Genomic DNA, 101,721 nt, shown 5'->3' on the forward strand with positions numbered 1-101,721 from the left:
GGAGGCAGATGATCCACTGTAGGGACCCCTAAAGGAAGGGGCAAAAAGAAACCTCAGATTATGGCAGGATGTATTCCAAATATGCTGTGAGTGTGAACTCTAAGCCCCTCCCACCAGAGAAAAACAGTAAAAATAAGTCGCTGCTTGCTTTTGGCTCCATGTTGAGCAAAACTTGACTGGATCCTAGAAGAGGTGGTACTGTGGTGTTGTAGTCCAGGAGGAATCCCAAATGCGGATAAATTGAAGGGTTACATCAGGAAAAATCTATGCCAAATCAAACATGAGAATCCCAACTTCTTGGAGCATAAGGAAGCAGTACCTTCTTAACTTTAATTTTTATTTTCTCATCTAATACACCCTCCTGACCTGGAAATCAGTATGCCGTGCTGCAGGATCTCTAGGTTCCTGAAAATGCATCTGGAGCATAGGTTTGCTGGACAAGTTACAATAAAGGATACAAAGGTGTATAAGAGGAGTGTGACACACAGCTAGTGTAGTAGGAGGACTCGCACACAATCACAAGTTGTTAGCCAATGAGCGTGTCCAGAAAATCCACATCTCTGTCACATAGACAGCCCAAAATTTACAATTTTATTCAATATAACCTGAAACAGAGGTTATGTCTAAGAATCATTTTCACACAGTCTTTGTAGCATTGGAAGTGCTCTTGCAACCACATATACCACCCCCTGGTGGCCATTAAAAAGAATGCAGGTTAAACGTACTTCGACATCGGCTTCACTTATCAGCTGTAGATATCTCAGTCACTCTGAGATGACTGGATTTTTAAAAAATTAAATTCTATCATGAATTTTATGATAGAATTTCATTTCATGTCTCTTCATCCAGAGACACCACAAACACACTGCATCCTGGAATTCAGCCTTTTCCTGCTATGAAGGCTCAAAAGACTTAAATACTGACCTGCAGCAAAGGTTGCACTTACTCTTAAATCTCCCTGGGTCATTTTGTTTGCAAACATGACGTAAAACAGTCGACAAAAGGATGAACAGTGACATTTTTTTTCCTGGCTTTCAAAAAGATGTCTACAGCAGGTTGTACAGTGCAAATTACATTTAATATGAGCAGATGGGGGAAGTTCTCATCTACATTCAAACTGTTGCTGACAGACTGCAGCTAATGTAGAAAAGTTAAGATCAGTGTTTTGTGTAGCACATGTTTGATCAGCCAGACTTTTTACCTGGCTCTTAAGTTTAATCCATTCCTTACTAATGACTAAAAATGAGCTAAAAGGCAGCAACACATGTCCAAAAACATGTCCCAAAATAACACTCTGATGCCGCCTGAAGCAGGTGAAGGTGAAGCAGAGCCTGCATGCCCCAGTGTGTAGATGTCACTAACCCAGTGAGTCTGCACTTACAGCAAAGGAACAGTGTTTTAAATAAAGGTCAGCATCTTCCTTCAGTGATGTATGCTTCGTGACAGATGCCTGAGTATTTCAACAACAACAACAAAAAAGTTCACATTCTGGCAATTTCAGTCTCTCCTATAGTGGAAGACGCTGTAGCCCAGCTCTATCAGTGCTCCACCCAGCAGCACCCACAGAGGGATGCAGACCACACTGATCCACACTTTTGTGTGCCCCTCCATGCGGGAGCACAGAGTCAGACAGAAGGCCAGCTTTAGCAGCAGGGCTGTTAGGTACCACAGCCTGCTCTTCAAGCTCTGCTCACCCTCCCTGGGGTCAAAGTCTGGCTTGCAGCGGCCTGCCATCTTCACTATCAGCATGAGGATGAGGATACTGTCAAAGGTCCAAACAGGGAGGAAGATTAGAAACCAATTCCAGTGGATTCTGGAGTCCAGCTTGAGGACCAGCAGAATCAAGAAGATCAGAGCAAATATCCATGAGAGGAGCACTCGCTGGGCCAGGGACATCTTCATCTGTGGAGGACTGGCACAGAGCCAGTGTCACCCACACCCAGAGAGACTGAAGAAGGTGAGGAGGAGGAGAAGCACAGTCAAGGTGATCTGAAAACACAGCAGAAGACAGCACAGGCCCGTCACTCCTTAATTATAAACACATGACTGAAAACTAGACCTCCCCCACTAGGAAGCAGACCCTCACGGGTCTTGTAGAGAAATCCATCTCCTGATACTTCCACTCAGTATTAAAGCAAACATGAAGCTAATGTATGTTAGCAAGCTGTAGCTAACTTGTAAAACTGACCCCACTGTTCGCAGTCTTACCGAGTTCAGCAGCAGAGTCAGTTCGATGTCTTTAACTCGGGGTTTCAACGACAAACTCTTCAAACGAAGACAAATACCAAAATAGCAGACAGACTGAAAACAGCGGCGAAGAAATGCGACAAAACGTTAGCTTTCAGCTACATACAGCCGACAGTTACCCTGCATTTCCGGTTAGTCCTTTCAAAACAAGTGCACGTCCTAAATAAAATTACATTTATAATTTTCAAAGCAAAACCGTGATTTTGTCAATCTGTTTTTGGATTGGGGCTTCACCCACTCATAGCAACCTAGTGGGGATCTAACCAAACAAATGCTTGATTTTTTTTTTTATTTTAAAGGTCGACTTACTTGATTTCTTCCCTCCAGCAACTCAGCAAACACCATCTGCTGTGCTGATAAAGGTTACATGATGTAGCTGAAAGGATTTAATAGTTCCAAGATTAACCCGAGGGGAGTTAACAATAAAACGAAAGCTGACTGACTTCAGCATTTCACTTATAAATATAAAATGTAAATAATGTGTTCTTCCTGGTCTTTTTGTTTGTTAGTTTTTTGTTTTATTGAAGTGGTACAGGTTTAAACTAGGGAGGGGGATTTCTACAATCTTGGTTACAACCTAGATTGCAAGTGGAACTTGCCTAAACATAAATAAATAAATAATTTAATTAAATAAATAAATAAATAAATAAATAAATAATAATCCAGCTTCAGCTGCAGAGCCCGCCCCCCCCCCCCCCCTTCCTAAAATCCAACATATGTGTTGTACAAAGGCAGAGCAGACATTTATTTCTAATAAAATGCTTTTTTAAAACAGAAGAAGATGCACCATGTTTTCTTTTTATATTCCTCAAATGCATTTATTTCTCTTTTACTGGGCTAGTATTACAAATTAATACAAAGTACAACTCCAGAGACATCATAGATTGTCAAAAAAGTAAAGTACAAAACGCTTGAGGTAAAACATCATTGAAAAAGATTCAGTTAAAAAGCCCTTATTAAAATTTAAGTTCTTTTCAAGGTAAATGCTCACTTTACAGCTTCTGGAAAAAAAATACAAATAAAAACAATGCAGTTTTATTTACAAGATAGTGGTGGTGCAAAATACAGTGTGTGAGACAACATTCAGTCAAAATCTTCATATCTTTGTTAAATGTAAACAATAAACATTGTCCTGTTCGCCAAAATGCCGTCACACTGATGTTTGCTCTGAAAAGACTCTACGAGCGCCGCTGACGCATGAGAGCAGAGGAGCTCATTACTACCCGGCAAAAAATATGAAACTGTTCGACATTACACATTTACAAAGCAAATCCACGAAATGGATTGTGTATGAAAGGTTTCTCTAGGTAACTGTGGCAGCTTTCTCCTCTGCAGAGATAAGAAAATCCTTATCATTTCAAATTTTACTCTTACTTAAGAGCACCTCTGTGGGGCAACGGATAAGTCTGATAACACTCCGTAGTTTTATTAGTTTTTATATTGTTGACAAAACCCATCAAGAAAATAAACAGTGTATCAGTCTGGGTGTGACTCTCACCTAAGCTCATTTATTCCTAGACCCAAGTCTTTAGAACCAAGTTACAGCAGAGACGTTATAGGAGCGACACTTTTCTGCAACAGCAAACATGGTGGTAAATGTATAACGTCGGGGGGGAAAAAACTTTTTAAAACATTAATTTATTATTTAACTAAACTTTTTATGCAGTTTTTAAGGTAATATTTCAAAATAACAGTCTAAAAGATGTGAGTCAATGGTGGCTATGAAATAGTGAGACTGCTCTGTGGTTTCACTTTACATATAATATAAGCCAACACTTCTGTAGTGCATAAAAGTAGAAATGCAAACAAAAGAAATAAGGAACGTTACAGTCCAAGTGTGTGGCTTACTGATATGTTCAAAAAACAATGGAGCACTTGTTCATAATCATCAATTCATTGCTCATTGTAGTCTTTTTAAGAGATTTTTTGTTGATAACAGTGAAAATGTGAAGTACCATCAGATGCATCCTCGAGTCCTTTAATAGCAGTACCACTTATCTAACAATCGTGTTTTTCTTGTTTTTAAGAATGAAAATTTCATTCAAAAGTGAAAGCACTTGGAAGGAACTAGTTAGGGAAACTTATCATACTTCAGCAAAAAACCCAAAGCTAAACAGTAAGATGGTACCCATTCAAAATGTACGATTTCTTGCCTCCAGAATAGGGGGGTGCATCCCTAAAGGCAACCACAGTTACACAGTGCTCTGCCTGCTCTCGTGGCTGAGGCTGAGCCCCATCACCTCTGAGGAGTGAGATGGGAAATCAATAAATATCCCGTCTGGGCCTGAGTCTGCAGACTCTAGCACTTGTCCAATTATGGTTTCAGGGCTGGATGATTCACTGGGCGGCGTAGAGGATGCTCCCTTACTGAGATCAGTCATTGTTGTTGTGGCCTCGGTGCCATGGAGAGCTCCTGAGGAATGAAGCGGGAGGATGGAGGGAGACAGCAGAGGCAAGTCCATGGCACTGGCTCCAGCTTGTACTATACCTATGAAGGAGATAATAGTGGATTATTAAGGTTTAGCATATAATGATGCTTCATAATAATCAACACAGTGAGGACTACAGTCATACCATTGAACTGAGAGCCCACACACAGTCTGTTGGAGGAGGAGCCAGACAGTTCTGATCCTGGGGCCAGGTCAGCATAGGCCAGTCCTTGCTCCTCCAGGCACGATGTAATCTCACAGGCCGAGTGACGCCGAATTCCTCCACTGCCAACCGAGTTGGCATCTGGGTCATACTCAGCCACTGGGGTCAGCAGCAAAGGAACATTGTAGCTCTTTGATCGTACCACGGGGTTTTTAGACGGTTGATCCGCTGACTTGGACCAGCCCCAAGGCTTCTCTGAAACACAAGAGGGAAAGATGGGAAGACGTTATTAAGCTTCACCAACCCTTCAACCCTGAAAACTGTTATTTTTATCCCGCTTCTGCCTCACCCAGAACATTGCAGTGAGCTTCAGCATCATCTCCAGAGTAAAGCCCATGGGTGCCCAAATAGGGCGAGACCACCTTCTGAATCAGTGACTCCAACCTCAGGTATTCCTCAGTCACACCACGCGGCTCATGGACCCCCTAAACACAGGCATTAAATTTTATATTTAGCACCATCATACTCACAGATCACCCCTGTGGGCTGTTGGTGCTTAAGTTTAGAAGAGGAAAAAAAACTGTGTGACAATAAAAATATATATTTGTTTGAATAATGTTTGGGTTGCATGACTAAAAACTAATGCATTAACACAGTATGTCACAACCAATAACCAGCAGATCAACTAATAATCAGTAAATTTTATGAAGATACGCCCAACTAAAAGTAATTTACTCAGAAACAACAGCAGTGTAGTACTTCTTTATCTTCATGAACACCTTCAGAATAATGCAATACAATTAAACCTTATCATTAATGTTAGAAACAAGCTGGGCCAAAAATGCACAACAGCAGGTGTTTGGAAACAAACTCAGACTCGGTGCTGAGCAGCACATAAGGAAGCCATGAGCTTGGCTTGATGCCTGCAGGCCTACCTGTAGGATGAGCAGCATTTGTGTAACAGAGGGAGGCACACGGGCCCGCGGGCGAGACAGGGCGTCCTCTAGCTTTACGCTGAGCACTATGGTGTTCCTGAAGTGCAGGAGGGCGAGCTGTCGGACAGAAGGCTCCTTACCCTGCGCGCAGAAAACAGCAGACAGACTGAGCATCGATTCAATAAAGGGCTAGGACGGAGATCAGACTCTTGAGATGCTCGCCTACCTGAACCGGGTGGAAGATGGCCTGCAGCATTGAGAGAACATCACAGAAGAAGAAGTCCCAGGTCTCTGCCAGAGAGTCAAGTAACTTCTGGCCTGCATGGATCCCAAAGGAACATGCTCGAAGCTGAATTAAGCTGATTTCCAGTGAGATATGCTAATTTCTATTTATTTATTAATTTCAAGATTGCCTACCTTCATAGAATCTTATTTTGTCCCGCAGGATGACCATGCCTTTCGTTAGCAGCTGATTCTGTGAAAAGAAGCCAGTAATTATGAATCACTGTAGAACTGCTCTCCAATTCCCGTCTCAAAGAGCTCTGAATTTAATACATCTGAAATAAACATCCTGTTTTATTTAATGTGCATTACCTGAAGGTATTCTGTGAAGAAGGACCCCAGCTCAGTCTTTAAAAGATGTCTGAGGAAAAGGGACAAATGAATAAATACAGTTAGAAAGATAATAAGTGGTGTTGGGCTAATTATGTGTTTATAACTTTGTAAAAACAGTGCTTGGCAGCCATGTTATGTTCAGATCCGTCTGTGTAGTTATAGAAAAATGTGTCAACCTCCTTGTGACTTTTCTAGAAATATGTTTACCCAGCTATAATGGAAGCGGATACAAGTGATGGGTCTGGTTCAGAAAGATAATGAGATATCTGACGTGACCACATGACTCCCCAAGCCTACATGCTGTACACTACACACACAAACAAACCCGTTCACGAGAAAACATTCAGTCAACACATACAGCACACACGGTAATTACAACGATTACAGCACAAAATGACATCAACGGTCTAAAATAAGGAAGTTTTCTGAGAGCAGTGTTTGTGTGCGAGTGAGTGAGTCAGTGAGTGGGTGAGTGTGGCTGTTTACACTCACCGGACACCCTCATTAAGAACGTAAAGTTCATTATCCGCCAAGCCCTTCTTTTGGAAGACTGCTATCACAGCATTATGGATGCTGCAACATAACACACACACGAGCTGGTGTAAATTAAGAATCTCCACACACATTTAAACACTACCTTTGTCATATCTTGTGTACCTGTTCCAGGTGGCGTTGGCTCCTGCCCTCTTCTGCTTCTCCCCTCGGTCCTCCGGCGAACTTTTCTCACTCTTCCCCAGCTCACTGAGGCTGGGAGAGCTCATCAACTTCAGCCGGTGCAGAGTCCTCATGAGGCAAATGTAAAGGGAGAGAGACAGAGTATTCTAAGTACAGGACGGGAGAGAAAGAAGGTCAGCCGATGAGCCGACACATACAGAGACACACAGAGAGGAAACACGAGGAGGCTGTAGCTGTAGGAGGAAGGGAGGAGAACATAAAAGGAGAGAGTATGCACAGGAAAAAACCCAAAACATAACAAGCACAATGACAATACAAAGAGCAACCAGTGATAGAGGAGGAGAGATAAAGGACAGAATGATGCATGGTGAGATGGAAGCGGCACATTAAGAGCAGGATGGGTGGAGCTCAGCCGAGAGGTGGGCCACAGTGTCGCTGTACTGCCTGTCTCAGAACAGCAAAAAACAATAGCACGCACACGCTCGGGTGGAAGGGGGGCGGGCGTGCAAGCTCTTCCTCCCTCCCTGGCTCTCTGTCGGTACAATACAGCTATTGATGCAAACAAATATTTATGCAGAGCACAGATACCAGAAGGAACTGCATGGTAAGCAGCCGGGGCTTTGTGAATATTACTGTACGCAGATGAGGTGGAGGAGGAAGTTGTCCGGCTTTTAAACAACAGCAGAAACAGTGATAGGAAGCACGGACACAATACAGAACAATAAAAGAGGCTTTTCCTGCTCTCCCACAGCTGGTGGCGAGTGCAGCAGGATAAAAGTAAAAAGTAGCACAATATGTGAGACAGGAGCTTGACCAATATTAGATTTCTTATCTTCTTCTTTTTTTCTTTTTTTTGTTGCTGTGGGGTCAGATGAGAAGATTGATATCATATTTTTAACCACTGAAGCTAAATATGCAGCTACAGCCAGGAGTTGATTAACGTACTGCAGAGATATGAACATATGAAGATATATAGATATGAAGGGGGAAGGGGGGGGGGGGGTGATTGCATCTTATCAAAAAACAAGGAATGCATTTACAAGTTTAAACTTATTTTGGATTTTTTTCTAATCAGGGTCAGAAATCTACATATATTCCCTTAAATTTTTAATAAGTGGTGCTAAAGGTTCTACAGTGTTTTTTAACTTTAAAAAAAGCCAAGGCCTGTTAACTTCCTGTTAGTTGTTATGATTACATATTTGGAGGAGTAAAGCTTAAGTTTTCAAACCTAAGAACACAGAAATAGCTGTCAAGCATGGTGGTGATAGCATCATGCTGCGGGGTTGGTTTGCTGCCAGTGGTACTGGCAGTGGTAGTTTAAATGAACCAGTTTAAATGAACTATACGAATTCTGCTAAGAAGAGTGATCTAACATCCAGGCATTGTTATGCCAGAAGCTTGTTGACAGATACCAAAAGCATCTGGTCAAGGTGCAACTTGTTAAGAGACATTTAATCAAATATTAGTGAGGGAGTATACATGTATTTGAGTGTGTATGTATACTTTTTGCCTTAGAGAAAATAGTCCTTAAAGATGTATGGTGTATCATTCCAACCTAGAAAAAGTTCAAAGAAATTAAAATTCTAAAATTACTGTGACATTCGTGTCCATGATGAGTGTTTGTAAACTTCTCTGCACAACTGAAGGTTTTGGCGTCTCTAATTTAGAAATCATCTGTTACCACCCTCAAAAAAAATCCACAAACCTCAGTGTGAGCAGTTTCATGTAGGAACTACACCTGCCAGCAAAGGAAGCACGTGTGCTGCACATTAAGATTACAGCTCAGTGAAGGGAAACACAGATGTTTCCATCTTGTAATGCTGTCAGAAGTACCAGCTCTGGGTGAACCCCCCACCCCTTTAAGAGGCACAATTCCCAAAATGTAATGTAATTCGCGTATACCTAAAATTTAAGTGCATGTTTTAACACATTCATCAATCTAAAATATCCTAAAAGTTTTTAAAAAGAGAGAGAGAGACAGAAAACACTGTTTGCATATTTTTAGGAGGACCTGGTGAAAAAGAAGAAATGATGAGTTCAAACCCACGCAGTCCTGAAACTCTCTGCTGACAACACAGCAGTAAACAACAGAGCCCCCCCTTTCACACCCACACACATGAAGACAGAAAACATGGAAAGCAGAGTGCACAAACGAATGAGGTGCCCATACATGAGGAAATGAGTCAATTAAACATCCCACCAGGACATCATTACCATTAGACCAGCATGTGTTTCAGCTGGTTAATGAAATCTTCTGGGACAGACATGGTGTGATTTCTTTTTTCTTTTTGTAAATGCTTATAAATATTTCATGCATTTTCCAGGAGGCTGCACGCTGTGAAATGCTAAGCCCAGGAACTGAGACTCACCTCCTGATTGGATGCTCATTGCTGCTGTCCAAATCCGGGCTCGGAGGAGGGGGCGAGAAGGTGCTGAAGTTGAGCGACAGGGGTCGAGGGGAGGGCCGGGAGGCGTGCCTCCGCCGCAGTCCATCAAGCATCTGAAGTTTGCGTAAAAGTGGAAATGTCAACAAAAGCTAGCAGGAGGGATTAAAATTGGATCAAGGAGCTGTGTGAGGCATCGATGAGAAATGTCTCAAGTGCAGTCATGAGCCATCTCCGCCCTTTACTTTGAGAGAGCAAGTCAAGCAGGGAACATTAAAGCGGTATAAGAGACACAACACAGTAAAGCGAAATTCACGGTCAAAGGATAAAAATCAAACCCCACATCTGAGACTTCCTCACAATGAGCGCTTTCTCTTTCTTTATTCTCTACCTGACTGTCAGTTCAAAACCACAGAGGAGTGTTTTGCAATCAAAGCTGGGCTGACCTCCAGGGTTTGCACACGCATTACATCAGAGGAAAGAGAAAAGAGAAGTGCATGTGTGTACACGCATCAGTCTGCGCCAGTTATTCCTGTAAAAGCGTTACAGTTGCTCTCAGTTTGGGTGTCTCCCTATAGAAACGTACTGTACAAAGTAAAGCACCATCCCCTGGTCAGAGGGGAGAACAGCAGTCTGGGTTGTCACTCTACAGACAAAAGAGCCAACACTAGCCTCAACATGTAAAGCACAAAGAGAGGGGGGTGCCTCGTGTGTTTTCAGAAGAACCGGCCGTGCAGTTTAATTAGAGTAAGATCACATCTGAGTCAGCAGCGCTGGCTGCTCACTGTCTACCCGGAATGCCATGCCACGCCAGTCTGGGCATTTCTGCTTTTGTTCACCCCTCCTCCTTGGCTTGTCTTTTAGGGGCGATTCCAATAAGATCGATGCCTCTTTAAAAAATTCAGAAAAATTATCCGTATGAACATAAATTTATTTTCTGCTGTATGGATCTCTCCCCGTGCTTCCGAGCTGAGCCATTCCACATCATACGGCCATTGAATCGGCCAGACACGCAATCAACAGTCCACGTTTATCCTACTGGGAGGAATGCACCGCCAGTCGTGCGTACGTGGATGTTTTATGTTTTTAAAAACCTGTGCGCAGAACACAATGAAGCAAAGTGCCCCGGTAAACAAAGCCACCGTGTAACGAACACATGCAGATGCTGCATTTGGTCCACCTTTGGATAAAAACTGTATCATAATGGCCACAAAGTTGCCGTATGTCATGCGCCTCTGCCCGCCCACTGTAGCCCGCACTCACCGTTCCTGATCCTGTCGTGTAGCTCCTGCTGGGATGAAACGGTCATGTAGTGCTGAGGGGAAGTGTTTACTGTCCGGGTTCATCAGCGGCTGCCTCCTGTTCTGTTACCCGCCGGTCTGCGCACCCTCACGGGCATCGGGGTGCGGGCGGGCGGGCGGTGGAAAGGTCCGACCTGCGGGGACTCATTCAGTAAGAAGCCAGAAGAAAGAACCGCCGCTTGCTCGCTCCGGCTCGCCCCCGCTTTGTTTTGACGAGATGCAAACGCGAAACCTGGACGCGTGGACGCGGCCACGAGCAGCACGTGCACGTGCGTCCGTGGTTATAGCTGTATGTAAGCGGGAGGGGATAACTCCAATGGGAAACAAGAATAATGGCAGAGTTTAATTCCGGAGGGATGATTTTATTATTATTAAGACGAAGACTGTAAGGATTAACACACAAACCGGGGGAACACTAATACGCAAACAGTGTGCTAACACTGCAGTGCACAGGTGTGCAGTCAGTGGTGAGAAAGGCCTTGCTTTGCAATATGGCCATAAACAGAAGATAGTAAACACAGTTTCCAGCTCTGACCCAAATCCACGCAGTTGCACACAGGGGGAGCCTTACCATCTGTGAGTGCAGATGCGTGTGTTCTCCGGATAATCCCCTTTTTCCGTGGATGAGATGTTAAAAAAAAATAAGGGTGGGGGTGTGGGGGCAGTCTTGTGGGAAACTGTAAGGAATAAATTTTGTTTTCTGTCTGCAGTGCAAAAATCCTGGCACTCCTATACATGTGACAGAAAATGGCTCTTGTTGGATCAAAGAGGTGCGTTATAACTTATAACACGGTGCGTTTAGCTCAGATTGTTAATAAAAGGGAGATTGTATTGTCCCATACAATCCCACGAGATTTAGTGCAAACACACACCAGCCTGATCAGCCTGCTATTCCAGCTAAAACAGGGAAAACAGGTAGAGATCTAGAGCTCTTGCAGATATTTAATTAACTGCACAAGGAAGACTAAACAACAAATGCAAAACCTTTAGCTTCTGTTAAAATTTTAACTGCATTAATCAAATCTCTCATAGCTACTTACATTCTTTTGCAAATCTCCTCTGAGGTCACTTTAGTGTCTGTGGATCAGAGCTTGTTGAAATAGAGGTTTGGCGAACGGAAAATGTTCCCTGTGTGCAGAATCCAAACCTGTTTAACCGCTTGCATGCGGTTTGCATGCTTTGTGTGTCCATGATAGCCGATTGAGTTCTGAAGCTTGCATTATGTTTTTTATTTTATTATAAAGCTGTTTTCCCTACAGTGCTATTGTAGTCATTTGATTATTTATTTTAAAGCTTGGAATCATTACAGATAAACAGTCCACAAGGCACACAAACCAGACAAGGGCCAGCGTAAAAGATCATATCAAAAGCAGTGAAAAGTCTCCCCTCTAATAACCTCGTGTTGTAAACACTGTTTTATTATGGAATAAGGAATATAATGATTTCAAAGATTAATTAAGGAACTCAAAACCAGTGTCTGTAGAGACCTTGACCTGAGGATGTGAGGTCAAAGAATGTGCCTCTAGCCACACCCTACGGGTAGTATCACCTGCCTTTGTCTCTTCTGCACACCAGTTCCAGTCATTAGATGGGGCATACTCAAACATAAATATTATTAGATATTTACAATGAAATATGCATTTAAGCCCACCTCGTCATTTTCTATATCTAGCCCTCTGAGAGGAAATATGACTTTCATGGCGCATCGTTTATGTTTCAGTGGATGTATATTTTTTTTTAAACTATCATAAATAAAATAAAAATTAAATAGTTGATTCTGCCTTTAAAATATATAAGTTAATAATTAAATTTTGCATGTAAACCCAGTAACCCCTAGATTTCAGTTACTTGTTTATTTTCCAATAGGCGTGAAGGCATCATAAGCTCCTCCTCCGGTAGTCCGAGCGGGAAGTTCAGAAAGATGGCTGCCTCTTTGAAATAATATTCGTGTTTTCTGTTGCTCATTCAACACAGAAAGCAGTTTAGAGGGACTGTAACCGGCTAGTTTGTATGCACTGACTTCTATCGGGTGTCTACGGAGGTGTCAGGCTCATCTCGTGTTGTTTTATCGATAAGTGAAGCCAGCTTAGCCTGTTTTTCCAGTGACTGAAGAACATCTCGGCAGTCATGTCCAGTGAGGAGAAGAGCAGCTCTGCGTCCAGGTGCTTCGGACAGGTATGTGGGCTCCATGAGACGTCTCAAAAGCTAATTATTCTAAATTGGACACAGGTGTGTTGAGTTAAATTAGAATGATAAAGCACACCAGTTTTTGCTTCCAGTCCCACTGCTGATAAAGTTTTGATTGAAACGGGTTGAAGCACAATGTGTGTCAGTCTGAATGTCTGTGACTGGACACTAGAGGGGACCGAGTTTATTTATGTAGTAGAGTATCATAGTTTTGTATTTTCTACAAAGTTTGTAATTTCTTTTGAAAGTTTAGTTTTTATTTTTCTTCCGGTCCTATACACCCTAAACCCCCCGCTATGGTCTTTCCTCTTTTGTCTGGAAACTCCATCTTCAGCATCCTTGGTCCAATATATCCACCATCCGTCCTCTGCACACGTCAAACCGTTTCTAACCTGAGATGTCGCTCTGATGTACTCATTTCTAATCCTGTCTATTCTTGGTCAACCTCAATGAAAATTTGAGCACCTTCACCTCTGTCAGCTCCAGTCACACCTCCTGTCTTTTTTTGTCAGTTCACCTTCTCCAAACTAAACATCGTAGCAGTTCTCACGACCATCTTCTAAACCTTACTCTTCATTCTTGCTGCTATTCTTCTGTTAAAAATCACTGCCACTCCTCTCTAGGGCTGGAGCAGTGAAACACTCCTCTCTATTATTGTAAAGGACTTCAACTACACATTTAATCACTAGGCGATCTTAATATAAGAAGAAGAAATGCAATTTCAACAGTGTGTCTCAGTTTTTCTACATCATAAAGAAGATGCTGTCAGCCCGACTCTCAAATTGTAAGAAATAAATGTGCAAAATTAGATAAAATGGTCCAGTAGCTCACTGCCTAGACTCTCCTGTAGTGATAAAACAGAAACCCCCAAAAGTTGATTCAGTTCATCTGGATGTAGCGTTTTCAGTGGGAGAAACGTTTCGTCATTCATCCAAGTGACTTCTTCAGTCTATGTCCAGATGAACAGAATCGACTTTTGGGGATTTACTTACCTGGATGATTGAGCATGCATCAAGACGATAAAACAAAGTTTTAATTCACAGAAAATGCCTGGTTTCTTTAGTAGATGGTGAAAAAATAGTTTTCTGTCATTTAAATGCTTTTCTATTGCTTAGTTACTCTGATGTGATATGAATGGCGGTAGGGGAGATTTTAATCAGTGGGAACATTTTTTCAAACACATGAAAATACCGTAATAATTCCAAAATCTATGCCCTGAAATGGAGTCTTTGCCTAATTTTTGACTCGCCTGCCTTATAAATTGAGGAAGTGCAATTTTAAAAATATTTACAACAGTGATTGAAATTAAAGAATACATTTAAAGAGGAAAACAAAGGAAAGAGGAGCAGGAAGCCATAATACAGAAGTGTGTGAGGAATCTTAATAAGTCTGAGGGAGGAGAAGCTCTCCTGTGTCTGTGCAGTAGAGTGGAGCATGTTCGATGGGTTGCCGATGATGGAGAGGTTTGTTCAGAGACCTCCGGTCTCTCACTGATTCACATGGCTTCAGATTCTGGGCAATAATTGATCCAGTCTTATGGATTAGTTTGTTGATCTTGCTGGCATGTCTGTTTTTGCAGAAGTCTTTCTATTTTATTATATTTTCTTTAACCTCCTAGGACCTGGCGTCCACATATGTGGACATCACATTTTGGGTTATTTAGACCAAAATACTCAATTTTGCTCTACAGGGGCCTGATATCCACTCGATCGAAATTTATACGAATATCCTCATATGTGGATCTCATTTTTGTTAGAAACAAAAATCAGGTACCGGTAAAAAAAAAAAAAATCTGGTAATTCTTTGTCTTTACATTCATCAGGTCCCAATCAGCCCAAATAGCGAAGAGAAATTAAAATTGCATGCCATGAAATAGTTCGGGTCTTAGGAGGTTAATGTAACTAAAATAATTTTTTAACTTCCACCTTTAGTTCAGTTTTATTTTAATATTAACAACCTTGGATTTCGCCTGTAACCTGCACTTCCATATTAAGTTGAAAGGATTTGCTGACCTTCCTGGAAGGCCCAAAGGCTGCCGAGAACAGCTTGTACTCTCGGTGGCTTTTTAATGTCTGAAATGAAGTAGAACACAAAGCATCAGTGATGAATCACTCTTTATGTTATTAGTGTAAACCTAGCTTCCTGCACCTCCAGAGGATAATAACTGCCAGCCAGTTTCACTCAGGTCATACAAATGTGACAACAATGTAAGCTTGTTTTCATTATTAATGGTGTTTCCGCTGTGTGCCTTGCTGACACTGGGGTGTGTGGACAGTTTACCTACACAGCTGAGGAGTACCAGGCGGTGCAAGATGCTCTGCGACAGAAGCTGGGACCGGAGTACATCAGCACCAGAATGGCCGGAGGAGGACAGAAGGCAGGTCTTTGTTTTCCTCTGCAGCTAGAAAAGCTGCCTGCACCTCAGACTGGGGATGTTTCTTCACTATAACATGTCATAATTTCATTTTTCAACTTCAAATAGCTACTCTGATTTCAACAGGTATGCTACATTGAAGGCCATCGTGTCATCAGCTTGGCCAATGAGATGTTTGGATACAATGGATGGTCTCACTCCATTTCCCAGCAGAACGTTGGTATGACTCGTTTCACAGCTTAGGATCCAGGTTTACCTTCTCACGCTCAGACTAACAGTTTGATGATTTTTGTTGGCAGATTTCGTAGACCTCATCAATGGGAAGTTTTACGTCGGCGTCAGCGCGTTTGTTAAAGTGCAGCTCAAGGTTGGGTAAATGAGCCTCTTTTATTTTTCTGCCTCCCTCTCTTCCATCCATATGAGGTCATGTTGCTTTTCCTCCAGGATGGATCGTTTCATGAGGATGTTGGCTACGGAGTCAGCGAAGGACTAAAGTCGAAAGCTCTGTCACTGGAAAAGGCGAGGAAGGAAGCGGTCACTGATGGCATGAAGAGAGCTCTGAAGTATGGGAATTTACTTATATTTAAAAACATGCTGGAAATATTATTTTATTTTAATCATTAAAAAGTTTGTTTTTCTTTTTCCTATGTTTAGATGTTTTGGTAATGCTCTTGGTAACTGCATCCTGAATAAAGAATACCTCCTAGCCATTAACAAGATCCCCAAGCAGGTCAGGATCAACATTTAAAGTATCATTTTTAGTTTTCAGTCTAGTCGGTTTTTGGAAGCTGATTCTTGTCACTTCTCTACACAAAGCCGCCACCTCCTCTAGATCCAGCCCGGACTAAGCGTACTGAAGGTGAGCCGTCGGTGGAGAAGGCCCGGCTTGGCAGTCTGCTCCGAGAGGAGAGTCTTATATCAGCACCGGTTCCTGTCAGGACGCCGCTGGAGCCCAGAGTCATCAACCAGAACCAGAGTCATTTAGAAGTTCACACTCCCAATGCTGCCGACGCTGCACCTGGCATGAAGAGTGAGAACATCAGCTCCGGGTAGGAAAAGCTCTGGTTTTCCCTCATCTTCTCGACATCTCCTAATTGCTGTCCTCTTCTAAGCTCTGGTGTCAACTCTGTGGATGTTGTTGTCAGGTCAGAAACACACACAGACCCCAAACAGCTGAGAAAACTCCGACAGCAGCAGCTTCAGCAGAAGTTCAGGAGAGAGATGGAGGCCAAGAAGCTGCAGCAGAAGCAAGACCGAGCCAAATCTGAGGAGGAAGAGGTCACTATAGGACAAGGATCCAGTGAAGGTAGAGAGAATATTTTGATTTTCTTTTATCGGTTTAGTTTTTATTGTTATGTTGTGATTATTGTATGGAGGGTATATGTCAGAGGCAGGATTTACGATTATGAATTTTAATTTCCTTTTTAAGTCTAGTTTGTAGTTTTAGTTGGTTTCAGTTTTTAGTTGTAGTTATTTAACTCTAATAACCTTGGTATAGAGTGATTATAGACTGGTAAAATGCGCTAATCGGTTTTTACACTTTATTACAGGGGAGAGATTAAAAGTAATACAGCAACACTGAGGTTTGGGGTAGATTTCTACTCTGAGATGGAAGAAAAAGTTGTCAAAATAATCTCACAAAAATAGTTCAGCATGTCTTGCAGGTTGGTTTGGCTCTTACAGTTTGAGACATCCTTTCCCCCCCCTCTTTCTGTCATAAAGGGGTTCCTATCTTCGCAGGTGCTGAAGCTGAACTCAGGAAGTCCACCAGCAGCAGAGACGTGTATTTAGCAGGTGCTGTAAAGGCTCCACATACTTGGACTGTGTGATGAGGAGGCCTGCATCTCATTTCCAGTTGGTCTTGCTGTGCAGATGACCCTGAGCTCTGGGATTTCACTCTTTATGGGATTGAGGATCTGGATGTCCCTGCGGCTGCCCCTTCACCCAGAGGAACCCGGCCCAGTACGCCTGGGAATCATCAGATGCAGACACGCAGTAAAACCCCTCAGAGGACCGCGGATAGGCGACCAGAGGCCCCGCCGAACAGCAGAGGACGGGAGCAGGCTCAGTACAGACCTCAGCAGCAGAACCAGTATCAGGGCAGACCAGGTGAGTCAGATCAGTCAGTGAATGAGCTTCAGTGCTAAATTCTGTCTGAAACTCACTACTACTTCTCCAATTTTCAGGTGAAGCCTCGAGTCCGTACAGACAAGGACAGTTCATGAAAAAACGCAGGCTGGACACCTGACATCCAGCCACTATTTTGCTTTTACTTCACTTTGTACATTTGAAATTGTAAAGAATTGCTGCTTTATATACATCTGGATACATGTTTTCTGATTTTGTTAAAAAATAAAAACATAACCAAACTGGGAATCCTGCTAGATTTATTTGAAAAAGTGAAATTTAATTTCAGATAAAACAAATAAATGATACTTTTGATACATAACTTCTTAATTATCTTTAGAATGTAGCCTTTTGTTCATGTTGAAAGATTAAGACTTTGTTCAAAAACAAAACAAAATCATCAAACATAACAAAAACTAACCATGATCTAATTTTTGACAAACACACATAAACGTGCCTTTTACCTGATTTCTTTTATTATTTTTTTTTAAGTTTTGTACAATGTGAAAAACATACACAAAACAGACACTGGATCACAGGAAGTCAGTAAGGGGGGATCAGAAATAAGAGTATAACTGCGTGTCAGTAGGCTCAAACAGTACTGTAGAGATCTGTGATAATTACTGATATAGCAGAGTAGCATATGGATGTTAACTTCTTGTGGGGAGCTTGTGCTGTACAGTGGTGCACTGGCTGCCATTTGTAAGATTAAACACCAGTAAAGTCGGCATGCAGAACTCATACACTGATAGTCTCATACTGAAGTTGTGCCTGTGATATTAATGAATAGCAATTGAGCAGATCAACACTCATAAAAAGGCAAATAAAAAAACAAAACAAATAATCCAATATCAAAAACATTGAAATCCGTAACAACCCTCATCAGCATGCAAATGTGTCCAATACCCCTCAGTCCCTACAAAACTTTGAACATTGCATATTCTGCATTGCAGTAACTTGTTTTTTTCTCTAGAGAAGTTCAACTATTCATTCAATCTACAAGCAGGCAAAAAAAACCAAAAATCACGATGACAGCATGGCACTCGTGAGGTGGTGAGATAGAAGTCGGGTTAGCGTGACAGAATTTTAAACCTTTGCGCAGCTCGCTCACTGCCCAAACAAGTTCTTCTATGAAAAGGTTTAATGATAAATCTGGAAAAACAAATACCATCCAAACCCGCGTACACATGTGCCAAATACAAATACACAGCTGATCGAACAACCAACACAAAGGTAACTGTAGAGAGGAAAGAAACTGTCCACTTTACTCAGTGTGCTCTTTGTCCTGCATGCGGCACCTACCTCAGTTTTGCATGCTCTGAGCTGGCTGCATCTGGTGGTGTTTAAACTGTATACTGGTTTAGTAAACTGGTTTTCTGTAATACAGTCACAGCTACAGGACTGGATGGATCTGGAACTTCTCATTAGTGAGGATGCAAGGCACTAAAGTGTTCCTCATGTTTACAGGTTAGAGTGCATGTGCATTTAGAATGGGTCACAATGAACATACTCTAGTGAGAGCAAACTGAAAGCATTTACCTCACAATTATATTTACAATAAGAAAAAAAGAAAGAAAAAGCCAAAAAAAGGAGGGGGGCAGGGCAGTCATAAAGAGACAAGCTTAATAAACTGCAGGATTATTCCTGCATGGCGAGTATGATACCAATAACAACCCTGCAATTGCACTTTTTTTTAATATTCCTTTACATGTTGTTTAACAACCTTTAATAATAATTACAGTGAAACAACATCAAAATCTGATGGCTGAATACAAGTCCATAAAGAACGTTGTTGTTTATTAAATATACGCATACAAAAAACAGACCACAGAAAGAGAGAACCCCAGACACTTGTGATTTCAGAGGCCACAGCTAGATGTTATGGGTAAAAATATTTTGGGACATATGAGTTCAGTAACAAGCTGTTTATACATGTACTGTGCACCATCTAAGAAAAGAAAAATGGATCAAGAAGTGGTCTCGCTCCCCTCAAGAGTATGAAACCCTCCTCAAATACTATCCTGACAAAACTCTTACTTTGTATGATATGATAAGCAGATTATGAACTGCACATATCTCACAGCTAAGCACTAAGTGAAGTGGTTTAATGTGTCCCTTACCAAAAAAAAAAAAAAAAAAAAAAGGGGGGGGGGGGGGGGGTCACCCTGCTAACACCTAATACTCAGATTGTGATCTACAGCAGCATCACCTCTTCAATTCTCTGAATGGTGGTCAACATCAGGACCACGTGTTATTATCTCGCAGATCTACTCGCATGAATAAATCAGTATGATAGACAACTCGAGTCACACAACACCAGACTTTCACAGAGACATAAATATGTTTAACATAGAATCATAACCCAGTCAAGAAATGTCTATGTACAAAGCCAATGTGTTTCTTTTAGATTAAGGCCACAGTTACAAGGGGCAGTTTGTCGATTATGCTATTATTGCATTTTTATTGGGATGTATTCGTACTGCTACCCTCCATCACACTCCAAACTTTCCAAGTCTTTCTTCTCCTAAGCATCATTCACAGTAATTATCCATCAGGGACAAACCAACTATCCCACTCTCTGTAGACTCACATTCTCTCCTCCTCCTTAACAGACAACTTAACCTACCCTCCAAACCAATCCCAGCGAGTTCGATGTATAGTCTGTCTGTGTGCACACAGATTTCTGTGGTGGACTACTGGAACAATCTTAAGTCCCAGCTCAGCTTAAAGTCCAGACAAATAAGGATATGAACCACAATCCCTCACCAACTTCTCCCCTTCAAAGATCGGCTCTCCAGCAACATCTTTGGCTGCTGTTCGTTGTGCCTTTGGGCCAATACGTCACAGCTCGTTTCCACAGCTAATGGCAGGATAAGTGTGAGACTTTTTGTGCTGTGGGTGTGTATTGCACTTTCCCTCCAATTGCCAGACAGACTTTGTTCTGCCTGAGAGGACTTGAACCACACAGGTCAGCTATTAAAGAAAAAAAAATACACAATGATAAAAGTTAAAAATAAAATGCACAATACCAAGCCAGTTAGCCAGTAAGCCACAAAGAGAGGCTGTGATCTCAGTCTACAACTGTCTGGTCCCCTCTGCCCTGTGTGGCCCTTCATCTCAGCCTCAATCAGGGCTCAGACTGGGTTACGTAGGCCTCAGGTTGGACCCTCCAGGGTTGACTGATTTCTGGGGGGTTGATGTAGTTCCCACTTGGTAACCTTGGTGCAGAGACACTGGAGTTGCTGTAGATGGCTGGTACTGTGTTAGTGGCTGTCCCGGGTTAACCATCTGGCATGTTGGTGTGGGTCCTGCCCACTGAGGAGCACTGTACGAGACTGAAGTATATCCGTACCCCTGGGCAACTGGACCCAGGGAGCCTTTGCGAGGACCCAAAGAAGCAGAGGGATTGGTTGGGTTGGGGAGGTGAGTGGACGTGGTGTTGGAATGTGGTGGGCCGAGATAGCCTGGAGCTGAGAATTTACGGCCAATGTTGGCTGGAGGGATGATCTGCATTGTTAAAGAAAAATTGTTATTGTTCAATATGCACGATTAGTACTAAAAAAAAAAGTAAACATTAAAACACAGTCATGAAATACTTTGACTTTTTTTTTTTAAACATTCAAAGAATACCAAATGCTTACATCAAGTCCCAACCCTCCCTGTGCTCCAGTTTTAGGGCCTCTCTTCCCCTGGGATTGGCTGATGGCATCCCTGGCCCAGTTATCCACCAGTTGGTGCAGGTCGTCAGTGAAGGTCCCCTTACCCTTCTGGGTGTTAGAGCCAGCAGGAGGGGCTCCAGTGGCCTGGGACAGGGTAGAACACTCAGCCTGCAAGTGTCCTGAACCATTTGTGGAGCTAATCCCACTTGATCCTAAATATATAGACAAGAGGCATCAGATGTAAACTGAATTTTCTAGTGCACATCATAAAATTCAAATGAAGCAGCTGACTGTTAAAAGCTGGAGTTGCACATACCTGTGGAGCAATTGCTGAGGCTTGGCATGGATGGAGAGGATGTGAGCTGTGACCGTGTTACAGACTCTGCTGCAATTTCTGAGGTCTCTGTTACTGAGGCTGAACTTTGCTTTGGAGGGGACTCTGAACCTTGGCTCTGAGCTGAAGATTACAATACAGATTACAATCAATATTTAAACAAGAGAACACTGACATACTCAAAAAAAGAAAAAACAAAGGACGCATAACAAGAAACAGATTGTGTATCATATTACCTGAGTGTACAGGGCTGGGCTGTCCACTACTGCGAGCCGATTTGTGACTTTTGCTTTTTAGCCTTCGTCGTCCTCCAGGCATGGCCACAGCAGGGGAGAGCACAGAAGGAGGAGGAGTTTTTCCCATGCGAGTGAACAGGCCCTCTATCTCCTCTTTCTGACGAGCCTGCAAGGCCTGAATTTCCATCATGTGTCTGAGGAGAGACAGAAAATTAAAGCCAAATTTCCCCTGAGCTGTGAAGCAAAGTTTACATAAGACAGGACAACAAATATGTAACATACTTCTCCCTCAGACGACTGATTTCTTTTTGCAAGGCTTCATCATCAGTCTCCGAGTCATCATCATTCCCACTACTATAATGTGGATGTGTGACATGAGAATCAGAAGTTGAGGATGATGGTCCATTCTGCACGCTGCAGTCATGTGTTGGACTGGAGCTAGCTGCTGGACCAGGGGTCACTGGGTTAAAAATAAATAAATACATGAAAAATAAAAGGTCATTACTGTGTTATAATAGGTTAATCTCTATCAATTGGTGTGATTAAAATAACGGATTATTAACATCAGTAGTTAAATAATTTATTACTTAATTTCACACTTTTTGTGAACCTGCTGCACACCTGTGACTGAAAATCGTCCCACTTTAGAGCCAGTGGCAGCGGTTGGCTCAGATGTCGCACTGGTGCTCGTGGACACTGTGAAGCGCCCAATAGTGGTGGGCTGACTCTCAGAAACAGAAGAGCCCCCATCGACAGCATTAACTTCAGTGAGTCCTTTAGGCAGAGGAGATGATCGGTGAAAGGTATTTTCTGGACTGGAGGGAGAGGAAGAGGTGGAAGAAGAAGAAGAGGACGTTGAGGACGGCGTCTGGGAAGAGGATGAAACAACACTGGATGGATCTTGAGCACTGCTGGTTGCACCATCAGGAGCAATAGAGACCTAAGTATGAAGGAAGAGATCATTTTAATAAACTGAGCTTGATGTTTTATGGGATTTAAGCTTCTAAGAATGAATTAGGCACATTAATTTAAGCTGGAACTAAAACTTACTTGGAAACGTCCTACAATGACACCATTGCCTTCCTGAACCGTCTCTGGACTTAGAGCTCTTCTCAACTGGGCATCCAAATTATCTAGGGGTTGCTGTGGTTGCATAAAAGATATAAGGAACACATTAAGTAGTACATCAGCATCCTATGCTAGTTTAAAAAAATAAAATAAATAAATAAATCAACAGAGCTAATGGCACAGGAATCATTGCAGAGACAATATAGCCCTAACCTGATTTGGTCCAGGAAATGGGGGCACATCAGACGAAGCTGTAGAAATTTGGTCAAAACCCCCAGGTAAAGTCTGAGCCAGCATGGAAAATTAAAACATAGTTGTTATGACACATCATCAGAATAAAACAGTGAGTGATTTATTTTAGGATGGTGCATTATTCATTAACCTGTGCTCTGGGCTTCGTTGGAGGAGTCTGGGTATGTCCTGCCACAGTTACAATCTGCCCTGGAGTGGTTGTCGGGCCCAGAACACTTTGTGCCCCAGAGGTGAGGGGAAGATTAGAAGGGGGCACAGAGGCAGGTCCGGGTGGAGGGGAAGAAGTCCCAGTGGGAGGAGAGGAGGTCCCTGCATTCTGACTGGAATCCAGTGCTTGGGAGGCAGAGCTCTGGTCTTTAAAAAGAGACCGAAGCTTCTGCTCAAGGGCATGGATGTCATCTCTGCCAGCGGTCTTTGTCTGAATCTCAGCCCCTTCTGACTCCACTGGCTGCTGCTGGGCTTGGCTTTGGTTGGTGGGGAGTGGGAGCTGGGTGGCTGTATTCTGTGGTGCATGGTTGGATGAATTCACCGGCTGAGAACATGCAACAGCACTATTAAATGGCTGCTGCTCTGGTGCAGGAACACTTCCAGTAGTACTGGATGAGCCAGAGGAGATAGAACTATTGCCCAGCTGAGATCCAATTACAGCAGGGACAGAGGGCTGTGTAGATGGAGGAGAAACAGAGGAAGGAGGGACGTTAACAGCTATTGGATACTGTGAAGGGGTCGTTTCATGGGAGGACTGAGGTGGTGGACTGCAGTCACTCCCAGCAGTTTGGGGTGGCACAGACACTGGTGTAGGGGAAACCCTCCCAGGTGAAGCTGACGAAGGTGGCGAGGATGCTGCACCAGACTTCAGAGAAGGAAATGTGGGAGTAGTGGTGGAAGCTACAGACTCGACAGAAGTCGTGATATTGTTAGAGCTTGGGACAGCCTCGGAGTGGGGAGTGACTGATTCTTGCTCAGCAGCAGAGGCATCAAATGTTTTGCCTTTCTGAATACGAGTCTGCTTTACTTCATTAAAGGCCTGCTGGAGAGTTGCTGATGGAGCAGAGAGAGACAGGCCCAATGACACCAAAGGAGCTGTAAAAAAAAAAAAGAGGATGAATTGTAAACAAAAAAGACATTTAAATCGAAAGCTACAAATAGATAAATAAGCTCCTTTCACCTGTAACAGGCTCTTCTCCAACTGAGGTATTGGTTGAAGCGCCTCCAAAGAACTGCTCTCTGAGTCGAGACTCTGGCACTGGGCTGACGATGAACCTACGTCCTGCTGAATGCACCACCTGGGCTGTAGTGCTGGGGGAAATACCTGGGGGGGTCCAAATATGAGTGTAAAGTCAAAAACAAAAACAAAAAAGAAAGAAAGAATTGAACAAAGCTATATTTCTGACACGTTTGCTTACCTGGTAGCATGGGAACAGACAACTCAGGTTGTTGTTGGAGGTCACTCATCTGCAAAGAGAAAGAATCATAGTGAGGGTTCGCAGGCAGTCATAGTTATTCACCTAACAGGAGACGTGTAGTGAATAAATACCTGAGGAAAGCTGTCCTTCATGCGCTCTCCTTTCTCATCAGCCATTTCTATGACCTCACGGATATGGTCAATGAATGATTCTCGCTCAGTCTCCAAGATGAACTCACTTTCAACCTGGAAGAGAAAACGGAAAAGATCAATAGCTCTGAATAAACTATGTGAATATCTTTTGAGTGACAACTAAAGAAGCACTACTACCATAATCTGGGCAATTTCTTCTGGATTATCTCCATCAAGATCAAATCTGAAGGTCACCATCTTCCTGTTGTGCGTTTCCAGCTGGCACTCTGCTACTCTGTCTCCCATATTAGAGATCTGTGAAACATTTACTTATATTAAAACTGTTCAGTGACTAAGAGCTTAAAAAAAGAATGTAAACATTCTCATTAGTTAAAATTCTTACACTAAGAACATTTAGCTTGGCCTTTGCCGTCTTCTCGTGGCGTGAGCGACTGCGTACAGATCGCCGCTGTTGCCGCTTCAGCGAGCGTCCCTCATGGCGGCCTCCTGATGTAGAACCATCATTGCCATCACTAAGACCCGAAGCTGCATCTGATGGACAGCTAAAACACACAAATCCACAAAAGGAAGGTTTTACAAGCTGCGCAGTGCTGAGAAAACCAGACTTTTAAAAAAATAACTTGCATCTTACCTATCTACAGACGGTGGTGCTAGGGAAGAAGATCCCACTGGCTGCTCCACTGGTGTGGACTGAGGAACACTCACAGGAGCCTGACACACAGGAAACATTAAGAAGTCAAACACTTCACCTCAAAAGCAGGTTCTAGTGCTGTTTGGCACAATACAATTTTCAAGTGGTTACACAGCATTAACTGTACACTAATTTAAATCATATCATCCACTAGATGGAGCTCTTTAATCTGGTGAAACATGCAACTGGCAGTTGCAAGAGACTCCATTTTTTAGCTTTCAGGTGGAGTGTAAATACTGCTGTGATATGGAGCTTTTATTTCAGCTCCTATCTGAATGTAACCCTCTGTCACTGCTGTGTTTATATGGATATTAATTATGTTTAATCCCACTTACAGCTAGGGCTGTGTGATATGAAGAAAAATATCAGATGACAATATGAAAACATCTATCATTTCATATTACACTCCATTGTTTGTTTCATGGTGTCGCAAAATACACTGTTTATGGCCATTTTCTTTTCTCTCTCTCTCTCTTCTACCACCTATTCAAGAATCACGTGAAAGAGTATGGAGAGAGTTCACAGATGAGAAGCAAAAAAAGAGCCATGAGATGCTCAAAATAAACTATTTAGTTTCATGCATCATTAAGCAACACCCTACTTAAGATAATGTTAACTGATACTATGACAGAAACTACATGAATTTACAGCAACAACAAAAATAAATACTTTTAAAAAAAGAAAATGGACACAGAACATTTAAAGGAACAGGAACCAGGTCTGAACCAAATGGTTCACGCCTGACCAAGAAACATCAGCATACACAAGTCAGAGTACCTGCACAACAGAAAGGCATGAGGCCTGATAGAGGAAGTATAGGTGCTCTGCGTTGAGTGGTGGAGACAGGATAGGAGTACTTGGATCATTGGCCCAAGACTAAGAGTCATGCAAAATAAGAAACATGCAAAGGAGAAGAAATGGGGGGCAGTTGTGGTAATTAGAGCATTCAGAGAGAAGAAAAGGAACAAGAAAAAAAAGAAAGAAAAAGACATAAAAAATGGACAGAATCACATTTATACTATAGTTTGGTGAAGCAAAACAGGACATGTTAGAATGCGTCTTAAAATAAGTGAGCTGCTGCATGTTAAAGAGCAGCAAGGGAGGGAAAAATCACCTGTAAATGCTGAGCTCCTGTCTGTGCCTGTGATTGTAGAGAGCTCTGTGGAGCACTGGTGCTCTCTGACTGCTGCTGCGGGTGAGAAGATGGGGCCATTGTCGATTGTTGGGAGGGAATCTAAATTAACAGATCACATAATGATACAGGGGAAGAAACAGGATTTAAAAAGGTAGGTTGAGATAAAAGCTGATACCATCAGACTGGCATTAAGGCAACTTCCTGAAAGTCTGGTTTCTCTACAATCTAAACCTTTCAGAGATTTCCTTTGGGCTCTTTTGCTGAGTGACTTGTACTTACCTGCTAAGTAACATAGCTGTATGAATCAGGTTAGTTGAATCAGATGTATTATTTGCCACCACTGAGGTGTGGATTAATCAAAGTCAACTCTAAAGTGAGTTTTGCAGACATGTTAAAGGTCTAACATTTCACATTATTTTTTCTCTAAAAACCCGCTACATCAACCCTACCAGAGCCTGACGTACAGACCAGTACTGATAATAAGTGCATTTTGTTTTCTACAACAAGTTGTCTGAAATACTGTGGGTGTATTGTATTCATCTACCTGAGGGGGGAGCGATGATTGGTAGTAAACTCCATACTATAAGAAACAAAGCATAGCAAAGTGTAAGAGTAGAAAACCCGATAAAAGAAAAGAGACCTAAAGGAGAAAAAAAAAAAAAAAGATCAGGCCAGGAAACTCTCAGCTCTGCTTTCGCAGCCACCCAACCGAAGAATATAGGCTTTAAAGTTTAACTTCACACAATGTGAGTGAGTATCTTGTTTTTGCTGACTCTGACAGGTTGAAGTTCAGATTTGCAGGTGTGATACTGAAGTGTATCCAGGGTGTTATGCAGAACCTGATATTAACACAAGCTTTGCTTTTATGGAGGATGTCAGTGAAGCAAAAGTTTTCATGTAGTGTGAAGTTACTCTTCAAAGACATTTAGACATACACTAATAGATATATACCTGTGCAGGTGTCAATGGGACGGTCTGGTTGGCATTTGGACCAGGAACAACTTCAGACTGACCACCCTGCAACAGATAAAAGCACATGTTCTAAAAATTAGAAAAGCCTAGGACCCTAAACTGTATCATGAACACATGCATGTGAATTCTAGACACACTGCAGGTAGGCCATGTGACAGCTGTCTACATGTAACAGGGAAAAGTACATTCAGCAGTGGTGAGGGCAACAACAACAACAACAACAACAACAAAAAGGGCCATTTGGGATATGGGAAAAATAGATAATCAATAAATAGAACCCCAATCTGCAACTTAAACATTTGGTTTAAAATACAGACAATATTCCAAAACAAAATCACCCACAACACACATTATTATGCACTAATGTCTCACCACTGCCAGCTGCTGTTGCTGCATTTGATCACTCTGTGTCTGAGTAGTGGAAGAGCTGTAGGATACTCCAGACTGAGAGGGCTGAGCCTCAGTAACAACAGAGGAACCTGCTAGTCTATCTCCCATGTCCCAAGCTGTGAAAAAAGGACAAAAAGGTTAATTTATGAAGACTCAAGATTGTAGAATTATTTAAAGTAACAATGTTTTAGCCATTTCCCCTTAAACAACAGATTCAGAATATGTTTTAATAAATTCACTTAAGTACAACAACTAGTATACGTAGTGTATGCACAGGGGAAATACAATACTATTCTGAGCTCCTGAAAAAAAAAAAAAATCATTGCTTGGTATGCTTGTGAAATTATGGTTATGTATAGGCTCTGCAGCAGGGCACTGGTGCAACAAGGTGTGACTGCATGGAGTCATGAGGACGCAGGAGCGCAAGTGGGGTACTAACTAAAACCAAACTGGTTATTATTCCTCTTTATTTTAAGCTAAACGAAAAACAAACACACAAACCAGCAACTTCCATGTTTTGTTTTTGTTTGTTTGTTTGTTTTTTTTGGGGGGGGGGGGGGGGGGGGGTTGCTTGACTCAGTTTTTATACTCAATATTTATTTTCAATACACTGAAGTGTTAAGTGTTGTTACTTTGATACATACCACCTCCAGTGTGCTGCAGCTGCTGGTCACTCTCGGGCTCTTCGGACTCTGGCTGAACAGCAGCTAAGCTCTGATTCTGTACTGGGATTTGCCCAGTTGACTGGGGAACATAAGAAACGCCCTGCGATTGAGTGTTGTAGTTAGACGTCTGAAGGCCCTGTTGAGCTGCTGGTTGGACAGACATCTGTGAGCTTTGTTGGTTAGGCTGTGGAGGCATGTAAGATGCATGCTGTGAAACGGGCTGTGACTGAGTCGCCTCTATGCCAGACTGTTGGCCTGTTTGCTGTGGGGGCTGTGATTGCTGTTCTTCTTCAAGCCTTCTCTTCTCCTGATCTTCTCTGACCTTTAAAGACAGGAGAGAACACATAAAATCACCCAGAAGAACCCCACCTTGAAAACACTAAAGCATATCACCTAGATCATGTGGCTGAGATTTAAAAAAAAAAAATCTAACAAAATCATGCACGTAAACAGTGACCATAACAGTAGATGGGCAACGATCATACCTGCTTCCGCTGAGCCCTCTTAAGATTGATTAGAGAAACTCTGTCTTTTATGGCTTTCGCAATGGTCTTGTGGTCACCTTCACACACATAACCAGAGTCAACCTATAACAAAAATGCGACAAAAGGTTCATCAGTAAACGTTTAAAAACTGCAAACAAACAAACATATTGTTTGTCATGCACCAACACAATTAGTCTGCCTAGAACATTAAAGCTCAATTCACCATTTCCTGAGCCACATCCTCTGGAACATCTTTGATGAGGTCAAAAGAAAACTCAATGGCTTCGCTGTCTTTGTACTTCCCCTTGAGTTTTTTTACATCCTCAATTCTCAACCACAGCTTAATAGCTTGCATCTCTCCATCCTCCTCTTCTGCCAGCTCCACACGCACGCCTGTATCCTCCTGGAAGAAGGCATGGTTCAGCAAGTCCTTGATCGAGTACCTAGGCAAATGAAACAAGCAGTGAGCAAAAAGACATTTTTGTAGTGAGGCAGACCACCCTGAACTTGCTCAGTAAGAGACCTCTCGTCCTTGTTCTGACGAATACATCCCTCGATGATCTCCTTCACTTCAGGAATGGCCACCTTGTCAAAGCTGCCTGGCTTCACCCCCTAAAGGAAACACAGAACTCTGAATGAGAATGATTGTCTTCACCGCATCTTTTCTTATACTGGATAATGCCCCATACCTTGTTGTGTTTTTCAGCTCAGAGACCTGATATCACTACCAAAAACAGTTGGCATTTGAAGTGACAAACATCTTAACCCAACTTCCCCTTTCACTTTTGACAAAGAATGTGAAGAGAAAGAAATTCTTTCTGCCTGGAAAGTTAAAAGAACCCCGTTTGGAATTTTCAACAGCTTTTAATAATGCGTCTTTTGTTTTCTTTTTTCCATTTCAAAATTTATTTAAAAAAAAAATTCTTTAAATGTCATCCAATCCTTCCTCATTGATAAATTTAAGTTTTACAAGTTATACTTCCCACATTCCATTTGTGCCTTAAAAACAATAAACTTAGTATTATATGCAACGTAGGTGTACAATCTCAACACTGGTGCAAAATGCCTACTGGGCAAGCAATAGCTTTTAAAATATTTCTAATGTCATACTGCTAGCCTGCAGACTCACTTGCCTTTAAGCTCTGAATTTAGCTGAGCTCAGAGAAACCTTTTCCTTTTTAAAGAAGAGCATGAACATGCAGATACTTTACTATGTTCAGAAAAGGTCAAACATCAAAAATAGGGGGTACTGACCAAGATGCACGTTTGAGTGGAAGGGGAAATATAAGTGGTTGGAAGAAACAGTGCATAAGAAAGTAATGGACGGCTGGTGAGAGGCGATGAATTGAAGCCATGACAAATGAAAGTGCCGGAAAATTTAAGACTGAACTGAGCAGTTGAGTTAAAAGCCAGAAAAAAAAAGAAAGAAAAAAGTCAATTTTTCCTGCAGTTAACAATACAGCCAGAGCATGTGACACTACATCCTTAAAAGCTTTTATAACTCCAATGACTCAGCGTAGCACAGGGGTAAATGTCAAAGAACATGCTCTGTTCAATGGAGTGGAAAGACCATTTTTATTTTGTGGTTAATGATAAACTGAAGGTATTGCTATAGACTTCAAAAGAAATTTTATAGCTAGCACTCTCAGAGTGAGTTCAACTGCTTTATCTCCAAGTGTCCAGTGATTGCATGAAAATGAACCATAGGTGACTGCGGATTGCCATCTATTAGTATGATCCGTATGAATAAACAAAATGTGTTTTTCCTTTTACAGTCACTGCCCCTCTGGGATCATACAAGACTCATGCTGGTTATTCAGAAAACAGCAGGTCTGAACTTGTTTAGTGTTATATTAGTCAACTCTAATGGCTTAATTAACATACAGGAAAGAAGGAAGACAAGGGAGGATTATTAGGATTAATAGCTTCTGTTCTTTTTAAACTTGTAGGTTCTTCAAACAGAATAAGAAGATAAATAGTATTATCAGAGCAGAAGAAATAAAAGTAATGCAAACTAAAGACATGTCAGCAGGAACATGAAATGATTCCAGAAGTGGACATTAGCCTTCTTGGCACACAGGAAGAGGTGAACGCAGGGCAGAGGGGTGACTGGAGGGTTGAAAAGACGACTTACGCTGGTAACTCTGCGGTAGATCTGTGCAGCATTCTGGCACTCTGAGTAAGGGTACTCTGAGGTGGCCATCTCCAGCATGCACATTCCAAAGGCATACACATCCACTGACTCGTCGTACTTCTCCTCATACATCTCAGGCGCCATGAACTCAGGGGTACCTTAAATCAAAACAACTATTCAGAACTCCCTTACTGATTGAGTGGGCTTCTCACAACCCATTGCTCCTCTGCTCCTCTAACCCATGAGGGGTTGAGGAAGAGGAGGATGAGAAGATTGACCAGCCTGTTGAAATCCCCTGGAGTAGAACCTGTGAGATGAAAGTTGGAAGAAAGAGGAAAAAGAAAAAAGAAAAAAGGGGGAAGAAAGCAAAAAAGAGAGAAAACAAAAAAGGAGGGAGAAGCTGGGCTCAGTTAGACTGTTGAGAAGAAGGCACGTGTTTGTCTGTGTAAGACCTTAACATGATGGGATATACACGTGTAGCTGAGATAACCAATGTGCAGGACACACTGGTTAGCCTGAATAAATAACATTGCACCATTCAAATATTACCTCTAAAATGAACCACTCAGGAATAATACCCATGCCGAAGTGGAATTTGTTCACAGTAATGCCAATTGACCCTGTAATGTAAACAGGACTAGCTATGGAAATAACTTTTGTCAAGACCTTACCTTACAGCCACAATAACATTCCCTTTTATAGTACACCCACCTTTCGATGTCTGACTTACCATTTCATCCTCCCCTGCAGGAAGAAAGTGTTATGGTCAAGGCTGAGAGAAGCAGATCCCATAGCTAGTAACAGTGCTCAACAGTGTGTCCGTGCACATAAGCCTTTTTATATTAGTAGATTATTTTATATTCAATCTCAGGTCTTACACAGAAAAACTCATTTGGTTATTTGAATGTATTTTTCTGATATTGATGCGTATGACAGCACACTGTCAGACTTACCAGGCCCATAAAAGATCATACTTACTCAATGAACAGCAGTACCCTATTCATTCCAAACAGCAGAATGGGGCACAGCTGAGGCTAGAGCCTACATTTTAAAAGCATACCCAAGACTGTGAAAGGGAAAAGAAAAAGAAAAGAAAGAAAACAAAACAAAACAAAACAAAACAAAACAAAACAAAAAACAAACAAACTGCAAAATGCTGACAGAGAGAAAGTGGGGCGAGCTCCCTGGACACAAAGATGGAGCAAAAAGATTCTGCAGTCCTGCAAATATTTTCAAAAACATCAAGAGACAAACACCAAAAAAATAAAAATAAAAATAAAAAACCTGTTGAGGCAAACCCATAGAAAGAGATGTTAAACATCATTGGTAAAACTGGCAAACAGACCACATATTTCCAAACCACAGAACAAAGACCAGTCTAAGACAGGAGCAAAGGCCATACCTTTTGCCATGGCCAGGTTAGCCTGCAAGAAGGCACGACAACTACCATAATATTAATATTTAACAGTAGTAGAAATGTTAGGCGCTACTTACATTCAGTAGATGCCTGGGAAAAAAAAAAAACTCTCTCTTTGTGGAGAAACATAGAACAGAAATACTCTGTACAAAGACCAAACTTGATTAGTTACTGTATGAGTGCAGAGAGAGAAAACCTTGTGGTTATCTTCCTAAGATTACCACAGTATTTGGCCTCCTTTTGAGCTGTGGTTTGAGAGACAGCTGAAACGCTGTGGTCTGTTTTTGAACCACATCGTCAGAAAAACAATCTCTTATCTACACACCATAATTTTCCATAAAACATGTTATCATGGCCCCAGAAAAGGTACTGTCCCATTGCAGGACAGAAAACAGAAAACCCACTGGATTCGTACCTATAACACTTTTGGCAAAGGATGCGCGTTTGAGAGTGGCCAGTCCCAGGTCTCCAATCTTGACAGACCCTGTAGGGCCTGTGATGAAAATGTTGTCACATTTAAGGTCTCTGTGGATGATTGGAGGAGCCCGAGTGTGAAGAAAGTGGAGGCCCTTCAGGATTTGTCTACACCAGCTCCGCAGCACTTTAATTTTCATCACCTTGAACCGCTTCAGATATCTACAGGAAAGCAGATCATATTATTCACTAGGGTAAAATACTTTCTATACTTTCAGCTTAAACATTGGGCTTTTTCTTGAGAGAAAAAACACTTTAATAAAAAAGAATTGGTTATCCTGTGAAATTAACAGTCTGTTAATGTTACACACATGCTGGACTGATCATGTTTTCACATTAATGTATCAGCTGCTAACTACATTGCTTCTGTGGTTATCGGCTAATTTCTAGTAGTTAAAAAGGTAACACTGACATGCGGACCAGCCAAGTTAAAATTTATGAATATATAACAATTTAATACTTCAGTGTCAACTACCAATCATGTGTGTTCAGCTGCAAGTTGTTCAGAATGCAACTGCAAGGCTTCTAACTAAGTCTTCTAAGTTCTATGTCACTTGCACTGGCTCCACATCAACTTCAGAGTCCACTTTAAGATTATGGTTTTGAGGTTTTTTTGTTTTGCTTTTTACATCTGAACTTTTACATCTGTACATCAACTGTAAGTCAAAACAAGATGAACCCATCCTATTACAGTGTGTATACTGAATATGCCCTGCATCTACAAATCCCCTGCCACCGTAACTCACGTTTTGAGTGTCCCAGAAGTCATGAGCTCTGTGACCAACACAATGCACTTCCTGCCTTTGGAGGGTCCTTCCCAGGAGTCGTAAAAGCGAACAATGTTGGGATGTTGTAGTCCCTTTAACATGCCAGCCTCCTCCTTAAAACGCTGCCGTTCCGACTTCGAAAGCTTACGATCCTACAAGGGATGAAAAAGGAAGATTTCACTCAGTGAGTGCAGCACCATTTATACAGATGCACATGTAATTCGGAATAATAAAAAGGTACAATGTACAGTGTGGTAATAAAAAAAATTATCATTAGGAACACCTGAACTCTACATCTGTTCTTTAGTATCTGAATTCACCCATTCCTACAAAGGCTAAGGGGCTTGGAGCTTCTAAGCTGGATGAATGAAAACCTACAAAGACACATTCATACAAAGTATTTCTTAATCCACTAGCAGTTTAACTAAGAAAAGGTTTTCAAGATGCTTTTAGTTTTTCAAAAATTTCACATATGCTTTGATAAAAGAGGGGCAGGGATAGCTCAGTAGGTAGAGTGGTGGCCCCATGATCGGAAGGTCGGTGGTTCAAATCCACTGAACGGCTACCCTGCGGTACCCCTGAGCAAGGTACTGTCCCTACACACTGCTCCCCGGGCGCCCAATGGCTGCCCACTGCTTCACTGAGTGAATGGGTTAAATGCAGAGAGGAATTTCCCCAAGGGGATCAATAAAGTATACATTCTTCTTCTAAAAGGAAAAATACAGTAGGATATAGGAATGTGGCTGCCTGTTTTCTATTGAAGATGACTGCATACTAAAAAAACGCACCCAACTCTGTTTGCCCTTGGGTAAAGAAAAACAAAATGCTAGAAGAGCCAGTGCTCAGTAAGAAATATGGGATATCAGCACAATGAAGACAATCATGTCAAAGAAATAATGCATCAAGCTTGGCTAAAAAATTTTTTTAAAAATATACTTTAAAAATACACAGTTAAAGTAAAAACCTTGTAACTAAAGATTTAAGACAGATAGTGGCATTTAATTTACTTTAGCCCAGGGCTCCTGTTACATTAATTGAATGGCCCAAAATAACAGGGAAATTTAAAAAACAAACAAACCCAAAACATTACGTCAAGTATAAGAAAACGATCTGTACTCATGTGCAGAGTCATCTTTTTTTGAGCAAGAAAACCCCTATTCCACCACTATCAAATCGTGTTAACACGATCAATATACATGATTCCATGTTATGGTTTCAGATTTTCACTGCCACACATCCAAAGATGAGAGTAACTATGGTAATTTAGTCAGTAAGACAATTTAAAACGTGAACAATCACAGATAAACAACGAATATATAGAGCCAATTGCGCAACTGAGGCTGACGCTGTATTCTCAGCAAAGAGTCAAGTGTCTGGCAGCTGATGAACTGTCAATGAATCATAGCAGTATGTATGTACACCTGATAGCATTGTTGGTAAAGTGTGACTTAAAATTCCATCAACTGACTGATGCATGCAGAAGGAATGACATTAAATCCTCCTGTAGTTTCTGGGTATTAACAAAAATGTTGCAGGGTAAAAAACTCTAGTTTCCTGTCAATTGCTAGCATGACCTACATTTATAGGCTGTATGACTACAGAGCAGTAAACCCATAGAAGTTAAACAAGCCTGGTAAAACTGGCCATAGGCCAGGCTGTCCAGGAAATTCAGCCCATTGTTTTAGTGCAGTGTGAGCTCTTGACTGCAAGTATGTGATAGCAAAAATGTTCCAGTAACTGACATCACTTGAACAAAAACATAACTGACCAAAAAGCCTTAACGGGAGATATCTTGGATGTTTTCGTAATGTCTGAGGGAAACAAATTGATAAACTGAGGGGAAAAAAATTTGAGGAGCAACAATAAGGAGTAAGGAAGGACAATAAATCTGGAATCACTGAAAGGAAACACCAGTGACAGAAGATGGAAGAATTAAGGTTCCACCAACTGAAACTGCAACTGGACCTAATGACCTACTTTCCAGAGGATTTATCCATTTATCTAGCTGGACAGTAATTTTCCCTCTGTCAAAACAGTCATGCAAAACATCAACAGCAGTATTCACAGCCTCAGAGCAACACCCAAACCTCCACCCGCCCAAATATGAAACCTTTGTATGAATACAAGCATTTGCATTGTAGGTACAAAACCACCCCTCTGGTACAGGCTTAGCAGCCTATGCCTCTGAAGGAGTGATCACCATTCCAGCCCAGAGAAAACACTAAGTGACAACAAGTTGTCTCAAAACATCCTATATTGTAGGGTAAAGACCCTACAATAATAAAAAGAAAACCCCTAGGCAACCCCTTATGACCAAGCACTTGGTGACGGTGGGGAGGGAAAAACTCCTCTTTAACAGGAAGAACCCTTTAGCAGAACCAGGCTCAGGGAGGGGGCAGCCATCTACTACGACCATCACTATGGAACATCACTAGGACCAGGGAGGAGTTCAGGATCATCTGATCTAGCCCTAAAACGTCCAGACTTTACTGAGGTACTTTTGTTTTGTTTATGCAGCGCTCTCTCTATGTACATTATATTTATATTTAACTTACTTTGATTTTACTATAGGCCATCATTTAACTTTTTTTTTTTAAATTAAAAAAAAAGAATGAAAAAAAAAAAAAAGGTTGGCATCAGTAGGTGGTGGGCAGGTAAAGGCCATGACATGCTGATGTACAAACTGAATAAAAAGACAAAGCCAAAGTCTAATACTGCCTTCAAAAGGGCCACATGAAACTCCTTAAAACAAATAGGCAAAAACAAGGTCCAGTCTGGAGCCAGCATGCTACAAGCCTGCCACAACTGTGCACAGTAATTTGAGAGCAGTTTGGGTGGGGTGCAATCTTTTAAGAACAGAATAGTTTGCAGTTAAGATCAAATTTAACTTGCTTGAAATCCCCCTAGCTCACTTTATAGACGCACAAAATTGATCGGTCTATAGAAATCCCCACTCTAGCATGTCCTATACACCCCAAATTGTGTCCAGGTGAAGCGTGAAGCACTCAATCTCCACTGCATGCACTGTGTACAAAGCACTGCTTCCCCTTTCTGAAGTGTTTGGGTTTTGCCAGAATTTCTGCCAACACTGAGTGAAAGCCATCCTTTATGTCCTTGCTGAATTCAATTTTTGAATTCCCATTTTTGCTTCTACAGCTGCCAAAGCTACATTCCGTTTGGTCCGCTATTATCCGTGAGCTGATTTCAGAGAGGTACAAGGTAACCAAGCTGATTCGACATGTTCCTTCAGCTTGAGAATTATTTATCACAGGTTCCCACCAGAGAATTTGGTGGTACAAGACCCTCAGCAGTGGGGCTGTGCAACATGGTCAGGGACATGAAGATCTTCCACATACTCCAGGCACGCCTTTCCCTTGCTTTGTCAATGAAAGTTAAACGAAAAAGGGACGACAACACATCACACCCTCTTTTGACTGTTACTTTAAAGAGCTCTCTGGTCTGTGTCATGTCTTGCTTATACTGTCACTGGGAAAGTACCCAACTGTCTCCAGAAATCCCGTGCAGTGAGGTCAACTGAAATGGTGTCAAAATAACGCTTTCATTTTTAAGTGACTTTGTGTCAATAGGAACTTTAAACAACGCATTTCTCCCCTTATATTTAGTTGCCTTTAGGATATTTACAGATTAAATAAAATAAATATTCTTGGGTCAAAATTAGTGACTGACTAGATAAAGAAAACAGCAGCGATATCAGACAGGGACTTTCCAAACAGTAATAACCCATCAAGAAAAACTGAAAACAATGGAAAAACTAAAATGACCAACATAAACTATACTAAAATATCAATGTCTTCCAGAATAACCATTCCTAGTATGTTTAATTATTCTGGATGTAGTTACTGACCCTTTTATTCTACTTGTACCTAATCAGTTTTATCACAGTAATAGCACAACATAGCTCTTTCAACTGATTACTGAATATGCATAAATGTATCTTCTGAGACTTATGGAAGAATAACACTATGTTGAGTGATGATTTTAGTTTAAAGGTGTTTGAAGCGGACTTCCGGATGGTGAGGAAACTGGTTGCAGCATAATCTTTCAGCTCCTGGGCGGTCTGGTTACCCCTTGAAAATTGACATGTTATAACACAACTAAGAATATTCATAGTTGTATGCCAGGGGGTAACAAGAGAAAGAAGAGGAATTCGGCAAGAAAGTGCGGAGGAAGGAGTTTTTTCACCGAAAGAAGTTGCCGGTGCTAGCAAGCTAAAGCTACACGGAGCTATGGAGGCAATTGAAGCTAACATTGTCGCTGAGCTGAAAGAAGTCCAGGATAATTTGAAAAGACAAATAGCGGGGGACTTCCGGTGGCTCGTAGCACCGCATGGCCGCATAGAGAGTGACCTCCGGCACCAACCGTGTGTTTCCCCAGACTCGAGAGCTGTATTAGGGCTACATTGCCATTTTTCGACTCAAGAATGAGTGGGGATAAATCTAAAAAGGGAGGATACGGGCTACGAAACATTCTTGACTGTGAAATGGAGAAGGACGCCGCGGCTAGTGAGGCAAGCCTCGCATCGGGACAAGATGGCGACCGAGGTGAAGGTCTGGGTTGGCTTCGGGATGCTGTGAGTAGCGTACTGGTGGCCGAAATGGCTACATTGCGAACCGAATTGAAGAGTGACTTCAAAGCATTCGGTACGGAATTTCGGGAGGATGTAAAGAAGCAAATGGCCGAACTCTCTAAGGAATTGAATCAAAGATTACACGAGATGGCGGATCAGGTGGAGGAGATGACTGGTCGGCTAAAGCACGTCGAGGACAACATGGCTGACTCGGAACGCTGGGACATTGGTGTTAGGGATACACTTGTGCAGCTGTTGGAAAATCAACGGGCGCTTCAGGAAAAGGTGTCCGATATGGAGGGCCGCGCTAGGCGCAAAAACATCCGGATCTACGGCGTACCGGAAAACTCGGAGGGCTCGTCGGTGACTACCTTTGTTGAAAATCTGATCAAAGACCACCTAGGCGAAGATTTCGGCCCGGACCGTGCTCTCGGCATTGAGCGCGCACACCGCGCGTTGGGACCGAAACCACCCCCGAACGCCCCACCACGCTCAATAATAGTGCGCTTCCTCCGGTTCTCTGTTAAAGAAGAGATTCTCCGCACGGCGTGGAACAAAGGGGTACATATCCAAAACAAACGGGTGTATTTCGATCATGACTACTCCCTGGAAGTGCAGAAAAGGAGACGGGAATATATCCCAGTTAAGAAGGCTTTGAAGGACAACGGGATCCGTTTCCAGACACCACTAAGTAAGATGCGAGTGTTTTATGCGTCAGGCAATGTCCTATATAATACCGCGAGCCAAGCTGCCGAGGATTTAAGAAAGCGGGGAATAGCCGTGGGTAAGATCACCTTGGGGAACCAAACCAACAGGATGACAGAGGACACGATAAAGCAGCTACTTCCTTGGGAAACGCAGACAGCACACTGCGGGGGCGGCTTCCAGCAGCACGTGCGGGAAAAACTCCAAGCATTCCGGAGGGAGCAAGAAAAAGTGTCAGCAGACGAGTGAACAGCTGATGGCGGGACAACGGTGAGATAGCTGGCGGTAGAGTTTTGATAATCTAACCGCAGGAACACTGACTTTCGTATCCTTCAGAATTCATATTTCTTTAGGTTGGTGCCTACGGACATGGTTAGAGAACCACCACGTTATGTCTAGTAGCGATAAGAGACTGTTTCGTTTATTTTTTGCCCTTTTTTGGCTTTTTTGTCGGTCACTCCCCTCTTGTCGGATGAGGGGCCCCACCCTGTGGCCAGTCCCCTCAATGTCAAAGGATGCTGTTATATCCTTTGTATTGGAAGCTCCTGTTAATGTTTTGTGTGTTTGTTGTTCAGTGAGTTCTGGTTGTGATGTTCTGAGGTCTGGGTTGATTATGTTGTATTCCACATATCCACTTGATGGCTTATAATTTCTATAAAATGCTGTCACTAAATGTAAATGGCCTGAATAGCCCTATTAAAAGAAGCAAATTAATTGCCAAATTGAAAAAGGAGACAGTAGACTTGGCATATTGGCAAGAAACTAATGCAGAACATGAGAAATTAAAAAAAGATGGGTTTCAGACATACATTTTATTCATTGTATAGGGCCGGGAAAAAACGAGGAGTAGCTATCCTTATCTCAAATAAAATAAAATTTGAACATATATCTACTATAAGTGATAAGGAAGGTCGGTTTGTTTTAGTAAAAGGTAGAATAGAGAATAAGACGGTCACACTATTAAATGTCTATGCACCCCCAGGAAGCAACGCAAGCTTCTTTAAGAAGATATTTGATTTGATCTCTAAGGAAACGGTGGGAACTCTTATTTGTGCAGGAGATTTTAATTTACTGTTAAATCCCAGATTAGACTCAAATAATAGGGACAGGAAAAGCACGTCTGGAGGGAAACGGGTTAAAGGAATGTTAACGGAATTAGGGCTTATTGACGTGTGGCGATCTATCCATGGGTCAGCGTCAGGATTCACTTTTTACTCTGCTCGACACTCAGTGTATTCGAGGATAGATTACTGTTTTATGTTTAATAGGGATTTACACAGGATAAAAGATTGCAGAATAGGTCCAAGAGATGTCTCTGACCACAGTGGAATTTATATAACGTTACATTTGGACGGGACACGGAAGACAACTTTGTGGAGACTAAATACCGGTATGTTAAATGACCCCGCTTTTGTGAAACAAATGACAGCCGATCTTAACTTGTACCTGCAGGACAATGATAATGGAGAGACAAATCACAGTATTGTATGGGATGCAGCCAAAGCTGTCCTCAGAGGAAAAATAATTGCGTGGTCGACCATGATTAAAAAGAAAAAGTCACAAGAATTGTTACAACTGCAGAATAGATTAATGGCCTTGGAACAGTAAGGTCTAAAGGATAAAAATACTACAGTAACCCATCAGATCAGACAGATTAAGCAGGAGATAGATAAGATATTGAGCGAAGAAGTAGAGAAAAACATAAGGTTCATGAAACAGAGGTATTATGAACCTAAGGCGGCGAAGCAGTTGGCGTGGCGGATTAGAAAACAGCAAGCTGAAAATAATATTTATAAGATTAGAGACCCGGTTGGTAACAATGTTGTAACTGACCTGGATAAAATTCAAAAAGCGTTTGAAAAGTATTACAAATCCTTATATAGTCAATCTACTCAGGGTGATGTAAATAAGATGACTGACTTTTTGAATTCCTTAGACCTGCCTACGATTGGTCGAGAAGCAAATAGTAAGTTAACGTCCTTAATATCTCGGGAAGAAATAATTAAAGCTATCTCCAGCCTTAAATCCAATAAATCACCAGGTACCGACGGGCTCCCTGCCGAATGGTACAAAACCATGAGGGAAAGCCTTCTTCCCCTGTTGGAAACTAGTTTTAACTACATTTTGAAAGGAGGTCTGGTACCTCCCTCTTTGAAGGAGGCCTTCATATCGGTTTTGCCAAAGGGGGGACAGGATAGACTAAACTGCAAATCTTATAGGCCGATAAGTGTCCTGAACTCAGACTATAAACTATACACAACTATTTTGGTGCGAAGAATGGATGCTGTAATGCCTTCTTTGATTGATGAAGACCAAACGGGTTTCTTGAAAAATAGACAAACCCACGATAATATTAGACGAGCTTTACACATCATCGAACACATTAATAATAAGAAAAAAAGCTCAATTATTCTTAGCTTAGATGCTGAAAAAGCATATGATTCAGTGAATTGGGACTTCCTCTTCCTAGTGATGAAAAGATTTGGTTTCTGTAGCGAGTTTATAAGATGTTTCCAAGCTCTTTATTCTCTCCCTACTGCCAGAATAAAAATTAACGGTAGCCTCTCCGATACTATTTTTTTAGAACGAGGATGTAGACAGGGGTGTCCAGCAAGCCCCTACCTCTTCAACTTGTTTATCGAACCTCTAGCCCAGGCTATACGTCAGGAAACATCGTTGAAAGGGATTGTAATAGGAGGGGACGAGTACAAGGTGTGTTTATACGCAGATGATGTCTTGGTGACAATCATGGATCCCAGCTCAGGTATACCAGTGTTAATGGGGATGTTGGAAACATATGGCCTGTATTCAGGGTATGTCCTTAATGTCAAAAAAACTCAAGTTCTGTCATTTAATTTTTCTCCGGACCAGACACTACTGGCAAAATTCAAGTTTAATTGGGAGGCAACTGCTATCAAATATTTGGGAGTGTTTCTGCCTAGAGATCTGACACAACTGTACGATATTAATTACAGTCGTATTAATAGAGAAATATATAGCGATCTCAACATTTGGGCCTTGCTCCCTCTCGACCTTGGCAACAGGATACAGATAATTAAAATGAATATTCTCCCCAAACTACTCTATCTTTTTCTTGCTTTACCTATTCAAATTCCAGAGAAGCAATTCAGGGAATGGAATAAGCAGATTTCGAGATTCATTTGGCTTAACAAAAGACCAAGGGTGAAGTTCTCTACTTTGCAGTTGCCGAAAGACAAAGGGGGCTTGGCTCTACCTTCATTAAGGAATTACTACTTATCTGCTCAGCTGAGGTCCTTGGTGTGTTGGTGTAATCCATCTTTTTGTGCGAGGTGGAAGACTATTGAGATGTCTCTCTCAGACACGCCAATCCAGTCTAGACTTGGTCACGCGGCTTCTGATTTGGACGATACCTTGACGCCCAGCCACTGGGTCACTTTTACATTAAAAATATGGAGGGGAGTGGTCAAGCAGGCGCAACTCCAGGAAGAGATAAAACTTCTGAGGTGGCCAGCGTATGACCCTGATTTTCTACCTGCTTCCCACGATAGTAGATTTAAACAATGGGTGTGGCATGGAATCACTGCTGGGTGTTTGGTTATTGTAAAATCTAAAATTATGGCTTTTGATACCCTATGCAAGACTTACGATCTCGGGAAACAAGACTTTTTTCGATACTTGCAACTCCGTGACTATATTGGCAAAAGACTGAAGAGCTGTGTCCGTGGAGACTTCTCGATTGTTAATATTTTCATTGATGCTTATTACTCTGGGAGTAACAGAGCCTTGATAAGTAAACTGTATAAATGTCTGACTAAGCTCAAAGGGCACTCAATGATTTACATAAAGCAGAAATGGGAAAAAGAAATGGACATTGTGATTACAGAAGATGGGTGGGCACGGATCTGGGAGACACAGTTTACCACGACTAACTCCAACATGTGGCGGGACTTCTGCTGGAAGAACATTATACGCTATTTCATAACGCCTAAACAGAAGTCTAAATTCAGTGCTACACCTGCGTTTTGCTGGAGGAATTGTGGGGAAGTCATGGCTGATTAAGGTCATATATTCTGGTCCTGCCCACTCATACGACCCTTCTGGACAGAAGTTATAAAGATAATTACAGAGGTGTTGGGATTCCACGTGTCTTGTACATTTACCTCATTGTATCTGGGATATTTTACAGACGATTTAGTTGCAGATGATGTTTACCTTCTGAAAGTTCTCTTGGCTTCTGCGAAGAAGGCCATAACAAAACGCTGGCTCTGTAGAGATCCTCCCACTGTAACACTTTTTACCTCTATAGTGGAAGACGTCAAATTGATGGAATGTATGACTTTCACTCTGCGACTGCAGGGAGATTTGGGAAGGAGACGGTGGAGAAAATGGCTGGACTTTACAGCTTGTGGCAGCACCCTTTGATGCATAGAATTAGTAATGCAGACTTGTTGACGTATGTATGTGTGGATGTGCAGATGTATGTACAGGTGTATGTTATCTTCCTATGACCTCATACTGTTTCTGTTTTTTCTTTTATCTTGTTGCATAAAAATGTTCCTAAACAAATAAAAAGTGTCAAAAAAAAAAAAAAAGACAAATAGCGGAAAAGACTGGACTTGTGAAAACAGAAATGTTGGAGTTTAGGAAAGAAGTGGGGCAACGGCTCGACGAAATTGTCACGGACATGAAAGAGGTAACAAGCAGGATCAAGGAGGTCGAACAAAGAGTAACCGAGGTGGAGGAGGTCACAGTCGATCTTAAAGACGTGCTTGGCCATACTCTCCAGTTACAAGGGGACCTCCAGACACGTCTGTCTGACCTGGAAGCCTGTTCTTGCAGGAATAACATACGTCTTCACGGGATACCAGAGGGTGAAGAAGGGGACAACATGCTCGAATTCATGGAGAATTTTATAAAGAAGGAACTGTCTCTCTCTGACACCAATCTGGGCATACAGCGATGCCACCGCTCACTCGGCCCCAAGCCACCACCGGGCTCCAAACCCAGGTCTATCGTGATTCATTTTTTGGAATACAAGACCAAGGACTTGGTGCTCCGTTCTGCATGGACCAAAGAAGAAATACTGCTGAATGGGAGACGTGTGTATTTTGACCAGGACTACCCCATTGACATTTTAGCTAAACGCAAAGCATACAACACAATCAGGAGGATTTTAAAAGAGATGGGGCTCCGCTTCCAAACACTGTATCCATCGAGACTGCATGTGTTTTATGAAAACAGGCCCGTGATTTACAACAACGCGCAAGACGCATCCGACGACCTGAAGAAGAGAAGTTGATGGAAAAGGGAGCGGATGACCCAATGCCACGCATCCCTGTACCCAAGCCGAGGACGCCCTTCTGGGAAAGAGCGAGCGGGGCGCCGCGGCGGACCTCCCGGTGAATTACAGGTGAATTGCTGTAATTCACCTATTTGATTTGATTGTACCATAAATGGATGTCTTTTTTTTCTTTCTTCTAAATGCGTCTTTGCTAGCCTAGATGCTCTGTACTTGTTAAGGGTCTGAATGTTTTGTAAAAAAATATACAAAACTACCAATAAAAATAAAGTGTTAAAAAAAGGTGTTTGAAGCAATGTGAAGGACAGTTAACTACAGTATCTCAAAAGCAGAGTGGAAAATGCTGCTTCGAGGCAAAGGACGGTATAAATAACCTAACAGGCCTAAAAATAGACAAAGGAAAAAATGCTAATGATAATGCCGAGGATCGGCTCTATCTCGGCTCTAACACTGACACTAAGGTCAAGATGGAGCCCTCTGGCTAAGATGTGACAAACAGCTGAAAGCCATGTTAAAAAGTGTCACCGTTTGCTATTTAGTTGCATTAAATGCAGCATCTGTGGAAATATTTGGTGTTCTCTTAACAATGTAACATGACATCGAGGTCAAAGATCACGGTGACTGCCACGCAAATTATCAGGGAGTAAGAAAAAAAAAAGTTGCCAGATCCAGGCTCTTTCACAATCTAATAGTATTATTATCACATTTTAATTGACTTTGAATTAAAAACAGATATCCAGTCAAATTAGAAGAGAAACCAATACAGTGCTTACTGAGTATATCACCCCTCACCCCACCCCAAAAAAGAAAAAAAGTTCTTAAACTATATAGATAAACAACCACTGAAAGGTCATCTGTCTTCCTTCTTATTTGTTAAAATCTGAAACTTAAGCAGAGTTTAACATTAAGTTTGCAACTGTATTTAAAACCTTCATCCATTAATAAACAACCTTAACATGTGGGGAATATTGTTAAAATGTTTCTGATCAATACTACTACAGTGGCTGCTTTTATTTTCTACAAACTAAACTCAAGCATGTGGTGCTTTAAATGTATTTTTAAATTTGATATGTTTGATAGTATCACTTTGAAACCTATGGAATAAAATTTTTGTTCAGAATGGCATTCAAAGAGTGAAAGTCCAACCATACAATTAAAAAAAAAACAACTGCAAAGTTAGTTTTTCCTCACCAGCTCCCTACAGGTTAAATAAAAAGCCACCCAAAAATGTTCTTTCTGTGAAGAAATATTCTGCATGACCCTGACTGAATAAAGGTTAGAAATTACCATAGTGTTCTCAAAATCTAAATCAGTGACTCAAGCTAAAAAGGATATGACCTTTATACAGTAAGAGTGAGAAGGGAACCAGTATCACACCAAGTATTTCTGTTCTACTGTTGTTTGTAAAACTGGTACAACATAGTTGTTCCTCGTGTCACCAATCTTTGACCTCAGGCTGAGATAGGGTTTACCGCCTACCTTGTGCTTTTAGTGAGCAATCCCATTAATGCTTTCCTCAGTGACATTTCTATCCAAATTTGTCACAATTAGAAAATTAAACTCTTACAGTAAACCTGAAAACCTTGATTCATGAAATGTGATGAGCTCTCTGTTAAAATACTTGTAGCATGTCACTTCCAGCGGATGCCATCGGCCAGCTGGACAGAGGGCTGCCATAGTTTATACAGGATGCCTGGAGTATTCTTACTCATCTTTCAATCTGTATTTGAGAGGAAGGAGGCGTGGAAGCAGCAACTGGAAGACTGAATAGTTGAAAATGCAATAGTGAGCCAAAGGGGGAGGTTCCTTAATTTCTTCTTTTTTTATTTTTGGTCCCTCCTCAACTTCCTCTCTGGGGTGACCTACTTATCCTTCAGACATGTCTGCAGTGTGAAACAACTGTGGGGGTTCATTAGTGGGTGAATAAAGGTGAACAAATAAAAATTCTCAGTCAATTATAGCACAGATTGCCTTATAGGTTGAAAAAGCCAGGGCCACTTCATTAAAATTTCAAAGACAGTTTTCAGGCAAAGTTGCTGCATATCCTGCAATTGCTGCCTTTGGTCAGAGTGAAATCAAACTGCAGAAGAATTTAAGGTTTATTTACATCTACATAATCTCTAAAAAAATGTATGAATTAAAAAAAAAGATTTACATGTTTATTTGTGTGTGTATGTGTATATAAAGAGCATTAAGGCATGGGACTACAAATGTGACCATTTCATTTTAATCATGTTAGAGATAAACTGAAGGTCCTATAAGGGGAAACCTGCCTGGCTCGTTTCACCAGCAAGCAGCCACAAGATACGCTATTGCTCATAGCTGGCACGCCAAATTCTTAACAAATATGTTGCAAGCTTTATTGTGCATCAATGACTCAAGTATTAGCAGGACGCCAATTAAATTAACTTCTTGGATCTCTACTCCTTTCTTAAACAACTCAATCTTAAATCTCATTGTAATTGTTACGTTAAATATATGCACCTCTAGTATCATCAAATGCCCCTAACACTGGACTAATGAAACTAGGGTAAGATAACATATCTAAATAAAATAATGTGTGTAAACATATACCACCCAGTGTTACCATCTCTGTACATCTTGAAGGCATGCTAACACCTGGATGACCGTGGGACTACATTAAAAACCTCTGACGTGTAAAGGGGATTTCAGCTTCTCACGTACAGCTGAAGTTTCTAGCTCTGAAACTTCTGAGGTGGCAGTGGAAGGAAAAAGCAAAGAGGGCCAAGTGAACAAAAACCTAACTAGAATTCAGTTACATTTATGGGTTTCATTACTAATGAAAGCAAAAGTATTGCGATAAAACCCAAAAGGTTGATTCTGTTCATCTGGACATAGCATTTTCAGTGGGAGAAATATTTCGTCACCCATCCAAGTGACTTCTTCAGTCTCATATTGAGATAAAAGATTTATTTTTTTTCTGTTTTAGAAGCTGTATCTTTGTTCTGGTTTTTGTTTCTGTCCTTCCATTGCAGCAGTTCACTTTCACTCTTTTCTAAAACCCCAAACTGACTTCTCTCTTAGTAGGTTGTGGCAGATTTAGCTCAACTAAAGGCAGAATGACAGAAAGAGACTTTAACAAGAATAGTACAACTCAGCTGTTTGGAAACGCTTTTGCTGCTCCCTTAATTTCCCAAAGGGTCGCCACAGCGGATGGATCTGCATATTTGGCTTGGGAAGTGACAGACCCCGAAACCCCCCCTCTTCTGAATAATTCAACATAAATTTACTGGGTAAGATGTTATGTTCACTCAAATTGCAGATGTGATACTAACTGAGAGCTCAAGAAGAAAATAAAAATGTTACTATGAACAACCTTAGTGGAAAGTTCAGGGGCTGCAAGAAGTCTGTCTTGAGGTCAAATTAAATTTAAAAAAAAAAAAAAAAAAAATCACCACTAAATGCAGTTTAAACCACAACTAAAAATGTATCCCATCTTATACTGCACTAACACCCAAGTATTATACATAAGATATTTGAGATTTAGGAAAGTAAAATGTGAGAAAGCTGAAAGAGAGTGGGAGGTGGACTGATGGTTCACAAGCAGGCCTTGGCAGGTCAGCCTGCAGGAGATTCCTCAGTGAGGAATTTGACCCATTTTACATTCAGGCAAGCATTCAAAAAAGGAATGCATTGAGCATGCGTGAGATTGTGTGAGAGGGGGAGGGGAACTTGCCCGTAATCTTCACATTGTTCTGAAACCAGTGAGCATGTGTTACTGTGGTTCTCTCCGCAGCCATGTGAGTCCTACTGCTCTCATGGCAGGGTAAAGCATGACAGTGAGAGCAAACATTCATGTGGTGAATGAGGTTAAACTTTGCTCTGGGCTATATAGTTGCTATAACTGGACAGACAGCAGAACAAATTTTTTACAAGCCAAAAAAAAAAAGAAAAAAAGAAAAAAAAAAGGGGGGGGGGGGGGGTAAAACAAGTCCACTCAAAAGTAGGTCAAAGGTCAGATCTGTGACTAAGAACGCTGAATGTTAATAAAGTCAACTTAAATATTCCTGCTGTTGCCATTATTAGCCGAGTAGTAGTAGCAGTAGTAGTAATGGGATTTCTGAGATTTATAATCTTTTATGTAATTTTAGTCAAAGCTTCAAAAGGTCCCATTATCTGGGAGTAAAGTGATGTTTCAAGAATCTGCTCAGTTGCATTTTCTATATTTCTACACTAGATACCAGAAACTAGATTTAGATTTTCTAGCAGTATCCTCTAACAGTGTGAACAGTAAGTGTGGAAAATCATTATCATGACTACAACAATTCTGCACACATTTGGTCAAAAGGTAATTTCCTGTGTTCAAAGAATAAAGGAATAATAATTTATCAAAGAAGCACTGATAGCACCAAATAACTTCCCAGTCTCTTAGAGTGAAGTCAAATCAGGAAATGGGAAGTTTTCTTTGGCTGTTTTGATGAAAAATGTAGAGCGAAACAATCAGGAAATGCTGGCTATGCTTGGTTGAAAGGAAATGATAGTAGCTGCAGCTCAGGTAACAGGGTGAACGGAAATTATTTTGACTCATACAAAAAATAATACAAAAACAAAAAAAAAAAGCGGGGGGAAATGAGGCAATATGTGTGTGTTACAAAGTACAATCGTTGTATACAATCGTTTTCATACCTGCAATTCACACCAAGCCACCTCCACAGTGGTCTCGGTGTCCAAGCCCTTGTAGACTGTCTTGAAAGAGCCACGTCCAATTTCTATGTCAAACTTCAGGAACCGTCCATCAGGTGATGTGCCCACTGCTTTGGTTTCAGCCTCCTCGATGTCTTCTTGGACTTTTTTCTCAGCTTCCCGCTGCTCTGCCTCTGCTCGGGCTCTGGCGTCCTTATCTGCCTCCTCTCCTTCCTCGTGTTGTACCTTCACCTCAGTGCCGCTTTCAGGTTCAACTTGAATTGGCAATTCTGTTTCCAGGCTGGGTGTCGTGTGAGCTGCTACTACTGCCTCTCCATCACAGATGTCACGCACTCTAGCAGGCTCTTGCTGTGAAGGCACTACAGCCACCCTGGCTATTTCTATATCTTTTCCTTCTCCCTCTTTTCCATCATCCACAGACTTCTCATTTTGAGATAAACTTGGTTCAGTCTTGGGTGAGTAAGTACCAGCAGTCTTTTGCTGCTGGAGGACTGCTTCCTGTGGCTGAACCAGCTGAGACGTAGGGATGGGGATCTTGCTGGGTAAAGGAAGGGCCAAAGCTGTGGCATTAGAATCACTGATGACACTGCGACGTAGAAAACGGTGTTCAGGGTTACATCGATCGCGTTCCATGGTGTGATGCCGGCGTCTCACTTCCACTGGCCGACCCTCACCAACCATCGAATCTGAACCAGAACTAGGGGCATTTCCACTTTTCTGAGGGGGAGCCAGGAACTTCACCATTTTGTCGTCTGGCTTTTCCGACATCCCACCACCCACACTAAGAGTTAAGGAGGTACGATAACTGAAAAATTAAAATAAGGATATTTTCATGCTTGCCATTTTGGCTTATGTAAGCAATATCTAGCTGTGCTTCAAAAAGGAAAAAAAGAGAAAGATTTACAATGTCTATCTCCAGCTCTCCCTTTTTATTGCTCAAAGACTATCTTTATAAATATATTTCGGGGACTGAAGGTGTAAGACGAGATGCGTTCTCTTACAAATGGAGAGGGACTGAACACTGCAGCAGAACACAAAGTGCTGATGTTGATATACAGGTCTCTTTAAGTCCACACCATCCATCCTGTACGACACAGGGTGCAGCTTCGATCAAGCATAAGGAATCACTGGTGAGGAACAAACACACACAGCCTACAACAGGCACAGGCACTCCCCAGTCCAGGCAAAGGCGGGATGAGCTGACAGTCTCAATTTGTTCCAGTCCAGTATTACTGCAAGAGAAAATACAAAACAAAAGCTTCCTGACATGTTTTGAAAAGTAGCCAAAATTATGTCAAATGTCAACAAGACTTGTGAAAATCTAGTCTAATCTAGTCTTGCAGACAGAATTTACAGTGTATACAGTTTAACAAAAGTTTAACAACTCTGTTTTAGTGCTAAGTACAGCTTATAGACCAGAATCTAAGAATTAAAACATGACTTCATTTACAGTGCAATACACTTAACCACCAGATCATTTATGGTTTAGAAATAAGATCTACACTCAAAAGATTTTCGGTCTTACCCTAGCACATGTGACACATGGCAAATTTCCCTTTAAAGTGGTATTGTTCAGCTGTGCTCCATTAAAATACAATTCAACTGACAGGTTAACTAAACAAGCTATTATCTATAACTACTGCACAGCAAAACTAAGCATTTTAACTATATGACAAGGGAGGCGACAATGACATTTGATTCTGCACCTGAGATTTGTTACAAAATGCAAGCAATGTTTCCAATATAAGCGAAAAATATTATTAGCATTTTTAATGTCAATTAATATTGTCAGAAAGGCTAACGCAGTTTATAATACACTTCTTAAAGCCGCATAAGGCCATAAACATTTTTACTGTATCCGCAAAAGACAGGGGCCATCTAGCATTTTATGACAGCAGTGGCAGCTTGGCATTCCTCTCCTGCTTTAATCATGCAACCTTGCGTTGAAAATTTTGTTACTTATTCATCTTTATCCTGCCACGGCTGCAGCCATTACCTGACCAGGCAACCATAATGTCAGAACTAAACCGGATAACGTTGGCTGTAATAACATTCAGAAAAATAAAACAAACGGCTGCGCAAATTAACACAATATGAGTCGGAGTTAATTTAATCCTCTCATGCACACACATCTGTCCTCATTGCGTATGTGCGACAGCACATCAATTTGAAATAGCTACAGCGACTTTCTCGTTCAAAGCGAGGAGAAGGAGAGGCTCTTTGTTAGCGAGCTAACGAGTACGGCTAGCAAACAGCTAGTTAGCTGGCGCTGGCTAATCCTTAACAGGGAACCGATAACCGACGGTGACCAATTTCCGCGTCACGTCTTTAAATATATTCCCTTTTAATAATTTACAATTTCACATTACTGGCACCACTCTCGTCGTTTTAACGCCGCTGTAAGCGTTAAAAATAAGCTATAATTCGCAACTTTACCATATTCGGGTCCCGTTTCCATCCCCAAGTGGTTAACATCACACCGGATGCGCTAGACCGGTGTAATAGGTTGAACAGCTACCAAAGCAATGACTGTTACCCATCTACTCAAAGCTAGCTAGGCGGGTCTTTCTTGTGGCCTAACGCGCTTAGACCCGCCTCCTGGCTGCTCCATTCAATTTAACGCCATCTGATAACATTAGCGCTTGTTTGTTGTTGTTATTACGCAGTTAGCGATTTTATTTTGTTTGTTTGTTTGAATTTGTTGACTCAAGTCAAATATCCATAGCTGAGTGGTAGACTCTTACGTTATTTAAAAAATAATTTCTGTTTGATAATGATAAGCTGAGTTTAACTCCTTAGCGCTTGTGAGTTTAATATTGCTAGTAGCTAGCAGGTTAGCTCGCCAAGCGCTAACGTTGAGCTGTGCCGGGTGGCAGATAGCGACCTACCTCAATAAGACAAGTGACGGTCAGTGGCGTTTCAGCGGTCCTCACAGCGATAAAAAACAGAACACAGGTAGATTACACGTGTAGCTAAATGTCAGGTAGATACGTTCCCCAGTGTGAGAACCGAAGCTGCGATTATTGGGGCTCGCTTTTCAAATAAGCAGCGCAGTTAGATAGAGAAACGGTTTCAGCACAAAGCGCCTGCGCCGGCGGAGAATGACCTCATAACCATAACACACACACACACGCTCACAAACCGATCGCTTTGATAGGCTTTGATGCTGTTACATTTGCTTTTGATTTTACCATGAAACTAAATGATATAAGCCTTAAAATCATACGTAATAAGCATATTCAAAATTAATTAATGATTTTAAATTAATAAAAAGACTTAGGTCAATATGGACAACTACACAGAGGGCCCCTCAATAAATGAGCCCATTTCTGAAAGGTTAAATGGAGGGAAGATAAAGCGGACTAATGTGCACCCTTGAATTTAATGAGCTGGATCATTTTACTGAAACGATTGAGCCAGCCCCCACGTTGTTTTGTGTTATGGGTATTACGGTAAGAGAAACTAAGGTCTGGTTTCAAAATTAAAGGGATCTCCAAGTCAATCTACTCATTTAGTCCGTCATTAATGATATATGTAAATCATAAATGAAATCTAGAAAACAAAAACAAAATACTATTAAAACAAATATATTCCAAATTTAAATAGAAATAATAAAATATGAAAAGTATATGCTGTTTTAACATAATAATTTCACTTTAGATCCACAGTGCACACCCCAACAGTGTTTACCACCTGGGTCAAGTCAGTCTGAAATGAACGACAGAAGTATCGTCCTTTGAAATTTGATTACCCACGGTTCTTGACTAGAGTTTTGTTTTTTGTTGTTGTTGGTTTTTTTAAAACCTGCATTCAGAACACCAGTATATAGAAAAATCCTCTTGTCAATGTTTAATTCCAATTTTGAGCCACAATACATATCCTCTCATTATTATACAGTTAATATCAGGTCAATCTGACAATCGGTCTGTGGAAATAGCAAGTTTCCTTATAATAGCATTTTAAATTCATACAAAGATAGCTCATATATGACATCTCTGAAGGCCTTTACTTTGAAATTCAAAATCAGACAGTCTTGACACTGACAGAGTTACACAGTGAGGGTGCATACTATTGATCTAAAGTGAAATTAGTCCAAATAAGTCTGTGGAAACAGTTTATTTTTTATGACTGTGCATGTTGTTTGAAATTTCCTGATCTCTTTGATCTGTAATTAGATTTTTTTTTCACATCAATTTCTGTATTTCATTATATGTTACGTCATTGATGATGGCCTAGATCTCCAGAAAAATGACAGATTAATGATTGGTTATATCTTTTGTATACATGTATTTTAGAGATAAATATAGACTATCTTCTTGTCACATGTGTTACCTTAATCTTTTGGCAGTTTTAAACCCTTTTAGGAATTTATTTCCCTCAGATTTTTCAGCCTTGTAGACAGAATGACAGACTAATAATAACAATGATCATGCAACACTTCAGGAGATTATCTTTATTATTTTCACTCACCTTTGTTAAAACTGTGTTTTTGTCCATTTGTGCAACCATTTATTTGCTATAACAATGAAAATAAATAAATAAAAAAAAAACAGTTAGAAATGAGTAATTAAGTATGATGCAATCTTTTATATTTTAGCTCTGATGTGTAACATAATTCAATGGATGTAAAATTATTACCTTGTCAAATATGTGAAATAAAATAGAAAAATTATTACAAACTTGAGCAATCATGACCAATTCTTTATCAGGCTTTAGGAAATATGTAAAAGGAAGTCACTGTGGTGTTTTCTTTCAAAATAATAGCCTTTTCATACAATCTAATGTAGTTTATCACATTTACAATTGTAAAATTAATTAATTAGTAAAAATAACACGGTGTTTATCGACAGTACTTGACTGTGGGGATGAGAACTCCTGTAGTGCTTGGATCTCTATAAATTGATGGATCAAGAAGGTGTAATTGTTCAATTAACATATTATTTTATTTGAACATAAAAATAAATTGTAACACCCAAAGCATGTGTGGAGTGCAATATTTCTGTAAATGTTAGGGACAGAAAAATGGAAATTTCCATTTCCATTTCCATAGAAAGGCTCACAAAGGAACAATGGACCAAAATATGTTTTAGTACACAGAAAAACACGACTTATCCCACACACTTTCATACTTCTAGTTGCTACTATATTTAATAGTTCCTTTTATATTGTTCTTGTATAAATTAGCCTATATTCCTAAATATGTAGTAATAAGTATAGTTATAATAGAGATTTGTTTCAGCTTTTGTGGTCACGTTTGTACGTGACCTAAAAGAGACATCACACGATATTTCCTGGGGACATTCCAGGTAATTTTTTTTGGGGGGGGGGAATATAAACCCACAAAGTATTCTATTTTAAGGGATTTTATTCTCACTAAAATGGTTATGACCTGTAAGACTTTTAAAACATTTTGCAAAATAATATAAACAGTATAAGCTCTATACGTAAATAAAGTTGTAATATTCAATCTACACATTTACCATTTACATTGTCCTAAACATCTCTTTTGATAAAGAAAGAAACAGTCTGATCACTAGTCTTTTGTTGCAATAGCAGCCTATAAAGTGCTATATTTAACTTTTTAACCATAATGGGAAAGATGAATTGAAGAGTTGCAATTTTCTTTTTTATTAACGTTTCTTTATTAAAACATTTCCTGCAGGTATGCCCTGCCCCCTGCTGGTGATTACTCCCTAAACCTACCACATGTATTTGCTTTCATAAATTTCACTCGAAATGAAAATGCTCTGTTTATCATCAGCCCATCATACCTTCATATCTGAATAATACTTGTTGTTAATATCAGGAGGACCGATTCTTTATCAAATGGTGGTAAACTACTTTTTCCTATTATTATGTGAATGTTCATTGCATTTAAGTTCAAAATACTCCCCTCACCTCTGACTTCTGTCCTTATGTTCATTTAAAGCTTTGTATTTTTCGAGATGTCGGTAAATTTCTTGCTGTCCACGTCCCCTCCTTCTAACTTAGAATCGTGACCGCGCTTTTAAAATCCAAGCGTGGCGAGGAAGGCCGCCGTGAACGCGCGCCGGAGGCTTGACGTCACTGAGGCGCCCTGGCTCTCCTGAGCCGCTGGTACTGCTGGTGAAAAGATGGGAAAATCTGATAGACATTTATCGAAGAATTAACGTAAAATGAACGATTTTTGCAGCTGACTTATTTTTGACAGAGGATCCACTATTAGCAAGGATTTGGCTTCTACCAGACAACGACAAAGGTAGTTTGTTCGGAGGGTTTTTCTCCTCTGTGGCTATTGTGTTAGCGAGAAAAAAAAAAGGTTCTTCTTGACCACATAAATTGGATATACTAGCCTCCATATGTAACGGCGAGCTAACGTTAAGCGTTTGTCGTATTTCCCTTTCTTTTATAATTAGCAGTATCACAGCTACATATATGTAAACCGGTGAATGAATAACCGTAGCTTGAAATGAAAAACCGTTGAGCTGAGGAGAAGGAAAATGGATATGGTTTGATATGGGTGTCTCCAAAGCAGACACCGTACGGAGTCGATGGGATTGTGCAAAAAAAAAAGGAAAAAAAGCTTTGATTCCCGTTAAACGTGTCACATTTTGACGACACTTACGATTAACTTGTCACATTAAACATCTACCCAGCTATCTGACAAACTGTTATTTCCGTTTGTATACAAATTTTCACGCTCAGACATTTTTCCCCCCACAATGTCCAGCATGGACAGTCCCCTCCTTCCCTCCCTTGCTAGTTTTAATCCATAGCGATAGCAAATTAGAAGAATGAATCGGAGAGCCAGCATTTATTTTGGTGGCAAAATACACAATGGAATATAAAACTCAGAAGCTAACAAACGGGGTTAAAGCGTCATTAAAGGCACAAGTGTCATGCTTTACTGTTAGCCGGCGTGTTAACGTGACATTAGCAGTTAGCAAGGCCAAACACACTCAAGATAAATGTCTGTGGTGGACATATATACATACATGTATGTATGTATACACACACACACACACACACACACACACACACACACGTCAGACTACTTAGACACATTACATTACTACCAAAACCTTGTAACATTAGACTATATGTGCAAATTATATGGTTGTGACCTGAAAGTACTTGTTACAAGATTAACATTTTGTTGAAAGCTAACCTAAAATCACTTCTACCTTTGGCCTCAAGTAGATTAGAGCAAAGATTTCGCTCCAAAGGACCCTTCACTAGAAGAATTTTCTTCTTAGACATGACTGTGTACAGTTGCGTAACTGTCTGTACTGCAGGAAGGTATTCAGTTAAGACAGTGAAACCTTCAGTCTGTACTGGTACTCTGTTTTCAGTTTTGCATGCATTCAGTTGTTTTATTCATGTGTTATTTTGTGTGTTGTTGCTATGCAGTTAACTGGGAACAATTGTGTTTTCTTTGCAGATTGATGTCCTCATTTGTAACAGTGGCTAGTTTATCTTTGAGGTCTGTTAGCATCAGCAACCCCTGAGAGTGGAGTGTTTCAGACCTCTGTTGTATCATGAACATTGTGCTCACCAGTTTAAGCTGGATCTCTAACACTAGTAAAATTCATAACGATATAACCAGATACTAAGGGTTGTTCTTCAGATTTGGTAGTGCCTCCCTTCCATTTAGTCAAAAATGTACGGTAGTGCTCGCTCTGTTGGCAGAGGGGATACAAACCATAGCGGAGGAAGAGATGGAAGTGGTACTGGTAATCAGGGATCTGGCCGTTCCCCTCGGCTCCCCCGTTCTCCTCGGATGGGGCACCGGCGTACCAACAGCACTGGAGGCAGTGGGGGAGGTCCTGGAGGAGCAGGAGGCAAGACCCTTTCAATGGAGAACATCCAGTCCCTCAATGCTGCGTATGCCACCTCAGGACCAATGTACCTGAGTGACAATGAGGTCACCATGGGAGGTGACCACCTTCCCAAAACTGGTGGCACAGTGACCACCATGGGGAGACAGAGGGTGACTTATGGGTCGAGAGGTAGCAGCAGTGGAGTTGTAGCAGCAAGTACTCCTAATATCTCCACCACAGTGCCTGCCAATGCTGTGCTACCAGCAGGCATGATGGCTGGAGATGCCCTAGCTTTTGGAGATCACCACATGGCCTCCACAGTGCCCCATTCTCTAAGGCAGGCAAGGGACAATACCATACTTGACCTGCAGGCCCAACTCAAAGAGGTACTTTGCCAGTTTTTTCCCACGATTTTCTCAATTCTGAAATTTTGATGAAGAGGTTAATTTATGGCATTCACCGGTCATATGTTGGGTTGTCATGTACCTACCATTTATCCTGCGTTCTCAGGTTCTGCGGGAGAATGAGATGCTGCGGCGAGAAGTGGAAGTTAAGGAAAGCAAACTCAGCTCCTCCATGAACTCTATTAAGACCTTCTGGAGTCCAGAATTAAAAAAGGAGCGAGCTCTCAGGAAAGATGAGGCATCCAAGATCGCCGTCTGGAAGGAACAGTATCGTGTTATTCAAGATGAAGCACAGGTGAGCGTTGCTTAATGCTTAAATAGACTTTTAGCCTCTGTTTTGTTTTTTGTTTTGTTTTGGGGGGTTTTCCCTCTAATTTCATCATATGATGTCTCTCAGTCTGGATAGATTTGCCAAACTTCCAGAGCTTAACATGTTTGAGGAGGGGGGAAAAAAGCATTTCAAGCAGTGTGTCCGCTTTAGTACAAATGCTTTTCTCTTTTTGTTCTCTCTCTGCATAGGTTAGTGACAGTTTTTGAGCATCTAGTTAATCCTCTTATATGCAGCTATATGCTTGTGCATTTTAGATGAAAAAGGGTGGAAGTCTCATCTGAGGAACAGGATGAAAAATGTGCGAGGAAAAAAAAAAAAGAAGAGATGAGAACATTACAAAAGGTAGCAATAATAAAGGAGGGCTTTGCAAATAGTGCAATTTACAATTTACTAATACTGCGTCTATGCAGTATGTAATGATTAGTGTTTAGATGTTTAACTAAGCACTAATCATCACATACTGCATATATGCAATTTGAAGATTTTATCAAATCTCTCTTTTTAAATTTTTTGTCAACATTTTAGTGAAGCAATCACACCTTTGTGACCTACACCTGTTAAAACTAAGTATATAGCAATACACCGTACATATTTTGGCACCGTTAAATAGGAGTTCATCTAAGCAGGTATTTCTGTCTCGATTCCCTCTTTCTTAATAAATAAGTGTAGTGTCGACAAACTTTGCATAGGATGGTTCTATGGTTTAAAATCTAAAAGTGTAATTGGATAAGTGCAGATAAGGTCTTTTTAAATACTCTACGGTAGGTTGTTGGGCTCGTGCAAATTGGGTTTCGTTAATGAAGAAGCATCGTCTTTGTTTCACTGTGGTTCTTAATGGGTGGGCAGACCTGTATAATTTGCTGTTTTCACTCCTGCTGAGTCACAGAATCACACTCTGGACTAATTCCCAGTAATGCCTGACTAGCACTGCGTAATCAGCGAGTGCTTTAATTTAAAGATGTCTGCTTTTGTATGTCTGCCTCCGCCTCCCACACTGGCACACGTGCAATGGAAAGCATGGACACGCAAACATGCACACAGCAGTGTACTGACTCTTTGCATTAACTTACGCTTATTACATTTACTTACTATAACCTTAACCCTAACTACTACTTGCGTAGATCTTAGTCTTGGGCCTAAAGATAACTTTACGTTGGTGGTTCTTAAAGTGGAGCCATTTTAAGGAGGTGACCAGAGAGTAACTAAAAAAAGGTTGACTGAATATGATTTTAGTTTTGTCGAGAAAATAAACTGCCAGAAATTTAACCATAGATATTTTTAATTAGTTATCGCTTTTAAAAATTGTGAGGTGTAGGTGGTGTGAATGATTTTCCGCTTGCAGAAAAATGAGAGGAATGCTACTTAACTATAACTTGAAACCTGTCTTGCTTTTAAAAGCATATGATTTAAATTATTGCTACTTGCTTTTTGTCTGTAAGAGTAAGCTGCCTCCCTTCAGGTCCTCATTGGAGGGCATTTGTTTAAGTTTCATGTAAAGCTGTTTAAGCAGATGTCTACATTTTTATGCATATATTTAAATGGATTACTTTGAATTTGAACACAGTGTTTCCCAATTCATACCACAGGCGAGTCTTCCTCTGCTTTGTTCTTCCTCTGTTTTGTTTGCTGTTGTAATATTAATGTTATATACTGCCATATGTTGTAGTGTGAATTGACCATCTTCATCCCCTACATTAAGTCAGATAATAATAGAATAATCACCAGTTATTTCTTGTTAATGATTCCTTGCCGCATTGATTAAACGCTGCTTTTTTTGTGAGATTTGCCAAAGATGTTTAATTATTGGATGTGGTGATGGCGGTGCCACAGAGTTAAGTTACACAAAATGTTTGTATCACATTATCCAGTGTGGAAGATAAGCTGTTGACTTCTTGTTATATCAATTTAGAAAGTGCATCATATAACCGCAATGTTTTGTGCTCTTTCAGACACCTAACTCTTGTCTTTTCTCAGAAGAGAGTGAGAATATGGGGGCTGAGGAAGGGAGGGGTGTGTGTGTGTGTCAGTTCTTGTCCGCACATGCATCTCCCCATGTGTGTGCGTCTGTTGTGTCGGGGGGTGGATCGGTGCAGTCACAGCAGTGAGTCAGCCTTAGTCACGGGGTGGAGAGGGTGATGGAAAGGGATGGTTAGTGAGAAGAGAGGTGAGAGTATCAGAGGGAGGTAGAGAAGGAGTGTAGACTGCTGGTGGAAGGAGAAGAAGGGAATAACAAAGGAAGGAAAGGGAGGGGGCGTGGGAGGTGGAGGATGGAGAGATACGAAGGGAGGCAGACACTGACTTCTCTCTTTGTTCTGTCATCTGAAAATGCTCGCAGCTGGTTCAGACCAGAGTGTAACACAGCCTTGTGTTACTGTCTCACAGCAACTCTGCCAAGAGTCTGTGGCGTCAGATGCCACAAACAATGCAATACTATACGGGGCTTATTGTGTTTCACCACTTGCATCTCTCTGGCCATGAATTGCAACAATGCTCAGAAAGCCTCCATGTTTTGGATCTATAAGTTGTGGCGCTGCTGAATTTTCAGTTATGATTAGTTTTTGTTTGGCTGGATGCAACGCAATACTCTACCAGGAGCCATTCCCAGAAAGTAGCCCGTGCATCATTCATAAAATCAATAAAATTTTCACCTCGTCTCCCTTGTCATATAAATAGCCTTGCAATAAAGGCTAGAGAACAAAGAGTAGAACCAGTAATTGTCAGCAGTTATATGTGTGTCTCTCCTCTGTCCCTAGCATCTCCAGATGACTGTTCAGGCTCTCCAAGATGAGCTAAGGATCCAGAGGGACCTGAACCAGCTGCTCCAGCAAGATCCTGCTAGTCAAGGAAGGGACCTGGCCCTGACATCCGAACCTACAGAGGAGAACTACCGACGGCTACAGGGTGAGCATGAGAGGCAGGCCAAGGAGCTCTTCCTTCTTCGGAAGACCCTGGAGGAGATGGAGCTGAGGATTGACACACAGAAGCAGACCCTGGCAGCCAGAGATGAGTCCATCAAGAAACTACTGGAAATGCTGCAGAGCAAAGGTGGGTTTAAGCAGGAAAAACCAAAATAGTTTAATGAAGTTTACAGTTGATTGATTATTAATGACTGTTTAGCTGTTTGTTGCATGTCTTCTGGTTCATGTATAGGGTTCACTAGGAAACAAATAAACTGTTTGAAACTCTAGGCCAATCATATTCATCCATTAACATTTTATTACTCAGTAGGTCTCAGGTTATCACTTGTCCCAGCCTATTTTCCTCAGCTCCTTTAATGCTCACACAGCTGTAGGTCAATTGTGGCATTCACTGCTCCATTTTCTAGACATGATTTCTCCTTTAAACTCAAGCAGGAGCTTAAAGACACTCCAAGCCTGTGCTCAGGTGTTTTTAAAAAGTAATTGCATGCCGTCTTCCCTAGGGTGTAAATACAAAGGACATGAAATCTGAAGAACCCAAAGGTACATGAAATTAAAAGAAACCTAAAACTCCTTCCAGAAAAAGCTTAAACCCATTGAACCCTCAGCAGTTTTGGGGCTTTCTTTTAAACTCCTGTCACATATGTACTCACTCTGGGCTCATTTTAACAGGGCAATCATAACTAGATTTTTTTTTTTGCACAGTATAAACACTCAGGCCAGTCCCCAGAACGGTTGGTGTCCTATAACAGGTGCGGTGAAACACTCAGACTGTATGTAAAAGATGGATGTCACCTCCATAATGTCACCTGTTGCTTAACAAAGTTACAAAGTTCTGTTGGGAAGTCTTCGAACTGACCGTCATCTTGTTTTTAAACTGGACATGAGTGAGGCGGCGAATCTGAAGATGACTGTATGTTCACAGGTTAGCAACTCATATCCTGCTTTATCCTCCCTTTTGAGTCTAATAGATGACAGTAATTACAAGGGAAATATTTAAGGGGGAATTTGCTTGGAGGGATAGAATAGATAGGCAGGTTTAAGGCACTTCTACCTTTGGTGCTTGTTTTTAGAGCTAGAAACTACACTATATTGCCAAAAACATTCACTTGTCTGCTTTCAAACACATACGATCTTGTTCATACGATATGATGTCAGCACACCCTTTGCAGCTATGACAGCTTCAACTCTTCTGGGAATACTTTCCAGAAGGTTTAGGAGTGTGTTTATGGCAATTTTTGACCGTTCTTCCAGAAGCACATTTGTGAGGTCAAACACTGAGGTCTCCGCTCTGATTGATCCCAAAGGTGTTCTCTCGGGTTTAGGTCAGGACTCTGAAGGCCAGTCAAGTTCTTCCACACCAAACTCGCTCATCTGTGTCTTTTTGCACCTTGGTTTGTGTACTGCTGTGGAATCATGCTGCAACAGAACATGATTCCAAACACGAAGTTGGGTGCATGAAATTGTCCAAATGTGTTGGTGTACTAAGCATTAAGAGTTCCTTTCACTGGAACTAAGGTGCTGACCCCATCTCCTAAAATATAACCCCATGCCCTAATACCCCCTCCACCAAACCTTACACTTGGCACAATGCAGTCAGACAAGTACCGTTCCCCTGGCCTCCACAAACCCAGACCATCAGATTGCCAGACGGAGAAGCATGATTCATCACTTCAGAGAACACATCTCCACTGCCCTAAAGTCCAATGGCGGCATGCATTATAGCACTGCATTTGGTGATATAAGGCTTAGATGCAGCTGCTTGGCCATGAAAACCCATTCCATGAAGCTCGAGCTAATCTGAATGCCGCATGAAGTTTGGAGGTTTGTAGTGACTGACTCTGCAGAAAGTTGGTGACCTCTGCACACTACTTCCCTCAGCATTCGCTATGATTTTTTTTTTTTTTTTTTTTTTTTTTTTTTTTAGGATGGCAGGTTTTTAAGGCTTCAGGGGTTCAGTAAGTTAAATTACACTGCCCATTAGGTTCAATGTTGTGTGCTTTGTTTGTTTGGTTTTTCTTTTACAGTAGATGTGCAGAGTCTATCCTCGGATATCCTTACCTGCTAAACAATTGTGTGCTTTTGTTTCTTTGTTTGTCTCTGAGAGTTAAACACAATTGGCTGTTGTAAACATCTAGACTTCATAATAGTCTTTTTACATACATCAGAATTGTAACAAGTTGTTATGTTTGCTGTGTTAGGACCATCTGCCAAGGCATCAGAGGAGGACCAGGAGAGGACAAGGAGACTGGCTGATGCAGAAATGCACAGGCATCACCTTGAGAGTTTGCTGGACCAGAGAGACAGGGAGATCACTGCTCTGAGAGAGGTAATCTCCAGTTTATTAATTTTGGCATGCATTACTTTTAAGGCTTTCCATCATATTTGGTTTGATTGGTAAGATATCGATATTCATCAACCGTGTTTTACATCTGACACAGCAGGAGCTGCACCGTCGGTATGAAGGAACTCCAGAGTCCACCAAAACTAAGGCCCTACAAACTGTCATTGACATGAAGGTGAACATTTAGATAGAGAAATGTGTGTGTGTTTATAGTGTATTGGTGACAACATGCTATTGGTGATAACCTTTTTCCATTAACTCCAGGATGCAAAAATCAACTCAATGGAGCGGAGCCTCAGGGACATGGAGGAGGAGCTGCTAATGCTGAAATCGAATGGACTTCTGAGCTGTGAAGAGCGTCAAGAAGAGATGAAGCAGATGGAGGTTTACCGCAGTCACACAAAGTTCATGAAGAACAAGGTCAGAGACTGTGTAATAATTCTTATGGGTTTTTTTGTGTTCACACATAAAACCCTAGAAACTACCTTTTTCTCATGGTAGCTGTAGCTTGTAGAGGTGGGAATCACCATACATCCCACGATACGATATTATCACAATACTTAACGCACGATACGATATTATTGCAATTTTTTAAAAATATTTTGCGATATTGAGATTCTGTACATAAAGGTAAACTTTATCAATATTCATTTTATCTAATATCAAAGTCTCACACTCAGTCTTTCTCTCATTTCAGTCAGTTTTATTGTTGACAAACTGAATGGTTTGTATTACAGTCTAGTCCAACTTAACTGAATGCAACCATCTGGTACAATTATAGCTATTCTGAACTATGCAATTTATGAAAACTATGCAGCCCATTTAGCAACTGAAGAATTTGAAAGTAAATTAAAACAAAGTATAATTTTACATTAAATAAAAAAGTTTTAAACTTAAAATAAAATATGTTTATTGCTGCCAAAAAAAAAGTTAAACACATTTGGACAGTGAAGGAATGTCAGGATTCTTGCTCAGAAAAAGGAGCTGATCAACATGCTCTGAAGTCAGAGCATGTTCCAGTCCACAAAAACTTTTTTTGTAACAAAATATCGATTTCTGCTGTCCCTGTATCGATACATTATTAGCAAACAAAATATCACGATACTACACAGTATCGATTTTTCCCCCCACCCCTAGTAGCTCGGGAGGTAGAGCTAGCCATCTACTGATCAGAAGGTTTGATCTGCATGCCAAGTATCCTTGGGCAAGAAACTAACCCCAACTTGAATGTCTGTGATTGGTAGATAGAAAGTCATTGTGTGAATGGGTGAGTGAGCCACGTTGTATACAGTGCTTTGAGTGCTCCGCCAGTAGAAAGGCGCTATATAAGAATCAATTTACCATTTTACAATTAGTCCAACCCTTCCTCTTTCTTTCTGCGCTCGGGCTAATCTTTTTTCAGATGGAGCAGGTGAAGCAGGACCTCTCCAGGAAGGACACCGAGCTGCTCGGTTTGCAGACAAAACTGGAGACGCTTACCAACCAGTTCTCAGACAGCAAGCAACACATTGAAGTCCTCAAGGAATCCCTCACTGCCAAAGAGCAGCGGGCTGCCATCTTACAGACGGAGGTAGAGTATCCATACTTTCTCACCCACTGTATTGGTATAGACCAGGGGTCGGCAACCTGTGGCTCCGGAGCTGTATGTGGCTCTTTAGTCCTTATATTGCGGCTCTGCATGGTTTGGAAAAATAAATCTAACTGAAGTGTATTTTATTTGTGTTAGTTCTAAATTGGAAGATTATTCTGATCTTGAAATATAAAAATAAAAATAAAGTTATATTTTATTATTTTTCGTCGCTCAAAATAAGCGTCACACTCAGGGAAGCCGGTATACCTGCCGAAATGACGTGCATTTACTGAGACCTTCAACCCCAGGTAGGCCAAGTATGGAGAAATGTAAGAAAAGAAAAATATCTGAAGAAAATACAACATTTAATGATGCCTGGGCAGATTCATTTGTATTTACTTCTGACGAGAGTGGCCTACCAGTATGCCTAATTTGTGGAGTGTCGATCTTCGGATCCACATACGTATGTGAACAACTATTCTCCACCATGATCTATGCTAAAAACAAACACCGCTCACGCCTCACAGATAACAGCTTACAGTCCTGCGTAAAGAGGAAAGTGACTTTGTACAGCCCCGATCGTACAGCATGCACTGTGCACAGAGGTTCAGGAGCAGAAGTCCGATTGTAAACATATCACGGCAGACCCAACGATGTTTACATGAACATGCTCTTCAGCATCTCTTTATTGACCACTTTTCACACACACAGCCGGCTGTAGCTTTGCAGCTCACAGCCCGACACATACAAACAACAGCAGAGAGAACAAGCCGGTGAGGCGTGATTGCGGATGCCACTCAGGTACGTCACGCCCCGCAAAGCACATTAACCAGGTAAAATAAATATTATGCAGATACTTAATATTTATTTTTAATTTTTTAGGAGCATAGTGCTTTTTTCCAATTATTTTTAAAATTCTGGTCAAGGCTCCGCTACACTCCGATAGCCCAGAAGGGATGACGGCTCACAGTTTTTGTTTGCTACATGGATAATTTGAGTTCAGCTTTTTAATTAATTAAAGCATAAAGGTAAAAACCAATATACACAGTGTTGTCTTCATTTTAGATGTCAAAAAGTATTTGCGGCTCCCAGTGTTTTCTTTTCCGTAGAAACCGGGTCCAAATGGTTCTTTGGGTGTTAAAGGTTGCTGACCCCTGGTATAGACTGTAGAGGCCTTTACACACCGGACTCATAACCATTCACACCGATTGCATAATTTAACTGGGTGACTGTGCAGCTTCTTTTTTTTTTTTCTTTCCTGAACCAAGCTTGATTTTTATTTTTTTAATCTGGATAAACAGGCACACCTCGTATCTCAAAACATTGATAGGTACTGAATAAACAATGACATGGAAATAGTAAAATAATAGTATTTTTTATCTCAGAAACACAACACCGCTCTGAAATCTTCCTCAGAAGTTTAAATCTTTGCTTTTGTCCACACTCATTTTTAACTTGTAGCAGGACACGTCTGTAGTTCATGTCCGTAAACTGCTAACCCATCTTGTCTATCTAGGTGGATGCCTTGCGCCTTCGTTTGGAAGAGAAGGAAGCAACTTTGAATAAAAAGAGCAAGCAGATACAAGAAATGTCAGAGGAGAAGGGAACCCTCAATGGGGAAATCCACGACCTTAAGGATATGCTGGAGGTTAAGGAGCGCAAGATCAATGTGCTTCAGAAGAAGGTAACGTTAACAGAGAATAGTGCAATCTTATTTTTGAAATGGCAATATGTGTCCAACGCAAGATCAATTTTATTGATGGTTACTTGTGTTTTCACTGCAGATCGAGAACCTGCAGGAACAACTGAGGGACAAGGAGAAGCAGATGAGCAGCCTGAAGGAGAGAGTAAAGTCTTTGCAGGCTGACACTTCCAATACTGACACTGCTCTCACAACACTGGAGGAGTCTCTTGCAGAAAAGGTGGATTAATTTCTGCAGATTTGTATTAGTCCATAATAGTTGATAATCTGTATAAGAATCTTGCTTGATTCTTTCCTCCACCTCTTTATAGGAGCGGATCATCGAGCGTCTAAAAGAGCAGAGAGATAGAGACGACCGGGAGAAGACGGAGGAGCTTGAATGTACCAAAAAGGAGCTGAAAGAGTTGAAGGAAAGGTTGAGCTTACTGCAGGGAGACCTGTCAGACAGAGAGGTGAGAAACATATGCAAAAAAACACACAGGCAAACTCTTGTTTACTGTGATTCTATTAATATAATAAAAACAGTGCTGTCAGACACGGGCATCAGTTTTTTGTTGTTTTTTTTCCCCCCTGTTAGTCCTAACTTTGCACTGAGGCATGGATGCCTGCATTGGTGTTAATGTATTCTTAGTCTGATGCTCTGTTAGTTAAAGCTGGAATGGATTCACCTTTGTGTGTGTGTGTGTGTGTGTGTGTGTGTGTGTGTGTGTGTGTGTGTGTGTGTGTGTGTGTGTGTGTGTGTGTGTGTGTGTGTGTGTGTGTGTGTGTACACGTACACAGACCTCTCTGTTGGACCTAAAGGAGCACGCCTCCTCCCTGGCCTCCTCAGGGCTGAAGAAAGACTCCAGACTCAAGAGTTTTGAGATTGCCTTGGAACAGAAGAAGGAAGAGTGCCTCAAACTGGAGAATCAACTTAAGAGAGTGAGAAATACATTAAATACGTATTAAATACAAATACATTAAATAAAGCTTCAGGCACCTCACGTGGCCTGAAATGTCTAAACTACAGCCTTTGTTCTCCATCAGGCTCAGAATGCAGCGTTGGAAGCTCAAGCCAACACTGAGCTGGCTGAGCGCATTAGGAACCTCGAACAGGAAGTGGCCCGCCACAGAGAGGATTCTGGGAAAGCTCAAGCTGAAGTGGACCGCCTCCTGGAGATACTCAGAGAAATGGAGAATGAGAAAAATGACAAAGACAAAAAGATCAGTGAGCTGGAGAGGTGGGTTTGTGGATCTTGTCAGTGTGCATGTGTACATGTGGTGGATATTCAAGGGTGGATGCACCATATAAATGTGTATAACAAGTATTTAATGAGGTATAATGTAGGTCCACAGTTTGTCTCCGGGACTTCTGACCTTTGTTCGTCACATGCGATGTAAACATCTGACGTGGTATCGCTGTAGAGACTGTTGTGGCTGGCACATTAAAAGCAGTCTAAATTGGCTTTCTGCCATTTGACATCCTGGCAGGAGTGCTTTGAAAGCTGGTGTTTGAGGTTTTGTGAGGTGGTTTGTTTCAGTGTTGACATGCTCAGCAACAGGCAGCTTCTTTTCATGTTCCTGCAATTGTTTTATTATTATTTTGTGTAACATGACCTTGTTAGATCCAGAAAAGATGCTGCATAATCCGTGAGCTGATATTTTATGAGTGAAACCCCTTCTGTCTTGTTCTCCATGTTTGCTTATTCTCTTAGTCTGAGTCTGCTTTTCTCTTTACTGCTTTCTTGTCTTTTCATTGGAAATTTCCCACCCCGCCAGTTTGGCCTCAAGGTTAGTGACAATGCTTTTCTCTCCTCCTCACCTTGACACATTTCTCTCTCTCTCTTCCTGTGGAGCTGCAAGCAGTTGTCTTTTTCTTACTTCTGCTCAGGCTCATTTTTCCTTTTTTGCTTTATTGTTTTTGGGTTTGTTTGTTTGTTTGTTTGTTTTTTCACTCAAAGTCAAAATGATGCCTGAAATCTCACCCAAGCAAGTCTGTAAGATTGTGAATGTTTGTTTAAAATGGCAAATTATACCTCTTTATGTCCATATTTGAATCAACTACATTTACTTGGTGTACAACGATTAATGACCTAGAAATTGTAACGTGGGAATGTCTGAGTCATCAAGCACATACCTAATATACAATATTTGTTTTTGGTCCCATGACTTTATTTGCATGAGTTCCTTTATTTAGTTATGGATAAGCCATCTGTGTCACGCATCCGTAAGCTCAAAGTGGTAAAATACAGCGCTATATCTTGAAAATGCTTGCTGTTCACTTGTGTGTAAGACACATTTTCACTGTTCTAGAGGAACTGGAGCCCAAAATGAGGTCTGATTTGTCCTCTTGCTCCAAATAGAATATCTAATGTAACTGACTTCCTGTAGGCAAATGAAGGATCAGTCGAAGAAGGTGGCATCACTGAAGCACAAAGAGCAGGTGGAGAAGAGCAGGAATGCTCGACTTATGGAGGAAGCCAGGAAGAGGGAAGACAACCTGTCTGAGAACTCCCAGCAGGTGAAGGTGAGGCTTGCCTGTGGATGATCTGCACTGTGCAAATTCTGTAGGAATGCTACTGCCTTTCTCAGTCAGGGTACAACTGGGCGAATCTGACATCTCCTTCCTTCTTCTACTGTGAAGGACACTTTACGCCAAAAGACAGAGCGCATAGAGGAGCTGGAGGAGGCCTTGAGAGAGAGCGTTCAAATCACTGCTGAGCGAGAGATGGTGCTCGCACAGGAGGAGGCTGCCAGGTCACTTCAGGAGAAACAGGTACACAAACACACAAATATAGCAAAGCAATATTTATGACCCAGCACCGCACGGTTAAAAGAAACTGCAGTTCTTCCTCTGTCGCCTTTTTCTGCTGCCACTGTGCTGTCGCTCATCCTTTCTCTCCCTCTCTGCCTGTCCGTCCTCTTACTTCCTCTTCTTTCATCTCTGCTTGTCATTTTCTCTTGTTTTGTTTTTTTCTCCGCTACACACCGCCTCTCAGAAGCACTCACTCAAAGCAATGCATGAGTCCAACCTCGCCAACTTTAAGTGGTCTAAGGTATGAGCCCAGTATGTGTCAGTGAGCAGCGACTCTTACAGGGGGTGGACACAATAAAAGCAACACCTCTACAGTTCATGCAGTCTCATGCAACAACCCTGCACAGGATACATGGGTCAAGTTTTAGTAATTGTTGGAGGGACTGCATGTGTGTGAAATGTGTTGGTGTTGTTTCCAGCCCATGTAATTTATGCGCCTTTGTTTACCTGCTGTTTGCTTTTAAAACGATGCTCATTAAAGTTTTCACTTTAATGAAATCCAAAGCCAAGTACATTTTTACTTCGAGCATGAATTATTCATTAATTCCCCTGTTTAGTCTGTTGTGATTAAGTAAATGTTTAATAAGGAATAACTGTAGTGCCTGTTTAAATTAAATAACAGGTAAATGAAATCCAGTCTTGATCCCTAGTCCTTCCCATCAGACCACGTGAATTCTGCTGTCCCTCCCTCTTATAAGAGACTGACAAATCATCCAGTGTCTTTTCTGGAAAAAAAAGCTCCATCCTTTTCCCTGGTGGATTTCAGGTAATCCACTCCAATCATCATTGAGCTGTGCGTGTGTGTGTGCGTGTGTGTGTGTGTGTGTGTGTCGGTGTTCCCAGATGGAGGAGCTGCTGGGGGCCATGGAGAAGGTGAAGCAGGAGCTTGAGTCCATGAGGGCTAAGTTGGCCTCCACTCAGCAGTCTCTGTGTGAGAAAGAGGCTCACCTCACAACCCTGAGAGCCGAGCGCAGGAAACACCTGGAGGAGGTGCTGGAGATGAAGTAAGAGACACACACACACACACACAGTGGGATTGCATAGACTCTGGATTATTGATCACCGCCTTAATCTTGTAAAATGTCATCCAATTCTGGCTTTTCCCAGATGGCAGGCTAATGTTGTGCAATGAATAATAAATGATAATCGAGCTATTTACTTTTGTGGGTAAATGCCACATTGTTACATCTCCACCTAACAGGCAGGAGGCGCTGTTGGCGGCTATTAGCGAGAAAGACGCTAACATTGCACTACTGGAGTTGTCATCCTCTAAGAAGAAGAAGACCCAGGACGAAGTGGCTCAGCTGAAGCGGGAGAAAGACAGACTGGTGCAGCAGCTCAAGCAGCAGGTGAGGAGGGGGCTGATGGTGTTCACAGAGAGGGTGATGGAGTGAAAGATGTAACGCTGGTACCAGAAGTTTTTCCAGGTTTCCAGCTGCTATATGCAGGAAAATAAATCCTCACAGGACTGATGGGGGAATAATTTTGATCTTTTCTTTAAATAAAAAGTAAAAGCTCTATGAAACTGATGGATTAGAAGTAAAACTGTCTATGTCTAGAATGTGCTGCAGCTGTGTTTTTAAGCACAAAGAAACGGGTGTTACCATGTATTGTTAGTTAAAGTGAATGGCTCTACCTTTCTTTCACTACTACTACTACTCATACTTAGGTCTGACTTTCACACTAAAAGCACTGTGGCATTAATAATTACTGAGCAGATGTGCACGTTAGAGCTCATCTTAGTTCAATCTGTTAATTAGTCTTTGAAATCACATGCTTGGGATGCCAGTGCCAGATGACCATATGCCAAATGGCTGAAATGCAGCAGCTCGGGTTAGAGTTGAGAAAGACGTGTGGCAAAGAATTCTGTCTCCCCACATTCCTGTCTCTCCTCACTGTGCTTGCATATGCTTGTAGTGTTTCTACCTGTGAGGAGCAGATATCTTTAAAATTTTTACTTTTAATTTGGCAAAAACTGAAATAACTACAGGTTAAACTGAACACACGCTGTCAACCAAACTGGTTTCTTTTTATATGCCAGTCTGAAAATGCCTGTTGGAGCCTGTCCATGTTGAACTTGCCTGTTTTATCAAACCCTGCATAGCATGAGTTGATGTCGCATCTCCATCATCTGAATCTTTGGAATTTCTTGGGACAAATCTGAGATGATCTAGGGAGAGGAATTCAATGAGTGTAAATAGCAAGAGAAACTATGTCGTCTTAGATGGTAAATCAGACTCATTTGCTCTTACTTCCTGGTGCACCTTCTGTTTCCACACGCATCTGTGTGTGTGTACAATAACATGCAAATGACGTCTGTGCACAGTGGTGAAAACTGAGCCAGGCAGTGTTCATTAAATGATGAAGTAAGATTAGATTTATCCTGTTAACAATTTGTTTTCAGGCTGTACTCCCAAGATTTCAGCAGTTAGCTATAAAACCTTGGCCATAATTACGATTTCCTCTTCATCTTAGTTGGATGTTTTTAACAATTTGCAGACCCAGAACAGGATGAAGCTGATGGCCGACAACTACGAGGATGACCATCTGAAGACTGCGCCTGACCAAACGAATCACAAACCCTCTCCAGATCAGGTAGTTTTCTTAACTGCCATAAACTGCTTTGCTAAATTTTTCTTCAGTCGATTTGTGGCCACGTCTGTAAGTAAGGTTGAACTCACGGCTTGCTCTCTAAAACTCGGAAGTTTTCTGCTGCTACTTTTCTTGTCTGTTTTGCACACTAACCAGATGTTCCTTCCTAATGCTGCAATTGGCTTACCTTGTGGCTAACAGGATGACGAGGAGGGTATCTGGGCGTAGCCAACCTTTTGCCCACCCCCTCCCCTCTCTCTCAGCCATTTTGTTCAGAAGGGTGAGCTTGTATGAAAAGCCGTTGCTCCATTGGCATGTTTGCTTGTCTTCCATTTCTCTGTGGGGTGCTTTTGATGCACATCTCTCCTCACAAACTCATCCTGTGCTTCAGCATTCATATACTGCTTTTTTTTTTTATGGGTGGGGAATTCTGTGTGTGTGTGTGCGTGTGTGTGTGTGCGCGTGTGCGTGCGCCCAGAGTGTCATCACTTCAAATGAAAGCAGCTTAGCTTTGCATGTCACTGGTCTGATGCTAATGATTGGCTTCTGACGTTTGGCTCAGACAAACAGGTGTTGGATAATGGCTTTAAACTTGATCTAATCAGTGGTTTAGTTATTTGCTTTGTAGGACACTTTGTTTAGCGGCACAAATCTTTACTCTGTCAGAGTGGCTTTCTTTTTCTTTCTTTTTTAAATGCCAAAGACACACCAAAAAAAAACCCAAAAACGCCCAGACTCTTATGGCACAGCCAAGCTTCTCTCAGAAGGGATGTTTTGTTTCTAAGTGCCTCTCTTGGCTCACTGGGCACCATTCACTCAGGCTTTAATGATACTGTCTGCTGACCGTTTTTCTCCTTTGTTAGTGGTTAGTTTGCTGTACTTATTTGTCATGACTAGCTGTTATAAATCAAACATGTAGAAATTGCTCAGATGTACTGAGCTCTGCTATAATGTGCTATCATTATTATTTATATTATGTACAGTGCTTTGCTACTCTAACCAATCGTCATAAAATCGCGGGGCAGATCAGGACTCGACTCGCTGTATCTCAGCATGGCTTGAAACACTATTTGGGAACCACTTTTCTAGCTTTAGGGGTTTAGCAGGAATTTTGGCTGTCATATGAGCTGGTGATGGGCATGCATGTCAAGGCTTATGCTTTCTTTGTTTTTAAACACAAGTGGTGTCTCGTGCTTGGTTCCTTTCATTCTGTTCAACCGTTTAAACCGGGGTAAATTTTATCGTTTAATTTTTTTTTCCGTGCCATTTCCTTCAAATCGCCTTTCTCACTTCTTCTTCCTCACATCTTGCAGATGATACCCCCTCTTCTAGCCCTGTCCCAGAACCGCAGTAAGCTCAAACTTTACATCGCCCACCTGACAGACCTCTGCCACGATCGAGACCCCAGCATCCTCAGCCAGCTCACGCCGCCCGCTCACTACCACCACAGCGACCCTGAAGACTGGGAGGAGGACCTCCAGAAAATGAGCGCCGAACAGGTAATGAAGAAACTCTTAAGTCATCGTGACATTCATCTCTGAGCCGCTTCTTTGATACATATTAAGCTTTATTTTGCGGGAGCATTAAAAATATGCTTTTGGAGAGATTTTATTGGTGGCGAGGCAATTCAAAGAGGAAATCAGGGAATCGGTTCAAGAGACAAACAAACACACTTCCAGTGCAGTAACATGACTTAACATGAAGGAAATGGAAAAGGTGCAGCAGGGAAAACTGATCACAGACAAAAGAGGAATGGAGTAGATGCAGCTGTGTGTTGTTTAAGAACCCTCTTTTAACCTCAGATATACCTAAACATGCACCTTTTTGTGAATTGTGCTGATGGCTGTGTAGAAATGCAAATGCTATTAAAAAGCTATTCCTGCCCTTTCTCCTGCAGTTGGAGCGGGAGCTGGAGGTGTGTGAGAAGGAGAGCGGAGAGCTGCAGGAATATGCCAACTCTGTTCTCCAGCAGATTGCAGACTACTGCCCTGATATCCTGGAGCAGGTCGTCAACGCCCTCGAAGAGTCTTGCTGAAAACTCTGACCTCAGACACAACCCGTCTGAGTCCAGGTCTCCCTACCTCCACCCCCCAAAAAAGTGAAAGGTTCCTGGAGAGAAGAGAAAGTAGGGGGCATTATCACATCTTGCTGGACTCCTCTTCTTCGTGTCCCTCATTCTACCCTGCAACAAACTGTCAGGACCTCTGGGTGCTTTCCTGTCCCACATGTTAATCTGTCAGGCTGGCAAAATTAAATTAGGGATGTTCGTGCTGTTAAATATGGCACTTGACACAGGTAACGACAGCCGCCGATAGATTTTACGTGCACACCTCATCACTGTCAGGCAGACAATAGCACACTATCGGTTGTTGCAAAATAAGTAGCATTTGCAAACACCCCTAATTTGATTTTTGCTTTTTAAAGGAAACTAAAAACTGAACATGGGTGAATTTGGAGGGGGAAAAAAAAGCAGACTTGCACATAGTTACGCACAACGGAGAATACTGCCAACCTTTTTCTCCTTAGATAGCTTTATTGATAACAGGAGCACTCGGCTTGATCTCAGTCTTTAACCCCTTGGATTTCTCTCACAGAACTTTCAAGTTGAAGTAGTAAGTTTATTTGTTGCTCTGGACAGGAAAGCACTTTTTTGGTCTTGGAGAACTGGGGAGCTGCTACATCTCGAGGGAGCGGAGAGGAGCTGGGCCCAGTGGGTAAACCATGGATCTGTGTAATAGTTTGGTCCTTGAATAGTAACACTGAATGCAACATTAATATTCTCAAAAGCCTTGGGTCTGTCCACGTAGCTTGGATTAGGATGTAGGTGTGTTACTGTCATAGTCTGTGGCTGGGTCATTAGAGGGGGAGTCAAGGCCTGACCTTTGACATAAAACAAAGGTCAGATTTTAGTTAGTATGTTCTCAACAGATGAGAGAGAGGATTTAAAAAAAAAAAAAGAAAAAAAAGAAGCTTTTTTTATTATTGGTGACGATTAATAAGTTTTAGATGGTTTTGCACACTTGTCCACTTGTTTATAGGGTATGCAATGTTTGTTTTGCGAACGTTTTAGTGGCCTTGGAGCATGCACAGAGATAAGTACTGGACCTAACGCAGGGATATTTATTCCTCTGTAATACTGGTGCTAAGGCATGATGTAAGAAATTACGATCTGAACATTCAGTCTTCATCCAAAGTTCCTTTAGATGGTACTCAAAGCCCACCTGATCCTAAGTTTGTCGACTGAATCGCTGACAAAAACGAGCGATGCCTCTGCTGTTGTGTTTTTTGAACTCTTCAGGGCTGTGGTTTTTAATTACTAAGTGCATCTACATTTCCAGAAAGGTCACTTTTCAGCAGATTTTGACTTTTTAGATAAGTTTGTAAATAACGTGATATTTAACATGTGCAGTGACTGAATAAAGGTACCTAGGTGGAAGGTGTTGTGCATTCTCTTAAAAAAAAAAAAAATATATATATATATATATATATATTGGAAAAGTTAAAGCAGTGCAGTTGTCATTGTGTCTTATTTTGTCTGCAGGACAAAATGTGCGTGTGTGTGTGTGCGCGCGCGTGTGACACAGTACTGCCACAATTTGCGGAAAGTCGCGTTCAATAGAGATATATAAATATAACACATATATAAATATATAAAATGTTTACTGTATCGATATGCATTGAATGTTTGCACAGAATCTTGAAGGGCAAGCTGCTCTGAACAACATGACTGTCGAGTTAACGTCCTCAGCAGAAATGGAGGAAAGAAGTGTCAAAAAAAAAAACTTGTGTCAAAATAATGTGTGAACTACAAATGTTTCAAACCGTGACTGTGTGATGGGAGAGTACTTTTCTTACTTTTATTTCTAATCGTTCACCAGAGGGTGATGTAAATGTATTATCTGAGATTCCAGTGTTGTCTTTTCTTATGTCAATGGTTTTGGCTGTTTGATGTCAAAGGCAGACCGAGCCTGACGGATAAAAATACGCCTGGCTCTTCTGCTGTCATAAGAGAAACACAATGTTACACAACAGTGTGAAACTGCGCCAGTATACGTCTGAAAATGGGTGATTTTTTTTATTTTTATTTCTATGTATGTTGTAAATTTACTGGTATATTTGAGAGGGAGGGTGTACTTCAAAAAAACAAAAACACCCCCCTGTGTTGGAAGATGTTATTTGGATGCTTGTTTTTTTTGCTCAGTAAATTCTCCTTAATATCTGTAACCTGTCATCACTACAGAAAAAGCATTTTTCAGAATCCCCCCCCCCCCCTTGCTTTGGCCTGTGTGTCCCTGCCCTTGCCTTAATGATTTCTTTTTCTCAATTCCTGTTTGTGGAACACAGAGCTGCTTAAGGGGCTTCTGTCAAAGTTCATGGTGTTAGTTTTTATTTTGCATTTGTATAACAGATGTACTGCCTTCTGTTTATTCATGTCAAGAATCAAACTGTGTAAAAAGAAAGCAACATGTTAGTGAGTTATTTGGATTTTGTATGTATGTAAATAAATAAATTATAAGCCTTGTTTTCTTGTTATGAGGGCTTTTTTTTCCCCTTTAATTTTAAATTCCTACTTTGATTCCTTTCCAATCGCTTCCAACCTTTGAAACAGAGGAGGGAAGTTGACTAACAGAAGAAAATAAAGACTTATAATGGACATGTAGTGTAGCTGTCACATCTGTCCTTTGTTTGACCTTAGCTGTAACTAGTGCGTATTATCCTGTTGCCATCCTGTAATCTGTGACCTCTGACATAAACAAGGCATTTTCACCCATAGGGTATTTTGTTTTTTGGACCTTTCTGATTTTGTGGGGAGAATACCAGTATATCAGCAGTGCCTGAAAGACTCAGACCATCCCGTCTGGCACTAACAACCATGCCACATTCAAAGACACTTCTGATACTCAGGCTGAACTTCAGCAGGTCATCTTGACCATGTCTGAAGGCTGTGGTAGGTTTACTTCACCTTTGGTCCACAATAAAGTTAGGTTGCTTCAAAAAGGAATAAAATAAATATATTTTGTTGAAATACATCAAATGCATGTTCTGTGGTTCAGATTTTGACCATAGCAGTTAACAAATTTGACTATGCAGCATTTGTATTATGCCAACTTCAGATATAACTCAGCATTATACTATAGAAATATACCAAAAACTGATCGAACATACTGCACAGCCAATAGAAGCTGTACAAACCACAGAAATAAAAGCTTATAATCATACACCTAATCAAAGTTGGTACAGCTGTTACAAATAAGAGACAAGAATCAAACATATTTGTCCTCTTTATTCATAAATATCACTCCTGTATGAATATAAAACAATCTTAAATTACTGCTTTTTTTTCTTTTTTTTTTAAAGAAATACTCTGGTGTTATCATTGGAAGCGCCAGTTGAAAGTATTGCATATAGTCTTGGTAGTTGCTAATGACTACACCTCACTGTATATGTGATGATAAACCTTAGACGTGATACATAACTTACTTCCTCAGTAATATGAAAGGGAGGCCACTAAACATAGGTAAACAAAGACAGGAGTGATTCACCCACTTCAATTTGAAGTACAAATTTTAGTCATTCAATTACAAAAAAAAAATGTTACAGGTAAAGAAAAAAAACAAACAAAATCTATTACAAAAACTTCAAGCACTCGAGCACTTCTGTTTAAAGTTAAATGCCTAGCTGTTACTCAGAAAACCAAAAAAAAGGATGAAAAAGAGAAATCAAAATCTCCATTGGTATGTGAGTCACAAAAATATAAACTCTAATCTAGTATTTAGCAACAGCAGGCACTCCTGTGTTCAATGAATGAGGTAGCTAGACAGTAGGAACTGTACACAGGCTGAGATTTAAAGTGCCCCTATTATGCTTTGGGTGGTTGCCCTCATCCTTTTTTTGTGTTGTCTATAACAAATACAGTTTCTCTTTTCCCACAGAAAACATTGCTGCTGGACCGAAATACCTCATTCTGGATTTTGTTGCCTCTGAAATTTACATCACATTTTAAAAATACTCATATCCTTACTCTGTGCACAAATACACCATATTTTAATACAAATTCACAACCAAGCTTCTTTTGTTTCCAAATTTTTCTGGTTTTGATGTTAGCCAGCAGACTGAGCATAAAATAGTGGAGACTATTTAGACTAATCTAAAGCGGCTGTCACTCTAACAAAACAATCACTTAGAAAGTTGAAAAGCATGCGTTTCTACTGTGGCTAAAGCCTTTTCTTTCTTTTTTTTTTTTTAAATCAGGCAACAGATTGTGGAGGGCTAGGTCAATGCAACCTGAGCAGCAATGACAGCATGAAATAAATTCTGGTAGATCCCTAAAATAAAAAATTCAGACCCTCTAAATGAGCATAATTGGGGTACTTTAAGGAAGGAGAGGACAAGACTGAAATAAAGTCAGAGTATTGCAGCAGAGGTGAACAATATTCCAGTGATGAATGCCGAGTCCGGCTCCTCGTTTTTAGTCGCAGCATAGAAGGTAAATTTAAGAATGGAAGCAGAGTCTCCTCTGAAATGTGGACTGAACAGGAGAGCTTTCACCTCACCCTCTCACTCTCGGTCATCTGCCACAGTCCCAGGTTTAACACTTTAAGGCACGGGAGCTGTGTTATCCTCTCCAAGCCCCTCTTGGTGATCTTAGTACAACCATACAGATCGATCCCTGTCAGCTGGCTCAAGTGGTCAGCTATCAATTCCAAGCCTTTGTCTGTGATTCGCACACACTGTCCAATGTTTAGAGTCTTGAGTTCGTGCATCTGGCGTACCATCCTGTTAATGCCATCGTCACTGATGTGACAAGAGCACAGAGACAGAGACTTCAGTTGATATAGCCCCTGGGCAATGTAAGCCAGGCTCTGGTCAGCAATCTTATCACAGAAGGAGACGTCAAGCCCGGTGAGCCGGAGGGAGCCCGTGGCCAGATGCATTATCCCGGTGTCACTGATGTTATCACACGACCGCAGGTTCAGGCTGCACAGGTGGGTCATGTGTGACAGGTGGATCATCCCTGCATCAGATATCCCCCCACAGAAGCTGAGGTTGAGCACTTTGAGCTTGTTTAGGCCCTTTGAGATATGTTTGAGGGAGAGGTCGGTGAGCTTCTGGCAGTCCTGCAAAGTTAACTTCTCCAGGGTGAGGCAACCCTCCGCTGCACTGCGGGTCATACCAGACAGGTGGCCGATGCCCACGTCAGACACATGCCTGCAGCTACGCAGGTTAAGGCTCTTGAGTCTGTGCAAGCCCCAGGCAATGAGCAGCAGGCCCGTGTTGGTGATATTGCTGCATCCCCCGAGTTCAAGCACCTCCAGGTTTTTGAGGTACTGAGCGATCCTTCCCAGGCTGGAGTCAGTGATCTGTTTACAAAGGCTGAGGTTCAGCACTCGCAGGGATGAGATGTCCTGCACAAAGGCATGTCCGAGACCGTTGTCTGTGAGGTTGAAACACCCACACAGGTTAAGGCTTTCAATGTGCGGCATCCCCTGAATCACGTAACTCAGACTTCGCCTCAGGCTGAGAATCTGAACCTTCTTGATGCCCCGAGTCTGCAGGCTGGGGAACAGAGACGGGTTGGCTCGCCGCAGATGGAGCTTGGCTTCCACCCCCCTCCACACCGACTTGTGGTAGGACGCGTCTCTCCAGGCCGTGCACACTTGGGCTACTCTCCCTTTGTCCTTAACGTCCAGGTAACTGAAAATAATGGCCAAAATTTCCGGGAAAAGGCACGAGATATGCGTCTCCATTTCAAACATGTCTGCAGGCGGACTCCTTTTGGCAGCACAGGCTGCTTGTGAGCGACAATACTCCCCCGAAACTCTGCTGCCGAAGTTGCTGTCTGGCCCGGCAAACGTTAGCTAACGTCAGCTAGCATACAGACGAGCTACCGGACAGCTTCAAGTGTAGAATGACAAAAAGAAACATGCTCTATTAGAGTCAATAAAAAACAAGAGCACGCAAAATGACCACTAGCTGCACGGTACTGCTGACAAGGTGGAGACAGAGGCAGGAGACTCAGAGATGGAGACGTAGTAGTTACCTAGCAAAGCTATGCTAACAGCAGCGGCGCAGCGTCAGCTAGCTGTCCAAACTTGAGAGCTTCAAAGTCGGACAGCCCGTTCGTCCAAGACGCCCGGAACAGCTTATTCTTTACTCCAGCTCATGGCGACGCTTAAACTCTCTTGTGTAGGAACTTTTATCTCTCGCGCTGTTTTCTCGTACAACGACAGCTGCCCGGCTCCTTTATCTTCTTTGGCATTTCCATCCCGGATCTCCCCCATGAATAAACCAACTGTTAGCGCACGGCGACTAGCGACTCCTACTGGATCCATGAACATTTTTTTCTTTTTAAAATAAGATTGTATGGTTAAAAAACAAACAAAAAAACCCCAACAAACTCAATAGTGCTTTGCGACACTACAAATTTAGGTAGATCCGATACCAAGTAACCACAGGGCCAGCATTGCCGATACCAATGCCGATACTTTTAACTTACAAAAGCAGCTTATGTAGGGGAGAGCAGTGTGTCATGATCGAAGTGATTAATCATAATCGATTTGCAAGTTCTGGTCACAAAAATACCATGTTAACACAACAAAACATTCCTTTCAGTTTTTCATGTATTCTGAAATGCATGGACTGTAAATGTGCCTGTCTCTAAAAGGACCAGGTCACCTTCTGTTGTTTTTATGTGCTATGGGCTGCAAATAAAATAGATGTGTCAGTCAGCAAAAAAACAGGGGTCAGAAATTATTCATAAACTATGTTTGAGTTAAATTTGTCCATTTCCAATTCAGTAATTAATTTATCACAATGAAGTGATAAAAACACTGAAAACATATCAAATGTTTAAACTGAGAAAATGCAACATTTAAAGAAAAAATAAGGTTATTTTGAAATTGATGGCAGCACCATGTCTCAAAACAGTTGGGATAGACATACAAGACCACTGATAATCTCCCTCGATCTGGGGCTCCACGCAAGATCTCATCCCGTGGGGTCAAAATGATCATGAGAACGGTGAGCAAAGATCCCAGAACCACACGGGGGGACCTGGTGAATGACCTGCAGAGAGCTGGGACCAAAGTAACAAAGGTCACCATCAGTAACACACTACAACGGCAGGGAATCAAATCCCGCAGTGCCAGACGTGTTCCGCTGCTGAAGCCAGTGCATGTCCAGGCCCGTCTGAAGTTTGCCAGAGAGCACATGGATGATACAGCAGAGGATTGGGAGAATGTCATGTGGTCAGATGAAACCAAAGTAGAACTTTTTGGTATAAACTCAACTCGTCGTGTTTGGAGGAAGACGAATACTGAGTTGCATCCCAAGAACACCATACCTACTGTGAAGCATGGGGGTGGAAACATCATGCTATGGGGCTGTTTTTCTGCCAAGGGGACAGGACGACTGATCCGTGTTAAGGACAGAATGAATGGGGCCATGTATCGTGAGATTTTGAGCCAAAACCTCCTTCCATCAGTGAGAACTTTGAAGATGAAACGAGGCTGGGTCTTCCAACATAACAATGATCCAAAACACACCGCCCGGGCAACAAAGGAGTGGCTCCGTAAGAAGCATTTGAAAGTCCTGGAGTGGCCTAGCCAGTCTCCAGACCTCAACCCCATAGAAAATCTGTGGCGGACAGTTGAAAGTCCATGTTGCTTGGCAACAGCCCCAAAACATCACTGCTCTCGAGAAGATCTGCATGGAGGAATGGGCCAAAATACCAGCTACTGTGTGTGCAAACCTGGTAAAGACCTATAGTAAACGTTTGATCTCTGTTATTGCCAACAAAGGTTATGTTACAAAGTATTGAGTTGTATTTTTGTTATTGACCAAATACTTATTTTCCACCCTGATTTACGAATAAATTCTTTACAAATCCTACCATGTGGATTCATGGATTTTTTTTTTCACATTCTGTCTCTCACAGTTGAAGTGTACCTCTGGTGCAAATTACTGACCTCTGTCATCATTTTAGGTGGGGGAACTTGCACAATCGGTGGCTGACTAAATACTTTTTTGCCCCACTGTATACTCGTTTTATACCCAGTCATGCCAATTAACCTAATTAACTACAACATGTTACTCCAGTTGTTGTTGTTGATTTTGTTGTTGTTTTGTCTTTTTTGTTTTTTAATATTTTTCCTCATAAATTAAAATATCTCAGTTTAAACCCTGGATGTTGAGTTTTCAGATTTGCAGATCACTGCATTGTGTTTTTATTCACAATTTAAACAGAATGGCAACTTTTTTGGAATTGGGATTGTACAATTAGGTAAAGTTAAATTACCTTATTGTTAAATAAAACACACCTAAATTGCCTTTCTACAGTTATAACTCTTAAAACTGGTATTCGTGATTCATCGACAGATCGGCTCATTTCCTATCAGGTTTCCAAGTGAGGCCTTTTAAAGACGGATATCTGGTCTCAATACGTGAGGTGGAGAGGACAACGGATAAAAACCCTCTTCCATCTTAGTCATCATAATTTAACCACTTAATCTTACAGCAAGCCTTTGTACATATACGAACAAGCCTTTATACACCTCAGAATTTATCATACATGTGTAAATAAATAAAGACAAATCTAGACAAAACAGGGCTTTGTGTCTGAAGTTCTGTCATGCATATAATGACCACATGCACACAGACATGTGCAAAGTATACAAGTGTATGCTTTGTGAGTTGTATTTGAAGCGCTACCAAAACAACAGTGTAGGACTGTTAGTTGAAAATGCAACAAGTAGTTGTTGTTGTTTTTTACATGTATAATTAATAATGCTGACTCTGATGGCTCAATATTTGAATGGCAAGTTTACTGGGCAGACAAACTGACTCATAACTTTTATACACAGAAGAATAAGCATAAGCATACAGCTAAACAAAGATAGCAGGGCAAAGCCAAACATGAATAAACATATCTATACGGCTTCCGTGTACAGAGAAAGTTGATGCACAAATATAAATTTAACCTAGATACACAAACATTCTTGTTCTTTGGCAGCTACATTAAACATCACACAGGAGCAAAGCACTAAAGAGCAACAGCAATAACCTCGGCACAGTGGCCAATATGATTTCCTAATTATCTTAGTTCATTATTTAAACACCCTTAATCAGTTTAGAAAACAAAAAAGCTCTTCTGCAATACATTATCGACACATTCTACATCCATGTGGAAGGCAAATGCAAAGCTGGAAGTTCTGGTAGCCTATCACCACCACACAAAGACGACAGAAAGATGTAACCTGCTCCCATCTGTGACTCATGAAGGGATGCTCCAAGCTGCTGCTCAGTGAAAATAGTAAATATATATATATGTATATCTTATGACAACTTAGACTGAAACGAGTCAGTTTAAAAAATGTGTGTGTATCCAAATGCTTTGTGTTTTACCTCAAGTAATTATAGTATTATTATATTATAGTTAAGTAAAAGTAGTTGCCATGAATCATTGGTGTGTTACATACGCCATCTTCCTGAAATAGTCACACGTCCATCATCCTGTGTGGACTTGTTACTTTGCCTTAATGCCCTCAAACTGGCAGGAAGCCCAGAGTTACTGCAATGAGGCGTTCACTGACCTGGTCACCTCTGGCTGCCTGGAGGACACACAGCGGGTGCATTGCTCAGTGAGGAAAGGACGAGAGAGGGAAATCATTTTACTGATTTACACACTGACAGTGACCCAGTACAGCAGGATTAAAAAAAAATCTTTTAGCCTCCTGTCAGTTTCATGCTGTCTCACTTCCACTTGGCTTATGGAGCAATAGCAAAACAGCTGCTGCTAAAGGTCTACAGCTTTGTGTGAGAACTAGCAGGGCTTATAATATTCTCTTTTGATATGAGAGTTTCAGATGCTGTGATGAGCCTCATGTCTCTGTAAAGGCTTTCCTGCTTTGGAATGACTTTTCTGTTCTGTAGAATATTCTAATTATTCTTAGATGTTCATGCATGTGCTGTCCATGCAAATATATTTGTTGTTAATGATTCATTAAACTGACAATATCTCTTTTTTCTTTCTGCTGAAAAAGCTGAAAAAGGTCGATTGAAATCCAACACACACAAACTTCTGTGTATTTCTAATGAACTGGGTTTTGTGGTTTGTCAGACAAATGGAAGATCCTTTTTTGTATTTATTTATCTAAACAAATGTGGACAACAAGATTCCCAACTATCTCAGTATTAGGTTTGTACCGAAAGTCTCAAAGTGTAAGATTTCATGTCATGTGCTTGTGCAGCGGTGAGAATGTAGCGTCCCACCTTTGACCTTTACTGCTAGAAATGCAGGGTCCACTGACTGCAGTTCTCCCAAGACCCTGAAACAATAAATATCTGTAATTCCTGGCATATTTCTGGGCTCCTGACTGTCTCTGGGCCTCTAAGTCGCTCACAAGGCTACCCCTTCCCCAGCTTAACCTCCACAATGCACACAACATAGACTCTTACAGGTTATTTCAGAGCATTTCAAGGGACTGAAATACAGAAACTGCTCTTATACAAAGAAGGCTATAGTAGGTTTTAATGGGAAAAGCGTTGCAAGCCCGGTAATCAGGTACAAATGCAAAATGTTCTTCTGTAGTCGAACAGATAAGGTTACTCCTGTATGTGTGCAAAACGGTTTGGTACTGCTTTACATAGTTTATGTCATGATGTCAAGTATTGTTTACTTCCTTTCTGGTGGTGAAGAAAATGAACTGTTTATTTGAGTGATTAACGTTTTAAACTCCCCTCTGCAGTTTAAGGAAGTTTAACTGCACATTTAATCCCTGAGATATTTTAATATAAGAAAAAAAGAAGTGCAATTTGTATACAATAAAGAAATGTTGCTCTGTCAGCTGGACTCATAAATGTGTTACTTCGGTGTTGTATGAGTGGCCATTGGGGTCGTCTTTTTCAGCAGGAAAAGCTGTAAAACGTATGAAAACACAATTGGTTAAAAGACCAAAATTTATGCTCTTCTTGACATTTCTCAAAGTCTTCCACTGGGGCCGGTTTAGAGTCTTTGCTGGGTCGATTTCTCCCCCCCCCCCCAACCCGGCCTCATGTTTGACACCCCCGCCTTAGAGCAAAGCTATAAACCCCCAAAATCACAGTATAAGCTATACATGCGTGCTCTGCACTGTTAGACTGATTTATGTATGTGTATATTCCTTAGGTTGAAAAGTCGGTAAATCAAAGAGGAGTGTCAGCATGAGTCATGACTGTATTCATAAACCTCCACACTGCATTTCTGTTTTCAAGTGGACAGATGAAAGACCCCTTTGAACATTTAAAATTATATATATATAATTTACATAAGAATGTATCACAACTTTAAAATGAAAAAGACGTGTACACCGACCTGTTTTGTTTTGGGAGATTATGATATGAAAAGGAAGAGAAGCTGACACTGCCTTTGAGTAAGAATACTCAACAGTCCTCTACACTGTCAGGCCAGCAACTATCCCTCTTACCTCCACACTCACTCATCTTCTTCTCCTTCCTCATCATTAATTAATCAAGACCATTTTTAAGATCATGTATGTTTCTATTTTTAATTCTATAAAACACACCAGTCATGTTCTCAGAGGGTTTTTTTCTTTCCTCCCACAAAGCAGATAACGTTCTGAAGTGTATAGAAATAACTCTGTAAAGCCTGAACCATTAAACAATAGCCAGAAAATTAAATATGTTTTGAAACTGGAGTGTTATTTGAGTTTTAATTTGCAAAAATTTTGCTACAGCTGGCATTTTTTTGGTGCAAGTTATTTGAGTTTTCTTGGGAAAAAACATCACACTGATAATGTAGTGACATACACTTGCCTTTACAGGGTTAGGTACTCTATGAATACATGTATGAAAAGCTTATTGTGGGTTGCAGTATAAAGTACTTTGAGGGGTCAGGGTACATAAAGAGGGACATAAAATCAACCAACCGAATCTGAACTACAGAGAACTGTTTAGCCACACAAATGAATAGACATCACTCAAAAAATGTAACTTAATTTTGTCTTACTGTATAATGTTGCACAGGCTGTCTGCATAATGTGAGTTGTAGCATCAACATTTAAAGTGCACTGTGTGGCATCTTCTTTAGCTGAAGGATATTTGTGTATTTATTTATTTTTCTTCTGTCTGAAGTCTCTGTGCTCAGCTGGGACAACCTCAGCCCAGCAGAGGGCAGTGCTGGACCGGGGAAACAAAAAAAAAAGTGGCACCGTACCATCACGGTACACCAAATTAGATCATAAACATTTCAAAACAGAATCGGTAAGTCAAACAAACAATTCAGATGATTTTACTTTTCATCTTATTCTTTACAGAGGGACGAATGTTTTCACCAGGAGTGTACAGACGGTCCAGTCGTAACATAACAAGATAACAGTCATAAGTGCAGAGTGACATAACAAGACAGGAAGGAAAGGAGCACTAAAGGCAGCAGGAGAGCAAGTGAGGGATGGTGATTCCCCTCTCGGCCTCCCCTGTGGCTGGACTTGTCTCTGCTAATGACCCTGTGTGCTGGCTCACACAGACAGATGGTGAATTAACTCCAATTAGCCCACTCTCACCAGATCTTCTCTGACAGCTCTCCACGCACCCACTCATACACACGCTTTGTCTTTTTTCTATTATAGTCATTTCATGGAAACACTAGCACAAACCACAACTGATACCGAAGTCTAGTGCACCATAACCAAAAACCAAGGCTGATACACACTATGTGGACTTCTGCTTTTTGCTCAGAAGTCCTCATGAACAACATTATGATACCACAGCTTAAGCAATGCAGCACAATTCTTTGCATTTATTTGTGTCACATGTTGTCCGAAAGAAACAGGCCAACATCTGATTTCTCAAAATAATATTTGCAATTCTGCATCTTAACTCACTCTATAGCAGTTGAAAGCATTGACAAGAATTATTAATCAAAAATATAAACCAAATCACTGGGTGCAGATAAAACAATTCAACAAACAGTAGAAACTGATGTGTTACACACTGTCACTGTGGTTAACATATGCACTGTTTCTCACACTATTTTAGCCACACACAGAAAACCAAGCAGACTCACCAACCGGTACTGTGTGACCACCAGTCATTGTGTTGAGACCCAGCAAGCATGCCTATGCAGGCCCACAGTGGGTAAAGTTTAAGGCTCTGTGGTCAGGGCAAATGTGCACTGATCCCACATGGTCCTCAATTGGGTGCATCCGTAGTTTTCTTGTAGGTAAACCAATGAAAACCCATCTGGGACGGTTTGCAGTTTTGCCATTTTGGGTCCCAGGGAGCGTTTTCTGTGGGCAACAGACAGTGGGCTTGTCCGTGGAGTCCCAAAGCATGAAACTGCTATCGACCCTGTGTGGGTACACCAACTCGGGGCCCAAGTATAGGTTTGTCCAGCCCACGAAGACCCAAAGTTCACCCACAGATACCCACTGTGGACCTTCCCAGTCAAGTTTGCTGGCAAGGAAAACATCATACAGGGAAATTACATACATGCATTAATCTTTTGGGAGGTTGTATCAGGAAGGACATGTAGTATAAATACCTGCCAAATCAAATAAACTTAGCATAAAAAGTAACTAAATTTATGTTTGCTTGATTATTGCTTTGCTGTAGCATTGCTTCTTGGCAACAAATCTTATACCATTAGAAAGCCTTTTTATTTCCCTTTAAAAGGTCCCACGTTTGTAAGGAAAATGCATTTGTGGCTTGAGCAGCAGATTGTTACGCCAATAAAAACTTGCCAAATCTGGTCTAGGACAGAGTGGGGTTTATCAGAAACTTCCTCCAGAATTTAGAAGTGGAGAAGATGGAATGGCCTCAACCCCTCTGAACACTTGCGGGATTAGCTTGGGCGTGCCAGAGTGACCCACACAACCAGTCTGGCTGACTTGCAACAAATGCTGGTTGGAGAATGTGATGCCATCCCACAACAATGTGTGACCAATCAGGTGACCAGCATAAGGAAGAGGTACCAGGCTGTTGTGGGCTTGTATAGTTCTTCCAAATGCTTCTGAGACCCATGTTTGCTGAACAAATATATTGTTAAATTGACAATATGTCTTGTTTCTTCAGACTTCTGTTACGTCCCTCTGCAGCTTTTAATCGTCTCAGTGTTTTCAGCTGGTGCTAATTGGCCACACCTAGTCAGGTGTGGATAAAAGCATACCTGAGGCAAGCTTTCCGGCAGTGCACTAGTCTTTGCCTTGGTGGCACCAGCCATTTTAGCCAACCTGGTTTTCCATTTTAGGATGAAACCTCTTCTCACCCACACTCTGTTGTTCGTCTCCTTTTTTTTATGTTGCGGCTTTTGAGCCGGGTCGTAACATAAGTGGGGGCTCGTCCGGGATCCCTCATAGGGGGTCTTTGTTCCTGGGAGTGGGGGTTAAACAAAAAAAAAAAAAAAAAAAATCACTAGAGATTAAGCACTATGTCGGCTGCGTTTTGTTTACAGCACTTTATAGCTGCCCCATCTCTTGAGATTATTAATAGCTGTCGCAAAAATGATTTGCTGCAAATTGTGGATCACTTTCAGCTGCAGGTTTCAAAAACCCTCCGTAAGTGTGATATAAAAGCCTTAGTGGTGGACAAGTTGGTGGGAGCTGGTGTGCTTCAAGTGCCTGTTTCACCTGTGGTCTCTGGTGTGCCAAGCCAAGCTGCCGTAGTTGAAGAGGGCCAAAATGGTTCTAGTGGGGATGGTGAGGGGGATGAGCGGGGAAAAACGCCGCGCACGCTTCCTCGCTATGACCCACTCTCTTCTGGGAGTTCAGAAGGCAGAGAAGGAGCTCGGCTGAAGGTGCGGCTGGCACGTCTCCAATTGGAGGCTGAGGAGAAGGCTCAGAACAGGCGGGTTCAGCTCGAAATAAGAAGGCTGGAAATAGAGGCAGACAAAGCCGTTAGGCTCCGAAAGCTTGAGCTGGAGTCTCAGTCTCAAGCCTCATCTGTCTCTGCTGACAATTCCGGTCCCACCTCCTCGTCCGCTTCTGCTTTTAAAATTAATAAGTGCATTTCTTTAGTGCCCACTTTTAGAGAAACTGAGGTTGATACATACTTTGCAGCATTTGAACGTATCGCTGGCGCGCTGCAGTGGCCTAGTGAGATTTGGCCTCTTTTGCTACAGTGCAAACTGTCCGGCAAAGCTCAAGAGGTGGTGGCTGCTCTTTCTTTAAAGGACAGTTTAGATTACGCGTGCGTTAAAACAGCTGTCTTGCAGGCATATGAGCTAGTTCCCGAGGCCTATAGGCAGAGGTTTCGCCAGCAAAAGAAATTGCCAACTCAAACTTATGTGGAGTTTGCAAGAGAAAAGGGGGTTCTCTTTGATAAGTGGTGTGTTGCTTCAAAAGCGACTGACTATGACGCTCTGCGCGAATTAGTTTTGTTAGAGGATTTTAAGAAGTGCATTCCTGAGCGTATTGTGCTATATTTGAATGAACAGAAAGTGACGTCACTCGCATCTGCTGCTGTTCTTGCTGATGAGTTTGTACTCACTCATAAAGCCTCGTTTACTGACAGTGAGAAGCCACGGGTTAGCCCTGTGCAACAGCGCCACACAGCTAAAGTGTCTGGGTCTAGGGAAAACCGTGAATGTTTTTACTGTCATAAAACTGGACATGTGATTGCTGACTGTTTAGCCTTAAAACGCAAAACATCAAATGCTCAGCAACCCAAAGGGGTGGGTTTTGTAAAAGCTGAGGCCCGTCATGAGGTCCATGGTTGTGGTGGTAGGATGCCAGACCCCTGTTTCGAACCATTCATTTTTGATGGCTCAGTATCGCTAACAGACAATCCATCTGAGTTAAAACCTGTGCGTATTTTAAGGGACACTGGAGGTTCTCAAACTGTCATCCTCTCAAGTGTATTACCATTTTCTGCTGAAAGTGAATGTGGTTTTAATTCTGTTCTACGGGGGATAGAGATGGGTTACGCTCCCAGACCAGTTCACAGAATTTTTATTAAATCAAACCTTGCTACAGGATTTTTCCCTGTTGCTGTTTGCCCGGCCTTGCCAATAGAGGGTGTGGCCATGCTGTTGGGCAATGATATCGCAGGAGGGGTAGTGCTCCCTCGTCTGGAGGTTTTAGACAACCCCCTGAATCAGAAAGCCTCTGATGTTTCTATGCACCCTGGGCTGTATCCAGCCTGTGCAATTACTCGAGCACAAGCTCGTAAAGATACTGATATTGCCCTCTCTGATTCTGTGTTGATGTCCTCATTTTCCGGGGAGAATGATGTGCCCACTAACAGAAACAATGTTCTGTCACCCCCAGACTCTGTGAAACCTGAGGAGCCTGATCCATTTCCTAAGGTCTCTTTGCTGCCCTTGACTAGAGACCAGCTATCAGCAGCTCAATTAGCTGATGAAACACTACAGAGCTGGTTCAAACGTACGGTAAGTGCTGAGCAAGTCGAGAAAGAGCAACAAGCCTATTTTGTAGAACATGATGTTCTAATGCGTCAGTGGTCTCCACCCGGTGCAGAAGGTGCAGATTGGAGTAAGGTCAAGCAGATTGTAGTTCCCTCTGTGTACCGGCAAAAGATCCTGGCCCTTGCCCATGAAAGCCAGTGGTCGGGACACTTGGGCATCATGAAAACATACCAGCTACTATTAAAACATTTCTTTTGGCCTGGTATGAAGCGTGATGTTTCTAAATTTTGCAACAGTTGCCATGTATGTCAGGTTGCAGGTAAACCTAATCAGGTCATACCCCTGGCTCCGTTGTGTCCCATTCCTGTAGTGGATCAGCCATTTGACCATGTCATAGTAGACTGTGTGGGTCCACTACCTAGAACAAAATCAGGAAAGCAATACCTTCTCACAATCATGTGTGCAGCTACCCGTTTCCCCGAGGCTGTCCCGTTACATAAGGTTACAGCAAAAGCAGTCGTTAAGGCGTTGACAACATTCTTTTCAGTGTTTGGCTTGCCAAAGGTCATACAGACCAACCAGGGCTCAAACTTTCAGTCTAAGTTGTTCAACCAAGTGGCTAGCACTCTAGGTGTCAAGCATGTCGTGTCCTCTGCGTATCATCCTGAATCGCAGGGTGCATTAGAGCGGTGGCACCAGACCTTAAAGACGATGCTACGCAAATACTGCCTGGAGAGTGAAAAGAGCTGGGATGAGGGTGTTCCATTTGTGTTATTTGCTGCCCGTGACGCCGTTCAGGAGTCACTTGGTTTTAGTCCTTCTGAGCTGGTATTTGGCCATAGGCCACGGGGACCCCTCAAAGCTCTGAAAGAGGCGTTTTTAAGCCCACATGGGGTCTTCAAAGTGAATGTCAGCAGTTATGTAAAGCACTTCCGTGAGCGTTTGAATCAAGCCAACGCTCTGGCTAAACAGCACCTTGCCGCTTCACAGGGAAAGATGAAACGCCATTATGATAAGGCTTCTGTTAAAAGAACCTTTCAGGTGGGGAACCAGGTTCTTGAGCTCTTGCCTGTTCCAGGCTCAGCCTTGTCTGCGAGGTATAGTGGCCCCTTTAAAGTTTGTGAAAAGAGAGGGGAGACAGATTATGTAATTTGCACTCCCGACCGCAGACGCAAAACACGCGTCTGTCACATAAACATGTTGAAACTGTACCATCCTCGGTCAACGCCAGAGCCTGCTGGGTTCTGTGCTCCTATTGTAGCCTCAAGCCACCTAGAGGAAGGAGGGGTGGACGAGGTTGATGGGTTAAAACTACGTTATCCCACCTGTTCTAGACCCCGTCTGCCTAACTCTGAAATGCTAAAGGCATTGCCGAGTTTGCTTGAGCATCTGTTTTCAGAGCAGCAAGAAGACATAATTGCCTTGATTAGGGAACACCCCTGTTTATTCGGGGATGTGCCAACTTCCACTACGGTGCTGGAGCATGACATCGATGTCCAGGGAGCTAAACCTATTAAGCAGCATCCTTATCGAGCCAGCCCCCATAAGCGCTTGCTCATGAAACAGGAGGCTGACTATCTGCTGCAACATGGCTTAGCGAAGCCCAGTCAAAGCCCCTGGAGCTCGCCTTGTATAGTGGAATCTAAGCCAGATGGCTCGCCCCGTTTTATTACAGACTTCCGGAAGGTGAACTCTGTGACTGTGGCTGACTCACATCCTCTCCCAAGAGTTGAGGATTGTGTGGACAGTATTGGGACTGCTCAGTATGTCTCAAAGTTAGATCTTCTTAAAGGTTACTGGCAGGTCCCTTTAACTGAACGTGCCTCTAACATCTCTGCCTTTGTTACACCTGATGATTTTCTACAATACACAGTCATGGCGTTCGGCATGTGTAACGCTCCTGCCACCTTCCAGAGGCTAGTAAATAAAGTCCTCCGTGGCCTGTCCAACTGCAGTGCCTACCTAGATGATCTAGTAGTTTACACTGAAACATGGCAAGATCATTTGGAAACGTTACAGCAGGTATTTCACCGTTTGGCTCAAGCTACTCTAACTCTCAACTTAGCTAAGTGTGAGTTTGCCAAAGCTACAGTGACGTACTTAGGCCGGGAGGTGGGACGTGGACAGGTCCGGCCCATAGATGCCAAAGTGGCAGTGATTAAAGAGTTTCCCACACCTACCACCAGGCGTGAGTTGCGTAGGTTTCTAGGGATGGTGGGCTACTACAGAAACTTTTGTAAGAATTTCTCCTCTGTAGTCAAGCCATTGACTGACCTACTCAGCCCGAAGGTTGAGTTTGGCTGGTCAAGTGAGTGTCAGGATGCTTTTGAGAGTGCAAAAGCCCTCCTCTGCCATACTCCTGTGTTAGCTGCACCTGATTTGACGCGACCATTCAAACTTGAGGTTGATGCCAGTGCTGTCGGGGCTGGGGCAGTGCTGTTGCAAGAAGACTTGCAGGGTTTGAACCACCCCGTTTGTTACTTTTCCCGCAAGTTCAATAAAAATCAGCTAAGCTACTCCACCATTGAAAAGGAGACCCTGGCTTTGTTGTTGGCTCTTCAGCACTTTCACGTGTACCTGGGGTCCAGCATGTTGCCTCTTGTTGTGTACACCGACCACAACCCACTTGTGTTCCTTGCTCGTATGTTTAATCATAACCAGCGCCTTATGCGCTGGGCTTTGTTGTTGCAGGAATACAACTTAAGTATTCGCCATAAAAGGGGGTCTGAAAATGTTTTAGCTGATGGTCTGTCCCGCTTGTAAACATGTTTTACTGTGTTTGTTCTTTGTTGTTGTTCACACTCTGCAACGTCCGCTTCTGCCCGACCTAGTTGGTGTTTTAAGGGGAGGGGTGTTACGGCCTCCGGCCTCAGGTGGCCCCGCCTTCCTCTAGGTAAATCAATGTGTTCCAGGACTCGTGTGTGATTGGTTACTGGGAGACCCGTGCCAACCCTCACTTATGCAGAATGAAGTGTGCCAGACCACACGGACGATTGGCTGCCCCGGGATCCCATGATGCTCCAAGAGGCAATCAGTGGCTGATCGTACCCACCTGTGGCTACAAAAGGCTGGAGGTCCTTCACTCAGTGGCGGCTGCTTAGGACTGAACATGCAGTTTGCCCTTCATGCCTCCCTCGTCGATCTTTGTTGAACTTATTCATATTGCTGACCTTTGTCGAACCTTGGTGCATGCTTTAAACCTAGCCTGATTAGAGTTTTGAGCTGCTAGCTGGCTGTGAGTAGGATTGCGTGAAGCTGGCTTGCCTTAGTTAAAACCCTAGCTTTTATTTTGTGTGCGGCCAGCCTGCCTTAGTTACCCTTTAACTTTTACTCGTGACTGTTCTTTCTTTATGTAATAATTGTCTGCCCAGTGGTCTGTTGCACAGCCCTGTCGGTTTTCTGTTTAAAGTTTGGAATTAAAACCACCCAATCCAATAAACAACAACAATAACACAGAGTCAGTAGCACAATAAACGGTTTGGCCCTGGCCGAGAAGATTTGGCAAGTTTCTCAACCTAACTCTGGTGCTCAACCAACAAATGCCCTCGTAGGACAGCCCACCTAGATGACAAGCATACTGTGGGTACACTGCAACCATACAATAGCCCCCACTGTGGACTCTGTTCTGCTTAGTGTGGGCAACCCACAGTCTGCCCACATGGGCATTAAAGTAAGCATTCTTGCTATAGAGTATGTGCGGTCTGAATGGCCATCATTAATTCATTAATAAGTGACTGAAGTTGCATGTGTTTGCCAGTATTATTAACAAGGCTGCTCAGTTTATCACACTGATGAGAATATATCTCCAGTGTGTGTGTTTAACAGGTGTTGTCCCTGCCATAAAAAGAGCTCCATCAGGGGGTTTGACTGGGCAAGTCCTCTTTGACCTCTGAACCTTCCTGTAAACAGGGTCGACAGGTGCTGAGCGCAGGGCAGAGGTCGGGAGGCTAGCTAGTCTGTGGCCTGACACTATCGAACTCAAAGCAAACATTATGAAAAAATGCAGCAAAATTGCCGCCCATAACCTTTTATCTCTGTGCAGTGTGAGTATTGTGTACGGGCTGTATATGCTACTGCAGTAAAACTGTGTTAAAATATGTGTGTGAGAGAGAGAGAGTGAAGTAATCCCTTAATTCTCTTTAGCTGTTCTGATGCATACTTCAGAGCATGGAGGCAGTATGGACAGCAGCTGTCTGTGAGGGCTGTGTGACCCCGCCAGCACAGAGGGTACAAAAGAAATCGAAACACCACCTGACCCCTGACCTCAGCTCAGAGCGTGTCACACACACTGTTTGTTGTTGAGGATGGACTGGAGTAGACTTATCATTACTCTCCAAATCTCTCCCAACTCTCTCCTGTGTTTACGAGTGTGTAAGTGTGTGTGCTCCTCCTGTTGGCATAACACTGAAGCGAAAAGACAAGTGTCACTGAATCATTATGTCGAGAGAGTGAAAATATGAGGGAGGGAGGTAGCTGGGAAGAGAAAAATGAAACAAATGAGAAGCGATGAGTGAGATGTGGGTTGTAGTGTAGAGGTGTTGATGTGTGCATCTATGAGTGGCGGAGGCAAACCACAAGAAAAGCAGGGAGACGAGATACAAATGAGGAAAAATGGATAGGAAGATAGAACAGGGATAAATTAAGATGAAAGTTCAGGAATGCAAGCATTCATGCTCATTTCCAGAGCTACTTTATTAGAGTAGCTTTGCATGATTAACATGCCACAATGATCCATGTCTATCTTATATCTGGTCTTCAGCGTCTGTCTTAAACGTGCTGTTTAAACAACCTTAAGGAAGCTTATTGTGATTTGCTGCCCCTTGTTTACAGATGGTTTAAACTGTAGGTGGGAGGACAGCTGTTGAGTTGACCATATTAGGAATATCCCCTTTTTTATATCATACAGTTCCACAAATTGTCTAAAACTGAGGCCTTGTTGCAGAGTAATGTCTGAATTTATTCTGATGGATGTGTCTCTTTTAAAGGATAATTCTGTTTATTTTCTTTTAAACTTATTGTATTATCCATTACCCACAATATGTCCAAATTGTCCATTACCCACAATATGATTGTAGTGCTTTGGCTCATGGTAAATTTACCACCTCTTTTAGACATTCAGGGAAATAAAGAGTAACATATATCACGGCAATTGCAACAGTCTGCAAGGATTCTGATCATTTTGTCTTGTTTTTATTTTTGAAATTACTCACCAGGGGATGCACTATGAAGCAAGATTAATCAGTTTGCGAGCCTCCTTTTCAAGCTTGAAGTCAGAGTTTTCTGTTTTACCCAAGTGACTCTTTGTTTTTTTGTTAGCTAGCTAAATTACCATGGTAACTTATGCAAAAAAAATTGACGTGGTTGGGAGCAGGTTATGTTCAGGGTTTCAGTTTAAAATTCCCCGGAAGTGCCATGTTTTCAATTATTCTTTTTTATTTCCAAGTGCAATCATGATCATCACCTGATGATGTCTCTGACTGGAGTAATGGGGGACACTCATAGGGATCGTTTTTTCACATGCACTATAAAATACCACTTGTTATGTGAGCGTGCACAGAGCCTGAAGCAAAAAGCTCTGGTTAACAGAGGAAGTTCATAACTATTATCTCCAGCTGTGTTTTCAGGTTTTGTCAAGTCAGTTAACACAAAGGAAGCCACGATGTGTTGAGCTTCCCTCATAGTATCGTCCTCTAGCTCTAGTTCTACTTCCTCCCTTTGTTCTGTTTCCCACCAGTTTTCAGCTACACCTGTTTCCCACCAGCTAATTACCCATCCAGTATTTATACAGGTTCCTTCTGCTCTCTGTCCGATTGTCTCAGCATTTTGCTAAGCTTGCGACATTCTCTTGTGACCATGTGAATCTCTTGGTATTTTTTAACCACTGTTTTTGCCTTATCCTCACAAATTTAGCTTTTTGGAGTTTGGGGATTTTTTGACTGCTTTTGGACCTTGACCTTTTAGTCAGTTTGCTTCCTGGCCCACCTACCCATCATATGAGCCAAGCTTTGAACTTTAAAGATGAGTTACAGACTTATACCTTGCTTGCGAGTCTGCTTTTGGTTCAGCCATTACAGCAACAAGCTTGAACACAATTTAACATAACTAGTGTAATGGGAGCAGAAGTGTGCTAAAAGATTGGAACCAAGGCAAAATATTTGTACGCTCAAAATCTAAAATGAAAATTACACACTATGAAGGGTGTAGCGTATGTCATATAATATATAACAATATAATAACAGAAAATTATGCACAGTTCTCCGCAGCTTTATTGTAAGTGGCTATTTTCAGTGTAAACCTGCTCAGTACGACCAGAAAAAGCTGGGGAATAGCTGGTGAGCAGCTAATTTAGCAGCTAATCAGCCTGACCTGGTGGAGATCCAAAATGGAGCTAAAAGAAGACTGAACGTTAGATTTATTTTTATAGGGTAAATATGCTGCATGTGCCATTAAATAATAATTTCCACCCAAGGGCAAAGTTGTTTAAACAGTTGAAACACAACCTATTTCCCCTAAATAGACTAAAAAGTAATTAATTAATTAATTCAAATTGTTATTGTAGGCTTATTGGTTCTTCACGCAGGCATTTCTCCATTTTAAAGCAGAAAGAACAAGAAGAGATTGAAAACAGAAATAACAGGTGAGGAGTAAAAGAGACTTTAACAACAACATGAACATGCAGACATAGTGTCTGGGAGAGAGAGCACAGGGGAGATATTTCATAGTGATATATGTGAGAATATGAGCAATATGAATATATTATATCTTTATGAAGAATATGGTACCATAGACATGAATGAAGAAAATAATGTTTTCGAAAGCTGTGGGGGAGAATAATCTCCTCTTTAGTCAACATTTCACAGTTCACAACCAAAAACTCGTTCAAAAAAATTATTTCAAAGCATTAACTGTGTCCTGCTCTTGCTTGGTCTTTCCTTGGTCCTTTCTTCCAGGAGAGAGCTGCGCATCATTGTGTACACCATGGTTACCAGCACACATGTAGGTTTTAAACGCTCTCATCAGTGATGCTTTTAATGCCTGCCCGGCAAATGTCTTTTAATGAGTTTTTGCAGATCACAGCAGTCACAAATAGATAATCGCTCGCTGCACGAGGAAACCCTGCAGTCGCCCAACCTAAATGTTTTTCACCTCTCTGAAATCACCAGCTCATTGCAGTCTGCTCTTTGTGAACATTTTCTATTGCTAGCAGTGTGACTTTAGTTTGAGTTAATCAGGTCCTTTCAAAAAAAACATTGTGACCAATTGACTGATATGAGGATTATGGGGCCTATGGCTGAGGGTTTGGTGTATATAAATAGAAATTGTTTTCTTTTGAAAGTTGAACCAGGAATTTTTGGTGTAAACAATGATGGCATTTAAAGTGTTTTTATTTTACAATTTGAGGAAGCTAAGTTTAGAGAGTAATTTCCATTTCCTTTTTTTCTTTTGTAAAGGTGATAATAAAAGGCCAAAGGACAACCTTGAACTTTACTGTATAATCCATCTGACACTCTAACTGGGTGTGTTTCTTCTTCTTCTTAAATGATGTAGCTTGGTTAACCACTAGGTCTAAAATACAAGTCAAATAAACCTGATTTTGTGCCGCCGTTTGCTCAATTCAGGTGAGGTCTGTTTTTCCCAGTGTGCTCTGGATCATGTTGAGTTTTTCATGTTGTATACTTCAGCACTGTAATGTGCTGCTTTTTTATAAAGACAGAGAAAATGAGTCTGAAGACACGTATAGACACATATGCTCTTCTCTCCTCTGCTTGTGTGTTCCTCAGTGTGGGAACTCTCACTTAAAACACCAAGGATTATTTCTAAGCTGCATGAATTGATACGTTTTTGTAATTTTGCGTGTATTTTACCCATACGGCACTGTTGTAGTTGTTGTTGTTGTTGTTGTAAGAGGTAAGCTTCCCCCCCTCTCTTCCTCCTCCTCCTCGGTCTTCATTTGCTTCCCCTCGGGGCTGATGTGATTTAAGGCTGTGCTTGAAGACTGAGGACTCGGCTGTTATCTGCCTGTTATTGATGCGAGCTGTAAGTCTCACTGTCCACACTCCACAGGCAGGCAGAAAGAAAGAGGACTGCCGCCGCTGAAGGATGGGCGAATGGAGGAAAAAGAAACAGATAATGCTGGCAGACTGATGGCTATTCCCTGTAATACTGAGACCTCAAACAACATGGCATTCTTCATGGATGCGCGTTATTAAAAAAAAGTCCCTTGCAGCTCCCTCCTCTCCTTTCCTTTCCCCCTTTCCTTCCACTTCCCCCTGCTTTCACCCCACCCCCCTATGCCATCTGTACATTATGTAAATGTCAATAATTTAGCACAAGATTCAAGAATTCACTGCCTAACAACAGGTTATGATCTTTGCTATAAAAGCTATAAAATATGCGTTTGTGAATAAAATATGATTCAGTCTCTTTCAAAGCAGCTGAAACCTGTCAAGATTGCCATTTGTTTTCTGACAGTATCGCAGTGAAGTGACAGTTCAAAGGCGGGGGTTTGTCTTTATCTTGGCAGGTTTTCAATCTTTGCTCTATTTCTGCACACCGCTGAGCATTATTTTGTATCCATTGTTTTGTAGACTGTCTTTCATCTCCAGGGCTTTGTTGTTTTCTCACTCTCTTGCTGTCTCTAACTCTCCCCCTCTTGCATCGTGACTTCTTCTTCTTTTCCCCCCCCCCACACTTTTACAGTTTCATCTTGTATTGTACAGTTACAGTATCACTGGGCTTCGGGCACATAAACAGCTAACACTTCCCACTCTAATGGCCCCGACAACCTTCAATCACCTGCCTCAAATGCACCACCTAGATCTAAATGCACCGTGGCTTCTTTCTCCTGTTTTCTTTTTCTCCTGCTATCCCTCCTCCTTCTCCTTATCTTCCCCTTTTCCTCCCTTCCTCCTCCCTGCTTTACCCCACAGGGCTGGAGATCGTTCCTTTGTTCTTGACATCTGTTTTGTTTGGTGATTAATTGAGATGAGCATGTGGGGTGAAGGCCCATAGAGGGGGAGCTCAGACCCCCCAGGTAATGTGTCTGTCTGTGGACATGCGTGTGAAGGTGTAGAAGCGTGTGGGTGTTTGTGTTTGCCTTGATGTGGTTAGTTAGTGCAGACTGCCAGGATTTCCCTCAAGAGCCTTGGAATATGAGACATTTGAATAACTATTATTTTGATAAAAATGTTTAAAGAGCTGCTCTCCGTCAGCAGCAAATCTCACCAGTCTTTCCTCTGTGTTTTAATTCAGCAAGATGTTAAGTGACAGCTGACCGACAAGTGACAAGAACTGCACACACCAGCATGCCAGATATCCTGGAAGGCGCGGTGGTGACTTGCAGAAAATTTGGAAACAGTCTGCAGTTGAGTCCATAAGTATTTGATACAATTTTTCAAGCTATCTACAGTGGATTTGAAATTAAACAATTAAAAGTAGGCTCAAAACTAAATCAATAATTGACTGACAATCAGTTTCATGGCTACGTGAGCCCAGTTCCCTTATTATTTCATGACAGATAAAGAATAAAGAACATGGAGTATTTAATAAAAGTTCAGCTTTAAGTTTATTAGCTTTTCCCTGGAACTGTCTGTAAGAAATTCATAGAGATGTTCATACAAGCACAGGAGGTCATCATTAGACTGAAAATAAATAGGAGTAAATAGGAGAAAATGTTTAGAAAAGAAGCCATAGGTGTGCAAAAACCTGCTTTTTTATTCCCAGTATTGTCACATTTACTTATTGTCATGAAATTAGACATGCAACCCTCGGTACAGCTGACTAAACAACAACAACAGCTGGTTATAAACATGAAAGCTAATTTTAGGCATGAGTATTCTGAAAAATCACACTTTGCCTCTGATACATTCTCACATTGTATGAGAGTTTATTCACCAAGCGTAAGAATTCTGCAAGCTCCGGTGCACTTCAAAGAAAGTTTCGTTAACGTCAACGAACAGCAGCTAACACACATAAATAACAGCTAAAACACACTAACAGCAGCTAACAGGGGCTAACAGCGGCAAAAAAGGCGGACTTTAAATGTTCCACATATCCTCTAGCACTCACCTCAGCATAGCTGTCATTGGTCAGAAATGAGCTTCTGACTCTTCTGACTCACTGACCCATATCTGACTTGTTTAACAAAGTTTCACAGCCTCCTTCAAAGTAAATACAGATAGAATCTTCTAACCCGGGACTGACAGCTGAGGTAAACAGCAGACTGACAGCCTGCACAGAAAAGGAAAAGCTCTGGGGTGGATCCAGATCTAATCCACACAGTAGTAGAAACACGCTGGCTGACAGTTATGGGGTACAGCCTAAATTTAAGGTTTTGATCTTTCTTGGCTTGGAGGGTAGGAAAACAGAACTCACTCGACTGCAATCTGCAATTTACTGACATCTAGCTTACCACTGTAACTTTAAAACACCTAACCTGCCAAGAACACTCTTGAGGAGATAAGTGTAACATTGTCAAAATCTACAATAAAAAGTGTAAAAATTTTGAGTATAAGGTTTTACAACAAGGTGTAATACGCTGGTTACACTCAAGACAAGAAATCCAGAGGAGACTTTGCCAGAAAGCATCTAAACGAGCCTGCAAAGTTATGGAAAAAAAAAATCTTTGGACAGATGAAACCAAGATTAACTTTTACCACAGTGATCGGAAGAGAAGAACATGGAACAGGGGAGAAACAGCTCATGATGTGAAGCAAACCACATCATCTGTCAAATATGGCGGAGACAGTGTTATGATGTGGGCATGCAGAGCTGCCAGTGGAAGCGGTTCACTCTGTGTTTATTTATGGTGTAAGTGCTGATAGCGGGATGAATTCTGGACTGCACAACAGTACAAAGTATAAAAATATTTTTCATTAGTGTTAGCACAGATTTAAAAAAAACAAAAAACTATTTAATTGATTAAAAAAACTTTCACCAGCACAGTGTCTAAAATATCAATCTTCACAACAACCTTCAGTAAAAAAAACAACAAAAAAACTACTGACAGTAACAGTCCTTTTCTAAGGACTTCAGGCAAAGGTGTGTACTACTCCCATCACAGAACAGTGGCTTTACAGAAAAAGGGGAAGAGGGACGATCTATGTAAGCATCCATCCCCTCAGCTGACAGCTTCATTAAATAACAACATAAACAGTGAAACGGTTTATGTTGGCCATCTGGGCAGCTTTTATCATTCTTGAAGGGAGTATTACATGCTAGTGTATAAAAATGAATGGATTTTGGCCATCCTTAAATGTTCAGCACTTGCAAAGTTTTAAAAATAAATGTCAAGTTGGATGGTTAAAATGGTCTTGGTAAAAAAGAGGGTAGGGAACCTTGAATATTGTATCACACCTTATGTGCAATGCTCCAAATATTCATCTATTATATTTTCAGCCAGTGGGACATGCTGTAATATTTATAGTATATTTCCCCCTTTGAGCTATGATTCATAACCTTTCATCCATACACTGTATGCGGCTTTAAAGTATGTTAAATTCATTCAAGTAAATAATGCATGCCACATAGACATCCCCATCACCACTTTTCGCCGCCTTCATACGCCACTTTGTTCCCTATCTTCCTTGTGAGGGATTAGAGTGGAAGATGTATCACTGAAGTAATTTAGAGGAATATATCAAGAGATCACATCTGATTTTCACAAAGGAAATTTTTCACAATTTGAGTGCAAGACGTCAGAGAGAACGGCTCCAGAGTCAGTATGCGCCTGAGGTGATGATTTACAATCCTCCGAGGTCAGAAGACATCAGCAGGGACAGACGCAGGTTTGGAGTTCACACGGCCAGGTCAGAGATCGCTTCAGTGGTTAGATCAGAGCAGGGAAATATGCTGAGAGGAGTTTAAATTCTCCTAGGGGAGCTGTGTGTGTCTGTCTGAGTTTCCTGGAGGAGCAAAATCGATGTAGTGCTGTGGTTGGTGGGACCTGACCGACCCAGAAGGGCTGCAGGATGGAGGAGGAGATACATACAGAGATA

At 41.6% G+C, this 101,721-nt stretch overlaps 6 protein-coding genes across 11 annotated transcripts; 2 read left to right on the forward strand and 4 right to left on the reverse strand.

The window, feature by feature from the left end:
• Nucleotides 1-570: 570 nt before the first annotated feature.
• tmem60 (transmembrane protein 60) lies at nucleotides 571-2,392 on the reverse strand. The gene is made up of 2 exons (XM_085461559.1): nucleotides 2,209-2,392; nucleotides 571-1,989 (listed from the first exon to the last, which is right to left on the reverse strand). Exon 2 carries the CDS (start codon nucleotides 1,900-1,902, stop codon nucleotides 1,498-1,500), a length of 405 nt encoding a protein of 134 aa, XP_085317685.1. The 5' UTR covers nucleotides 1,903-1,989; nucleotides 2,209-2,392; the 3' UTR covers nucleotides 571-1,497.
• A 577-nt stretch (nucleotides 2,393-2,969) lies between these two features.
• prr5a (proline rich 5a (renal)) lies at nucleotides 2,970-10,980 on the reverse strand. Its single transcript, XM_085461546.1, has 11 exons — nucleotides 10,712-10,980; nucleotides 9,434-9,564; nucleotides 7,047-7,172; nucleotides 6,882-6,962; nucleotides 6,369-6,417; nucleotides 6,192-6,249; nucleotides 6,001-6,092; nucleotides 5,775-5,915; nucleotides 5,189-5,324; nucleotides 4,822-5,094; nucleotides 2,970-4,735 (listed from the first exon to the last, which is right to left on the reverse strand). The coding sequence occupies exons 2-11, from the start codon at nucleotides 9,562-9,564 to the stop codon at nucleotides 4,440-4,442; spliced, it is 1,383 nt and encodes a 460-aa protein (XP_085317672.1). The 5' UTR covers nucleotides 10,712-10,980; the 3' UTR covers nucleotides 2,970-4,439.
• A 1,358-nt stretch (nucleotides 10,981-12,338) lies between these two features.
• Nucleotides 12,339-17,686, forward strand: rad52 (RAD52 homolog, DNA repair protein). Its single transcript, XM_085461549.1, has 11 exons — nucleotides 12,339-12,924; nucleotides 15,212-15,313; nucleotides 15,437-15,530; nucleotides 15,610-15,677; nucleotides 15,755-15,873; nucleotides 15,965-16,040; nucleotides 16,127-16,359; nucleotides 16,456-16,616; nucleotides 17,033-17,104; nucleotides 17,183-17,419; nucleotides 17,497-17,686. Exons 1-11 carry the CDS (start codon nucleotides 12,877-12,879, stop codon nucleotides 17,556-17,558), a joined length of 1,272 nt encoding a protein of 423 aa, XP_085317675.1. The 5' UTR covers nucleotides 12,339-12,876; the 3' UTR covers nucleotides 17,559-17,686.
• Nucleotides 17,687-17,760: 74 nt separating this feature from the next.
• LOC146704425 (serine/threonine-protein kinase WNK1-like) lies at nucleotides 17,761-50,017 on the reverse strand. Of its 3 annotated transcripts, XM_085461539.1 has the most exons (28): nucleotides 48,896-50,017; nucleotides 33,654-33,826; nucleotides 32,849-33,069; nucleotides 31,017-31,174; nucleotides 29,406-29,494; nucleotides 29,106-29,325; nucleotides 28,883-28,984; nucleotides 28,377-28,719; nucleotides 27,715-27,848; nucleotides 27,322-27,387; nucleotides 26,915-26,950; nucleotides 26,350-26,469; nucleotides 26,013-26,111; nucleotides 25,176-25,255; nucleotides 24,927-25,086; nucleotides 24,722-24,838; nucleotides 24,524-24,637; nucleotides 24,393-24,441; nucleotides 24,155-24,298; nucleotides 23,117-24,069; nucleotides 22,948-23,019; nucleotides 22,717-22,809; nucleotides 22,288-22,606; nucleotides 21,949-22,126; nucleotides 21,667-21,860; nucleotides 21,413-21,553; nucleotides 21,079-21,308; nucleotides 17,761-20,944 (listed from the first exon to the last, which is right to left on the reverse strand). In XM_085461539.1, the coding sequence occupies exons 1-28, from the start codon at nucleotides 49,679-49,681 to the stop codon at nucleotides 20,582-20,584; spliced, it is 5,754 nt and encodes a 1,917-aa protein (XP_085317665.1). In that variant the 5' UTR covers nucleotides 49,682-50,017; the 3' UTR covers nucleotides 17,761-20,581. The 3 variants fall into 3 exon arrangements, with proteins under 3 accessions (XP_085317665.1, XP_085317663.1, XP_085317664.1); XM_085461537.1 differs by lacking the exon at nucleotides 26,013-26,111; XM_085461538.1 differs by lacking the exons at nucleotides 26,013-26,111; nucleotides 26,915-26,950.
• Nucleotides 50,018-54,940: 4,923 nt separating this feature from the next.
• Nucleotides 54,941-75,889, forward strand: LOC146704426 (ELKS/Rab6-interacting/CAST family member 1-like). Of its 4 annotated transcripts, none has more exons than XR_014921170.1 (20): nucleotides 54,941-55,151; nucleotides 56,334-57,098; nucleotides 57,223-57,411; nucleotides 60,201-60,492; nucleotides 62,567-62,694; nucleotides 62,807-62,884; nucleotides 62,974-63,129; nucleotides 64,112-64,279; nucleotides 65,796-65,963; nucleotides 66,064-66,201; nucleotides 66,293-66,433; nucleotides 66,762-66,902; nucleotides 67,008-67,201; nucleotides 68,352-68,487; nucleotides 68,605-68,736; nucleotides 69,619-69,779; nucleotides 69,977-70,124; nucleotides 71,275-71,370; nucleotides 71,569-71,647; nucleotides 72,681-72,744. XR_014921170.1 is itself a non-coding variant. In XM_085461563.1 (20 exons), exons 2-20 carry the CDS (start codon nucleotides 56,553-56,555, stop codon nucleotides 73,400-73,402), a joined length of 3,336 nt encoding a protein of 1,111 aa, XP_085317689.1. In that variant the 5' UTR covers nucleotides 54,941-55,151; nucleotides 56,334-56,552; the 3' UTR covers nucleotides 73,403-75,889. The 4 variants fall into 4 exon arrangements, 2 of the variants coding, with proteins under 2 accessions (XP_085317689.1, XP_085317690.1); XR_014921171.1 differs by having other exon boundaries at nucleotides 62,810-62,884; XM_085461563.1 differs by lacking the exon at nucleotides 71,569-71,647 and adding an exon at nucleotides 73,265-75,889 and having other exon boundaries at nucleotides 72,681-72,866.
• Nucleotides 75,890-76,631: 742 nt separating this feature from the next.
• Nucleotides 76,632-79,750, reverse strand: LOC146704427 (F-box/LRR-repeat protein 14-like). The gene has a single exon (XM_085461565.1). It carries the CDS (start codon nucleotides 79,122-79,124, stop codon nucleotides 77,913-77,915), a length of 1,212 nt encoding a protein of 403 aa, XP_085317691.1. The 5' UTR covers nucleotides 79,125-79,750; the 3' UTR covers nucleotides 76,632-77,912.
• Between the last annotated feature and the right edge of the window lie 21,971 nt (nucleotides 79,751-101,721).

This window comes from Copadichromis virginalis, linkage group LG7 (assembly GCF_057382275.1).
Source record: "Copadichromis virginalis isolate Kocher_CV1m ecotype Utaka linkage group LG7, C_Virginalis_male_GT1.1, whole genome shotgun sequence".
Lineage (NCBI taxonomy): Eukaryota > Metazoa > Chordata > Actinopteri > Cichliformes > Cichlidae > Copadichromis > Copadichromis virginalis.

What these genes read in the sequence shown, in the direction of transcription:
- LOC146704427 (XM_085461565.1), bottom strand. Translation starts at nt 79,124, where the DNA reads ATGTTTGAAATGGAGACGCATATCTCGTGCCTTTTCCCGGAAATTTTG.
- tmem60 (XM_085461559.1), bottom strand. Translation starts at nt 1,902, where the DNA reads ATGAAGATGTCCCTGGCCCAGCGAGTGCTCCTCTCATGGATATTTGCT.
- rad52 (XM_085461549.1), top strand. Translation starts at nt 12,877, where the DNA reads ATGTCCAGTGAGGAGAAGAGCAGCTCTGCGTCCAGGTGCTTCGGACAG. An exon ending in TTAACAAGATCCCCAAGCAG is followed by an intron (nt 16,041 to 16,126) that starts GTCAGGATCAAC and finishes CTCTACACAAAG; the next exon opens with CCGCCACCTCCTCTAGATCC. An exon ending in CAGAGACGTGTATTTAGCAG is followed by an intron (nt 17,105 to 17,182) that starts GTGCTGTAAAGG and finishes CTTGCTGTGCAG; the next exon opens with ATGACCCTGAGCTCTGGGAT.
- LOC146704425 (XM_085461539.1), bottom strand. Translation starts at nt 49,681, where the DNA reads ATGTCGGAAAAGCCAGACGACAAAATGGTGAAGTTCCTGGCTCCCCCT. An exon ending in AGCAACAGCAGCTGGCAGTG is followed by an intron (nt 27,388 to 27,714) that starts GTGAGACATTAG and finishes TATCTGTTGCAG; the next exon opens with GGTGGTCAGTCTGAAGTTGT. An exon ending in GCACCACCGTCTGTAGATAG is followed by an intron (nt 25,087 to 25,175) that starts GTAAGATGCAAG and finishes TGTGTGTTTTAG; the next exon opens with CTGTCCATCAGATGCAGCTT.
- prr5a (XM_085461546.1), bottom strand. Translation starts at nt 9,564, where the DNA reads ATGCTTGATGGACTGCGGCGGAGGCACGCCTCCCGGCCCTCCCCTCGA. An exon ending in CAAAATAAGATTCTATGAAG is followed by an intron (nt 6,093 to 6,191) that starts GTAGGCAATCTT and finishes GGATCCATGCAG; the next exon opens with GCCAGAAGTTACTTGACTCT. An exon ending in TGTGGGCTCTCAGTTCAATG is followed by an intron (nt 4,736 to 4,821) that starts GTATGACTGTAG and finishes TCTCCTTCATAG; the next exon opens with GTATAGTACAAGCTGGAGCC.
- LOC146704426 (XM_085461563.1), top strand. Translation starts at nt 56,553, where the DNA reads ATGTACGGTAGTGCTCGCTCTGTTGGCAGAGGGGATACAAACCATAGC. An exon ending in GGAAATGCTGCAGAGCAAAG is followed by an intron (nt 60,493 to 62,566) that starts GTGGGTTTAAGC and finishes TTGCTGTGTTAG; the next exon opens with GACCATCTGCCAAGGCATCA. An exon ending in GAGACCTGTCAGACAGAGAG is followed by an intron (nt 66,434 to 66,761) that starts GTGAGAAACATA and finishes ACACGTACACAG; the next exon opens with ACCTCTCTGTTGGACCTAAA.